General features: G+C 34.9%; 11 protein-coding genes, 1 long non-coding RNA gene, 3 other non-coding genes and 5 pseudogenes across 18 annotated transcripts; 5 read left to right on the top strand and 15 right to left on the bottom strand.

The window, feature by feature from the left end:
• Positions 1-386: 386 nt before the first annotated feature.
• Positions 387-803, bottom strand: LOC122609363. The gene has a single exon (XM_043782413.1). It carries the CDS (start codon positions 801-803, stop codon positions 387-389), a length of 417 nt encoding a protein of 138 aa, XP_043638348.1.
• Positions 804-10,016: 9,213 nt separating this feature from the next.
• On the top strand, positions 10,017-14,339 carry LOC122606828 (protein PHOSPHATE STARVATION RESPONSE 1-like). The gene is made up of 8 exons (XM_043779700.1): positions 10,017-10,100; positions 10,784-11,248; positions 11,583-11,787; positions 11,860-11,936; positions 12,027-12,069; positions 12,688-12,745; positions 13,640-13,709; positions 13,812-14,339. The coding sequence occupies exons 2-8, from the start codon at positions 10,826-10,828 to the stop codon at positions 14,109-14,111; spliced, it is 1,176 nt and encodes a 391-aa protein (XP_043635635.1). The 5' UTR covers positions 10,017-10,100; positions 10,784-10,825; the 3' UTR covers positions 14,112-14,339.
• A 1,102-nt stretch (positions 14,340-15,441) lies between these two features.
• LOC122606827 (cellulose synthase A catalytic subunit 4 [UDP-forming]) lies at positions 15,442-20,627 on the top strand. Its single transcript, XM_043779699.1, has 11 exons — positions 15,442-15,673; positions 15,746-15,864; positions 16,117-16,186; positions 16,286-16,427; positions 16,519-17,131; positions 17,210-17,347; positions 17,506-17,631; positions 17,800-18,012; positions 18,305-18,817; positions 19,210-19,560; positions 19,893-20,627. Exons 1-11 carry the CDS (start codon positions 15,451-15,453, stop codon positions 20,472-20,474), a joined length of 3,090 nt encoding a protein of 1,029 aa, XP_043635634.1. The 5' UTR covers positions 15,442-15,450; the 3' UTR covers positions 20,475-20,627.
• A 268-nt stretch (positions 20,628-20,895) lies between these two features.
• LOC122609362 (probable leucine-rich repeat receptor-like protein kinase At1g35710) lies at positions 20,896-23,370 on the bottom strand. Its single transcript, XM_043782412.1, has one exon. The coding sequence runs from the start codon at positions 23,368-23,370 to the stop codon at positions 20,896-20,898; it is 2,475 nt and encodes an 824-aa protein (XP_043638347.1).
• Positions 23,371-28,462: 5,092 nt separating this feature from the next.
• Positions 28,463-30,271, bottom strand: LOC122608164 (xyloglucan galactosyltransferase MUR3-like). Its single transcript, XM_043781258.1, has one exon. It carries the CDS (start codon positions 30,236-30,238, stop codon positions 28,646-28,648), a length of 1,593 nt encoding a protein of 530 aa, XP_043637193.1. The 5' UTR covers positions 30,239-30,271; the 3' UTR covers positions 28,463-28,645.
• Positions 30,272-33,241: 2,970 nt separating this feature from the next.
• Positions 33,242-33,314, top strand: TRNAR-ACG. The gene has a single exon. It is a non-coding gene; the product is annotated as a tRNA-Arg (tRNA).
• Positions 33,315-34,583: 1,269 nt separating this feature from the next.
• On the top strand, positions 34,584-34,656 carry TRNAR-ACG. Its single transcript has one exon. It is a non-coding gene; the product is annotated as a tRNA-Arg (tRNA).
• A 129-nt stretch (positions 34,657-34,785) lies between these two features.
• TRNAL-CAG lies at positions 34,786-34,865 on the bottom strand. The gene has a single exon. It is a non-coding gene; the product is annotated as a tRNA-Leu (tRNA).
• Positions 34,866-34,976: 111 nt separating this feature from the next.
• Positions 34,977-38,156, top strand: LOC122607651 (tetratricopeptide repeat protein 4 homolog). Its single transcript, XM_043780669.1, has 8 exons — positions 34,977-35,132; positions 35,605-35,817; positions 35,909-36,100; positions 36,177-36,377; positions 36,834-36,914; positions 36,992-37,124; positions 37,602-37,694; positions 37,794-38,156. Exons 1-8 carry the CDS (start codon positions 35,028-35,030, stop codon positions 37,868-37,870), a joined length of 1,095 nt encoding a protein of 364 aa, XP_043636604.1. The 5' UTR covers positions 34,977-35,027; the 3' UTR covers positions 37,871-38,156.
• A 1,202-nt stretch (positions 38,157-39,358) lies between these two features.
• On the bottom strand, positions 39,359-41,169 carry LOC122607775 (trans-resveratrol di-O-methyltransferase-like). Its single transcript, XM_043780814.1, has 2 exons — positions 40,274-41,169; positions 39,359-39,909 (listed from the first exon to the last, which is right to left on the bottom strand). The coding sequence occupies exons 1-2, from the start codon at positions 41,078-41,080 to the stop codon at positions 39,604-39,606; spliced, it is 1,113 nt and encodes a 370-aa protein (XP_043636749.1). The 5' UTR covers positions 41,081-41,169; the 3' UTR covers positions 39,359-39,603.
• A 309-nt stretch (positions 41,170-41,478) lies between these two features.
• Positions 41,479-42,671, bottom strand: LOC122609361 (annotated as a pseudogene).
• Positions 42,672-43,117: 446 nt separating this feature from the next.
• Positions 43,118-44,343, bottom strand: LOC122607777 (annotated as a pseudogene).
• An 871-nt stretch (positions 44,344-45,214) lies between these two features.
• On the bottom strand, positions 45,215-46,759 carry LOC122607776 (annotated as a pseudogene).
• A 21,342-nt stretch (positions 46,760-68,101) lies between these two features.
• Positions 68,102-69,779, bottom strand: LOC122609360 (trans-resveratrol di-O-methyltransferase-like). Its single transcript, XM_043782411.1, has 2 exons — positions 69,588-69,779; positions 68,102-68,257 (listed from the first exon to the last, which is right to left on the bottom strand). Exons 1-2 carry the CDS (start codon positions 69,777-69,779, stop codon positions 68,102-68,104), a joined length of 348 nt encoding a protein of 115 aa, XP_043638346.1.
• Positions 69,780-75,250: 5,471 nt separating this feature from the next.
• Positions 75,251-77,846, bottom strand: LOC122607454. 4 transcript variants are annotated; one of them, XR_006325042.1, is made up of 4 exons: positions 77,751-77,846; positions 76,372-77,410; positions 76,011-76,114; positions 75,251-75,754 (listed from the first exon to the last, which is right to left on the bottom strand). It is a non-coding gene; the product is annotated as an uncharacterized LOC122607454 (long non-coding RNA). The 4 variants fall into 4 exon arrangements; XR_006325041.1 differs by lacking the exon at positions 77,751-77,846 and having other exon boundaries at positions 76,372-77,498; XR_006325043.1 differs by lacking the exon at positions 77,751-77,846 and having other exon boundaries at positions 76,616-77,498.
• A 2,673-nt stretch (positions 77,847-80,519) lies between these two features.
• LOC122607453 lies at positions 80,520-81,754 on the bottom strand (annotated as a pseudogene).
• Positions 81,755-88,466: 6,712 nt separating this feature from the next.
• LOC122607905 (trans-resveratrol di-O-methyltransferase-like) lies at positions 88,467-89,848 on the bottom strand. Its single transcript, XM_043780977.1, has 2 exons — positions 89,051-89,848; positions 88,467-88,769 (listed from the first exon to the last, which is right to left on the bottom strand). The coding sequence occupies exons 1-2, from the start codon at positions 89,846-89,848 to the stop codon at positions 88,467-88,469; spliced, it is 1,101 nt and encodes a 366-aa protein (XP_043636912.1).
• Positions 89,849-93,079: 3,231 nt separating this feature from the next.
• On the bottom strand, positions 93,080-93,469 carry LOC122609359. Its single transcript, XM_043782410.1, has one exon. The coding sequence runs from the start codon at positions 93,467-93,469 to the stop codon at positions 93,080-93,082; it is 390 nt and encodes a 129-aa protein (XP_043638345.1).
• A 3,455-nt stretch (positions 93,470-96,924) lies between these two features.
• Positions 96,925-104,388, bottom strand: LOC122607106 (trans-resveratrol di-O-methyltransferase-like). The gene is made up of 3 exons (XM_043780024.1): positions 104,361-104,388; positions 97,716-98,516; positions 96,925-97,417 (listed from the first exon to the last, which is right to left on the bottom strand). The coding sequence occupies exons 2-3, from the start codon at positions 98,514-98,516 to the stop codon at positions 97,115-97,117; spliced, it is 1,104 nt and encodes a 367-aa protein (XP_043635959.1). The 5' UTR covers positions 104,361-104,388; the 3' UTR covers positions 96,925-97,114.
• LOC122607107 lies at positions 101,978-104,411 on the bottom strand (annotated as a pseudogene).
• Positions 104,412-107,507: the final 3,096 nt, after the last annotated feature.

Genomic DNA, 107,507 nt, shown 5'->3' with positions numbered 1-107,507 from the left:
TTAATGATAAATGTTAACCATATATAAGTATATATACGTAGTATAAAGGGGTTGAGTATTGTAAAACAAGTATTAAAGTAAAACAAATAGGACAAGATCTTAACCCTTAGATCATGGTTAAATTTATGTACAAAGATTCACGAAGCAATTGATGCACGATAACTTTCATGATGCACAGTGATTTTCAGTGAAAAGAAACATATTGTTTTATTTGTTTTACTTTAATACTTGTTTTATTTTACCTAAAAAACGTAGTATAAATAATTAAGTATATTTAAGTATATATACGTACTATAAATAATTAACTATATATAAGTATACATACTAAACATATCATTACCAATACAAAATTGTAGACATGTTTCCCTTGATATTCGCTCAGATATCTACAAATACTCGTCAAGAAAATCACTATTCACGCAGTATGCCAATTGACAAATTGCAGATGTACACTTTTGTACCCCGATGAACCCTCTTCTCCCAGCATGGTCATATCTCGTCTGAAAATATGGGTACCTAGGCTCCAAATCACCAACTATCCGCTCAAATAAATTTTTTGTCATACGAAACCTTTTTCTGAACAATCTCGCGTTGTATCGCGGTTCATCAGCAAAGTAATTACGCATCAAACGCGCGTGTGCTTCAATACGATCACGATCAACTGATACTCTTCGGTGAATGATTGGGGCAGGTTGGTCAGTAATCCGCCGTCTAACTAGTTCGGCGGCTCGAAGAATCACATTATGCACACGCTCTTCGTAATCGGCAGAGCCGTTAGAAGATCCAGATGAATCAGAATCCATATGGTGATTTTATAGGAGAATCTGTATGTGTATTTTGTTGAAACAAAAAGATGAAGAAAGGATGAAGATAGATAGATAGATATGTATTTTGATATGTGTATGTGTATATATATATATATATAATGTGAAATGGGGAAAAAAAATTAAAAGTTAATGTTGATAGGTGGCAACGGCCATATGGCCACAAAACTCCAAACGCTGAGACGCGTTCGAAATGCAAAAGGGGCTCGATTTTTAACAAGCCAGAACGCCCCCCGGAGACGAGACCAAACATTCCAGGGGCGTTCCAAACGAAAACCAAGGGTGGGAATGGGCTACTCCGTTCAGTCTAACGTGACAATGTTATCTTATGATATATATGATGGGCGTTCCGGGGGTGTTCCTGGACGTTGCGAACGAAAACCAAGGGTGGGAACGGGCTACTCCGTTCAGTCTAACGTGAATGTTATCTTCTGATATATATGATGAAAGATTCCATATCGAATACTCTTTAAGTCAAGAGTAATAATTTAAAATCCGTATATATACATTAATTAATTAAAAACACCTTATGATATACGAGTATACGATGAAAGATTCCATATCGAATACTCTTTAAGTCAAGAGTAATAATTTAAAATCCGTATATATACATTAATTAATTAAAAACACCTTATGATATACGAGTATATGATGAAAGATTCCATATCGAATACTCTTTAAGTCAAGAGTAATAATTTAAAATCCGTTTATATACATTAACTAGTCCTAATACCCGTACGATATACGATAGCTATATAAATTGTATCATAAAGAAATTCGAATATGCCTCATACATGATTCGTGAGTATATTTGTGGTTAAAGTAAATCAATGATTGAAGCTAACTTATAATAAACAATAGTGATAAATATAATATATGTTTAGTTAAAATTTTAAATTTACCTTAAATTTTTAGAACCACATCAAAATCAGAACTTGTAAGCATAGTGGATTTGGATGATGACAAATAACCTTGTGATTTTGGATCGTAAACTCAAAATTTTGAAGTCTTTATGTTAATAACTTATTATAGTTAACATAAGTATTAAGAGTTGAATAATTAAGAAAGAAAAATAAACAATTTATTAATGACAATATTATAGTTTATTAATGACAATAAGTTTATTAAGCCAAGGGTTAGAGTTTAATTTTAAGTCTAATAAGAAAATTGAATTTATATACAACTAAAAAAGCTAATTTAACAAAATTAATAAATTAAAAGGACACGTGTCGATCAATGATTACATTATGTGTCGTTTCAAGAACATGTCAATTAAGTTTTAGTTTATTAGTAGATTAATTAAAAACACCGTGACGTCCATGATTGGGGGCTGCCTCATCGCACTACAAACAAAATGAATAGGATTCCTGCATCTGTAAGATTATTATTAAAATAAATTAAGTGTAATCAAAAGTAAGACTAATTGACTAAATCCAATGTTATAACTTAGTTAATAAACATAAACCACTTTCTCAATTCTATATTACTGTATGAGTTTATGGAACATTAACACATTATGTGTTATCTATAATACCTTATAAAGCAAATTGGATTTCTCCCTTAATTTAATTAAGAACCTGATAAGATAAAAATGCCCTTAAATAATCTTCCATGCTAAGCACCCTCTCACGTGATATACCAACTATGCCCTTCAACCATTTCGTCTCTAGCAAAGTAAAACCCTATCAACGCCACCACCAGATTGTCTTCCCCACCACCGCCACATTGCGCGAGTACTATGCTCGTTTAAATCTAAATTAAACGTGAAATCCTCATTTGTGATTTGTATCCAACAAGGTGCCGAGATCCGTACTAATTATTAATTAAGCTATTATGTGTTATTTAAACTTAAATTAAACGTGATGTTCTCATTTGTATCCAACAAGGTGCCGAGATCCTAACTAAGCTACGTTCTTATTTTCAAACAAATCGTCATATACTTACATAAAAAAGTTATATTTTTTTTCTCAAAAATTTACATATACGTATAACTGTCAAGATGAATCCACAACCTATCTTTTCTTGCACCGCCTTTTTGGTGACTCTTTATGGTCATATTTTATCTCCTGGTGTAATTTGCCACTTGCTAACCCACTCAACATCTGAGAGCTCCTCATGGTACATCGTGATCCCTGCATCAGCCTCACCAAACGTCAAATGATGAACCTGATTATCCTTGCTTTCTTTTAGGTTATATGGAAAATTAGAAATGACTGCATTCTCTCTGGCAAGACACCGTCTTTAAGATTTGCTTTCAAAGAACTCAAATCCACCAATTTTTTTGGGTTACAAATCGTTCTCCCAAAAGAAACATCTCTTGACAAGAATGGTGTAGTTTTAACTTCATTCTAGTTTTAACTTCATTTCTAGTATTTTTTTAGCCACTCGCTAGTTTTTATCAATGAGGATTTGAACTAAGAACAAAAGAAGTAATCCCTAGTAAAATTTTTCAATGGACACCATCTCTTATCAGCCCCTATGAAGTTCGTCTATGTGACTAGATTTCACTTTTTCTTAAAGTAATTATTCGACCTGATCAAACTCCCAAAGTTTTGTGAATATATATCATATTGGGATAAATGGACAATTCAGATGATTCACTCTTGGTATTGGCAAAACACAAGAACCATCTATGATCTATGTAAGGGGATTTTGGTTATAGTGCATGTATTGATTCTCATGTACCGATGTACGTAATAGTAATAGTAGATAGTAAAATAACAGAGTATACAATCATAGAAGATACCATTACTGATTTTGCCAGAGCTTTATGAAAACTAAAGTTATGTCCGGAGTCCGGAGATGCGGCGTTGTAATGGAGACGATGGTAACGCTTACGGGATCGAATTCATATTCAATATTAATTTTACGTTTTATCAATTCATTAAAACTACATTACACTAATAATCTACACTACTCGCCACTACCACCATGCCGTCGTCACCACCACCCGTTGTAACCACTGTCGCCGCCATTACATCACCGTCACCGCTGCCACGCGCCACCACAACCCGTAAGCGTTACCACCGCCTCCATTACAACGCCGCATCTCCGGACGTGACATGTGGATTTAAAAAAAAAACGCGGTGGCATTTTTGTAAATAAATCAAACTTTTGTCAACCTGGTTCTGGATCAACCTGGGTCTGGGTCAACTTGGCTTATGATCAGCTTGGTTTGTTAGCTTGGTTGGGTAAGCTTGGTCAGCTTGGTTGGTCAATTTGGGTTCTGGGTCAGCTTGTGTTCTGATCAGCTTGGGTTCCGATCAGCTTGGTTAGTCAGCTTGGTTGGGTCAGATTGGTCAGCCTGGGTTATGGGTCAGCTTGGTCAGCCTGGAATCTGGGTCAGCTTGGGATCTACATTTGTGTAGATTATGTGTAGTTTTGTGTCAAGCTGACCCAACCCAAGCTGACCCAACCTGACCCAGACCCCAAACTGACTCAACCCAACCCCAAGCTGATCCAAAACCCATTACCTACATTTGTGTAGATTAATCTACATTTGTGTAGATTGTGTCAAGCTGACCCAACCCAAGCTAACCATGCTGACCCAATCTAACCTAACCTGAACCAGACCCCAAGCTGACCCAACCTGACCCCAAGCTGACCCAAAACCCATAATCTACATTTGTGTAAATTAATCTACATTTGTGTAGATTGTGTCAACCTGACCAAACCCAAGCTAACTAAGCTGACCCAACTTGACCCAGACCCCAAGCTGACCCAACCCCAAGCTAACTCAACCTGACCCAACCTGACCCCAAGCTGACCCAATCAGACCCTAACCCCAATTTGACCAAACTGATCATGCTGACCAACCAAGCTAATCAGAACCCAAGCTGACCCAAACCTGACCCAACCCAGAACCTAAGTTGACCCAAAACCTATAATCTACATTTGTGTAGATTATGTGTAAATTGTGTCAAGCTGACCCAACTTGAACAGACCCCAACCTGACCCAACATGTCCCAGACCCAAGCTAACCAAACTGATTATGTTGACCAACCAAGCTGATCCAGACCCAAGCTGATCAGAACCCAGACTGACCAAGCTCATCAGAACCCAAGCTGACCCAGACCCAAGCTGATCGGAACCTAGGCTGATCACTTCAGAAAAGTTTGATTTATTTACCAAAATGTCACCGCGCATTTTTTTCATTTTGACACATGTCGCGTTCTGATTGGTTCATAGGACCTTCTCTCCCTTCTCTCCTTAAGACACCTTCTTCCAGGATCTCTACCCTATATATATATATATATATATATATATACGAGCATGGTACCCGCGCAATGCGGCGGCAGTAGTGGGGAAGACGGTCTGTTTTATTAGAGATTTTGGGTAGTTACGTAAAGAAAAAGAAAACAAAAAAATTCAAGGGCAAATCTGGTAATTCAAAGGTAGAATTACCTAATATAAAAATAAGTTATTTCTTTTATAGGGTATTATATATATATATATATAGATAGATAGATAGATAAGATAGATAGATAGTTAAAACGACTCCACCAATATCACGAATCATCACATAGACACATATATAGGTAATTAGGTATAATTAAACTTTTGTTCACTATATAAGTTTTTGGAATTAAAATACAAAAAGCAAAAGATCAAAAACTATATCTTCAATGATTATGAAAATAAAAGTATAGAAAGATGCACTAAGCTATCATTCATTCTTTGTATATATACGAAACATCGTTTCATACTTAATGATAAAAAGATACGCATAAAACCAATATTAACTTTAATTAATTATGGATGTACGATGATGATTGATTAAAAGAAAGAATAATACTAACAAGTGCTTATTTTTGTATGGAGTAAGGGAAAAGATCTGTATTGCAGACTTTATTTAAGCTTAGGTATTGTCACTTTAAAAAAAGTTATAAATTAAACTTTTGAATTTGATAAACATACATAGCTCCCCTTGAATTTTTCATAACCTCCTAAATTTTACATAATCCCCCTACTTTACCTAAAATAGATACTACATATTTTATCTAACCTTTAATTATCATACCTCACAACTTTATTATTATATTTAAATATTAATAAGGAATCTCCATTTTGTGCACACAACCAATACTCTAAAAAGTGTGGGACAAGGGAGAAGAGGTCAGACGTGATATATATTACTTTTCTTATCCGATTATTCTAATCTTTAAATGTTTCTTAAAAGATATGGAATCATAATTTATGTTATAATGAAAGAAACAAAATTTTAATATTTTTTCAAAAAAAAAGCTAAAAATTTAAAATAAATTGTCAGTACAATCTGGAATGGTAGAGAGGTGTGCCCCTAACACGACAATGAACTTGAGAAAGACCGCATGAGGGTGATTCATCGACTATACAACTAGTTGGAGTTTCAATTGTATTTCGACAAGTAGTAAAATAATGTAAGAGTTTTGAGAAGAAAAAATGTGCATTCTATTAGGATTTCCGAACTATAACTTGATACGTTTTTGTTCACAATTTTAAGAAATATTAACATGCATTTAATGAATACTTGGTTACAATAAATATATTTATTGAACAAAGGATGATAAACCTTGGTTTTTCTTTCTGAATACTTTGTAATAGTTTATAGTCAGCATATTAATTTTAGAAATACTAATATATTTATTAGAAATAATATATTAATATTAATATATTTATTAGAAATAATAATATATATTATTCAGATAATATACAATCAAGTTGTTTGAATAATATTAATATTCCTATTCATCCGACATAAGACACCACCACTCGTCACTGTTACCACTGTCCCAAAAGTACCAATCTACTAGTATAATATTAGTAATTGTTTTATCAATTACGACTATTCATTTTTAAAACACTACATAACCTTTAGTTTCGAATGCTTTTATTTATATATCTATCTAATAAAACAATAATTAACCAAGCTTTTTAGAATCATCCAACTCAACATAAAACTATCTTTAATTTTGCCACATAAGATATTTCCTATGTGTTATCTTTATGAATTTTTCCCATTCAATATATATTACATTCTTTTTTTGTTACAATATCAATAAAATAAAATCACAACATATTATGAATAAAATAATCAACTTTTAATTTGTTTCTAAATAAATAATTGCTAGCACCTTTTTTTCAATATATAAGTTTGTTAATTACTAACATATAGAAGCGTTTATATCAATATGTGTTTTATACTAAATCAATATAACACGTTTATTCCACAAAATTGCTGTTGCTAATTGTTTTTATGTATTCTAATATTTTGTTTGTCTACTCATTTATGCAGTGGATTTGACTATTAAGAAAATTTTAAATATTTGATTTTTAAATATTTTCAATTATTTTGTATAATTTTTTTTTATTGAAACGTTGCTTATTAGAGATTTTATTGATTCAATACTAAAAGTTTTGAAAATATAATCCAAGAGCCGCGCATCGTGCGGGGTAAAAATTATATATATATATATATATATATTAAATCCTCATTATACTCTCAATCATTCATTTCCTTTAATTACCATTTTTTTTTATTGAACATTCCTTAAAAACTAATACTTTATAAGTTTCAACCTGATATTTTATTCCACACAAACATTAATAAATTTGAATTTATCGATAAAGTAGTAACAAATCGAAATAAGTAACCAATAGATGTACTTCCTAGTTAGCTCAAGTGGTTGAATACTTGCCTTACAAGCAAGAGGTCTTGGGTTTAAGACTTGGGAAATACATAAGAAGTCTTCCTATGACTTGGCTTGGGTATACCCAGGTTCAAGTCTGAGGGGGCAGAGTTTACCCCTATTGAACGTCGTGCCTTCGGGTGGATTAGTAGGGGGTTTTCCCCCATCGGGTATTTGAAATAGACATTTCTATTTCAAGGGAGCTCTCTAGCGCGGACTCAATTAAGACAACGTATACTAAACCTCCCACTGTTGAATCACGACATGAAGTTTTCAAGCGAAATTCACCTTTAAAAAAAAAAATAACCAATAGATCATTCGTCTTTTTACATATGAGTCGTTCGTTTTGTACTTGTAGTCTTGTAGATATTTATTGGCAAATACACAATTTGTATTTGGCTATCCTACGCGCCTACATCTTACCTTAATCAACCAAACAATCACTGAATGGCTAAAGAAAGTGGGCCCAGCAACATTCTACGTCACATACTCTTTCTCCCTTATCCACGCGCTACTAATCGAGCGTATGCTTTGCATTTTTTCCATTCTTGTTGCTGCATACGGCAAAACCAAAGGACAACTTAACCATAGAAGTCGCCCAATCATCACCCTTCAAATTCCGTGTTTTGTCAAAACACATTGGTTGTGACATCATTCGCCAATTATTTGTGTTTATTTTCTAGAGCTGATAATTATCGATGGAGATTTTTTTAAGTTAACTTAAGTCATAATAATTTTTTTTTTTTGATTTTTGAATTAAAATCAAGGCTCAAAATTCAATGATCATATTTAAATCTTGTCCCTTGATTATAATCTAAGGGCTACGATTTCTCTAAATTGACCCTCAATTCAACTTGAGGGAATGTCCATCCAATATTTATACCACATCTATAGATTACATATTCGTATAGTATGTAGTGAAGTTTGTAACTTATCATTAATAGATGGATTGATATATGATGAAGCTAGGAGTAAGAGGTCTTCAGTTCAAATCCTGGTTTGAGTAAAATGCTCTCATAAATGAAGACATGGGTATCCTATTATAGGTTTTTTCTGAAATTGAAGTTGGATATATGAAAAGGCATGCCGCTGAGCCCAAATTTGCTGTTCAAAAAAAAAAAAAGAACTGAAATTTGTATATTATGGTAGATTTATCATTTTATGTGGTATAATTTATCGTTACTCTTTATTTTTAGGTTGATTAGTTAGGAGGATTTATCCTTTTCCTTATTTATAATGTGAAATGTTCATTCAAAAACTAAAATTGAAAACTAGAATAATGGTCAAACTATGATTTGAAACCTAACACAATATGTTTGCACACCCACACCACCACATCTCCCTCTATCTCTATTTGCTCTTCCTCTGTTGACGCCATAACAGAGGCATGGCAGTAAGGGCAGTGCATGTACCGTATTAAACCATCAAACTATCTATTGGATTGCCACCATCAAATCCACACCGTTCCCATAGTCATCCGGCTTCCAACCCCTTTATAAATGCCTCGAGGTAGGCCATCGAGAAGGGCGAAATCCACCTGAACAGCGCAACCGTTCGATTAAGGGCTTCGCCCGTAGCGTATCACAATTTTTGGCAATGGTGTCGGTGGTGGGAAGTTATAAACACATTATATTAAGTTTCATTACAGTGTGTTTTGTCAGTTTTTTAATTTTCACACAAATTTTAATTTTTAAACTGTCACAACCCTATTTATAACATGAAGTCCAAATTAACTCAAAATTGTCTTTTTATTTTATTTGTAATATATCAACGATGGATGGATGTTGAAGTTTTGAATATAAAGGTCTAGTGTTATTTTTTCATTTGTTATATTTAAGGTAAGGTTTTTTTCAATCTAGGTAGGTTATGGCTTGTGGCCAACAAAAGTTAAAAAAGGTAAATTTAGTGAACTTTTAAATTTATTGAAATATCAAATGAACTTAAATTTTTGGATATATAAAAAGAATAGATGAACCCATGATTTTTATGAAAATTAAACGAAAATAATTAGACCAATAATATAATTTATTTTGATCAAAATATAGTTGAACTAACATTACTGAATGAGAAAATGTAATATCAGGGGCCTCTTGGCCCCCAACAAAGATCCGTCTTTGTATAATATGAAATTATGAAGTATACTCACCTAACAGGATGAAGATTCTCTAAAGTTAGAAATAACTTTAGGTGTAAAGTTTAATCAATCTCAACCTTTGGATTAAAATCAAAGATCAAGATCCAAAGATCATTTTTGAATTTTGACCCTTAATTTTAATTCAATGGTCAGGATTAACATCTTTATCCCTAAAGTTATTTCTAATAGGGAATCCTAACTTATGTTATTTTTGTCAAAGGTTTCTCACCAATTGATAACTAAGATGTATCACTAGCTCCTGGCTCATCATATCATAATTGCTAATACGACAAAACAAAACAAATGTTTATGTTTGTAATCGAGAGAAAATGATGCGCACCGCATACTTTACCTAAACTTAGGTATTGCTACTCCAAAAAGTTACAACCTACTTTATTTATAATAAAACCATATAACTAAGTCTCTTTCTCTTTGAAAACATTTCAATATCTTCATTGAAAGTTATTATCTGAGGTAAAGATACTTTTATTTATTTATTTATTTATTATTATGACTATGATATGATATGATTATGATGCATGTTTAGTGATTTTAACTTAATTTGCAAGTTTATGCGTCACTTATATATGTGTATGTAAGAATATGAGTGACAAAACATCTGATTCACTACTTTTGTAACGTATATTCATATGTTTATATATGCTTTTTTTAGTAGATTCACAAATGTTAGTGAATCAGATTGTTTGTCACGTAATTCATTAACTACCTTTTGTAACGGAGATTCATAACAAAATGTGTTTCGAATCCCCGTTACAAAAAGTAGTGAATCAGTTTTGTTCGTTCAGCTGTTATTTGATAACTTGCGGATCTGAACAAAACTAGTTCCCCATAATTTAGGATAACCTATCTTCTTTTTGACTTTTTTATATTTAATTTTTTATTTATCTATAAATTATATATTTGAAGTAAAATTTGTTATTGAAGTGAAAATGCTGCAAGTAAGATAAGCTGTTTTTGTTATTTTCGTGAGAAGGTGAAATTTTGAAAAATAACTTAATTTTGGAACTTTTCTGATTAAATTTAGATGTTTTTGTTATTTATGTTTGTGTTTTTTAGATAAGTACATTAGTACTTCATCTATGTGGACACTTTTACAAAAGAAGCATATGATTAATTTTGTGATTTTCTTTATTTAGGATTCATAATTGCAGAGTTGTTAAAATCGCGTTTCAGAAAGGATGTCTTCAACTAATGGTAGTGTAGGGCACATAGTTTCTTCATCATCAGGGATGAGTTCACATCTTCATTTCTCTTCCAATACTCTTGAGGAAACTTGTTCAAAAAAGACCCCTTTTATAACTCAGGAGCCTGGAGTTCTTCGTTCTATTGCTTTCCGTGAGTATATGAAAGAAAACAGCAGTAGTTCCTGGACTGCAGATTCACTGTCTGATTTTCTTGATTTCCCTGAAAATAGTCGTATCGAGTCTAATGATCTACAGCACACTGATAGTGTTGATTGTATCTTGCCACCACCCGAGGATATTGGCAAGCCTAATGATTGGCAGGATTGGGCTGATCAGCTTATTACTGAAGATGATGGTGTAACGCCAAATTGGAATGAGATTCTAGTTGACACTCCTGTTGCCGACCAAAGTCTAAAGGTACCATTTCATGTTTTTACACATTTGTTTTGATATAGATAGACTCATTTGGTTCCATTAGGAGAAGATTTTGTATTTACGGTCTCATTTTCTAATTGGGCACACTATATATGCTAATGGGCCATTGGGTCGGTCTGCTTCACTACTGGTTATCAATGTTTTGCGAAATGTAAAATATAGAATGGATTTCAAATGAGCAAAATACTACTGTTTCTTTCAAAGATCTTAAAATCTTAACCATATTGGTTTTTGCCAATTCAAAAGGAGTATCAACTTGTCTGCATTTGTTTATTATGTACTCATTTTGTGAAGTCCATGGGCATGTTTATTTCAGATGGAGTTTTATGCTGCAAAATCATCCAAAAGTTCACTTTCAGTGCAAGTAAAAGCTGTTGTTCCTGCATCACCCGGGGACTCTTGCACACCAATGACACCGTCCTCATGTGGGAGTGGGTCCCAAAGCAAACCTCGAATGCGTTGGACACCAGAACTTCATGAAGCCTTCGTGGAGTCAGTCAACAAGCTTGGTGGAAGTGAAAGTAAGCATATTGTTATTCTTGCCGAGTTTATCACACTTGTAATTTCTGTATTTAACTGTTTCATAACCACAGGAGCTACCCCTAAGGGAGTATTAAAGCTTATGAAAGTTGAAGGCTTGACAATTTATCATGTAAAAAGTCATCTACAGGTACATTTCTGGTATTTCCATTGATATAAGTTGCAAACTTTAAGTGAATGTGTTTTGTTTTATATAGTAAATATATGGTTTTATTTGCAGAAATATCGGACAGCAAGATACAAACCTGAACCTTCATCAGAAGGTAAATAAAACATTCCTTCAAATTCTTGTTTCTTTATCCATGTTTATTGTCCACAACCGGGATTGTAAGTTTGGCGGTTCTTATGTGAACGTTAGTGATCTCCAAGTGTTATCGAGAGTTGAGAAAAATGGCATATACTTTTAGGTCCTTATATTGCTCCAGGATGCTTTCTACTTTTTGTTGCTTCTATCTCCTTATTGTCTCCTCTGCATGTTTCTGTTTTTTTTCCGCCAGAGGCGGCAATTCTGCTGAATGGGTCAATGTATGGGTCAAATGGGTAAAATTTAAAAGATTGGCTATGAATGAAGTGGGTCAGATGGGTTAAAATTCGTCTGAATTTTCCTGCTTACGTCCTTGTATATGACTTCATAAGTCAAATGGGTTCTCAAAGTGCATTCTGTTTAGCTTCCTAAATCACTTATAGAAAAAGTTAAGAACTTGTGATTGTTATTTTTTTTGGTATAGATTTAGTAATCATATTATCACATTATTTTTTTCTTGACACTCATATTGCCTACACCGACGCAAGATTTTTTGTATATATGCAGATAACATCTGATAATAGTGATAGGTGTCATATGATATCTAGTAACAAAATTGATCAATCACTTCTTGCAGGACCTTCAGAGAAAAAGTCGACTCCAGTTCAAGAATTATCGACATTGGATTTGAAAACGTAAGTTAGCTGTTTACTCAACCTTTTAAATCGACGAAAACTGTGTCTATTATGAGAGAAAATGTAATTAGTTACTTTTATTGTTAAGAATGCAATATTTGCTCATTTCATTCATTAATCTTTGAAGTACATTTACTATATAAACCAGATGCTAACATCTTGTTTGATATGCCAACAACCAAATTTCTGGTAGTTGCGTTTCGAACTTCCTGTTCTAATTATTTGGTTTCCCATTGGCATTGAATCATCTTATCTAAATTTTTTGAAATGGAAGTCGAACTTATTTGTGTTTTGCTAAGAAATTGACTTTTGGTGATGTTTCACGCATTCCACTATTGATGTCATTGTAAAACTTTGCTCTTTCAAAAAGAGGCGGCAAGGGTCGTGCAACTTGGGTAACTGGTCAATATACTATTTGGGTTGGGTTGACATGCAGATTTTTTGGTGCATTAGTTACATATACCTAATAAGTTAGTGTGATTGCAAAAACTATTGTTTATAATCGTAATCTTTGAATTATAGTAAATGATTCAGGAGACTGTAAGGCTGTAACTGTAAGCATTATAAACACACTATGGAAAATTTTAATCTGTTTGACCTGTTTCCCTTTTAGCTAAACATATATTGGTTGTCTGGTTGACCCATTAGGATAAAACTTAACCCATTAGATCAGCTTTTGTTTATTCGTCACTGCAAGATGACTTGGTGAAGTTTGGTGTTTCGTGATTTGAGTGTTTGTATAATCAGTTCTTGGTTATTCAGTTATTCTTCACTGCATTAGGATCTCATATCATATATTAAAAATTATGTGACAAGTATATAATTATCAATAGGTTTTCTCCATGCTATGACAGTATAATTCTTTTATTAAAAGTCTCTTCCCTTTTATAACAGGAGTTCAGAGATCACTGAAGCATTACGATTACAGGTGGAAGTTCAAAAGAGATTACATGAACAACTTGAGGTATAATAGTCAATCAACTGCGCTTATGCTTCCTATTTTTGGTTGTTCCAGAAAAATGCAGCAGTTCCTTTGCCAAGTTCTCACCATAATATCTTTGTGCAGATCCAAAAAAACTTACAGCTGAGAATAGAAGAACAAGGAAAATACCTCCAGATGATATTCGAGAAGCAATGCAAATTCGGCGTGGACCAAATCCGAACATCCTCATCCACTCTTGAGAAGTCAGAAGCTGAGATGGCCCATGAAATTTCAAGCCCTCCACCCAAAACTGAAACACAACCCGACCCACTTAAATTTGGACCACCGTCTGAAGAAGCTTCAAGTCAGGTAGAAGTTGACCCTTCAGAATCACAGCCTTTAAAGCGTGCTAAGTTAAACGAGTCATCAAGAGAATCATCATGAGAATTGTCACAAAATGTAAATACAGGCATCGTACCTTGCTTTCCAGTTAAACAACTCATTAGTTATGAACGCTAAGTTGGCGATTTCCTGATGCAGTTTTGGTGTATCCTAGAAATGAAGGGTTAGCTAGGTAGGAGTATTAAGTTTCATGTTGTAGAAACGCTACATTTTCCACCTTTGCCGCGACCTTGATTTGTTTTAGTGTAAATATGTATTGGATTTGCATTATCTGTTATGTTGTCAAATTGGATGGGTTGGGTAACGGATCAACACTGGTTGGGCTGGCTCATGCCAACTTAGTTGTTTTGCTAGGAAAATCAGGCATATATGACCTAGCTGCAATCGCACCCTCAGCCAAGTTTTTGCGACACATATCCATTATGGCCTTATGGGTGTATAAATATGAGCTTAAAAGGAAATGTTGTTTTTCTCGTCCATCTAAATGCTACACTTTGATCAAGTATCTCATATTGACCTAATCAGATATGAAAGAACCTAGTCCGTTGCAACAGTGGAACATGATTATTAAACCACGGAATGAGAGCATGATAATAAATGGGTCATTACAAGTCCTGGAATAGAATGAGCCTGTTTAATAGAAGTTTAGGTTGTGAGAATCTCTGTGGTATTGCGAGTTGCTACTATGGGTACCAATACGGGTACCCGAGATTAAAGTGTTCCCTTTACCCTACGCTTTTGACAAAATAATATTTGCCTTTAGAAAAGGAATAAATAACTTCAAAACTCTAAAAAAAAAAAAGAATAGAGAATTACCAACCACATTTTTGAGAAACTTTATGTTAATCGAACGTGGCAATTAAATTGAAACAAAACATTAGCTTTTTTATTTCATTTTGTAACAAAACATTATGCAACATACAAAAAGCCCATACGATACTTACGAATCTTGCAATTTTTAGGATATGTTTTGATTTATAGACACATCAAAATGTGTAGAATGTTGCTATCAGATTGTTGGTAAGAACGTACTTGTTAATTAATCTAGATAAATTTTTTTTAGATAGTATGACATTTTCAGTTTCTGTCAAATTTGTTGAGATTTAGCAGTTGGCCTATATAATTATTAGTTGTAATTGTTACATATTATATATATGTGTGTGTATGTGTGTGTCTATAAAATAAAAGGAATCAAGTCAATTGACACTTTGAATGTAAGGTACCTTTTAAACAAACAGCAATTGTTACTTCTCTTCTAATCAAACCTTAGACACCCCAACCATAAGTTGGTAGCCTTGCACCATACACACTAATCTCCTTCAAAAGCCCCCTTCATTCTTCACCATTTTGATACACATTTTTCTTTCTTTTTTTGTATGTCATGGCTGCCATCTTTACTGGCTCCCATGACCGGCCCGAACATGATACATTGTCCAACATATGCAAAGTATGTGGTGACGAGATTGGACGAAGAGAGAATGGTGACCTTTTTGTTGCTTGTCATGAATGCAAGTTTCCCGTGTGCCGGCCTTGTTACATTTATGAACGTAGCGAAGGGAACCAATGTTGTCCACAATGCAACGTTCGTTATAAACGTCACAAAGGTAATGATTTTTTGTTTTGTTAGCGTAGTGTGTACTTGTTGATTATAATGTGTGGAGTTGTGCTGTGAATAGGTTGTCCACGAGTTGTTGGAGATGGTGAAGAAAGCGACGATGGAGATGATTTTGAAGACGAATTTCAGTTAAAGAATCCTCAAGAAACCCAAGATAAGAGTCATGTGGATGATCCTTCGGTATGCCAACTTATGTGTTATGAATAGAATTGTGTCACTTAACGCGCCAAATGAGTCAAATTTAATTTTATAGATAAATTTAAAAAATATGGAGAAAAGTTTTGGCGGGTCAACACATCTCATTTGACCCGACAATTCAAAATTTATTATTTTTGACACGTTACCAAACCTGCTGGTGATAAACGAAAAAGATTACTATTAAATCAAAATCTTGAAATGTAACGTTTAATTAATAACTTTTATTTATCACAGGAAAATGGTGACTCTCATGCTCCTAAACAAAATAATACTAATGGCTTTGCTTTCTCCTATGCTGGAAGTGGTAAAGAACACATTTTTATTTGGTTGCTACTCATTGAATGTACTTATAATGCAGTGACTATATATATATATAACTTCATGATCCTATACTTGTATGTAGTTGTTGGAAAGGATCTCGAGGGTGATAGAGAGGACGAATGGAAGGATCGGGTCGAGAAATGGAAAACTAGGCAACAAAAACGAGGCCTTGTGACAAAAACCGACGATGGTGGAAACGACCCTGGTGAAGAGGACGATTATCTGTAAGTGTTTCGTCGTATTTCCAATATAATGGACTTTTAAACAGGAATACAGATTTATTAATAGTTGGAATACACCTATTTATCAATGCAGCATGGCAGAAGCCCGACAGCCCTTATGGCGAAAAGTGCCAATATCATCTAGTTTAATCAACCCATATCGTATAGTTATTGTGCTACGCCTTGTGATCCTTGTATTCTTTTTCCGTTTTCGTATCATGACTCCAGCTAACGACGCTTACCCATTATGGTTGATATCCGTTATATGTGAAATATGGTTTGCATTATCCTGGATCCTTGATCAGTTCCCAAAATGGTTCCCTATAAACCGTGAAACCTACTTGGACAGGCTTTCCTTAAGATTTGAGCGAGAGGGTGAACCCAACGGGCTTTTACCCGTTGACTTTTTCGTTAGTTCTGTTGATCCTCTAAAAGAACCACCAATCATTACTGCAAACACGATCCTATCGATATTGTCTGTGGATTATCCTGTTGAGAAAGTAAGCTGTTACATATCAGATGATGGTGCATCTATGTTGTTATTCGATACAATGAATGAAACCGCAGAGTTTGCTAGACGCTGGGTTCCATTTGCTAAGAAGTATAGCATCGAGCCAAGAGCACCTGAGTATTATTTCTCAGAAAAGATTGACTACTTGAAAGATAAAGTGCAGCCTACATTCGTTAAGGATCGTAGAGCCATGAAAGTAAGTAGCAAAAAGTCACTCTTTTTTGTAGAATGTAGTGTTATTAGTACTTTTGTTAAACTGTTAGTTTTCTTGTAGAGAGAATATGAGGAATTTAAGGTCCGAATCAATGCGTTAGTTGCAAAAGCTTTGAAGAAACCCGAAGAAGGTTGGGTGATGCAAGATGGGACACCATGGCCCGGGAATGATAGCCGGGATCATCCTGGGATGATTCAGGTATTATGTTTAACTTTGACCTCAAGTTTTCATATTTGTTTTCTATATGAATATAATTTCACAAAAGTGAAATGGCTTGAACTTGGCTTTGACCCTAAGTCAATCCCATTGACCCTAGAAAATCGTCTAGAAGACTAACCCATAATCTCGATTCACAGGTTTATCTAGGAACCGGAGGTGCACTTGATGTCGAAGGCAAAGAGTTGCCCAAATTGGTTTATGTTTCACGTGAAAAACGACCTGGTTATAACCATCACAAAAAAGCTGGAGCCATGAACGCCCTTGTAAGTATCAAATTCGGAACTTCACCTTACTTGTAGTATCAATTCTGAAGTTGAGAATGTATATGTTTGATTCACCAATGTCTTTGATTTACCTGAAAAATTATAAGCTTTTAGCAATGGTGGAAAAACGACAAAAGTGGTAACTGATTACTTTGTGTCTTTTATCAGATTCGAGTGTCTGCAGTGCTTACAAATGCTCCATTTATGTTGAATCTTGATTGTGATCACTACATTAACAACAGCAAAGCTGTTAGGGAAGCAATGTGTTTCTTAATGGACCCACAGCTCGGTAAGAAGCTCTGCTACGTCCAATTTCCTCAACGGTTTGACGGTATTGATCGCCACGATCGGTATGCCAATCGCAATGTCGTGTTCTTTGATGTAAGTAATCTACCAACAACTTAGATATGAAACTTTTGACCCATATACTTGGATTAAAAGAAATTGGGTCGTACACAAACGGGTTGACAATCACCTGAAATGTACTTTGATGTAAAAAACCTTTAAGATTTTTTTCCAAAAAAATGAAGTATTATTGAAATAGTATGATTTTGTAATCAGGCTGGCAAGAAGTATTTCATGTCGACCTGTACAAAACTTTTCAGCTTAACCTATTATATGGCTTGTCTGACCCATCCATTTTGGTACCTATAACCCTGTTTAAATTCTACAGATCAACATGAGAGGACTTGATGGGATACAGGGCCCGGTATATGTTGGCACAGGATGTGTCTTTAACCGACAGGCATTATACGGTTATGACCCCCCAGTGTCGGAAAAGAGACAAAAGATGACTTGTGATTGCTGGCCTTCATGGTGCTGCTGTTTCGGTGGTTCAAGGAAAAAGTCAAAGGATAAGTCAAAGTCAAAAAAGAAAGGGCTGAAAGCTTTGCTTGGATTAGGAAAGCTTCGAGGCAAAAAGAAGTACTCGAAGAAGTCCTTCGTACCTGCTTATGATCTAGAAGAAATAGAAGAAGGGCTTGAGGGTTATGACGAGTTGGAGAAATCGTCCCTAATGTCTCAAAAGAATTTCGAGAAGCGGTTTGGGCAGTCTCCAGTTTTCATAACTACAACTTTAATGGAAAATGGTGGTATTCCTGAAGGAACTAACAGTAATTCGTTGATCAAAGAAGCCATTCATGTCATTAGTTGTGGCTATGAAGAGAAAACTGAATGGGGAAAAGAGGTAATTGACGTTTATACCTTTTTTCGTTAAAATAACCGGTTGCATACTGGTAAGTCTCGGTTGATCTGAACCCCACAGAAATTCCCCTTGACTCAAACAGGACTTGCCATACTATCGGGTTTTTCTGAACAACCTAAACATGTCCAGAAAACCTATCTAATCTGTTCAGTGGGTTATTAGGTCAATTTCACTGCACACTTTCAAAACTTACATTATTTTCAGGAGTACTTAGGGTTTTACTTCTTTTTTCATTCGATAAGGGCTAAATGGGTCAATTTCAGGTCACCCCTTTTATCATTCACTTAATTGGGGTTAGGTTCATGTCGTGTCAGCTATTTTTAACCCAATACGTAATGTTCTATGAGATTGACATCTTTACCATTTTTTTACAGATTGGTTGGATTTATGGGTCGGTTACAGAAGACATCTTGACAGGATTCAAAATGCATTGTAGGGGGTGGAAGTCAGTTTATTGTATGCCTAAGAGGGCCGCATTTAAGGGGTCAGCCCCAATCAATTTGTCTGATAGGTTGCACCAAGTTCTTCGGTGGGCTCTTGGTTCTGTTGAGATTTTCATGAGCCGCCATTGCCCACTCTGGTATGCCTGGGCTGGGAAGTTGAAAACGCTCGAGAGGCTTGCTTACATTAACACCATTGTTTACCCTTTTACTTCTATCCCGTTGCTTGCATATTGTACACTTCCGGCTGTCTGTCTTCTCACTGGAAAATTTATTATCCCAACGGTAAGAAAGGCTACCTGTTTTGATGACAAATTGATAACAGAAATTTACTAGTTAAACCCAAAATACGTATATTTTTGTCTTTGAACATTTCATAAACGTACTAAGTTGACATTCTAAACAAGTATGATGGTACTTTTGAGTTTTGATTATTATCTATTGTTAGAAAGGTAAATATTTAGGCACATCCACCAAAATGCAATTTTTTCAGAATGAAACTAGAACCGACAACCTCTTGGTTGATGTGTCATTTCAAATACTGCTAAGCCGAAAGGCCTTTTGGTGGTACTTTGGTCTTTTAACTAACTTTTTGGTGTCTTTGAATCAATTTTCAGCTCAACAATCTTGCAAGCATGTGGTTTCTTGCACTTTTCATTTCTATCATAGTTACTGGTGTACTCGAACTCAGGTGGAGTCATGTTAGCATCCAAGATTGGTGGAGGAACGAGCAGTTTTGGGTCATTGGTGGAGTTTCTGCCCATCTTTTTGCAGTTTTTCAAGGCCTTCTCAAGGTTCTTGGTGGTGTTGATACCAATTTCACTGTCACATCAAAAGCAGCCGACGATGCCGAGTTTGGGGAGTTGTATTTGTTCAAATGGACAACACTTTTAATCCCACCAACGACACTTATCATCTTGAACATGGTTGGGGTTGTGGCAGGAGTATCCGATGCAATCAACAATGGGTACGGGTCATGGGGCCCGTTGTTTGGAAAATTGTTCTTCTCATTTTGGGTGATTGTTCATCTATATCCTTTCCTGAAAGGTTTGATGGGAAGACAAAACCGGACTCCAACTATTGTTGTTTTGTGGTCGATCCTTTTGGCTTCAATCTTCTCATTGGTTTGGGTTAGGATTGACCCGTTCTTGCCAAAACAATCTGGCCCAATTCTCAAACAATGTGGGGTGGAATGCTAAATGATGGATCAATACAAGTTTGGTTGAGTGATTTAAGCAAACTTTTTATAGGTTTTGTAAAAATTTGGCTACAAGAACACAATGTTTGTTTATGTTTGAGTATACCCCTATACATTTTATTGAAATTGAAGATCTTTCTATTTTTGAGACTCAGATGGTTTCTTCACTAACAGTTAAAAGGTGTCTACTACATCAAAAGCTTATTATTGCCCCATTATTTTATTTTTACTCACAATGCAAATATAGAGGAGGTTTTGGGAACAGAATAACACATATGCTCATGTAGTAATATTCTATACATAAGAGTTTACCTCTTCGCCTATCAATCCTATCATTACAATCGAACAAAAACAACGTTTACAAAGATATGACAGAACTAACATCAGAAACTTGAGAAAGCCGATTGCGCCTGCAAGATCTCCTAGCTTCCAAACCTGTTATTCCAGGACCTCTTTCTCGATTTTCTTCCATATCTGAAATGTTGTCTTTCAGTGAACCTAATAACCCATTTAGGCCTTCCCGAATAAAACATTAGGCATCCAATACCCAATCCCAATAACATCCCAAATCCATACCCCATTGCAACAGATTCCCAAGTAAATCCATCAAAGAATGTCGAGTCTTCATCGTCTTCTTCAGGAGTGGGTGACAACGGAACTTCATCTTCTCCACACTCCTTTGTCAATGGGAACCCACATAATCCATTGTTTCCTAAATACGAACTGTTTCCAAAAGTATTGAACTGTCCTCCTTGAGGTATGCGTCCTTGAAGGTGATTTTGCGAAAAATTTACAACAGAAAGAAAGGTCAGATATGCTAGTTGCATAGGAATTTCACCTACCATCTTGTTAGACGAAAGATCTAACGCTTGAAGCTGTGAAAGCCTGCTCAGGTGTACCGGGATTCCTCCCGTGAGAGTATTATGAGATAGATTGAGGAACAGAAGTGAAGTTAACCCTCCGAGGGTGTCAGGAATCTCACCTTCAAATTTGTTACCCGAAAGATCTATGGTAGTGAAAACTACAAGGATCCTCTCTAGTTCTTGTCTCCTTCCTTTCACCACTAGCTCTACTCTATCTTCATACATTGACAAGTTTCCTCCCATATATAGTGGTCTTGACAGGTCTACATCGATATCCATCATCCCTTTAAATTTCTTGAAGTAACTCGATGGAAGAAGACCTGTGAAGTTGTTGCTAGATAAGTCAAGGATCCGCAGCTTTGGAAATGGGCTTTTGGTGTTGGATATGGGTAATTTTCCTCCGAGTTTATTACCTTGCAAGACAAGAACTTTGAGTTCAGGAAGTGTATCAATCCAGTGAGGAAATCCACCCATTAACAAGTTATTTCCAAAATCTAGAACTTCAAGATTTTTACAATTCATAAGAGACCTAGGAATCGAGCCTTGAAGTCGATTCCTGTTGAAGTTTACACTTGCTAACTTGTTGTTTTTCTCAAGAAATGTTCTGGGAACATTTCCATGGAAATCATTCATCCGAAGATCTAGCACTTTGAGCGCATGGCTGAAATTACCCAAACATTGCGGAATCACACCACTAAATTGGTTACTCCCCAGGTCAAGAATCTCCAAGGACTTCAAATTGCAAACCGATTGAGGGATGGGACCTATCATCGAGTTATTGCTCAAAGTCAAATATTTTAGCTTTTTGCAATTGCTAATTGTTTCAGGAAAATACCCCGAAAATCGGTTGTCATGAAGCGCAAATTGCTCCAAGTTTTTGAGGTTACCAAGTGAATCTGGGATCTGACCTCTTAGCCGATTAAGGAGCAAGATCATCTCAACAAGAGAGCTCAAGTTCCCCAACTCTTCAGGAATAGAACCATTAAATTTATTGTCATTAAGGTATAACTGCTCTAACTTGCTCAGATTACCAATTGAAACCGGGATTTGACCACTAAACTCGTTGTGGCTGAGGGAAAGTTGAATCAAAGACTCCAACTTTCCGTATTCTGGTGGAATGACACCCGAAAGAAAGTTTTCATGTACATCCAATATCTCTAACTTGTGCAGTTGGCTAAGAGAACCGGGGAGGGAACCCGTGAGCTTATTGTGGCCTATTTGTAACCCAATGAGATTCTTCATGTTTCCTAGCTCCTGAGGGATTCGACCAGAAAGTTCGTTCATATATACATATAATATCCTTAACGAGCTCAAATTTCCTAAAGATGGTGGAATCAGACCCGAAAGATTGTTTTGATAAAGATACAATTCAGACAGCTTGCTTAGATTTCCTAGACTAGATGGTATCGGTCCTGTTAGGCAGTTAAACGATATATTGACCTTCACTAGATTGATTAGATTTCCAATCTCTCTAGGAATAGGGCCAGACAACTTATTATCATTCACACTTAGATAAACTAAATTGCTCATATTTCTTAAAGAAAAAGGAATATTACCTCCTAGAGGATTGGAATACAATGAAAGAGTTTCTAGCTTTGTTAACATTCCAATTTCTTGAGGAATTGTTCCAGAAAAACGATTATTCGAAAGATCAAGAAACACAAGTTTATAAAGATATTTGATTTCATCTGGGATGGAACCAAAAAGCCCATTTTTGCTAAGGTCTAAATGTGTAAGGTTAGTGAATAACGAAAACGCGAAATGATCAAGTGTACCGTTCAATCTAGAAGCCGTAAGGTTGAGCCTTTCTACGTTCCCATGATCGTTGCAACGAACACCATACCATGTGCATAGTGTACTAAAATTCGTGTTCCGGTTATGATTATCAAGTGACCATGAAGATAGTAGAGGATTGTTTTGGTTAATGAAGCTGGTTTTCCATTTGAGAAGAGCTTCTTCAGTTTCTCTTTTTTGTGAAGTAGAAATTTTAAAGGATGAAAAGACAAATATAAGGAGAATTAAAAGTATCTTCATATTGTCAAGTTTAAAGATTGTGTAAACTTGCTATATTTATTTTATATATATATGCAAGATCATTGTTGACTCTATGGTAAATTCTATTACTTAGTTCACATGCAATTTCCTAAGATGACAAAATTGTTGCTTACATGCATCCCAAAAAAGGGATTGGGCCTACGTCCCTCTAATAAGAGTGTTTGAATTTGCTTTCTAGAGTAATTATTATCGATAATTCGAGAATTAAATTTATTCGTCTCCAATTTTTTTTTTAAAGGGATGAATCATTTCTCGCAACAGGGGATCTAGCTTACGTTGTCTTAATGGTCCGTGTTAGAGAGCCCATTCACCCTTAATACCTAGTAGGAGGAGAAACCCCAACTAAACCGCCCGAAGGTACAACATTTAATCGAGATAAAATCTTGCCTCTCTGCAGGACTCAAACCTGCTTCACTGTAACTTTATTTGTAAAATACCTTGTCCTTCCCATGTCTCGAACTCAAAAACTCTAGCATGAAAAGCCGGTACTTAACCATTGAGCTATAAAAATAAGTACTATTCGTCTCCAAATAAAGTGTTTGCATTTTTATATTTTTATACAAGTATTGTTTTCAAAAATTTCCTTGTCTACAAATGAAATGAGGATAAGAAAAACAACGAATGAAATTTATAGTTAAATAAGTAGATAGATTAATGTTAAAAGGGGGCCAATTAAATAAAAATACCTTTGAAATAAGAACTCTGTGAAAACATTTAAAAGCTCCATGTTGATGTAGTAAAAGTTCATAAAAGTAACATAATGTATGTATAACTTATTATGATAATTTAAGTGTTTAACAACACATTGATTCGTTAAAATAGAGAAAATCATGTTTTTTAATCTTGTGCATCCATCTTGTATGCATATTCATCAAAATGGATGCATAAAACAAAAAAATGTGATTTTTTTTCATTTTAATGGATCAATGTGTTGTTATACACTTAAATAACAATAATTAGTTATAAACTATATTAGTTTATGGACTTTTACTGTATCAAAATTATGTTTTTAAGTGTTTTTACCGTGTTCTCTAATGATGATTTTATTGGCACCCAATATGAAAAAAATACTAAAGTAGATAGATTAGATATCTTTAAGCCTCTATTGTGTATATTAAAAAGTTAGAGCGTATGTATTATAAATTTCAGTATTTCACTACTAATATGAAAGAATTTGGATCGACAAGACCTTTATGTTTCTAGGTTGTAACGAATTGTCAAATGTTAGACCCTTGACTTGACAAAAATTGTCAAATGTTGTCGATACATATATAATGGGCAGTTTTGACATTTCTAATTTATTTGTCGTGGCTCTCCAATCTCCCCCGCAATACGTGTCCAATGTTCATATATTTATTAACTAGTGTTCAGGTCCGTTCAATAGACGGGTAGTTTCAAAATATATCAATCAAAGCTAAAAAATTGGAATTCAAGTATATTAAATAGATATTGAATAAAATTAAAATAACTAAAAATAAAAAAAAAACGATTAAAATAAGGCAACTTGAAAAATTGCTAGCTGGATAGTCACTCCATCGATCAAAGTACTCCTAAAATTTTCTGCTCATTCATCATTGACTAAGCCATGTATGATCGTGCCCTGCAAATATTATAAAAAAACATAAAAAAATCTCGTAAGTTCTCTTATAAAGTTTCCATGTTCTTAATCCAATTTTAAGAAATATTATTAATACGCCAAATTTCAAGGAAACGTTTATAATACTTTTATCCCCACGTTGAATTAGCTCATGATCATCAAGATTCATTACCAATTCATAACGTATACATAATACATATATTGGTGTATTATGCGCAACGATTCCATTAATTAATATAAAAACTAAAGAAGAAACATATGAAAATTAACTGGATATAAATATTGAATCCAGCTTACCTTTTTTTTTTCCAACATTAGTTAAATAAAAAATTTACAGTTTTTTAATATATAAACTTACTACACACAACAATACCAAATTGAAAGGAAAACTTTTGTAGACTTTTCTGGAGAATGCTTGCTTGCGGACCATATTATACCATTAGATGCTTATTAGAACATCAAATCCTTCCATTGTTAAAAATAGGCTTGTTATACATACATTTATAAACACAATATATATGATAAAACATGAGTAAAAGGATTGAGAAGTTTTAACAATTATTAAATTCAAAAATTAGAATCATACTAATAATATTATAAAAATTCAATACAATAATTAAACATAACAAACAATTAAAATATTAAATTAAAAAATAAACCTCTTTTTTTCCTTAGACGTTGTTTTGTTTTTCCCTTGAGAAGTCGCGTGAGAGTTTTTTTATAATGATAATAGAATTATTAATAAAATTTAGGTTTATATATAATTAGGGAGAGATTTGACAACAAGTGACATTTTCACAACAGCCTGATTCGTGGACTTGGAGTCTAGAAGGGTCGAATACATTCATTGTTAAGGAGTTGCGACTATTTGTTGATAATATTATGCTTCCTTCGGGTAATGTCCCTACTCGCTGGTCCAAATTCATTCCTAAAAAGGCAAATATCTTTGTTTGGCGGTTGTTACTTGACAGACTTCCTTCTAGACTTAACTTATCTTTTCGAGGTCTAGATGTGCCTTCACTGCTCTGTCCCATTTTCTGCAACGGGATCGAGTCTGTTGCTCATGTTTTTTGTTACTGTCATGTGGCAAAGAAAACACTGGGCCTGATCTCTGCTTGGTTCCAGGTTAACTCTCTCATTTTTGACTCCCCTAAGATGGTTGTAGATACTATTGATAGCTGGCATATTAAGTCCATGCACAAAGATCTAATTTTCTCGATCACCTATATCGTTTGGTGGACTCTTTGGAGGTTTCGTAACAATTGCATCTTCGAGCCTACAAAGACTAGAGATGGCGAGATTTTTGATAGTATTGTCTATTATTCCTTCCATTGGTTTGTTAGTAGGAATCGTAAGATAAACATTAAATGAGAAGAGTGGCTTTTAAATCCTCTTCTCGTGATGTAATCTTTTAGGCTAGCTCATCTTGAGCTTTGTCCTTTGTATATATATTTAATTTTATGCTGTTAAAAAAAAAGGAGAGATTTAAGAATACAAAATATAAAAAAAATTATGACAATTAAAGAGGCGGCCAAAAATATATTAAAAAAATATTAAAAATATAGAAGATTAATTAAAAGTGAGTTTTAGGCTCAAGGAGGAGGATTATGGATGACAAGTGTACCCCAACCACCTCTTTTAGTTATATTATAGATAGATGACGTGCACTTGACAACTCTCTTCGAACGACTATTTTGGTGATATATATTGAAATTTTCCAAAAGCCTTTAAACTTTTTAAACTTGATCTTGCGTGTGTTCGCAATATCATTTTGTGAAATTTCCAAGCCTATGATTTGGTAGCTCTCAAAACCTCCACGATAGTTAGTTGTGGTCAAAAGATATTATTGTGCCAATTCGTTGCTTCGGGCCAATTCACCCTAAAGAGTAAGACATACGTAATACTTATACTTCGGGTCAATTCTCCCTTTTCTTCTCCCATATTTATTTCTTTTATCTTGATTTTCTCATTTTAATTTTTTCCCAAATTTCTTAATTTATTTTTTTCTATAAAAAACTCATACCTAAAAACATAATATTCCTGGATGATAGATATTGTACGGCTCCGTCATTAAAAGTATTAATAAGAGCTGGTGGGGTGATGAGTCATAAAAAATTACTAGTGATAGAATGATCTATTTGACGGTAACTATCCTTAGCCATTTGGGTCACGCGCTTTATTAAAGTGTTTTTTATGAATGAGTTTTTATCTATAAATCCTTGTAAAATATATTGAAATTCTAATTAAGGTAATCTAAATACTTTTTTCAATATTCTCATACTGCCCATAATTAACACATTAGTTCTAATTTTATATTTCTAAACATAATTTGATAAACACCCTACCATGATCTATTACACAGTAACTTCTTTCTTTCTTCCTATTTACACACACACATATCAATCCTCCCACTGTTTTGTATTATTATTACCGTTTAACCGCCGCAACGTGCAGACATCAACCCTTGTTTAAAAAGAAAATGAATAAAACAAGGTAGAGAGAGAATTAAAAAAATTAAGGAAAGAAAGAAAAGAAAAATGTGGCTAAGATTTATTCATTAGTTTTTAACTTAATTATAGTTTGCAAATGAAGATTTACCACCAAACTATATCTATTACAGCAAATCATAAATGAAACTCATGACAAACATAAAATTCTTCGTCTTATAACTGCTAGAACTAAGTGAAAGAAAACAGAAGTTAAACACATGGATGCTAGTTAAGCACTAAATAAATATGATTATATACTAGCATGGTACCCGCGCGTTGCAACGAGATACCATGGTAAAGACTTCAACAAAGTAATAGTAACAGATTGTTGGTTGCAACGACATTAGGGCTGCAGAAGGCGAGATTGGAGCGCGTCTATTGGAAGCATTGATGGAATTACCAGGAGTTTAAGGCTGTGTGTGCGAACGTCGACGATGTTTTCTTTTGCGCGATGAAGAACCATCGGGCCTGTTTGTGCCATTTGAGGACACAATGTAAAGATCGAAAAGTTTGTTGATATTGTAGTATTTAAGTTTTGTGTGGAATGAAAGCTATTTATATACAACTCAATTAATCATAACATTTTATAATTATGGAAATTATTATGAATTAATTAAAAAATTGTTCCAAAAGTTTTGAAAAGTTATAAATTATATATTAATGGTGTCGTGGGTCGTTTAAAATTATGTATATATTGATAATAATGATTTAAAACTTACCATAAGTAGGTATTTTATGCAGACATTTGTTACTCGTTTCTTAAATTTGAAAATTATGTATTGAAAGAATGAATTAAATACTTACCATACGTACTATGTATTGATAAAAATGAATTAAATACTTACCATACGTAGCTAATATTGATACGTTTTTTGCTTGTGATGATTTCAAGTGATTTGATTTGATATGAGGGCATAATAGATATTTCCCCCTGTAACTTTTAACAGGGCTATATTTTTTAATAAGGAATATAGATAGACAAGAGTAACCAAAAAAAAATCAATAGTCGCCTATATATTTAAATCCAAAACTAAAGAACATAAACATATATGCTTCCTACTAATTAACTAAAACGGTGACAAAATAATAAACCTACTAATGATAACTTTTTGTTGGTTTAGATCATTGTTCGTATAATTCTAACTTGTCGTGTTTGCTTAAATCTGTCCTAATTTCCATTACCATTATTCGGTTTTGCTTTAGCGAAAAATGGATCCCATTCATGGACTCCAATATACTCGCCATTTTCTGATAACGCGTACTTCCAGCTAAGTTCTTCGATAAAATCATCATTCGTATGCCCGTCGATCATATCTTGTCGCGTTTTAGACACCTTATCGATGATTGCATCCACCGATACATCAAATGCATCTTTTATGGTCTCCAATTTGGATCTTGGATCAGCATATATCAATCTAGGAATCAAATTTATGACCTCCTCTCTCATCCTCTTGATCTTTTCGGGATCAATTTGGCTTAAACGTTGTTCTAAACTTATATTCCTACGAATATCGTTCTCTGGGATAAAAACCGAGTATTTAGTATAGTTTTTCGGTAAATGCCAAGTGTATTGTGTGTAAAAAGAACCCGGATGAAAGAACACGGGTATACATCCAGCCAATATCGAATCAAAAGCTGATCTTCGTGTATACGAATCACCTTGAGGTTGTAAGCAAAAAACCGAACTTTGAAACATTTTCATTATACTACTTGGAGAATGACACTTACTTTCTTGCACAATCCCACATTCCAAAAGCTTCCCAACTCTCGAGTTCTTGCATTGATTGATTAAAAGACTTCTAATTGATTTGGGGTTACCGGGCCGTGGAGCTCCAGCAAAACAGAACAACCATTTTCGTTCTAGTTTTCTCATCCGGTCTTGCCAACTAAAAACATCATTATCTTTAGATGGATGGAAATAAGTCGGATATGGGATAGCAAAATCGTTTGAGTTCCAAGGGCTTGATTCAATAAGAAGCATCGACATGTTTTTTGCAGCCGGTAAGAACAAAAACTTATTCCCCCAATCGTTTTCTTCATCCGATAATCTCCTAAAGTCCCAAGTGATTCTACCTCCAACAAGAAAATGATCTTTACCATTCATAACTTTCCATTCTTTTCTGTTTTGTAACCAATTAACAAGATCAAGAGAAGCCGCGTCTCTTATTGAAACATTAGACCCCCAAAGATATCTAGCAGCATCAAACCCTGCGTAAAACGGGACAAAAATAGCAGCAGCCATAGACGAATCATTTGTCAAACACTCGTACTGTTTCATTCGGTTGTTAAATATTACATCAACCGTAAACTGATTAGTAGCATACCATCCGTTATCAGAAAACACGCCTTCACTATCCTCTAAAGGCGGTCCAAGCCCATTATTCGTTACAAACTTACACATATCGAACCATTTGTTAATACTTCCACAATCCTTCATCATATCTTCATTGAATCGCGAAGGAAGATCATGAACATACACATACCTCCCACTACATGGATCACTTTCATTTTCTACTTTTCTCGTTGCCTTTACGAAAGGGAAATCATTAGGCTTATCTAGACTATCGAGTTTCGTATCTATGGCATTTTCGTGCTCGTGTTTAACTACGGGATTAGGACTAATTTGTAAGGTATAGCTCAAGAAAGGTGTGCCTTCAAAAAGACCAAAATGAAAGAACAATAAGCAAATCCAAAAGAAACCACAAGCTAATCCTAGGACATAGATACGAGGTTGTTGAAAAATGTAATTCCCCTTCTCCATTTTAGTTGAACATAAAAATTGTGGTTCTTTTCAGTTTTCTCTTAACGATAGGCTTATTGAGTATATGTGTCAATATTTGTATTTGCGTGTGTACGTATATTTGGTGTTTTATGACTTTTTCTAGAAGTGCGTCGGTAGCCAGTTGTTATATGCCACATGTACAAAGATGACGTGATCTCCTCCGAAAATCATGCTAACTTTGGACTGAGTTCTGGTCAAATTGTTAATGCCCCCCTTGTATTATGCCATATTAATAAAGAAAATGATAAAGCTATCATTATAGTTAACACTATCATTAACAAAACTCTATTAATAAAGCTAATCTGTGGGGAAAAAAATTTATAAACAAACACGTTATTTTTTTTTTTTGTCTCAATATAGTTCAATTTCATAAAATACATATGACTACGGTTTTATGTAAATAAAATAAGTATTAATGTAAAACAAATAAAACAATAGGTTTTTGTACAGTGATAATCACCGTGCATCATAAATATCATCGCACATCAATTGCTTCGTGAATCTTCGCGTATCAACTTAACCATGATGTAAGGGTCAAGATTTTATCTTATTTGTTTTATTTTAATACTTGTTTTACAATATCTAACCCATGACTATTATAGTCGAAAATATATAACATAATAACGAACATTGAACATCTGAAAAGCATTAGTGGCATTATCTAAAAAGTTTTATAAATCATACACAGCCAAATGATTAGTATGTCATTTATGTAAGTTAAATGATATATTCTCTGTTCCACTAGATCGCCCGCAAATAAATAGGTAAACACATGAGATTTTCATTATTCATATTATCTAAAAAAGACTAATATTTTGAATTAGATATATCCATCAACATTTCCCTCCACACCTCAAATATTTAATTACCTAGATGGGTTAATATATATACCTCTCCGTCTCATTTTAATTGTCCAGTTTTGACTGGTCAAATTTTTTTCTTCCGACTTTGACCGTAAATATTTTTGTTTGTGTTATATATTAGTTGATAAAAGTTATATTAATGAAAAGTACATTTAAAACTCAATCAATTCATATATGTTATATAAAGTATTATATAACACAAACAAAAATATTTAAAGTCAAAGTTGAAAGAAAAAGACTTAAAAAGTCAAAATAAGATACTTAATATGAGACGGAGAGAGTATATATATATATATGAGACCTTTTATAGAAAAGCAGAACTCCATAGTACTATAAGAATTTAACATATATAAATATAAAATAAAATGTAAGTGAAAATTGCTCAATCACAGCAGCTAATGAAAACTTGTTTGGTTTAATTTGTGGCTTTCAAAGAATCAAAGATGGTGGATGGATCCATACATAGCGGGGTAGTATTGAGATTTGAGTCCTAAACTCATCACCGACCATCCCTTTTTATATTTTCACTTGTTTTTGGTTTATATAATTATTTGAAATTGTTACACCATTGAGCACTCAATATAATGTACAGTATAAGACTATAAGTTAATGATATATATATGTAATGATAGGTGTGATAATTTGTCTACCCTCACCATTTTTTTAAAATCAAATGCAAAGTAATGAGAATAGAGTAAATAAATTAATAAAACTTAGAAGACCCACAAAAAACAAAAAACAAAATGAACAGAGTAAGTAATGGTATTGAAATGTGGGTTCGGCCAAACCGCATGACGCCATGCCTACTTGCATCCACTCCCCACCCCTCCCTAATAATCAAATTGTCACATTTATATCAAGCTACCCCAGATTGCATTCGGTCCTACTTAAGTAGTTAAGTTCAATTACTTGCCATTGACATAACCCGACATCACATTTATACAACACATTACACATGCCTAAGTGGACCTATGTAAAAGAGGATTATAATCCGACATCACATTTATATAAGAGCAAAGGTTAAGGGTCGGCATCCCACGCCCCATTCGGCATCACACAGTGACAATGACATTCGATTTTTTTATGTCGATTGTTGGAGTTTGAGATAGCTTGTATTTATTATTTTATTATCCTTAGTTGAAGGGAATTTTTCGAAGAGAAAATGGATTATGGGAGTGTGTGACTTGAACTATTGATTGGTCTGTACAGATATGTGCCCTTAGTTACATTTGAATTCATAACCAAATGTGTCTTTGTTCCAACCATCACGTAAGCCCATGCAGAGGATAGGTCGGTTTGCTTGAAGAGAATCTTTTATATGATCAAATACGAATCATGTTATACATGAGCAAGCTCCGTAAGATCTTTAACTTCATATTTAATTTAAAAAATTAAATTTAATGGTATACAAATGCATTCGTTTCCTCTGCATTTTCCGCGTTGTTGCAGTGTGATGGTGGGGTGATAGGTCATATGAGGTGATAAGTCATAGAGTGTGATAACCAAATGTTTTGTCGTAGGGGCTCCGCTATCGAGTTTAAAAATTCGTCAAAACTATATCGAATGATAACTCTAATGAAAGAGCATGAATTTTAAGAACACTCATACAATTTTTATAATTTATCGATATACGGTTTTTGAGATAAAAGATTTTGAATGAATTAGAGGAATAAAAATGATTTATGAAGGAGAAAAAAAATGAGTGATTGAGATTTGAGGAGAGAGAAAAGAATTAGTGGTTGGAATTCAAAGTTATTATAGATATATTAGGTATAATTATTTAAATTAGTGAATAAAAAATAAAGGTATTTTGGGTAGTTCAAATTATCTTTTCTTAAAAAAAAAAACAAAAATGTTTTATAAGATAGTATTAGATAACGGCTTATTAATAAGACAAAATCAATAAAATAATGAAATCTAATGTATCATTCGACCTGGTTCCCGTTATAATTGATGGTGTAATACGTTGCACAACTTTGTTACAATGTATAAAATGAGATACAATCCCTACTTATGGAATATTATTTATTGTTATTATTATAATCCTTACTTAAAAATAAATAATACGATCAAACTAATAGTTATTATAAATATAGCTTCGCAAAATCGAACACCAATTGACTCTGTGGCCCAATGGATAAGGCGCTGGTCTACGAAACCAGAGATTCTGGGTTCGATCCCCAGCAGAGTCGATATTGTTGTACCATTTTTGATAAAAGTTTTATAACCAACCGATTAAAGGAAAACGAGAAAAACAATTGTAACTATTCATGTCCGGTTTTTGTCCTGATTTGAGAAATAAAAAATTATGATCGATGTTTTAGTTACTTTTTTTGACGGTTTTTAATAACTATTTTACGAACAAGTTTATAGTTCTACCATCAAAGGGTATCCTATCCTATACAGTATTGTTTAGCTAATTGTTCTCAATTTACAATAACGTTTAACTTGAACTCACAGTGGCTCAAACTCCCTTTCATCAAGAATATACTTTCATGTGGTTGATACATGTATAGCTTAAATAAGTTTCTTAAGAAACCAGAGGTGTTCTAATGGTTAAAATGGGAAGCATGGTTACTAATTTGAGTAATTTCTAATAGTTTAAGTGATAGCATATGTACATTTTAGAAATTACAATCATTGTACTAAAAAAGCTAAAACCAGAAGAAATTCTTTTCAACTAGAAGTTCTAATGAGATAACACATAAAGCAATCACTTATAACTCCATTAATGTTGGTCAAGTTTACAGTTTTTTGCTTGTCAATCCGCTAATCTGGTTCAACTAGTGTTCCTCTGTACCGGTCCAGAGAAAAAACGGATCCCATTGTCAACGCCCACATAGTCACCTTGTTCTAATAATGCGTGTTTCCAACTGGTCATCAACCATATCTTGTCTCAATTAACTTAGTGATCTTGTTGATAATTGTTATCAAAGATATATCAAATGCGCCTTCTATATATTGATAAATAATAAATGTTAATCCTCGCTCCAACATCTAGATGATGAGGGAAAAGGTCATTAAATTGATACCAAGATTAATAGATGCTTATTGCCCTGGTTATATAAATTCCAATTACTAACAAACCGAAATCATATATTCTTTTTACTTTCTTAGTATGTAGTTCATAGTAGACATAAAACAAAAACTATCATGTCTTCAAATGTTGTCGTATCTCGAATGTGTGACGATCCATTTCTTCAAGTTGAATATTTATCAAATTTCATTTATAATTTTATACATATATATATATATATATATATAAGTTGTATGTATAATGATCACCAACCTAGATTATCAGTTTAAGTCATGTTTTATATGTGTGGGCGTGAAACGTATAATTTTATTTAGTTTCCATTTCTTTCTAACAATTTTGTTTTCCTATTTCATATATACACAAATTAATAACCAAAGAAACGTAGGTTATCTTAATGAATATCTAGGAAATGAAACCAACAAATGACTCTGTGGCCCAATGGATAAGGCGCTGGTCTACGAAACCAGAGATTCTGGGTTCGATCCCCAGCAGAGTCGTTTTTATTTTTTACCCCCTTAAAGTACAGGTACCACATATGTTACTAGTCATATAGTTCAGGGGGATAAAATTTGTAAATAAGCATACGTCGAGCATAAAATTTTTTTGTATGGATAAAATATAAAAATTGTCAAGAGTGGGATTTGAACCCACGCCCTTTCGGACCAGTACCTGAAACTGGCGCCTTAGACCGCTCGGCCATCTTGACTTATTGTTTTAATTTGTTCTTTTTAGTTATTTATATATTCAAACATATCATAATAACTTTTTGTAGTTTATTAAAATAAAGTTTTTTTTGAGGCCCATTGGCCCAGTAAATAGCACCATATAATTCCACCGCCGGCGAAAGAGAAAGGTACTGCCGGAGAAGATGGCGCTGCTAATGGAAAAAGGGTCAGAACCACAAACAGAAAGTGAACAAGCAGACCTTGATGCCATCTTTGCTCTCAAACAATCTGCTGCTCTTGAACTCAAAGTAATTACATACATACATATATATATATATTAATTTACTTATGTTTTGTGTAATTATAAGAATATATGCTTTTTTTTAGTTCTGTGATAAGTTTGAGGTTAAAAAGTTAATTAAAATAGTAATGGGTATTACAATTTAACTGATTTTGGAAATTTATCCAGATGGCCTCGTTTTAATGGAGCAAGTTTTCATTTTTTTTTGCTTAGTATGTATTTTGGAAATAGTTAGTTTTGTGCAACAATAACATTTTTTGTTAGTGGTAAACTTGCTAAACAAGGAACGATTACAAACGCTACCTTGGAACGAACCAAAATGAACAAAATAGAAATATAGACCAGATTGGAACTAAACATTTAATGTGTCATATTGGATATGCCAAACCAATATTCAACATATACATCGTGTGACCCGAGTCATCTACTACTCTTGTTGTTCATTTTAGTGACTATTGAAGTTTGTCTTGAAAATGTAGGAAGAAGGTAACAAATATGTTAAGATGGGAAAGAAGCATTATTCCGAGGCTATAGATTGCTACACACGGGCAATAAATCAGAAGGCCTTAAGTGAATCCGAGACCTCAATAATTCTTTCTAATAGAGCCCATGTAAATATACTCCTTGGGAACTTTGGCCGTGCTCTTGCAGATTCCGAGGAAGCCATAAAGCTGTCCCCAACATATGTTAAGGTTTCTGTTTCTGTGCATAATTCGTTGATGATTCAGTTCAATATTTTTAGAGTTATTGTTAACATATGTGTCTGGTCTGTTGTATTCCTAGGCTTTTTATAGAGCAGCTAAAGCATCGTTATCTTTGAATAAGTTTTTTGAAGCAAAGGCCTTTTGTGAGAAAGGACTTGCTCAGGACCCAGATAATGAAGAATTAAAGAAGCTAAAAAAGCAAATAGATTCACACATATCTGAACGTCAAGAACACGAGTCTCGTGTTTCCAGATCTCTGTCTCAAGCAAAGGTTTTGCATCGTAATGTTTTGAAAAGTAACACTCGGCCTAGCATTTTTGAAGCCTCTCTGATATAAGTTTCTGCAGGACCTAGTTTCAGCAATTGAAGACAGAGGATTGAGGATCGGAAAGGCCATGTATCAAGAATTAACTGGATTGAAAAAGCCAATCTTAGATAAAGATCATATACTTCACTGGCCGGTGCTTCTTCTCTATGCGGAAGTTATGTCTAGCGACTTCATTGAGGACTTCTGTGAGACTGATATGTTTTCAGCTCATCTTGACTTGATATCCTTTCTCACATATTTCTTACTTGAGATGGAAAAATGGCGGGTAGTGGGAAAAGTTTACAGTTTTTGGTACAGTCGAGCTTTAGCTGTCCTGAATCACTGTTTGGCCCCGGAATTTCAAACTTCTTCAAATATGTAGTTTGTCATATATGGCTGCAAAATTATATATCTTCAGTAGTAATATAAGTTTTTGAATAAAATGATTTAGAAAGTTATATTAGAAGTTTACTTTTGGTGACTTTTAACCCATTTAACTGCTCTTCTTTTAAGCTATCTTTTTTACCCATTTGATCTGTTAGAGATAAAACCTAACCACAATTGGCTAGGTTGACCTGATCATCAGTAAGTGGGCCTAAATAGCCACCTCTATTTTTGTGTCTGCAAAGTGACACTGCCTCCAGTTTTGTAATTAGAGTGAATTCTATAATTCTGTGTTAATCCTTAGCTTTAAAACATATTTTCTGAGAGTGCTGGTCCATTGCCATGGGATAAAGAAAACTCTTATACGCGTGATGCTATTGAGTTGTACTATGAGGTTAGATGTTGTATCTATGTTCTCTTTATGTGTGAATCTTATATCGATTATTTTTGAATATGTGCTTTGCTTTTCAGGCAGGATCAGGGGTTTGTTTGTCAAAGAAAGAAATTATTAGTAATTTCTTACAGGGTACGGTAGCTTCCCATATTGAAACTTTTGGTGATGATGAGATTGATAAATCTTCCCATAAAGTAATCTCCTCAGTTGGTATGTTTGTTTGATATTAGTTTAATTTTATGTTTTTTTAACTAGGAGAACGTAAAGAAAAAGAATCTCAACTCGAATTTACATCTTGTAAGGACTTCCTTTCACACGTTGGATTTGGTTTGGCAAATTCAACTCATTAAGTTAGGAATGGGTCGATGATTTATGTTTCATATTCAACGTGTCAAATGTATCAACCAAAGTTTTAGCTTTAAAGGAACGGGCCAGATGGATGAACAGTACAAACGGGTCAAAAGCTACATAACACACTAGTTATTTATAAATAATTAATATTTGGACAGAATGTGTTTTGGGTGAGTTCGACCCATCCACCCCAACATGTACCAATTGTTACTCTTCTCAACCTAAACTATGAGAACCCCCTCTCCTCCTCCTCCCCCCCTCCTTTTTGCCACCTCTAGCACATTGGCTGTTCCCGTTTAAACTGCTTTATAAAATTTGCTTTGTTTTGCACTGTAGGACAAGGCCATTCCAAGTGGGTGAAAGTGAACGAGAAAAGAACCCTTCATGCAGTTCTCAAAGAACAAAATCTTGTTATCCCTGGAATCCCTGGTTTGTTGCCATAATTATCGAACTAGTGTTTTCTTTCATATCTAACCATCATGTATCTATGGTTATCATCTTCTTTTCAATTCCTTTTTGTGGTTGCAGTTTTTTTTGTTGTTTCAAAGAGATCCAGCGGCTTCTACAAAGACTTCAAATCTGGAAATTGGTCCCTTCCATCTTGAATCAAATCGCACCTGATCTGATGATGAAACAGTTATGATGAAACATATTGCTGCATGTTCTGCTATCTGGTAAGAGCAAGATTCTTAGTTTAATTGTTGTGCATGTACATCAAGTTAATGTTTTTTAAATGAAAAAAAATTCAGCTAGAGCAGCCTTATCTTAGTTTGCAAATTCAGGTGATGTTTACTTGTGATAGTAACTGTCTGCTAAGCCACCTTTAGTCCTTTATGATATATGTTAATATGTAGATGTTAATACAGCAATATAACAGCATAACTTAACTCATAATTAACCCAATATGTTAATCCTTTGTACACACTCTGCTTTAAAAATGAAATCTCATTTTCAAATTATACAATGACTATTTCACGTTATTAACACAACCTCCAAAGAGTAACAAAACGGGTAAATGGATGTTTGGGTTACCTGGGGACGACGAGTCTCTTCTACTCGGATGTACGCAATCTAATTGGGATATCCCTGTGACCATTTCTGTATCATAAATACACATGTAGCTTGAATTATAAATAGAGGTGCAATTGCAATGTGTACACATCGAACAATGTTAGTGGTTTCTTGTTAATCTAGTATCCATAATGGTTATTGCAAGGAAGCTACCAATTATTAGTTGCTACATAATTAATCAAGGATATTACTGGTTGAATCAAACATCAAGTTACACTTTCAGGGAATGTTGAAATTCATTTATAGATATGAAATGCAAAAACATGTTTACTCAATCATTCATATTTGTGTTTAAGTTCATTTTAATTCTTTTCTTTTTACATTAAGATTTGAAAGCACATACTTAGTCTAAATCCTCTTCTGATATCTAACACAAAGTTTTTGGAACCAACATGGGTTAAAGCCCTTTATTACTCGAGAATAAGGTCAGGAAGTGAAGCGATGAGGGATGTAAGAATTGCCCTTAACTGTCCGGAAGGCTGAAATAGCTTTTCTCGGGAGCATAAATTCATTCAATAACAGTCATGTTCTTATTTGTCTTCTTGAATCCTATCTAGACTAGGCTTTAGGTCAGATCACCTGAACTTAGTACTATTGGAAATTTAACATAAAGTTCTTCATAACAAGACACCTAGTATTGGTTTCAGTAGTACACTGGTATTCGGATTGGTCCGAACCGGTAATTATCAAAAGTAGGAACTGAATATCGATATATATATATATATATATATTATTGATTTACCTTAGTTATAGGAATTTCTGGATAAATAGTGCATATTATCTTACAATTTGCAAAAGCCGTTCAATACAAAAAATTGTAAAAGTAGTAACATGTGGGGGTTCAACCTCCAGTCTTTGACAAAAGTAGTCAAACCTCGATACATGGCATGCCAAACAATGTAATTGGTTTACTATATGTTAAATTCGGGGATCAGTTCGGTTTAAGATTTAGTCAAAACCATACTGGTCCGTGACAACCCCTACTTAATATTCATGAAGAACATGATGATACAAAAGGGGAATGAGGTAAAACATTTTCTTATTATAGAGAAGCAAAATTACACGAACATCCACACAAATTCCACGTACATTTAGAAGTTGTCTACTTACATCCACACCAATTCTACCTCGGTACTACTTACATCTTATTGGTTGACGGGTTAGGATGCCACTAGGATAAAAGCCAATGAGTAAACTGAATTACGTGCATACAAATCTTATCTTGATAGCTTCATTGGCATTCATGTTATATTGAAAGCAGCACAACTTAACTAGGATAAACTTCAATGAGAGATCTTAACCCCAAAACAGGATGTATCTTGTATTCGCTAAAGCCAGCATCAAGGAAGAGCATTGCCCACTCCTTTTCGCTCCTTTCTCTTCCCTTTGTAACGGTCATCATAAGCATATCAAAGAAAAGCTGAGTCTCGAGTGATTGGTTGTCGTGTGGGTCATGCTTTATCACCATATCTATGATGATTAGTTTTCCTCCATTTTCCTTGCTTGGAATCGCCTCTCTACACTGCTTCAATATCTTTATGCACTCTTGGTCACTCCAATCATGTAATATCCACTGTTTTATTTGTGACAGAAAACATAACTTAATATGAAATGATTGTAGATAGAACTTTGACTCCTTTATATTGAAACTATAGGTTTTATGTTATAGAATAGAGACGCATGTGAAGGATGGGCGTTAAAAAAATGAAATGGAGCTTAGCTTGGTTAATGATTATTAACATTTTTGTGTTCAATTAAATTGTAAAAGATGTCTAAAGATTGATCATTAAGTTAAAATGGGAGGTGATACCTACACCATAGTACAATACACTCTTTTTTTTTTCCTTTTAGTGTAGCTATTATTACTGACTATGTGGCTTACAGTGCAATATATATAAGTTCAGTGTATTACTAACAAGGAAACTTTGAGAAAATACCTTTAACAATACTGCATCAGCTTTGGGAATGGCTTCAAACATGTCTCCACTAGCATAACTCAAATTCTTACTTCCTACTAAACCATCAATAACATGTGGGAGATCGAATACGATGCAATTAACACCCGGAAAAGCTTCAGCAATTGCTTTGACAGCGGTCCCAGTACCACCTCCAACATCAACAATTGAGCTTAACCCTTGAAAAACATTCTTGTAATGTTTCAGGACGGCGTCGTCTGTAACAAGCCTTGCATCACTAGCCATTCCTTCGTTAAACAGATGGTTAAGACCAGATTCCTGGCTTGTAAGTTCCCATAACATTGCCCCGTGGGTTGTGTGACAAGGGTTGGCATCGTCATTTTTGAACCATTTACTCATATCTTGCCATGGATTCATTAATATTGGATCCAGCATGGCTAGTAAAAAGGGTCTCACACTTAGCGGCTCCTCCTTCAGAAGATACCGAGAAGCAGGAGCTAGCAAATAGCCTTCATTTTTCTCATTGTCTTCCACTTCGTTGTCATTGCCATATCGCGTTTTGCCTATGTTTTGTTTCACAAAGAAACCAGAATGGACAAGGATACGCATAAGTCGATACACAAAAGGGGTTCTCTCCTTGTTAATAGAGAGTGCATCTACTAACTCGGAGAGCAACATCGGTGCACCGTGACCATTGATAATATCGGGTATTTCTAACTGAATAGCACATTTGAGTGACATGGGCTTAATAAAGCTGAAGATATGGTTCCATATTTGAGCTTGAAAATGAAGCAAATCTTTAGATTCCTCATCATTTTGCAATGCCATCTCTTTTTTTTTTTTCTAATTATATCGTGTTAATTATAATAAAAAGACTATATATCTCATATATGGTGAAACTTAACCTTATAGATGTGGCTATATATATCCACCTACAATTCTACAATCCATGTAGATCATAGTATTGAAGTAAATGCATGTGGCTCCCGTTTCAGATAGGATCATTGTACTAGAAAGATTTATTACCATTCAAATAAAAAGACAAACTTCGCTGTCGGTGGGTTACTATTTACCTTTTGAACGCCTTAATTAGGTTAGGTTTAAAAGATTTGTAGATGAAGGATTTGTGGATCAAGTACTACTTACTAGTAACTATCTCGTCACACATTGAGGTCAAAAGGATCAAAAGGTTCTTCGGTCTTTTTCTAACAAACACAAATAATAAACTTACCACACATGTGCTTTGAAAGTTTGATATCTTTTATCACTTCCCATTTTAAATATGTTTGTCCTAAAACCAGCATCAACAAAGAGTTGTTCACTCTCCTTTTCGCTCCTCTCTCTTCCCGTTGTGAGAGTCATCATAACCATGTCCAAGAAAACTTGAGTCTTGAGTGTTTGGTGGTCGTCTGGGTTATTTTTTACCACCGTATGATCTATGATGATTAATTTTCCTCCATATTTCTTGCTTGGAATTGCCTCTCTGCATTGACTCAATATCTTCGGGCACTCTTGGTCACTCCAATCATGTAATATCAGCTGTTTTGTTGTAAAAGAAAACATAACTTAATATGAAATGATTGTATATAGAACTTTGAATCTTTGATCACTTAAAACTTTAACTATATTATAGGTCGTATTTTTCAAAATAGAGACAAACGTAAAGGGATGGTCGCTGAGAAAAATGAAAAGGAGCTTGAGTAGTATTGATTATATATTAACACAATAAGTTTGAAATCATATGTCCAAAAGAATGGTCACTATCTTAAATTGAGAAGTGATATCTACACCACAAAATATTTCTATACACATTTTTTTCTTCTGTTATTTTATCATTTATTATTTTAAGAAAATAACTAATTCTTTTAATTAAATAACCTAAATTTTTTTTAATAATTAATAAGATGATGACAAATAGCAAAATCAAGGAATAAGACCACAAACAACATCCACAATTGAATTTAAGCCTTGAAAAACACTCCTGTAACTTTTAAGAATGACCGTTGTAACAAGCCTTGAATCACTGGCCATTGCTTCATTAAAGAAATGGTTAAGATTGGACTCTTGGCCTGCAAGGTCCCAAAACATACTCCCGTGGGTTGTGTAAAAAGGGTTTGATATCGTCATTTTTGAACCATTTGCTCATGTCTTGCCATGGATCCATCCATTAGTATCGGATCCAAAGTAGCTAGCAAAGCGGGTCTCATACTTAACGGCTCATCCTTTGGAAGATACGCATGAGTCTATACACAAAAGGGGTTCTCTCCTTGTTAATAGGGAGCGCATCTTCCAACTCAGAAAGCAACATTGGTGCACATTTGAGTGACATGGGTTTTATATAGCTCAACATATGGTTCGATATGTGAGCTTGAGATCGAAATTACAGGTAATTAAATTGCTCATCATTTTGCAATGCCATCTTTCTTTCTAATTATTTATACTATATTATAAAGCAAAAAGACTCTAGATTTTCAACATTTAACTTAAATTTCAATATTAATTTTAAGTACTTCCCCAAAATTCATACTCTTTCTTTAGAGATGTCATTTGATATACTTTCGACGAATTTTTAAATCCAAGGACGGATCCTGTACGGATAAGGCATTTGGCTATCACACTCTATGACTTATCACCTCTTATGACCTCACACTCTATGACCTATCACCCCCATCATCTCACAGCCGCAACGCGCGGGTACTTACTCTCGTTTTATAAATATGAAAGACAATATCTCATGGTGGAACTTAACTTTAAGGCCTTGCTTATTGGTTGATAGACATATACACTAGGATGAAAGCCCATGAGTAAACTGAAGTACGTACATGCGCATTAATTTGACATATCTTTCTAGCTTTTATTGGCACATGTGTTATATAGAAAAGCAATGCAACTTAACTAGGGATAAGCTACAATGAGAGATCTCGACCCCAAAATGGGAAGCAGTATTTTATAATCGCTAAAACTAGCCTCAAGGAAGAGTTGTGCCCACTCTTTTTCACTCCTCTCTCTTCCCATTGTAACGGTCATCATAAGCATATCAAAGAAAAGTTGATTCTCGAGGTTATCCTTTAAAACCATATCTATGATGATTACTTTTCCTCCATTTTCCTTGCTTGGAATTGCCTCTTTGCATTGCTTCAATATCTTTATGCACTCTTGGTCACTCCAATTATGTAATATCAACTGTTTTGTTGAAAAAAGTTAGAACTTTAATATGATATATAGATTGTATATAGAACTTTGATCACTTTAGATTGCAACTATATTATAGGTTATATGTTTTGAACAAAATGAAAAGGTGCTTCATCTAGTATTAGTTATTAACAGTTTTGTGTCGAGTTATGTTTTTTTCCTCATATTTTAGCGTTTATTTTAACGTTATTGTTAATAATGTGGCTTATAGTGCAATATGAGTTTAGTGTGTTTGTATCTAGCAAGGAAGCCTTGGGATAATACCTTAAGCAAAACTGCATCAGCTTTGGGAATGGCTTTAAACATGTCTCCACTAACATAACTCAAATTCTTACTTCCAACCAAACCATCAATAACATGAGGAAGATCAAAACCAATGCAACTAATACTCGGGAAAGCTTTGGCAATGGCTTCGACCACGGTCCCAGTACCGCTACCAACATCAACAATTGAATTTAACCCTTGAAAAACACTCCTACAATGTTTAAAAATGATAGTTGTAACAAGCCTTGAATCACAAGCCATTGCTTCATTAAAGAAATGGTTGAGACCCGGCTCCTGGCCTGCAAGTTCATAAAGCGTGCTCCCGTGGGTTGTGTGACAAGGGTTGAGATCGTCATTTTTGAACCACTTGCTCATGTCTTGCCATGGATTCATAAATATTGGATCCAGCATGGCTAGCAAAAAGTGTCTCATGCTCAATGGCTCCTCCTCCAAAAGATACCGAGATGCGGGAGCTAGCAAAAGGGTGCACCGTGACTATTGATAATATCGGGTATGTCTAACTGAATAGCGCATTTGAGTGACATTGATTTTATATAGCTCAACATATGGTTCCATATGTGAGCTTGGGATCGAAGCAAGTCATTAGACTGCTCATCATTTTGCAATGATGCCATCTATCTTTCTTATTTTATAAATATATGGAAGACAATTAATATCTCATGCTGGAATTGAACATAATATTTAAGGTCTTGCCTATATATAAGAAATTAAAGAGCTAACAATCAAAATTAAAAGAAATAATCGATGATGGACTGTTGTATTATCAAGAATGGAAATAAAACATTAAACGTATTAGCCCGACAGTCGAATCTTAGCTAGCAATCTGGGTGGTTTTTACTTGCTTTTGGGTTGCTCCTTAACATGTTAAACGTGTAGTCTGTACCATAAACTGCCCCACACATCTTGTTGGGATTGAAACTATAAAACATATACTATTTCAAAACTGCGCGCCCTCTTGCTAAAGATACTATGGGAATGTTGTGCTCGTGGATAAGATAACAACCTTACAAAACTCTCGATTAAATAACAAAATTTACTTTCTAATTAGAAATAATTCATCACCTAATTAAGTTTTCACTTATTCATCATCTCCTTGTATTCATTTTCCACATCCTTTTTATTGCCCGTGATCCGTTGACTTTTCAACGATGTTTTCGGGCCGCATCACATGGGATGGCAAACAACGTTATTGGTTTACTGTATGTTAATTTCGGGGTTCGAGTTCGTTTTAAGATCTAGTCAAAACCATACCCGTCCATGACCACCCCTATTTAATATCCATGAAGAACATGATGATACAATAGGGGAATGAGGTCAAGCATTTTTCTTATTATAGAGAAGCAAAGTTAATGACACAAATATCCACATAAATTCCACGTACATTTAGAAGTTGTCTACTTATATCCACACCAATTCTACCAGGGCATAGTACTACTGAGATCTTATTGGTTGACTTTAGGATACTACTAGGATGAAAACCCATGAGTAAACGTGTACATGCACAAATATTTCTTATCTATAGCTTCATTGGCATTCTAGCTTGTTGAATAGAAAACAATGCAAATTAACTAAGGATAAACTTCGATGAGAGATCTTAACCCCAAAACAGGATGTATTTTGTATTCCCTAAAGCCAGCATCAAGGAAGAGCATTGCCCACTCCTTTTCACTCCTCTCTCTTCCCTTTGTAATAGCCATCATAAGCATATCAAAGAAAAGCTGGGTCTCGAGTGATTGGTTGTCTTGTGGGTTATCCTTTACCACCATATCTATGATGATTAGTTTTCCTCCATTTTCCTTGCTTGGAATCGCCTTTCTGCATTGCTTTAATATGTTTCTGCACTCTTGGTCACTCCAATCATGTAATATCCACTGTTTTATTTGTGAAAGAAAACATAACTTAATATGAAATGATTGTAGACATAACTTTGACCCGTTTATATTGTAACTATACTATAGGTTTTATGTTTTAGAATAGAGATGTGCATATGAAGGAGATCGCTAAAAAACTGAAATTGAGCTTAGCTTGGTTAATGATTATTAACAATTTTTGTGTTCAATTAAATTGAAGTAAGATGTCTAAAAGAATGATCATACATACACCACAATATTTACAATACACATTTTTTTCCTTTTATTGTAGGGATTATTATTGACAATGTGGCTTACGGTGTAATATACATAACTATACAAGTTCAGCATATTACTAACAAGGAAACGTTGAGAAAATACCTTCAGCAAAACTGCATCTGCTTTGGGAATGGCTTCAAACATGTCTCCACTAACATAACTCAAATTCTTACTTCCTACTAAACCATCAATAACATGTGGGAGATCGAATACGATGCAATTAACACTCGGGAAAGCTTCAGCAATGGCTTTGACAACGGTCCCAGTACCACCTCCAACATCAACAATTGAGCTTAACCCTTGAAAAACATTCTTGTAATGTTTCAGGATGACATCGTTTGTAACAAGCCTTGCATCACTAGCCATTCCTTCGTTAAACAGATGGCTAAGACCAGACTCTTGGCTTGTAAGTTCCCAGAACATGGTCCCATGGGTTGTGTGACAAGGGTTAACATCGTCATTTTTGAACCATTTGCTCATATCTTGCATTGGATTCATTACTATTGGATCCAACATGGCCAGCAAAAAGGGTCTCATGCTCAGCGGCTCCTCCTTTAGAAGATACCGAGAAGCGGGAGCTAGCAAATACCCTTCATTTTTCTCGTTGTATCCCTCTTCATCATCTCGAGTTTTGCCTATGTTTTGTTTCACAAAGAAACCAGAGTGGACAAGGATACGCATAAGTCGATACACAAAAGGGGTTCTCTCCTTGTTAATAGAGAGTGCATCTACTAACTCGGAGAGCAACATCGGTGCACCATGACCATTGATAATATCAGGTATTTCTAACTGAATAGCACATTTGAGTGACATGGGCTTAATAAAGCTGAAGATATGGTTCCATATTTTGAGCTTGAAAACGAAGCAAATCTTTGGAGTCCTCAACATTTTGCAATGCCATTTTTTTTCCTAATTATATCGTGTTAATTATAATAAAAAGACTATATATCTCATATATGGTGAAACTTAACCTTATAGATGTGGCTATATATATATATATATATATATAAGGGTAAATGCCTACGAAACCCTTAGTCCCATAGAGTAATTTTTCCTCTCAAGCTAGCGACCTTGCAACGTTGCCTGACAGTGAGACCCAAAAACCTTGGCTGACTGAATATCCTTTTGCAGGGATTCAAACCTGGGTGGTGTTCCCACCAAGTCACATTTTAGAGGGCAGGTGACCACTTGGCTGTAGATCGTAGTATTTACGAAAATGCATGTGGCTCCCGTTTCAGATAGGATCTTTGTAGTAATTAATTAAAAGGATTTGTAGAAGAAGAATTACCATACAAATAAAAAAGACTAAGTTAGTTGTCGGTGGGTTACTACTTACTTTTGAACGGCTTAGGTTAAGTTTAAAAGATTTGTAGATGAAGGATTTGTAGATCAAGTACTACTTGCTAGTTACTAAAGAAAGAAAGAAACTGCTCAGTGCCGCCTTTCGCGGATTTTGAGCCCCAATACTTCGACGGTGTATGGGGAGGTTAAGATGTAGGCGGACCTTACCCCTACCCAAGTAGAGAGATTGCTTTCAGTTTCTACCTAAATGGTAGAAAAGACCCTGCAACTTTTGCATGGGATAAGGATCGAACCTATGACCCCTACTTGCTAGTTACTATCTCGTCAATAACTTACTCATTAGGTAAAGTTTAAAAACACATTGAGGTCAGACGGATCAAAACATTCTTCGGCCTTAATTTGCTAACAAACACAAATAATAAACTTACTATACATGTGCTTTAAAAGTTTGATATCTTTTCTCACTTCCCATTTTATATATGCTTGTTCTATTTTATATATGCTTGTATCGTGCCATTAGGAAAAAAAAAATGTAAAACGGAAGGACCCATCAATCCCTTAATAGTTAATACTTCATACTTACACAGCCATGTTGCGCCAACCTATATCTATACTATATTATAAAGCAGATTTTCCCTGTCTAAAATTTTAAGTTTCAATATTTATTTTCCCAAAATGCTCCTACTATCAATTATATATATTACCAAACACTCTTTCTCTCTACTCAAATCTCAACCAATTATTTTTTTTCTCTCTCCTTCATAAATCAATATTTACTCCTTCAATTCATTCAAAATATTTTATCTCACAAACCGTATATTCGATAAATTATAAAAATTATATGGGTGTTCTTAAAATTTCGTGCTCTTTCATTAGATATGTCATTCGATATACTTTCGACGAATTTTTAAATCCGAGGGCGGAACCCGTACGGTTAAGGCCTTTAGCTATCACACTTTATAACCTATCATCCCACCATGCAACGCGCGGGTACACTCTCGTTATATTATAAAAAAAATCCACTTTTCAACATTCATTTCCAACAATGTATGTATAATAAAGCATGATGTACCACACATCAATGCATACAACTTTTTCTCTCCTTCATTGAAAGTCCCATGTTTGCACGATTATTGTAATTAACAACTAATGTAAACTACTTAACAAGAGAACTAGAGAGTAAAGAAAGTTTAGTTATATGTATTATAAACTAAACGATGAAAATACGGTTGGTTGGTTTTACAATAATAAAGAAGAAAGGAAAAGATTGATAAGTTTTTTGACACACCAAAAACTTAACAATTTTACAGAGAAAACAATAAGTGTAAGAAATAGCAAAAACTAACAAATGGTGGCTAGGTCAAGTGATGTCTTTTATAGGCAGAGAAAGCATCACGAGACAACCCAATAGATGTTGACACCTCGAATGTTGTCAACCATCTATTGGTGGATCTACACGATCTGCAAGGTTCTCTCTTTCTCTTTTGTTTGTTTCCAATTCGGGTATGAGAGAGAAACACCAAGGTACCATTGTTGGTACAAGGTCACATGTCTTCATTCTTCTTGATCAACACGTGTCCTTGGGACCAACCTTCATTCTTCATTTTTGACTTACAAAACCAGACGGTGAGTCATTGAACCTATCCTTTAGACTTGAACTTGCTGGTGAAGATGCTCGCTAAAGAAGTCACTCGCTGAGAGCTCGCGGAAGATGTCACTTGTTGAGAGCTTGCTTACAAACCAGCTCGCTGAGTCTCTCAGCGAATCCATGACTCAACAATCTCCCCCTATTCGCTGAGGAGACTTAGCTGAGTAGAAGATAGTTGAACTTACAAGTAATAGTAGCAAAAGAGTTGAGTGACTGCTGATATTATATATGACAAACATTTACATTACAACAATTAAAAGAAACTTACAAGTCTTGTTTACTCCCATTGACATTCTTGCTTTGCTTCGATGAAAGCTCTGTCTCGTTGTCTCTCAGGCCTCTTCAGGTCTTGATCTATCAGCTTGATGAATTCATGATCGTTGAAGGTCTTGATACAATACTTTCTTTTTTTAATAAGAAAGCCAGAGGGAGCAATGGCAATTTCACTGGTCCTAAAGAAGAGTTCATGACCATGAACATTGCAGAAACAGAATCCTCCAGCTTTGAATCATACATGCCTTCCATAAAGAAAATCCTGGGAGGCATCCTGAGATTCAGAGAAGGCCCTTTTCCAATATCTGACTTTAGAAGAGCTCTAATCATGGAGGGAAGTTGAGAAGCAACCTGACCAGAAGCTGTCCTCTTGATACCACTTCTTGGTTGCTGAGGAGGAGGAGGAGGATATGGGTGCCTTTCTTTGCTGAGCAGAGAATCCTCAACCTTGTACTTTTTCTCCATTTTACGTGTCAGCTTTATCTGGTCACCAACCATCTTGAGTAATGGATCAAAAACTGGAGTTTTGATGTCCTTGATGAACTTGTAGATTTTGATCCATTCAGTGGGCCCAAGTGTATCTGATTTGACATTCTTAAGTGTGAACATCTTGGGAACACCCTTTTTTTGCACTTGAAGATTCATACCTTGCTGATTTAGAGTAGGCTTGACCCACAAGATCTCCTCTTTTCTCTGCCTTATATCTCTTGAGTCAAGTTATGTTTGACGCACTTCTTCAAGGCTTTTTGTTCTTTCAGCAAAGAACTCTTCTTCTTTCTTTTTCAAGGCCTCCAAGCCACCAGATTGTTGAGCCAATCTTTTGGTTTCATCATAAGCATCCTTAAGCTCTTCATAAACAATCTGCTCACTTATATATTTCTGAGAAAGTTCTTCTTGAATTTTCTTTTGCCTTAGCTCTTTTTGAAGAACAATCTCAGTATGGGTGAGTTCAGCAGTTGCTTTCGATAATGATGACGGCTTGGGAAAAGCTCCAGACATGAGCTTCTCTTGATGTACCCTTGCTGAGAGGGGAACCTTGGGTGGCTTGCTTTGAGTGACCACTTCTGCTTTGCCTTTATCTTTTTCAGCATACTTTTTCACAAGAGCAGCATGGAACTCATCAGTTGGCTTATAAATAGAAACATTTATTGGCCTTGCCGGCACATCCTCAGCGACCTTCTCAGAACTTACAATCTTTTCAATTTTAGCTGTCGGTTTAACAACCTTCTCAGCTTGCTCCCCCTCAACATTAGTTGCTGGTTCAGTGACCCTATCAGCTTGTTCATTTATTGTTTGCTCCCCTTCAACACTTGTTGTCGGTTCAACAACCTTCTCAGCATTTACATTCTGTTCTTCGGGAGCTTGAGGAGCTTCAGCACTTGCATTTTCATTTTGATTGGTTGGAACCTCCTTACTTGTAATTTTCTTGGTTTCTTCTTCACTTTCTTCAGCGGCAGCGTGTGTTATTTGGGCATTTACATCTTGGGGATCAAACTCGCTGCCATTCTAATCATCCATCTCCAAATCTGTAAAAATATTTGTCTCGGTTCCTACACTAACAGTTTCCGAGACATGTAAAGTAAAAAGGAAAGGGGAATCTGGTGCCTCAATCTTAGTATGTTGTTCCACTGGGACATCATCGAGCGACTTCTTTGGGATCCCTTGCTCTAAGTACCCAGTTTCATTGAAAGATTTAAGGGTACCTGACTCCAAAGATGCACCCATGGCCCTCACTGCTATCAACTTGCCTGGTCTTGATTATGTTGAAACATACCAGCTACAAGAATTATTAAGGAGGGTGCAAATCTGTCAAAGTCAAGGCAACAGGCATGGCTACCTGTATGCATGGTTGGTTGTCAAAGTTGCTAATGTGCACAAGGAAGTGCATATTAAGTTCAAATATTTGGTAGTTGGCAACAATGAAGTAATTGGTGAACTTGCTGAGTTGAAAGATAGAGTGTTTGGGATCACCAAAGCTCAGCATGCTCATACTCTTTCAAATGAACGCCTCTTCCAACGCAATCAAAATCTACTTCATGCCAACATGCAAAGGGTTAGTGTTTCTAACTCTTCTATTTCTGCCTCGCTTGATAAATTAAAAGAACAAATTGCCAAATCAGCGATGGTCAATGAAATTCCTGGCCTTTTGTCATCACTTGAGAAAGTCTCCCAATCCAGCATCCTTTTCACCGCCCATCTTCATCAACTTCAAAACTCTGTGATTTTCTTCTCTCGTAATCAAGACAATTTTCTCACTACCCTCACTCAAGAAACTCACTCTCTTAAATCTCAATCCTCTTCTACAAATGCTGCTGCTGATAAGAAACGATTGGATGAATCTATCAGCAGCCAAAAGAAACTTGAAAAAGAGGTTGGCAACCTCAAAATCATGATGGTAGAAATGTTGGGCCTCCTCAAACAAGGCAAGGTGGAAGTATCTCCTTCTTCAGCTACTTCCAGAGGGGAGAAAATTACAAGTGAGGAGGTTCCAACCAATCAAAATGAAAATGCAAGTGTTGAAGCTCCTCAAGCTCCCCAAGAACAGAATGTAAATGTTGAGAAGGTTGTCGAACCGACAGCAAGTGTTGAGGGAGAGCAAACAGTAAATGAACAAGCCGATAGGGTCACTGAACCGACAGCTAATGTTGAGGGGGAGCAAGCTGAGAAGGTTGTTAAACCGGCAGCTGAAATTGAAAAGATTGTAAGTTCTGAGAAGGCCGTTGAGGATGTGCCAGCAAGGCCAATACATGTTTCTATTTATAAGCCAACTGATGAGTTCCATGCTGCTCTTGTGAAAAAGTATGCTGAAAAAGATAAAGGCAAAGCAGAAGTGGTCACTCAAAGCAAGCCACCCAAGGTTCCCCTCTCAGCAAGGGTACATCAAGAGAAGCTTATGTCTGGAGCTTTTCCCAAGCCTTCATCATTATTCAAAGCAACTGTTGAACTCACCCCTACAGAGATTGTTTGTAAGTCCCTTAGCCACCGGATCACACGAGATTAAGTATCTAATGTATAAGTGCGGAAATTCTTATACAAAACCAATCAACAACATGTACACAAATATGAATAAACTGGAACCGTATATTACTTCAGTAAATGAAATTACAAGTAAATACCAAGTTCCTAAATGCGAGAATATGAAAGAAATCAAAGCTAAAGATTCCCCTTAAACATAAGGATTAATCTTCTATTTATACTAAAACTAATGGACTAAACGGACCTAGAAGTTCATGGACCGAAGCCCATCTTGGACATCACACGAGCTCGACCTGGTCAAAGGTTGAGCTTGACATGGTCAACGGTCGAGGTTGACTTTATTATATGCGAAAACTTAACGTTTATTACAAGTACATATTCAATAGACTCAAGACAAACTTGTATAATAATGTTGTCACCCGGAAATGCACCAACAGACTCCCCCTTGACATCAGCATTTAGAAGTTTTCATCGATCTTTAAAGTCTTCACTTGTAATACATGGAGATAGTAATGGAAATGCTCAATCAAGCACTCCTTGACTATTGCTATCAATTATGACAATCATTAGTTAAAAAATCTGCAATCAACAAATTTTTGTTAACTAATAATATCATGTTTTCTTTCGGTAAGACTTGATCTTTATGCGTTGCACACTGATCTTCAAACTGCAAAATCTCTATATCCTTATGACAATTAACAAATCCAATACTCAGATTGTAATTCCCCCCCTGAACAATAACATCCAAATTAAGCTCCAAGCAACATTATCATGCCAAACATCATCACTTTAAAGTAATACAGACATCATTGCCTCCTCATGCAATTCAGATATCATCACTCCAGACATTATGCAAAATAACATCGCTCAATCTATTTTGATCTTCAAGCTTAACCGACATATGATAAAGAAGTTGAATCACCAACAATCAACATCGAATTTAATCAGCTCTCACAACGATAAGAAATTATGTAACTTGAATTTCAGATATGTAGCACTCACAAGATCTATGTCTTCAACCAATAGTGTTTGACTTTGTCTTATCTTCATGAATCCACCAATCACCTGAAGTCTTTCATATCAAATCTCCCCCTCAAGGTAAGCATCTCCAAAATACATAGAGAACCACTTAATCTGCAACCTCTTCACTAGTCATCGGATTAATCATCTCTACATCATTGGCATTAAATAAATGTTTGATTTTCAGTTACTCGGCTACAAATGATTAACTTTATCACAAAAGCTTTTCGACAAAATCCCAAACACATGTTAAGCAAAGATCATGAACAGTTTACTCGGATTTTCAATCACGGTCTTCAATCTTCATCTGATTCATTTGAATCACCTAATCTTAAATCATGCGCCTTTGATCCAAAAACTAGGTCGGACACATGTCACACAGATTAAAAACCAAAAAGATACCATGACTAAACCCTGTCGAAACACCATGATCTTCATTGCAACGAACATCCAAGAATTTTGCATAGAAAACATGGAAGCTTTAAATTTTTATCCCCCCTTTTCTCTACAAAATTCTTAAAACAACCTATATGTTTGTTTTTGGTTTCAACACATCTCCCAATCTCATCTTCATCCCACGGTTGTTCACATATGCAATCCAGAGATAACACAGTAGCTCATTGCCAAAACAACATCATGACACAATTGTTCACATATACAATCAAGAGATAACCAAGTAGCTCCTTGCCAAAACAACATCATGACACAATTATTCATATATACAATTAAGAGATAACATAGTAGCTCCTTGCCAAAACTGATGGTCCACGAATGCACTACTTGTGTTTGATTAACTAACTTATAAGATAAATATGAAATAACAAGAATGGAGATGAGAAGTAAAGAACTTTGTTTAGTTATATGTATTTCAAACTAAACGATGAAAACATGGATGGTTGTTTAACAACAACAATAAACAGAAAAGATTGGTTAAGTTTTTGAACACACAAAAACTTAACAAATAACTAAAGAGAATAAAGTAAAAACTGTGGAACACACCAACAAGATGGTGGCTAGGTCAAGTGATTCCTTTTATAGGCAGATAAGGAATCACATGACAACCCTAGTAGATGTTGACACATGAAGGTTGTCAACTATCTATTGGTGGATCATTCAGATCTGCAGAGGTCTCTTTCCTTCATCTTGTTTGTTTCCAAAAACGGTATGAAAGAGAAAACCCATTGCACAGAAGTAGTACAAGGTCACATGGCTTCATCTTGATCTTTCAACACGTGTCCTTGGGACCATTCTTCTATTCTTCAAATTCCCGCTTATATTTGACTTACAAATACTGGGCGATGAGTCATTGAACATATCCTTTAGACTTTGAAGATAGATCATGTTTGCAGATGCATGTGCTCGCTGAACGAGTCACTCGCTGAGAGCTCGCTGAATGAGTCACTCACTGAGTCCCTCAGCGAATCCCTGATCCAACAATCTCCCCCTATTCGCTGAGGAGACTTAGCTGAATAGAAGGTTCATAATAACAGACATTTGACAAGAGGTCTTTGGTACAATGCTGATTTTATATATGACGAACAATTTACAAATACAGCAAAGTAAAAAGAATTACAAGTGTTAATCTACTCCCATACAGATTCTTGTTTTGCTTCTATGAATGCCTTATCTTTTTGTCTTTCGGACTTCATTAGCTCTTGATCAATCAGCTTGATGAATCTTGGATTGTTTGAAGTCCTTGAACAATATTTTCTTAATTTAACAAGAAATCCAGAGGGAGCGATGGAAATTTCACTGGTCCTAAAGAAGAGCTCATGACCATGAACATTTGTGAAGCAAAAACCTCCTAGATCTTCACTGTACAACCCTTCCACAAATAGCAATCTTGAAGGCATGCAAAGGTTGAGCAATGATTCCTCCCCAATATCGGATTTTGGTAAAGCTTTAAGCATAGTGGGGAGAGAGGAAGTAACCTGACCAGAAGTTGTCCTCTTAACACCACTTCTGGGTTGCTGAGGGGGAGGAGAATATGGATGTCTGGCAGCGCTGAGCAAGGAGTCTTCAACCTTGTACTTCTTTTCCATCCTCCTTGTCTGCTTGATCTAGTCACCAGCCATCTTTAGGAGTGGATCAAAGACCGGTGTTTTGTTGTCTTTGATGAGCTTATAGATCTCGATCCACTCAGTGGGCCCAAGAGTGTCAGATTTGACATTCTTAAGAGTGAACATCCTGGGCACACCTTTTCTCTGAACTTGAAGGTTCATTCCTTGCTGAGTAAGAGCAGGCTTGATCCACATGATCTCTTCTTTTCTTTGCCTTACCTCTCTTGAAGTAAGATAGGCTTGGCGTGCTTCTTCAAGCTTCTTCTCCTTATTCGCAAAGAATTCAAGCTCTTTCCTTTTTAGAGCTTCCAAGCCACCAGACTGCTCGACTAACCTTTTGGTCTCATCATCAGCATCCTCAAGTTCCTCACTGACAATCAACTCACTTATCAGTTTCTGATAAAGTTCTTCTTGAATTTTCTTTTTCTTCAACTCTTCTTGGATGACTATCTCAGTGGGAGTGAGTTCAGCAGATGCTTTTGAAGAAGACTTGGGAAGAGCACCAGACATGAGTTTGTCTTTCTGTGCAATTGTTGAGATGGGAACCTTAGGGGGTTTGCCTTGAGTCACTGCTGCTGCTTTTCCCTTATCAGCATACTTCTTTACAAGGGTAGCATGGAACTCATCAGTTGGCTTGAAAGAGGACACATTCATCGGCCTCGCTGGCACCTCTTCAGCGGGCTTCGCTATTTCTTTATCAGCTTGCTCCCCCTCGACACTTGCTGCCTGTTCACTGACCTTCTCAGCGAGGGGGACACTTTCAGCAGTTGGGGTCTCCTCGTTGACAGCAGTTTTCTCCCCCTTGGAAGTAGCTGGAGTACTTGCTACTTCCACTTTATCTTTTCTGAGGAGACCCATCATTTCCTTCATCATGTGTTTGAGGTCAGAGACCTCCTTTTCAAGCGTGCGTTAGCTGCTAATGGTTTCATCTATCCTTAGCTTATCAGCAGCCGATGAGGAGAAGTTTAGAGAAGATTTGAGAGAGGCTATCTCATTTGTGAGAGTTGAGAGGAAATTGTTCTGACTTCTAGAGAAGGAGTTGATAGAATTTTGAAGATGATTGAGATGAGCAGTGAAGAGAATATTGGATTGGGAGAGTTGTTGAAGAAAAGAGAGGAGGGCAGTGCTTTCAGTAGTCGTCGCTGACTTGGCAATTTGTTCTTTGAGTTTGTTCAGCGAGGCAGAGATAGAGGAGTTTGAGACACTAACCCGATTCATACTTGCATTTAGAAGAGTTTGATTTTGCTTGAAGAGTCTTTCATTTGAGGCAGTGTGTTGCTGCTGAGCCTTAATCATTCTGATAATAACATCCTTTTGCTCAGCAAGCCCATCTATAAGGTTATCACTGCTATGCACCAAGTATTGAAAGTTTGTATGCGCTTCTAGATGTACTTGGGCAACCTGATCAACCAACCATGCATACAAGTACCCATGCCTATTCCCTTGACTTTGACACACCTGTATTCTTCTCAGCAGCTCTTGCAATTGATATGTTTCAACATAATCAAGCCCAGGCAAATCAACTGCGGTGTATATTCTTTCAGCATCGTCAAGCTCTGGCATCCTTAGAGTTCTTAGTGAAACTGGGTACTTGGAGCAGGGAGTGCCAAAGAAATCTGGATGATGCATAGGGGGCACTTCCATTATCACTTCATCATCCAATTCTTCCACTTCAACATACACTCCTGGCCTAATGCGTTGATTTTTGCATAGCTCCTTCCTCGTATGCAATTCTTTTTTATTAAGCTCAGTCTTAAACTCTCCAAAGTGTCCCACAGGTTCAAAAATTGTTGTGGGCCTTGGAGAATAAGAAGGAGGAGGGGGCATGTCAGCTAGCATCTTGGGCATTTCTTCATCATTTTGAGGTTCACCAACCATGATATAGCCCATGTCACCTTCCAGAAACTCACCAACAACCACTTCTTCTTCACTCTCTTCAGCGACAGCATGTGAATCTTGTGGATCAAACTCGCTGCCATACTCATCTTCCATCTCAAAGTCTACAAAAATGTTAGTCTCGGTTCCTGCACAAACAGTTTCCGAGACATTTATAGAATTTGGGGAAAGGGACCTGGTGCCTCAACCTCAGTGTGTTGTTGCACTAAGGTATCATCGGCCGTAGAGGGTGTTGACTCTAGCATCACCTGTGATCTGGCTGCTGTCAACGACTCAGAAGGTATTTGAGAAGAAGGGAGAATATTTATTTGGGGTGGAGTTGGATTTTGACCTCTAGTAGGTTGGGGTGACCCACTAACTTCACCAACCTCTCCTACAGAAATTTGAGGTGGCTGCTTGCTCTTCCCATTTAACTCGTCAACAGCCTGTTGGGAGGCTGCTGATGGGGTGGCTTGGGTACTAGTGTCCTTGGGCGTAGAGGACTTCTTAACCTTGGGTTTGCCCTTTGACTCACTCCGCTTTTGTTTTGGGACGACAGCGGAGGGTGAAGATTGTAGATTTTGTGTTGGGGACGCTGCCTTAGGATTAATTTTGGTCTTTTTAGAGGCTTTGAAGGTTGCTGGGGGGTTTATCAGCGAACCAGCCTCAGAAGGCATTTCGGCGTCCACAGCGACCGTATCAGCCACTTCATCAAAAAGAAGTGCTACCTCCCAGTCGCTGTCTTTAGGGTATAAAGAAGAGTTTAGAGAGAAGAGTACCTCTTTCATATGTGCAGTGAGACGAGCAACCAAGTGTTCAGCAGGTTACTTGTAGATATTGTTGCCAACCCTTGCAACTTGAATTGTGGCAGCATTTGGTAGGTCATATTCATCACCCAGTGCCTCTTTGAAGATGAGAGAGAAAATTCTCACAAAAGGCACTGTGTGAGATCTGTTGTTCAAAGAGACCTTGTTCTTCATGTCATTGAAGATCAGCAAGGCGAAGTCCACGAATCTTCCTTCAGCCAGAGCGTGGATAATAGGCATCGAAGTTGAAGACGCTTGATTATAAGACCCAGAGTTACCACCCATACACTGGATCACATGGGTGAATAAAACTCTCCGAATCCCGGGGAGATTTTGTTTTAAGGGATTGCTTGGGATCACCGGAGGGTTCCTCAAATTGTGATTATACCCGATGGAAGGCAACCATGCCTTCCATTCATCATCTCCAGCAGCTTCCACAAAAGTATTGTCATCATTTTCTTGTGGGAAGCGAAGAGTACGGCGTAATGATGCTGGAGTGATGGTGATGGACTTCGTTCCTTCTCGAACAGTACCCACGATCGACTGGGTGGACTCCTCATAGTTACATGTCCACAAGAACTCACGAAGAAGATGAACATAAATCTTCTCCGGATCTGCCATTATACAATGACTGGCAGGGGAAGCATGGATAAAATCCAGCATAGGCTTATATCCTTTTGTACCTTTTGGTACGTCAGACGAGCCGAGATGGTTATTAGGTTTAACAACCATCTCAGAAGCTGTGAATGAGATCTTAGAAGATTTCACAATATTAGAGGATGGAGAGAAAGAAGAGGAATTTAGATAAGATTTCTGAGTGGCGGCGGAAGCGGATGGAGTTTCAGATGATGATGCCATTTTTGATTTTTTGTAATGAGATTTGAAGATGCAAAGAACAGAGGAAGTAGAAGTTAAGATTTAGAGGAGATAAGCAATTTGAGAGATTTTGAGAGATTGGAAAGGAGATGAATAGTTGAAAGAAAGCGTGAAAATGAAAGTATGAGTATTAGTTTGTATATATAGGGTGTGGTGATGGAATATGATTGGTCAAATATGAAAAGACAAAATAAAGTCTCTCTCTCTCCTCATTTTCAACATCTACAGTTGTTTTTAACAACTGTAAACCTATATATATGTAAAAGAAAATTTTGTGAGTAACGTTTAAAAAAATTTACAAAGCACTTGAGTGTGCGCTGTATGCGTCTGACAGGGCCAGACCGTCAGAGGCACAGTCTCAAGTGGACAGGTGACGTACTCAAGTAAACAAGTGGGTAACTTTTTTGTAAAAATATATATCATATGGCTAAAAAGACTGCCACGTTGCCAACATAGTTACATCCGAAATAGTGAATTTCAGATCTAATCCTATGTTTTATTTAATATGTTTTATTTTATCTTAATAGATCATGCCTCAGCGAACCTATCGATAAGGACACGTTTTCTATTAGATGTCAGCGAGCATATGACACACATATGGTCGCTGAGATACAATTTTTGGCAAACTGTCAGTCATCAACGGATTTTAGGAGTCTTTACCAATAACCGTTTGCTATTGGACTAGATGGAAACTTTTGGCTTTCCATTGCCTTTATTTTGATTTTTCCCAAAGCAACAGGGATCAACGGATTTTAGAAGTCTTTACCAATAACCGTTTGCTATTGGACTAGATGGAAGCTTTTGGCTTTCCATTGCCTTTATTTTGTTTTTTCCCAAAGCAACAGGGATCAACGGATTTTAGAAGTCTTTACCAATAACCGTTTGCTATTGGACTAGATGGAAACTTTTGACTTTCCATTGCCTTTATTTTGTTTAGCAAGCAAGACAAACTTAAACTTGCTGACAAAATCTTAGCTTACAAATGAAATGTAAGTTAAGTAGCTGAGTCACCATTCAACATTCCCAACCTACTAACAAGATCTTTAAATCTCTTTTCATCTAAGGGTTTTGTGAAAATGTCAGCGAGTTGATCATCAGTGGGAATGAAATAAATTTCAACATCCCCTTTCATGACATGGTCACGTATGAAATGATACCTAATGTCTATGTGTTTGGTCTTGGAATGTTGAACCGGATTATGTGTGATAGCAATTGCACTTGTATTGTCACACATAATGGGGATCTTAGTGTAGTCTAAGTCATAGTCAGCGAGTTGGTGTTTCATGCTGCCGACACATATTCTGCTTCAGCAGTGGAGATGGATACTGTATGCTGTTTATTACTAGACCAACTAGTTAACCTCCTCCCCAACAGTTGACATCCTCCACTGGTACTCTTTCGATCTAACATGCAACCAGCATAGTCAGAATCAGAGTAAGCAACAAGATCAAAATTGGACTCCTTGGGATACCAAAGACCTAAGGTCATGGTACCTTTGAGGTATTTGAAGATGCGCTTAACAGGGAGAAGATGAGATTCTCTAGGAGATGCTTGATATCTTGCACATAAGCAAGTGGCAAAAATGATATCAGGACGACTCACTGTAAGATACATTAGCGAGCCAATCATCCCATGATAGTGAGTGGGGTTCACATGCTTACCATCAGGATCAACATGGAGATTATTGGGAGGAGACATGGGAGTTGGCTTTGGAGAAATATCAGACATATCAAACTTAGCAAACATGTCTCGAATATACTTTTCTTGATTGATAAAAATACCATCAGCGAGCTGACGTATTTGCAAACCAAGAAAGAATTGAAGGTTAGTTCTCCCATCATACTCATTTCAAAATGAGATGACATAAGAGAGCTAAACTTTTTGCACAGTTTAGTGCTTGAGGATCCAAGATAATGTCATCAACATAAATTTGCACATACAGTATATGAGCACCTTTTCGAAAGATGAAAAGAGTGCTGTCAATGGATCCTCGCTGAAAGTTGTTCGAGAGGAGAAATTCAGAGAGGGTGTCATACCAAGCCCTAGGGGCTTGTTTAAGACCATATAAAGCCTTATAAAGACGATAGACATGATGTGGCTTGGCTGGATCTTCAAAACCAGGTGGCTGCTCGACATAGAATTCTTCATCGAGTTTTCCATTTAGGAAGGCACTCTTAACATCCATTTGATAGACCTTGAAGTCTCGATAAGCAGCATGTGCCAAAAATAAGCGTATAGCTTCTAATCTGGCCACTGGAGCAAAGGTTTCATCAAAGTCGACTCCTTCTTCTTGAAGATAACCTTGTGCAACTAGCCTAGCCTTGTTACGTATAATAACACCGTCTTCGTCCATTTTATTTCTATATACCCATTTGGTACCAATAGGTTCCTTACCATGTGGTAAGGGAACCAAAAACTAGACATGTTGTCGTTGAAACTGAGTTAATTCCTCTTGCAAGGGAGCAACCCAAGAGGGATCAACCATTGCCTCACCAATATTTTTGGGAGTGATCATTGACAAGAAGTTTACATAAAGACATGTGTTTGTTGTCGCTGATCGAGTGACAATACCCTGCTGAGGATCACCAATGACTTGGTGAGCGGGGTGACTCGTTGTCCACCTAAGTGCAGGAACACTTGAAGAACCTAGTTGAGTATCAGCAGAAGATAGGGTGATGGGGACAGCAGGGAAAGGATTGTATGAAGAGAGGTCGATGGTGACGGTAGGTTCAGCGACAGGATGATCAGTTGAGTCATTTGACTGAGTTGAGTTATCATTGATGTTGGAGTAGAGGATCTCACTTGCTAATGTGGCAAGTGTCCCCTTTGAGGAGTCATACTCCTTATTTGGTGCTGAGGAACATTTCCTCGCTGAGGAGTTACACTCCTCATTCGTTGCTGAGGAATGTTTCCTCGTTGAGGAGTTACATTCCTCATTTGTTGCTGAGGAATGCACCCTCGCTGAGGAGTGGTTGGTCTATTAACAGACTGAGGCACCTTACCTCTTTGAGGAGTTAGGTGTCTCAGAATTGATCGAGGTGGAGATGAATGAGTTGCCAGCTGATGGACTACAGGTTTAACTTGAGATGAGCTTTCATGTTGAAACCTAGCATCTCCAAACTTTACGCGTCTTACCATAAGGCGTTCATGCTGAGGTTCCTCAACATTTAAGACTTTAGAGGGTAAAGGATTAGATGAGATTGACTAAGGTTGCTGTTTAGAATGATCAGCTAGCTGAGGCGTGCTATAGTCATAGGGCACAGCAACGATACTTCTTTTGAAAGTCTCAGCCATTTTCAAGGTAAGTTGCTGAGGAGCAATAGATTTGTACCCATCACTTGAAATGTCTCCATGAAAAGTTTCATTTGGAGAGTATTGAATTTTACCTTCGTATGGCATCATGCCAATAATAGGTAGATGGGAAAACATGTTGTTAGAGGATGAAGATGAGCTAACTATTTTAGCTTCAGAGGAATTTGAAGGGTCGCTGGAAAGAGATGTGGAAGATCCAGCGTCCATTTCAGTGTGATAATCATTTCCTTTAACGAAATACCACTTTTTCATTTCCTCAGAAGAAGTAATACCATATGGAGGAATTGAGATTTCAGGTTTCACATCATCTTTAAACATGTCAGCGAGACAGGCAGTTGATTCAAAATCTCCACCTATCACTGCCTGAACTTGTGCAGGGACTTGTTCTCTAAGACATTGATGATGAAACTTAGAAGCTTTTGACCAAGAGGTCACAATCTTCTTGAGATTGAGGACTTCAAGCTTAAGTTTTTCATTCTCAAGTTAAAGCTTTTGAGTCAGCAACTCATGTGACTGAAGTTCTACATGAACATTCTTTAGTCTGTTGAGTTTTTCAGATTTTTCACTCAATTCAGAACTTACTGAAAGGAGTTTTGAGTGAGCTTCAGCGCGCAGAGTTTCTACGAACTAAAGATCACATGACATGGATTCAAGAATTTTGGTCTTGTCCTCATCAGCAGATGAAAGAAGAGTATGTACCTTTTTGACAGTGACGTTGACCCACTGACTTGTTGAGACTTGGTCTTTTGTCAGCTCATCACTATCAGCCAGAGCCATGAGACACATGGTGTCAACATACTCCTCATCATCGGAGTCATCTGAATCATCCCAATCATGCTCTTCAGCAACCAGACCTTTGCTTGGTGTTTTGGCTTCTTCAGTTTCCGCCATTTTGGCTTTGAGCTGATAATACTTGTTCTTGTATTCATCAGCAGATTTAGATGAGTTAGTTTTTGGAGCAGCAGGAGTTGGGATAGAAACCCTGCACTCTTTTTGATAATGTCCTTTTCTGCCACATTTCCAGCATTCTTCCTGTGATTTATCCACAGGAGGCTTGTATGGAGCAACCGACTTACGGTTGTTCCATTTCCTGGAGTACTTCTTTCCAGCGATTAAGGCAAATTCGACAAAATCACTGAACATTTCTTGTTTCTCTTCAACATCAAGCTCATCAACAAGAGCTTGAATGGATGCTGGAAGAGCAGAGGTGCTAGCACCATCATTGGGATAGATGGGCTCAGTAGAGATGAGAGCAAGAGGGTCAGTTAAAGGGTTTGCAGAAGTGCTGGCTACGGAAGAGGAGCCAGCATGTCTCCTAGATTCTGCAGAGGCTCTAATATTTTGAGCCAAGGCTTTCTCTTCAAATTGAAGAGTGCCAAACAATTCCTCAAGATCCAGTTCTTGAATCTTTTTAGTGGTACGGAGGATTTGTCTTAAATTCTGCCATTTAAGAGTGAGAGAATTGATGAACTTGTGGCATACCTCAAAATTGTCATGGGTAATACCAACATTTGTCATGTCATTGAGCAACCCTTTGAACCGGGTATATGTGCCCTCGAGACTTTCATCAGGAAGAGAAAAGAAATTTTCGTAGGCACGTTTTAGGTCAATTTTCTTGGTTTTAATCAAGTCAGCTGACCCTTCATAAATGCTCACTAGTCTTTCCCAAACTTCTTTTGAAGTGGGGAATTTAATGACTAGTTTCATCACCTCAGTGGGAAGAGTGGTGATGATCATATTTTTCAATCTTGAATCAAGATTGACGAGCTTTCGCTCTTATTCAGTCCATTGGACTTCTGGCTTTACGAGATCAGTCACAATTTCAGGAGCATCAGGTGTAGCACCTGGTGTCCTTTGGACATACATAGGTATATAAGGACCTTCATTTAAGATGGTCATAAGATATGGTTCTACACCCACTATGTGTAGTAACATTCGTTCCTTCCATGAGCCAAAGTCTTTTGGCTCAAATTTTGGAGGAATAGAGACGTAACCAAAGTCACGCGTGTTAACCAGAGTGGGTACAGATGACATCTTTAAGAAAAAAAATTTTAAGATTTAAATCGTAAAGACAATAATGTAAACACAAGAGGCAAACAGATCTTGTTCCAATAATTTAGGAACCGTGGCTCTGATACCACTTGACGGTCCACGAATGCACTACTTGTGTTTGATTAACTAACTTATAAGATAAATATGAAATACCAAGAATGGAGACGAGAAGTAAAGAACTTTGTTTAGTTATATGTATTTCAAACTAAACGATGAAAACATGGATGGTTGTTTAACAACAACAATAAACAGAAAAGATTGGTTAAGTTTTTGAACACACAAAAACTTAACAAATAACTAAAGAAAATAAAGTAAAAACTGTAGAACATACCAACAAGATGGTGGCTAGGTCAAGTGATTCCTTTTATAGGCAGATAAGGAATCACATGACAACCCTAGTAGATGTTGACACATGAAGGTTGTCAACTATCTATTGGTGGATCATTCAGATCTGCAGAGGTCTCTTTCCTTCATCTTGTTTGTTTCCAAAAACGGTATGAAAGAGAAAACCCATTGCACAGAAGTAGTACAAGGTCACATGGCTTCATCTTGATCTTTCAACACGTGTCCTTAGGACCATTCTTCTATTCTTCAAATTCCCGCTCATATTTGACTTACAAATACTGGGCGATGAGTCATTGAACATATCCTTTAGACTTTGAAGATAGATCATGTTTGCAGATGCATGTGCTCGCTGAGAGCTCGCTGAACGAGTCACTCGCTGAGTCCCTCAGCGAATCCCTGATCCAACGAAAACAACATCATGACACAATTGTTCATATATTTCAATCAAGAGATAACCCAGTAGCTCCTTGTCAGAACAACCTTTTTGGCCTGGTCTTGAATTCCTTTTAAGATTTCTCAGAATCTTCTATAAAGGATAGAACTCTAGCCACCATTGATTCGAGTTGTCTAAATTTGAAAACTAAAGTTGATCAAGTTTTCAACTCTAATGCTTTATTACAGAAATTGAACCAAAACTCAAAGAGTTTACAAGTTCAATATTCCAACAAGCTTAGGCCAAAACTAAATCAAGATTACAAGTTCTTGACAATTCGAAAAGTGATTAAATAGAATCCAAAGTTGATCAAGTTTACAAGTCCAAAACTTGATTAACAGATATCAAACCTAAACTCAAAAGAGTTTACAAGTTTCATATTCAGACAAGTTTAGAACCTAAACATAATCAAGATTGCAAATTCTAAAAACGTCATTTACTCGAACAAAAGATACGTATATATATAGTGCACGAACCTTCGAACAACTTAAAATCACAAGTCAGATCGAGGTTGTGGTGAGGTCGACCTCGACGAGGTCGAGCTAGGATGATGGTCGAGCTAAAGAGATGGTCAAGCTCGAGCTAGGGTCTTGGTCGAGCTCAAGTTGGCTAATATGTTCCCAGGACCCGAAATAACTATCTTTATTGTTGTTAATACCTTAACCAGAACCAAAAGAATCCCTCCAGTGGCTCTGATACCACTTGTAAGTCCCTTAGCCACCGGATCACATGAGATTAAGTATCTAATGTATAAGTGCGGAAATTCTTATACAAAAGCAATCAACAACATGTACACAAATATGAATAAACTGGAACCGTATATTACTTCAGTAAATGAAATTACAAGTAAATACCAAGTTCCTAAATGCGAGAATATGAAAGAAATCAAAGCTAGAAGATTCCCCTTAAACATAAGGATTAATCTTCTATTTATACTAAAACTAATGGACTAAACGGACCTAGAATTTCATGGACCGAAGCCCATCTTGGACATCACACGAGCTCGACCTGGTCAAAGGTCGAGCTTGACTTGGTCAACAGTCGAGGTTGACTTTATTATACGCGAAAACTTAACGTTTATTACAAGTACATATTTAATAGATTCAAGACAAACTTCTATAATAATGTTGTCACCCGGAAATGCACCAACATTGTTCTTCAATAAGAACTGAGGCAAAAGAAAATTCAAGATGGTTATTAAGTAAGGTTCAACTCCTACTATGTGTAGGAGCATTCTCTCCTTCCAGAATCCGATGTCATGTGCTTCGAACCTTGGTAGAATGGAGACGTACCCGAAATCTCGGTTATTTACCAGAGAAGGGACGGAAGCCATGTATTCAAAGAGAAAGAAGAAAAAAGTTTTAAGAAAAGATTTTGATGCAGAAAATTAAAAGTACAGAAAAGAAAAGTAAATAATCTGCAAACGATTGACTCAGATCAGTTTCAGTGTATTGAAACACTGCTCTGATACCAATTGAAAGTCCCACGTTTGCACGATTATCGTAATTAACAACTAATGTAAATCACTTAACAAGAGAACAAGAGAGTAAAGAAAGTTTAGTTATATGTATTATAAACTAAACGATGAATTGGTTTTACAATAATAAAGAAAAAAAGAAAAGATTGTTAAGTTTTTCGACACATCAAAAACTTAACAATTTTACAGAGAAAACTATAAGTGTAAGAAATAGCAAAGACCAACAAATAGTGGCTAGGTCAAGTGATGCCTTTTATAGGCAGAGAAGGCATCACGAGAAAACCAAATAGATGTTGACACCTCGAATGTTGTCAACCATCTATTGGTGGATCTACACGATCTGCAGGGTTCTCTCTTTCCCTTTTGTTTGTTTTCAATTCGGGTATGAGAGAGAAACACCAAGGTACCATTGTTGGTACAAGGTCACATGTCGTTATTCTTCTTGATCAACACGTGTCCTTGGGATCAGCCTTCTTATCTTCATTTTATCGCTTAATTTTGAATTACAAAACCAGACGATGAGTCGTTGAACTTATTTTTTAGACTTGAAGATAATTAGTAATTGCTGAAAGCTTGCTTGTGAAGATGCTCGCTGAGAGCTCGCTGAAGAAGTCACTCGCTGAGAGCTCGCTGACAAACTAGCTCGCTGAGTCTCTCAGCGAATCCATGACTCAACAATCTCCCCCTATTCGCTGAGGAGACTTAGCTGAGTAGAAGATACTTGAACTTACAAGTAATAGTAGCAAAAGAGTTGAGTGAATGCTGATATTATATATGACAAACATTTACATCACATCAATTAAAATTTTTTTACAGCAATTAAAAGAGTTGAGGACGGAGCCCGTACGACTAAGGCATTTGGCTATAGCACTCTATGACATATCACTTCCTATGACCTATCACACTCATCATTTTACCACCACAACACGCGAATACTTGCTCTCGTTATTTAATAAAATGTATCTAATGATGGCTCCAAATGCATTTAACTTTTTGTTCACTGAAAATAAATATGATAAACATAGCCCAAAAATTGAACTTAAGACCTCTTAGAAATCTAAGAGACATATTTCTCTACCAAGTGAGCTATACTACATTGGTTATGAGTTCTATGTTTAGTTAATTAGTAAGATAATTTCAACCCATTTACTTAAAAATGGGTATGCTTGATTTATGTTCCATCTTCAACGGATCAAATTAATCAAAGTTTAATTTCAAAATTTGCTAAAGGTACATAACACTAGTTATTTATAAACCGGATGGGTACCCGTATAATGCGGAGGCGGTGGCAGCATGGTGGTGGTGGTAACAATGTGGTTATTAATTTAAAAGTAATTGATGTAAATAATAGTATATTTATTTTATGGTTAAGATATGTATCTTTTGTAAAAAAATTTATTAAAAGTATTATGAAAATATTAAGTAGAATTATTTAAATTAATGAATAAAGAAGAGAGATAATTTAGATAAATATGGTTACAAAATATTTTATAAATATTATGGGTAGATTTAGTGTGTGAGTTGACAATGTGTTAAAAATTTAAAAGTATTTTGAATATTTTAAAGATAAAATGTTGAAAGAGGAAACAGTAGTTTATAATGGAATATAAATATCTAATATTTGGACAGAAGTCGTCGACATGGGTACTAGAACTCATAGGCCATAGCTTATGTGTCCCACATATCACGATCATCAAAGCCTATGAATGAACTAAATTACTAGCCAACAAATTTCATATATTGGTAACTTTATTGGCACACATGTAATATAGAAAACAATGCAATTAATTAGGGATAAACTTCAATGAGAGATCTTGACCCTAACACAAGGTGTGGTTTATAATCGTTAAAACCAGCATAAAGGAAGAGTTGTGCACACTCCTTTTTATTCCTCTCTCTTCCGGTTGTAAAAGTCATCATAACCATATCCATGAAAAGTTGAGTCTGTATTTTCATGCACTCTTGAGTCTTGGTCACTCCAATTATGTAATATCAACTTTTTTGTTTGTAAAATAAAACACAACTTAATATGAAACGATTGTATATATAACTTTGATCACTTTAAATTTTAACTATATTATAGGTCGTATTTTTAAAAATAGAGACAAACGTGAAGGGTGGTCGCTAAGAACAATGAAAAGGAGCTTGAATATTTATTATTAACAATTTAGTGTTCAATAAGTTTGAAATAAGATTTCCAAAAGAATGGTCACTGTCTTAGATTCAGTGGTGATATATACACTACAAATTATTTCCTTTCACATTTTTTTCTTCTATTTTTCTTTTTTATTGTTTATAATTGGAAGTTTTGCAATATAAGGTCTTTGTCAATACTTGTTTTCAAAAGCATTTTCTCATCATTTCGTTAAAAATTATGTTGACAATGACATTTTCTCCATGTGCTTTATGGAAAAAGAATATTTCTTAACTTTTTTTTTGAGAAATCGTTAGCATGGGATAGACATTAGAAAAAGAGGTGAGTGGACCATCTTACGATTTTTTTTTCCAAAACAACGTATTTGTCGAGTGTTTTGTTAAAAAATTTTTTTGTAAGATAGGGTAAACCGGTATTGGGAATACCAGTTTAAAAAATAGGTCGAACCCAATATTATCAAAACCGGGTTAAAAAAAAGTATCTTGACCTTTTTTTTTATCGTTTATTATTGACATGACACTTTTTTGTATATAAGTGGTGTTATATACCACTTACCACTTTGTTGGTTAAGATACGAGTAATGGATTATCTACGAGAAGACAAAATCTGGCTCATTTACGACCGTGGCTACGTACACTCATCCTATTGTTCTTTCTATGGTATGACTATACGTTGAAATTGTTAAGAAGCTACATTTTATAGAGTTCCTCAAAAGCTATAGATTTGTTTATCGTTCAACATAAATTAAACCATTCATATAAATAAACAATGTCAACTCGAGAAACGCCAACACTAATATTGTTACAATACATGATTAATATTGATTAAGAAGACGATGCTACAAAAAGGGAATGAGGTATAACATTCTTATTTTCTTAGAGTAGCAAATAATTACACAAAAATGCAACAAATTTTACATATATTGGTTGATGGGTTAGCACACATACCACTAGATCAATGCCCATGTGTAAAATGAAGTGGATGCACAGAAATTTCAGATCTTGGTAGCTTCATTGGCACACATGTTATATCTAGCAATGCTACTTAACTAGGGATAAACTTCTATCAAGCCCACTCTTTTTCACTCCTCTGTCTTCCCATTGTAAGAGTCATCATAACCATATCCAAGAAAAGTTTAGTCTCGAGTGATTTTTGGTCCTCTAGGCTATCCTTTACCACCATATCTATGATGATTATTTTTCCTCCATTTTCCTTGCTTGGAATCTTCTGTCTGCATTGCTTCAATATCTTTATGCACTCTTGGTCACTCCAATCACATAATATGGACTGTCTTGTTGTAGAAGATGGCATACATAACATTAAATGATTATACATAGACCTTTGATCACTTAAGATTGTAACTATATTATAGGTTTGACTAAATTATTTGTTAGAACCTCGTACACTTAAATATTTTAGTTTGTCCTCATGCAAAAAACCTTCTGGCTCCGTCCTTTGTTTTTACTATAACTATGTGGAGAGTTTAACCGATACATGGCGTATTTAATCAATTTTGTGGTCAATTAGATTGAACTGAGATGTCCAAAAGAATGATCATTATCTTAAAATGGAAGCTGATATATCACACTACGGAATGTGACAATCACGTATTTCCCCGGTTATTTAGCTTGTTGAGTCTTGGATTCGCTGATAAAACTTGCTCGCTGACGTTGGTCGTCAGCGAGTCCAATGACTTGCTTCAATGGGATGTATGTTGTTCAAATTGTTGGTCAAGGCGGGAAGAATTCAAACCAGATGAAGACAAAAGTCACATGGTGGTTTCTCCAACTGTAATATACCTTGTATGGCAAATGTACAGTTGAGACCAAACTAGGGTTTTTTCTCTCATACCATTTTTGGTAAAGAAGACAAAAACTCTTGCATGGAAGTACATGGAGCCAATGGGACGTCGACAACCACCACCCTTTCACTATCAAAGGAATGTTGTGTTGCCCTAATCCTCCCTATAAAAGGCAATACAGCCGCAACACATTTTTTAAAGTGTGTGTCACTTTATTTGTAATTGTTCACGTTTTTAGTATGTCACTTAGCAATTACTCTATTCATTTATGCAACTAACTTAAAAACTGTCAGCGGTTTGTCCGAGTTCGAGCTAACCTCTAGACCTCCGCCATCTGAATCTATGTCCTCCTCTACTGAACTCTTCTTAAACGGCCCGATCCGTCCTATTAAACTATCATCTCACATGAACATCCTCATGATAGATCTCCCTGCCGGCGAAAACGACGACGTTTTGATATCTAAATTTGGAGTTTTTAAATCTCAAGATAGACAAAGAAGAGCTAGATCTATGTCTTCTTTAAGAACTTTAAACACAAGTTTTCAATGCTTAAAAGCGGAAGAAACTCCACAGACTTCAATGAAATCAAGTTGAAATTAGCTCCAGAATAAGACGACGCGAAGAAATACCTTGCCGGCACTGAAACTGAAACAAGACCACGTCATTTTTTAGGGGAAAATGAAATGGCCGATAATAATTACATAATAAATAAATACAAATGTCAAGGCATTAAAAAATGTCACGTAATTAAAAAAAATGAACACGTTAGAAGTTACGCATGTCAAATGTTACTATTTCCGGCAATAAATGAAAAATCATTGCTAAAAAGTAAAAACTTTTAAATGTAAATGTAAACGTCACTGTTATTTTCATAAATCTATCGAAAGCTCTTACTAATTTTTTCCCGTTATTTTTTAAAAAGGAGATGATTGAAGATAGACTGACGTATTAAATTGAACGTGTAGTCTGTAACACGTTGAATAAATGTGTATTACTCTATCTGTCATATTAATTTCTTCATTCCAATTATATTCTCTTCCTACCTCCACGTTTGCTAAACAACAAAACTGTATTCAAATGTTGTATGGAGCTACAAGTGATAACGTACGTACTGATTTGACCTCTTATTATTTTCATTTACAATGATTTTCCCGTTTTTAGTTTTTTTTTTTTTTCCTTAATTTGTTTATTATTTGATGATAGAAGAACTCTATCAAGATATATTTGATGATAGAAGAACTCTATCAAGATAATTAAGTCTCATGTTTCAGTATTCATATGAGATATTTTTGTATCTGTTAACTTTTTATACAGGGACATCGATCGTTTGTGTCTGTCTCTGTTGGCATATAATTACTCCGTCTTTAATTAAAGGTGCAAGTAATTAGTAATGAAAATGAACAACCATGATAGCTAAACTAAACAACCAAAGCTAAATAATATTAATGGTGGGTCATGGCCCATCCCAAATATGCTAGTGATATTAATATTAATATGTTATATATATACATCTTGTCGTAATTTTGTTCGGTTAACTAGTTCGGCCCATCCTGTATGGGAAGTTAAAAACTAAAAAACTCAAAAATGTTTACCAAATTAGTGTAGTGGGAAAACTTATTTACCAAATTAATATAGTTTTAACAATATTTACCATTTTAGTATAAAACATAATTAAACATTATATTTATATTTATTAAATATAATAAATAAAAATATGTTAGAATACAACTTAATTAAACATTAAATTAGGTGGGTTGGTCAGGGGTATTTTCTGAATCTATTATGTGGGTCTCGAAGGTGAGTTTTCCCCAATGTCTCGGGTTCAAATTTTGGGTTTCTCATCTCAAGGTATTTTCCATAAGGAGGGGGCTGGAGGTCCAACAATTTGTTGGTTAAAATTGTCTTCAGTACGTCTGAATCGAAACTAACTTTATAAAAAAAAGTGTTGATAAATATACAAAAAATCACTAACAAAGAAATAGTAAAATATAATGGTATTTCTGTTGAAACAATAGAATAAATGATAAATCAAATGCGGATCGTCAAATCAATGGAAGAGACATTTCTAGAGAGGATGTCATCCCATTGAGAATAACATCTCTGATTAACTACCAAGTAATTGCTTTTAGCTTTAGCTATTATCCTATTTATCTCAGATTATTAAACTAATTGGCGTATAATAATATCAAATTAGGTCGATATTATAGAGCATAAATTTTTAGTGTTTGGGACATATTTGATCGATTTGTATTCACGTGTCATCATAAATGTCGATATTTTTGTCTTTGTAGTGTTGTTTCATCTTCAGAAAACTCATAGTATCGATTTTGTGTTTTCCTAATTAATCAATGTGTATGGTTGTATTTTTTATACCCAATCTTTATTGAAAGAAAAAATGAACGTGAATGCAATCGAACAACAGGTGTTATCAACATATCTTTATTTATTATATTTAATAGATATAAATATAATGTTTAATTATGTTTTATACTAAAATGGTAAATATTATTGAAACTATACTAGTTTGGTAAATAAGTTTTCCCACTACACTATTTTGGAAAAAAAAACTCAGTAATATTAATATTAATATGTTATATACATTTTGTCGTAATTTTGTTCAGTTAACTAGTTTGTCCCATCCTGTATGGGAAGTTAAAAACTAAAAAACTCAAAAATGTTTACACAGGTGCTTTTTCCTTTTTATATGTAAATGAGTTTTACCAAGTTATTCTGAAGACCCAGATGAAACTTGAATTATTTTTTAAAGAAATTTATTTAAAAGTAGACATTAAATATCTATTGTAACTCGTTTGACATTTTTAATAAATTATAAAATCTCGAGTGATATTTAGAAAAATGACCACCCAATGTCTACAGAAGTATCTCGTCATTAATCAATAATTTATGTAATTAATATTATATATAATTTTCAATATTTATATACTTTATTTATTGTTAAGATGTCATTGTTTTGCTATTTGTTTGTATTACATTTTCGAAACTGCTTTAAAGTATTTTAACTTTGTATATTTTTATAGATGTCTATATATGTATCTATCACTAAAATTTGAATACAAAGTATATTATACTTAAAAAATAAAAATACAAACAAATATCTATACTATATTATAAAGCAAATTTCTCTTGTCTAAATTTTAAGTTTCAACATTTACTTTCCCAAAATGTCCCTCTTATCTATTCTATATTTACCTAAAATAACTATATTACCCTTTCTCTCTTCTCAAAATATCAACCAATCATATTCTTTCTCTCTCTTCCATAAATCATTTATTCCTCCAATTAATTCAAAATCTTTTATCTTAAAAACTATACATCGATAAATTATAAAAGTTATATGGGTGTTCATAAAATTTCGTGCTCTTTCATTAGAAATGTCATTTGATATACTTTCGACGAATTTTCAAATCTGAGGGCGGAGCCCGTATGGCTCAGACATTTGGCTATGACTCTCTATAACCTATCACACTCTATGAATTACCACCCTACCATCATACCGCCACAACGCGCAGGTACTTGCTCTCGTTTACTACAATTATGATTGTTTTATGTTGATTTATACTATGAGCACCAGAATAAGTTATGTTCCGTGGATTTTTTTTAGACCATTTTTTGTTTTCACATGCTAATTACATGCTATTTCCTGTAATAATATGTTTGACTTGCTAATTGGTTTCATTTTTCAAGATATAGTAGCTAGGTTGTTGTAATGATGTTGTTTAGTTATTATAATGTTGTTGTCTTGGTATTATTTTGCAGTATGTTATATTGTTGTTATTTGCTAGGTTGTTGTTATTTTGATGTCGTGACACCATAATTGTTCGACTAGTGTTCGGGTTAAAAAATTTTTTGGCCCTTCTTAGATCAAATTTCTGGCTTCGCCGTACAAGACCAAACTTTAATTTATAATTTTAGCCTAGCCTAAAGTTCAAAACTATTAAAAGGAGTACCGCAGAATATCAAGAACATGCAAATTCAGAGGATTCTCAAAATCCACTTTACTAATTCTAGTTTCATGAACATTATCATTCACCAAATCAGAATGCAAGGAATCATTATCATGTAAAGAAGGAGGAGGATCATTAATATTATTAGAGCTAAATGCAAAAACGGTAGATCGAATTATAGAAATATCTATTTGAAATACTTGATCCGAATATGTTAATTAATCCCTTGTAATACTCTAGTTTAAAATGAAATCTCATTTTCAAATTAAAAAAAATAAAAATAAAAAATTTTACTCAATCACCCGTATTTGTATATGAGTTCGTTTGTCATTTTCTCTTTCTTTCTTTCTTTGTTTTTTTTTCCTTTTAGCTTTTACATTAAGATTTGAAAACGCGGACTCAGTCTAAATACTCTTCCGATACAGAGTGAACTACATGAAAATATTACTTCTTCTATTCTAATAAACTAGGCTTAAAGCCCGCGTGAAACGCGGGGCTACTTCAAATATATTACAAAACTAAATTTACTTTTAAATATTTGTAAACAAACAATGTTTTAGATTCTTCCAAATAGCATAGGTCATATCTAACTCATTCCTTGTATATTATCAAATTTTCGTTTTTACTCACCAAACTATAAAAAAAAATACATATAAACACTTAGGGTGCGTTTAATTCAAGAAAACTCCTTTGTTTTCTATTTTCATTTTTCAAGAAAACATGAAAAACAGGAAACGCGTTCAAATTGTAATTTTTTAGAAAAGTTTTCCTAGAAGACAATCTTTGTTTTCCAAACAAAGATAGGTTGGCTTTCTTTATAAGAAGTTGATCCATGTTATAAAAAAAAATAGATATAATAAGTTATAGATATGTTTTCTGCTTTAAGTATTATATGTTGAAGAGTTGAAGCATAATCATTATTATTTCTTGACAAAACATATTACTCTTACTATATGTTGACAGATAATATATGATATGTAAAGCGCATGAGATGTGCAAAATAAATGCGCAGAACATGAAACAAAATAAACTAAACATTAAAGTTATTGATAGTTTGTCAAAAGAGAAGTTTAAAAAGTACAGTTGCCACAACATACATCTAACTTTGCAGCAGTTTAGACATCATATGGTTGAAGCTTTTTCCTAATCCTTTTGGTGGGTAGAGTGCTCTCTTGCAACAATATTTTTTTCAGCAATGACTTCAATGGGTTTTTTCCAAAATCTTATTCAACAAATAGCCAAAGATTCGCCGGTAACAAACACAACATCCTTCGAAAAGATGACAGAAAAACGGATCCGACTTTATACATCCATAGCAGGATCTTGCCCCACCAGCTCAACAATTATATCGAGGTCACCATAGAGTTTTCACACAGTGTACACATGATACTGATTCCCATGTTGTACTTAGCAATCAATTTCTTAAAAGCAAGCAACTTGTACACATGAGCATCAAGTTCATGCTTTTTCTATCTCCCCGGACTTGACTTGACTCTAGCGAATACCGGTGGCACTTGCACCTATCACACGACACGCCACAAACTATCAGCAGGAGCCTTCTTAAGCTCCTCATAAATTCAACATTTCAACGACACAGGCTATATAATTTCAATTTTGGCATCACTTTCCTATTACACTTAGGACATGCTCTATAAAACCAGCCAGCATCTTCTTCATGCATTTTGATAGTGCGAAGCATAGTAAAATTAGCTTACAGCAAGATACATACTTGTATATCAATAAATATATCAATAAAATGGTTGTAAAGAAATTTACTTCAAATCTTGGAGTTTGAAATCCATCCTTTTGCTTTCTTTCACAGTAGTAGGCTTAAAAATCTACATCCAAGTCTCCACGTGAAACCACGCTTCCAATTACAACTGCAACCAAATCAAAAGATGTGAAAAACGATTCGTTTAATGAAATATTTTTTAAGCTAAGAATCAAAGAAAGATAACACTAATCAACTATATGAACTTCTTTCATCAAATTCTCATCAATCATATTGCCCCGCACCAAAAAAATAGAAGTTTGAATAAAAAAACCACTTGAACAATTTAGTATACAATTTCTTAGACTAAAGCAGTTTATTTTCTCATCAATCACTATCGAATCAAGCCTAAAGCTTTGCAACCACCTTCTTCTGATACCAACTTTGATGTTCCAGATTTCTTTTGAAGATCTGAGATCATCCACAAAACCCTGGTTTTGCTTATCCATGACAAACCACAGAGAGAACTTTTTGAGAGGTTAGAGATAACCTTTTTGAGATAGAGAGTTGTATATTGTATATCTATATCTACTACATATAGCATGAAGTTTGTGAGTAACAAATACTACATGGTTTTTTCATTGAAAAAGTTCAAGTAAACATGATGTACCATCAATTAATGACTTCAAATTCAACTCGACTACTCAAAGAAAACATGATGGAGGATCTGCATTCTGCTCTTGTAATATTACCAGAAACATACAGGTCAGCCGAAACTGCACTATCTCATACCGAGGGATTAATGACATTATACATATTAGAGATAGGATATATACCTCTGAAACATATCTCACCACTAAGAGAACTTGTGATTGTGACCTCTTGCCCTTTGCCTCGAGTCTATTTTAATTTTTTTATTATCTCATTTTAATAATTAATTTTTTTAACACTATACCTCCTACTTAATTTTACCACAATTAACATTTTTTAACATTTTAATGCACATTTACATTGCACACTCCACCATCAAAACTCTTTTTCAGGTTACGATTCCAAATATCAACAGCCTCTAAAGAATTATTCGTGATCTTTTAAACAATAACCTCAGTCTAGCCACTTTCCTAATTACCTTACATAGTTCATCCACACTTCTTTTTATACATCCTCTAAAAAATGTAACATTTTAATGCTTGTTTATTTTATAGAATGCCTTGAATGTAATACACCCATTATACAATCTGCCCATTATTCCACATCTATAAAACAATCTGCCCATTATTCCACATCTATAAAAACATTTTAAGAGAACTAAGTAGCAAAAGTAAGACATACTTGAAGTATATATTCAAACATTTGTGCCATGAATAACAAAGTAACGTAATGCATATGATAAAGCCATAATAATTCCAGACAAACCAGTTTTCGCACTCCTTGTTGATATTAACAGCTAAGGTTGAGAAGGAACCTACCCAAGATATTCAATACATGGAAAACTTTAAAAGCATATAATGTAGGGATTAGTTCCCTCGAAAGTAAGAAACTTTGAACGAATGTCTATAGTAGGAAATAACTAAAGTTGTGTGTATTGTATGTAAACAATTACAATCTGACAAGCGGCACCTGTATATGGTTGTCACGTATGTTTTCTTATATACAATAAACATTTTTTCAAGTTGCTTACATACAATACACATAACTTTAGTTTTTTCCTACTATAGACATTCGGTCAAAAATAGTTACGTTTCAGGAAACTAATCCCTATAATGTATTAACAACCTGTTGACAAAGATACCGGGATGACTAACCTGTTGCAGGGTATGCTAAGAAAAAGGACCCGAATATAGTGGCTCCCCCAAGGCAAAATTACTGGTCAAAAGGCAATAAATGAGTTATTTCCAACTAAAAACAACAGTTATTCACTTAGATGTTAAATCATTGATCTCTTTAATCTTGTTATATGGAGTGAATTTAGTACCCAAACTTCATGAAAGACAAGTTCACTCATGGTAAAAATTAGAATGTCATCCAATTCGGTAGCTAAAAAAAAAAACTTTAGTATCCAAAAGTGAGAGAAGCTACTACAGTCCTCTCAGTGCTACTTATACAGCACCGCTGGTGCAATTGGAGCCTGCTCTTTGTGTCAACAGAAAATATTCTCATGTTGAAGTATTAGTCCCATCAAAGAATGGATTCCACAACAGGGCAGTTGTTCCACATGCAACTGCAGCCTACTACTACGGCCACATACACTGTTTTTGATAGCAGCACAGAGAACTCTGAGATAGTTGTAATCAAATGTCAGCTTTGTAAGTTACAAAATTAATAAAAAGATGATATTGTGAAGATGAGAGTTAGTCCAAAAGAAACAAAGTAATGCATGTACTTTCTTAATATCTCCTACAAATGGTCGAATGCATCAAATCAACCAATAAGGATGTCAAATTCAATGCTATATTGAATTGCATTTGAACAAATATGAATCCCAGTTAAGTTTCAGATCGCAATGAGCAAGTCAACTGCTGTAAATACCCTAAACTCCTAATTGCAGACCTTTATACTGTGCAAATAATTCTGCTTCTAAGCATACTAACATTTTCGGTGAGACAAATAGGTTCACAACTGCGAGTAATAAGTACGATCCAAATTTTCGTTTGAAGAAACAACTCTAATTACCCTTTGATTGTTTGAATACATCAGTCTGCCTCATCAAAACTAAAAATACTCACATAAATAGTCAATAAGTTGGAAAAACTAACATGAGTTATACCATGAAATATAAATAAATGTCTTATTTTTTCTTAGCAAAGAAGATGTTAAACATCACAAACTAACCTTCGTTTTTCTTCAATTACAAAATCGCTTTGAGAAACTTTTCTAAAGTTTCTAAAGCATGGCGGAATTAAATAAAGGAAGATGACATTTTGGGTGATTAATTGGAAGATTTATAAATTATGTTAAACCTTGATAAATTTGAAGGAATATGGAGAAGATGATTAATCGGAAGAAAAAAGAGAAAAGGAGAGCAAAGAAGAATTAAAGAAAAATAAAGATCTTGTTTTCTCTCTCCCCTTCAAAGCAAACCTTTATAAATCTGTCTCACACATAGACTTATTCAAAATTTAAAATCCTCTCTCACTTCCTCCAAATACATATTCCCACACAGACTCATTCAAAATTTAAAATCCCCTCTCTCTTTCTCCATGCAAGCACATATTCCCACACACATATACATTATCCGATCAAAAAGCTCGAGTTTTAATACAAAAAGCAACTTTTTCACATAGTATAAACGCTCTCAAATACACACCAATTTCATCAGCCGATGATCAGCAAAAAGGCTCTAACATAATTCATTGGTTGACACGTAATTTTTTGTGACCTAAGCGGTCAATCTCCTCTTTAAGAGAAGGAGATAACAATGTCAACATGAGAGATGCAGGCGCTAATTTTGTTAGGATATATACATGATCAATATTCATGAAGAAAACGATGATACAAAATGAGAATGAGGTAATTAAACACACTTCTTTATCTAGAGAAGAATATTACACGAACATCCGCACATATTCCACATACATTTAGAAGATATCCAACAGGCCAGGTGCTAGAACTGATCACAACTTATTAGTTGATGGTTTAACACACATACCATTAAGATGAAAGCCCATGCCTAATGTTTTATCTTGGTAGCTTTATCGGCACACATGTTATATAGAAAGCAATGCAACTTAACTAAGGATAAACTTCAATAACAGATCTCGACCCCAGAATTGGAAGCACAATTTTATAATTGCTAAAACTAGCATCAATGAAGAGCCTTGCTCACTCCTTTTCGCTCCTCTCTCTTCCCATTGTAACAGTCATCATTAGCATATCAAAGAAAAGTTCATTCTCGAGTGATTTGTGTTAAGTCTGGGATTCGCTGAAGGAGACTTGAGAACTGACGTATGACGTCAGCAAGTCTATAGCAAGTAATCAGCAGGTGAAGTGACGTCTTCAGCAAGTTGAATACTCCAACATGGTGTACATGGTGGGAAGAATTCAAATCAAATGAAAACAAAAAGTCACATGGTGGTTAACCAACTGTAATTTGCCTTGAATGGCAAATGTACATGTTGGGACCAAAGCAAGGGTTCACTCTCTCTCTCTTACCCGATTTGGTATAGAAGACAATGGGCACATGATTCAACTACCATGAGCCAATTGGAAGTCGACAACCACCATCAAGTTACAATCAAAGCAGGCTGTGTTGCCCTAAGTCTTTCCTTATATAAAGCAACACAACCACATCGTATTAAGTGTGTTAGTCACCTGAAAAGTGTGTGTCACTTGTAATTGCTTAAGTTTTTAGTGTGTCTAGACTTAGCAATTATCTTTGTTCTTTTGTATTCTTGTAAGTCAAGTGTAAGATCAACCATGTATTCATCGTTTAATCAATGATACATATGATTATCCTTGCATTGATGTATTACAATTGAACTCTACATTGTTCTTGTTATTTACTTACTTGCTTACTTTCTTTCTTGTCTATTTAATTAAAACATAAGTTGTGCATTCGTGGACCATCAATTTGTGGTCCTCTGGATTATCCTTTTACCACAATACCACCATATCTATGATGATTACTTTTCCTTCATTTTCTTTGCTTGGAATTGCCTCTTTGCATTGCTTCAATATCTTTATGCACTCTTGGTCACTCCAATTATGTAATATCAACTATTTTGTTGAAAAAAAAACACAACTTAAATATGATAGATTTTACATAGAAATTTGTTCACTTTAGACTGCAACTATATTATAGGTTATATATATTTAGAACAAAATGAAAATGAGTTGATTGAGTATTTGATTCTAAAGTACTCCAGCTTTGCTAGAAATGGTTTCCATGTAAGCAATGACTCGCTCCACATAAGCCCTTATTCGGCACAAACCCTTAAAAGAAGTTTTTACCACTTTTAGTCCTTACCATAGACATTTTAATAGTATTGTCCCATAAAAGACATTCTGCAATGTTAAAGTACATTCCAATCAAATAGCCCCTTATTTTAACGTTATTGTTAATAATGTGGCTTATAGTGTGATATGAATTCATAGTGTTTGTTACTAGCAAGGAAACGTTGAGAAAATACCTTCAGCAAAACTGCATCTGCTTTGGGAATAGCTTCAAACATGTTTCCACTAACATAACGCAAATTCTTACTTCCTACCAAACCCTTAATAACATGATCGAGGAAGATCAAGACCAATGTAACTAACACTAGGAAAGGCTTCAGCAACGGCTTTGACAACGATCCCAGTACCGCTACCAACGTCAACAATTGATTTTAACCCTTGAAAAACACTCGTGCAATGTTTAAGAATGAGAGTTGTAACAAGCCTTGAATCACAAGCCATTGCTTCATTAAAGAAATGGTTGAGACCCGGCTCCTGGCCTGCAAGTTCATAAAGCGTGCTCCCGTGGGTTGTGTGACAAGGGTTGAGATCGTCATTTTTGAACCACTTGCTCATGTCTTGCCATGGATTCATAAATATTGGATCCAGCATGGCTAGCAAAAAGTGTCTCATGCTCAATGGCTCCTCCTCCAAAAGATACCGAGATGCGGGAGCTAGCAAAAGGGTGCACCGTGACTATTGATAATATCGGGTATGTCTAACTGAATAGCGCATTTGAGTGACATTGATTTTATATAGCTCAACATATGGTTCCATATGTGAGCTTGGGATCGAAGCAAGTCATTAGACTGCTCATCATTTTGCAATAATGCCATTTGATTTCTTAATTATTTTATACAAGTAATTATGGAAGACAATATCTCATGGTGGAATTGAACATAATCTTAAGGTCTTGCCTATATATATATATATATAAGAAAGAGCTAGCTAGCTAGCAATCAAAATTAAAAGATATGATCGATGATGGACTAGTGTTTTATTATCGAGAAGGAAAATAATATATTTTCTCTTCCCAACTCCACGTTTGCTAAACAACATAACTATTCATATGTTGTGTGGAGCTACAAGTTGTAACGTATATACAGATGTTACCTCTTATTATTTTCATTAATTTATTTGATGATGAACGGACACGTTACAGTAATTCTCTCCTTATTTTATTTTGTCTATTTTTTATCTTTATTTTTTTGAACGGCATTATTTTGTCTACTATTTGATGAGAGAAAAACCTTATCTGAGATAAATAAGGGCTGATATTTTAGTACTGGTGTCTTTAGGGTTTCTAATTTGTATAATGAGATTTTTAGGATTTACTATCTAGTGACTTGGAGTACTGGTTCATTCAATGAAGTCGGTATTTTTTAAATGCGCCTGGTATCCCGACCATATTTTTGGTAATCCGATCAGACTATTAATGACAGGGGTCCGCTTTTACTCTACCAGATTTGTCATTACAGACAGGGGACCACACTATTTTGGAGCGATATGGTCGAGATACCAAAAATTTGGGTGGGGATACACCAGGCGTTTTTAAAATTATCAAAAATTAATTTAAATTTCGTTAATTCAATCTAATAACTCCTCGCTAGATTTCCCAATGGTTAATAAAAGATGAATGTTCAAAAAAAAAATTACTGTTGGTAATAAATACATAATTTTATATTCAAGAAAATTTGACTTCATTAGATGTTGCATAAATGAGATAGTTAGCAAATTCCTTTATATAATTACTATGTGCAGTGTTTAGTTAGAGGTGCCAGTAATTATATTAGTTAATGAAACTCAAGAATCATGATAGACAATCATATCATTATATTAAAGCCAATTTCTTGGAGCCCACACCACCGGTGGCGGTGTGTTCAGCGGGTTGGGCCAACCCGTGTGAAGCCCGACTCCCACTCCGTGAGCCCTGAGTAGGTAGACCCGTTTATCAGCAAGTGAGCCATATCAGCCACCTCTATAATTTTCTCACCTAAAGAAATATCCTCAGTTGGTATTTATTTGATTTTAGTAATTTCTATGTTTTTTTAACTAGGAAAATGTAAAGGAAAAGAATCTCAACTCATTGTATATACATCCTGTAAGTACTTTGTTTCACATGTTGGATTTGGTGGTCCAATCTGTGGAATTGGCAATTCCAACCCATTTACATAGGAATGGGTCAGTTTGATTAATGTTTCATCTTCAATGGATCAGTTGGATCAATCAAAGTTTTACATCAAAAGGAACGGGCCAGATGAATTGAACATTTCAAACGGGTCAAAATAAGCCACATAACATGGCACTCTAGTCTTATAGAGTAAAATTTTGTTTGGTTTGCACTGTAGGAGAAGGCCAGGTGGATCCCTGATTTGTTGCCATAATTTATCGAATTTGTCATGTTTTTGTTCATTCTTAACCATTATGTATCCATGGTTTTCAATTTTCATCTTCGTTTCAATTCCTTCTTGTGGTTGCAGTTTTTTTGTTGTTGTTTCAAAGAGATCCAGCAGCTTCTTTAAAGACGTTAAATCTAGAAATTGGTCCCTTCCATCCCGAGTCAATACGCATCTGATCTGATGCTGAAACAGTTACTATAAAACATTATGTGTCATGTTCTGCTATCAGGTAAGAACAAGATTCCTAGTTTTATTAAGTTAATATTTATTAGATGAACAAAATCCAGCTAGAGTACCCTTATATTAGTTTGCAATTTTAAGTACTCCTAATTGTGATAGTAGCTTTGATTCGTGACCTACTTGTCAAACCGTTACCGCTGATTTTGACTCACCTTAAAAGTTATGTATTTTGACTCGAACCAGTTTTTACCAGCTACCCAACTGTCTGCTAAGCCACTTTTTGTTCTTTAATATTGAAATATATAATACTCTAGGATGCATAGCTTGAACTCATATTAGCCAATATGTAAATCCATTACAAGCACTCTTGTATAAAATGAAGTCTCATTTTTAAATTATAAAATGAGTATTTCACGTTATCAACTCTAAAGATCAACTAAATGGATCGACAGTGTACCCGGGGACGACGAGTCTTTTTGACTCAGATATACGCAGTCTAACTGGGGTATCCCCATGACTATTTCCGAAATGGATTTCTAACGGAGGTTTTGGCCTATAGATCAACTAGGTCTAATCTCATGCCATGGACAATCAATGATTATTTGCGAGAAATTCAAACCTAATGGTTGGTTGATATTCATGGACAATCAATAAACAATTAATTTGTGAGAAATGCAAGCGCTCATTTGTACACGTGAATTGATATACACGAAGAAAACGATGATGCAAATGACAGGAACATCCATACGGATTCCACATACATTTAGAAGTTTTCTATTAGAGTATTAAACTCACGGCTTATTGTGGTTAAGGTGGCGGAACTCGAGAATCAAGATCTATTCATAGAGAGGGGGGGGGGTCAGGATTTTTTAAATATCGGATCGGTAAATAATGAGTTTTTTATGTATAAAATAATAGTTTTTCAAAATATATGTAATATAAAGTTATATATATATATAACTTCAAACTTAAACATAACATAATGTTTCAACTTAAACATAATTTGTCTAGAAATAATAACATAATTCATAAAAGCTTTAACAAAAAAAAGTTTGACTTTGGTTGACCCGATTCGATACAGCCGAGTCTTGTCCAAATTGACCTGAGTCTAGAACCCTGGCCGATTTTCAGACCAAGTATGGCAAATTCGTATCGCCAGTCGGCCGATACACGATCCGACTCGGTGAAATCGGTTGTATTAGCCGAGTTTCACAACATTGTTGTGGTTAGCACACATACCACTAGGATGAAAATGTAGGATATCAAGGACCTTATGATTTTAGTTTTTCTTGAAATATGAACAAACAATGAAAAGAAAATAATGCAGGAACTTTTGTATGGCAAAATGTGAAGACTGTACTTTCGTTGAACAAAATAAGGCTATAAATAGACTACAAGTCTACACACGTTCTCTCCTAATTCCCAGCCATACACTTCATACTACACTTTTCTTCTTAACTCCTAATAAGCGGTCAAACATGACCCACTTCTTAGTTAAATAGAACATGCATAAAACCACTAAATAACTTACTAAATAACCAACTTAAACTTACTTAACATAACCCAAATAAAATACTAGACTCATACTAATAAAACGACTCATTGACTTGTTGACCCGAAATCAAGATTAACCCAACAGAAAACTCATTCATAAGTTGAAGTACTGGCGTACTGCACACAAATTGCATATCTTGGTAGCTTTATTTTTTGAAAGTAAAAAAAAAAAAAAAAACGGAGTACTTAAAATTGCAATATCGGGTATTTTGTGCCATGGTCATTGATAATATCGGGTATTTGTAACTGAATAGCACATTTGAGTGACATGGGTTTTATATAGCTGAACATATGGTTCCATATGTGAGCTTGAGCTCGAAGCAAGTCATTAGATTGCTCATTGTTTTGCAATGCCATCTTTCTTTCTAGTAATACGAGTAATATATACTCTAATAAGTTATAGTATGGTGACACTTAACCTTATAGGTCTTGACTATATATAAGAACAAAAGAGATATTGAAAAGAGAAAATACCATTATTTTACTACTATTCTATTATGGCTTCCCATGACATTTCATGATTGCTTACGGAGACAACACTAAAGAATATTATCATGTGGAGTAAATGTTTATATGTTACTTATGTGGTTATTCTCGATTCAATGACTTTGGTTGCTACGTAATGGGGATAATACCAAAGTATTTGATAATTGATTGAGATGTATGTTATGATGATACCAAGAGAGACCCTAAAGAGGCTTCTACATCTACAGCTGGAAAATTTTCATCTTTGAATGCGGCCGGTAAGGCTAAGGAGGTCCTTGTGTCGCAATCTGGTCCTAAGGCTGCATTAAAGAATACTTTAACTTCGAGCTTTGGGGCGTTGACTCCGTAAGTGGTTGATAGTGATGATGATGATGATGATGAGGTGGACGGTTAATGATGAAACGTCAAGTTTCATGGCTCGACAGACAAAGGCAATTGCAGCTGATATTGCAGAAATGACAAAACAGGAAATGGGCGAAGTTGTGAAAAACCTTAGGAAACAATCTAAAAGAGCCGAAAAAAAAGGAAACGCTAATGGTGGAGGTTCAAGTCTATAATCCCGTTGAACCAATTTCATTACAGTGATGAAGATGGGGATGATGTATACGACGTAGATGAGAATCAAATTCATGAAATACAAAGGGCATTCTGCATATCAATGGACATCACTTTAAGGGATCGAATTAGAAAGTAGATTTACAACATCTATAATCTAGTTTAATTAGTTTTCTAGTGGCTGTGTCGGTTATGTATGTTGTATTGTCTGTGCAACGGGCTGAGATGTGAGATTCACTCACATCTTATCTACCTCAATTTTTTTAATTTGGCGTAACACTCAGATCAATGATCATTTGGAACGATTGAAACCTAAAGCTGTTTAATATTGATAGCAATGAATTATCGACGTATCAAAATTCAACTGAACACATGTAGTTTTATGGAAAACACTCATAAATACAACCCAGAATGTCAACATAAATGACGATAGTCTATAACGAACAGTTAAAGATTTGGCCCATATTTAGGGTCTGAGAACCAAATCATAACCAAAACAACCAAATCCAGCTAAACTAGCTAGGTTTATCATAGTTTGCAAATTCAGGTAATATTTACTTGCGATAGTAGCTTTGATTAGCGACCTACTTGTCAAACTGTTAATTGATGAACAAAACTGCTAATTTTGACTTACCATAAAAGTTAGCTATTTTTACTCAAACCAGTTTTTACCAGTAACCCAACTGTCTGCACCTTAAAGATAAATGAAGATGTTAATATTCTAATCTAAGATGCATATCTTAGAGCAAAAACAGAGGAGATGCTTTACTCATAGGCCATTGACTATCTATCTTCAATAAACTTGTACTTAACCCGATAAGTTAATCCATAGTAAGCACTTTGTTTCAGATTGAAATCTCATTTTCAATTTGTACAATGATTATTTCACGTTATCAACACTACCTACACAAGATACAGTGGTTAATGGCCAAGTACATGATACAGTGGTACACCTACACAAGTAACACAACATTTGATCTTGTTTACTCTTTTTGTCCTATAATACTCACAAAGCATCAGATTAGCATTCAGGTAATTAATTTTTTCTTTTAAATTTACATTAATTTGTTTGTTCATAAACTAGGCCTTCAAAATTAATCTCGTTTAAGGCCACTAAAAAATTTAAGCCAGCACTGTTGCACACATTTATGTTCAAGTTATGATAACCCTCTAACCCAACACCAAGTGGTACACTGGTACCGCCACCATGTGACCACATGGGTTCGAAACTTACCAAAGGCAGAAACTATATATATCATGTTGGGGAAATTCGAGATAACAAACAGATAACCGGATATAAACAATCTTTAGATTGAATCAATTTGGTGGTTCACCCAAACTATTCAATCAGATACAATCAAAGATTAAGAATTTTCTGTGCGTTTGTGTTTGAGAGAAAATAGAACTAGAAAGAAGAAAGAAAAATAATCGAATAATCAATTCTGTTACGGGATATCTTTTTATCAACAAAATGGCAGTTATTGCTAAGTATTTCGAGTTGCCACATTTGGTCCCTCAAGGGTCAGCTCGACCCCAGCCAGGGGCTCTGCCCCTTGGACCCCGCTCCCAGGGGCGCTGCCCCCGAAACCCCGTACCTTAGGGGCTTCGCCCCTAAGGTCATAATAAATTCAAATAGGCGTGTACTCCGCACCACCAATCCTATATGATGTATTATTATGACAATACTGATCAAACAAATTAACCCAATTACACTAAAATATCATGTGATCTATTTGTGATCAAGGATGGTACTTCACCGGGCACGAGTTTCATGCATTGTGCGCTCTAGATGCCAGAATGGTATATAGAACCAAAGGGTTCCACACACTTACGTACCCTTTTTTTGTTATCCCTGTAACTCAACTATCAATTAGGTCTAGTCTGATCATGCCATCAAATCAATGATTATTTGTGAATAGACAATCTAAACCTATAGTTGGTTAAGATAACAGTAATGGATTATATCTATGAAAAGACTAATCAAAATCTGCCTAACAATGTGGTCCAATGCAAAAGTACTTGACATATTAATAATTAATCTAGCTCATTTACAACCGTGGTTACGTACACTCATCCTATTGTTCTTCTATAGCATGACTAGATTGAAATTGTTAAGAAGCTACATTCATATAGAATACGTTCCCTAAGAAGCTAGATTTGTTTATCGTTTATCATAAATTAAACCATTCATATAAATAAACAATGTCAACTTGAGAAACACCAACGCTAATATTGTTACAATACATGATTATATATTGTTTAAGATGACGATGATACAAAAATAGAATGAGGTATAACATTTTTATTTTCTTAGAGAAGCAAATAATTACACAAACATGCACACAAATTCCACATATATCTAGTATCAAGAAGACGATACATGTTATATAGAAAGCATTAATGCAACTTAATTAGCTAGGGATAAACTTCAATGAGAGATCTCGACCCCAAAATAGGAAATATTTTATACTCGCTAAAACTAGCATCAAGGAAGAGTTGTGCCCACTCCTTTTCACTCCTCTCTCTTCCCGTTGTAAGAGTCATCATAAGCATATCAAAGAAAAGTTGAGTCTCGAGCGATTGGTTGTCCTGTGGGTTATCCTTTAACACCATATCTATGATGATTAGTTTTCCTCCATTTTCCTTGCTTGGAATCGCCTCTCTGCATTGCTTCAATATCTTTATGCACTCTTGGTCACTCCAATCGTGTAATATCCACTGTCATGTTGTAAAAGATATAACATAACTTTGATCACTTTAGATGGTAACTATATTTATTTGTCTATACAGAGATGACATGAACGATGATCGCTAAAGAAATGAAAAGGGGGTCATATTTACACCACAATATTAACAATTAATTTTGTGTTCATTAAAATGAACTAATTAGGATGTCCAAAAGAATGATGATTATCTTAGGTGATATCTACACCACAAAAGATTTTTTTTTAAGGTTCATTGTTGACAGTGTAGCTAACAAGAAAACTATGAAAAAATACCTTAAGCAAAACTGCATCAGCTTTGGGAATGGCTTGAAACATGTCTCCACTAACATAACTCAAATTCTTACTTCCAACCAAACCCCTAATAACATGAGGAAGATCAAAACCAATGCAACTAACATTTGGTAAAGCTTCAGCAATGGCTTTGACAACGGTCCCAGTACCACAACCAACATCAACAATTGAATTTAACCCTTGAAAAACACTCGTGCAATGTTTAAGAATGACCGTTGTAACAAGCCTTGAATCACTGGCCATTGCTTCATTAAAGAAATGGTTGAGACCCGACTCATGGCATGCATGTTCCCAAAACACGCTACCGTGGGTTGTGTGACAAGGGTTGACATCGCCATTTTTGAACCATTTGCTCATGTCTTGCCATGGATTCATTAGTTTTGGATCCAACATGGCTAGCAAAAAGGGTCTCAAGCTCAACGATTCCTCCTTTAGAAGATACCGAGAAGCAGGAGCTAGCAGATAGCCTTTGTTTTCCTCATTGTCTTCCTCTTTCTCATCATTTCGAGTTCTGCCTATGTTTTGTTTCACAAAGAAACCAGAGTGGACAAGTATACGCATGAGTCGATGCACAAATGGGGTTCTTTCCTTGTTAATAGAAAGCGCATCTACTAACTCAGAAAGCAACATTGGTGAGCCATGGTCATTGATAATATCCGGTATTTGCAACTGAATTGCACATTTGAGTGACATGGGCTTTATAAAACTGAATATGTGACTCCATATATGAGCTTGAGAATGAAGCAAGTCTCTACATTGCTCATCATGTTGCGATACCATCTTTCTTTCTAGTAATAATAGATACTCTTATGTTGTGTATATTGTGTTGAAACTTCACCTTATATATATAGGTCTTGACTATATATAAGAACAATAGAGATATGGACTTCATTGAAAAGAGTGCATGGTATTTTACCATTCATGAAGATCCATGTTGGTATATGGTAGAACTTGAGACTAAAAGATTTTGTGTTCAAATCCTGGTGTGAGCAAAATTCTCTCAAGAATGGAGATAGAGGTTTTCACATAATGGGTTTCCTTTGAAATTGAAGTTGGATATATGAAGAGGAATGTTGTTGAGCCCAAATTTATCATTAAAAAAAAAATAAAAATCCATGCATGTTGGCGTCCCATTTCATTTCTTAAATGTTTTATGGAGATTGGAGCTAGACAACACTAAAAAATAATATCATGTTGAGTAATTAATGTTTACATGTTGCTTAATTATATATGTTGTGTAACTCGATCATTTCAAAGAAGTATATCAATTTCATTGAGAATCCTGCCAATCAATCATGCATAAAATCTGCTCCGGGTTACATTGATTTGCTACTGGAAACAATACCAAAATATTTGATAATTGATTGAGAAGTACAGTATAACGTATAATGTATGACATTTGACTAGGTTAACATAAAAGTTGAGTTGTCATACACATGGCCGGCCCTGGCATAGGCCGAAGAGGGCGACGGCACGGAGCATCGAAAATTGAGGGGCAACAAATTTTCGGTTCAAGCTATAATATACTAGGTTCATTTAGAGTTAAAATGATGTTATAATAAGTTTAATTAGACATTAAAGTTATTATATATTAGTTAAGGCTAAATCTGAGGAACAAAAACTTCTATTCGGTTTTAATGGCAATATCAACGAGTTGGAGACGTTGAGATGGAAGATGAAGGCTGCATAGTTTTGTTTTTTTTTCTTTAACTTTACATTTACACCCCTTGAGTTTCACCAATGTATAAAAGTTGTCCATTTTAACTTGATGATATAATAAAGGTTCTTTAATGATGTTTTTAATAATTACTATGAGTATAAAGATTACCTCCATCAATACATATTTGAAAATATTATTAAGTTAAATAATATTGTGGATATGAATTATTAATAGACTTTGCTCTTGTAATTATATGTAGTTTAGAGAGTTTTGACTACTTTCATTCATATTTTTTTAAAATAACATTCTAATCTACTATTACTCCTAAATTACTCGTTTGCTTGAGATGAAATTTAAGACTCTCGAAAAATCCATATTAAAAAAATAAAATTATTAAGAATTTAACTTTTATTATATGAATATAATATTATATGTTGTTAATTAATAACAAATTGTATTCTTATTTGAATAATACTTTCTTGTTGCAAAAAATTAGTACGAGTAATAAATTTAGTTTTCGGTTTTTGGTTTTATAACGCTTACTCTGATAAGACTTAAAACAAATTAATGATAAATTAACTAAACTCTTATACTTAGATCGTTTGCCTATAAAATTTTGATACTGGCATATTTTATCTGTCTTGCCCTGAGCATTGTATAACTCAAGACGGTCTCTGGTCATATATAAACTTAGTTCAATCCCAAAAATAACATGGAACTTGAGTAAGGAGTATCATTTGTTGGGGTTAACTAGAAAATAAAATGCCTATTAATTAAACTATTTGAGACAAAAAATTAATTATAAGACATCCTTTTGTCGTTTACTTTTCTTCCTTTCCAATGCAATTTCCAAAATATCACGGCGTTATGCGTTTCACTTTGTCACCGGTTAATTAATGACTTTCTAAAATTATTGCTCCTCCGGCAAACCAAAGTTTTCAACAAATCTAAATGCAGTATCTAGTTCTGGTTTCAATTAGGTGTAGCTAGTTTTATTGGCATAGTGACCAATACATCTTGAAGATTAAATGGGCGTTTGATTCGCAAAATGTTTTTATAAAATTGAAATTTGTCAAAAAAATTGGAATAGGAAAGAATTAGAATTGAAAGTTTTACAATTTTTCATGTGTTTAGTTGACATAATTCAACTAAAAATCTAAATTGAAATTATAACAAATGAAAAAATTACCAATTTTAAAATTTTTATAATATCTTAATAAAATATAAACAATAACATTATCTTTGTGCCTCTTTCTTTTCACACAATATAAATATAAATAATAATAGATATAATAATAATAATAATAATAGTAATTACTATGTAACATATATGAAACAAACACATCGGTTCAACCACTTTATTATTCACATAATAACATCCATTCATATCTTTGTGCCTCTTTTTTTTCATATAGTATCATCACCATCTCATGGTCTCAATCATCTTTGTCCTTCCACACAAAACTCAATTCTACTCTCTTATTCTTATATTTTAATATTTTAATTATCATTTTTAATATCAACTGAAACTCTATCAATCAAATAAAGGGGAAACAGAGCACAACAAGGTTAGTGGTTGTTCTAAAATTCAAATCACCGACGGTGACTACCATAACGGCGGGTTGTCACCGCCATGGCGGTAGACGGGGTGGCTGCCATGGCGATATGGAGGTTGGTGGCGGGGTGGTGGCTCAGCAACGAAGTCGGTGACAGGGTCGCTGCACAACACTGGTGGCTGAAATGTTGGTTCTAATCAATTGGGGTGGATGCCTAAGGCAGCGGGGAGGTTATCGCGGTGGTTGGGGGTGGATGTGGATACAACAAACCATGGTTGTAACAGAGATATAAATGAGGAAGTAGGTTTGTATTTTTTGTGGGGTTGTTTTTGTCAAAATATTTCAATTCCAATGGAATTGTAAATATTCCATAGGTATATGGAAGGATTTGTGAATCATATTAGAGAATTTGATGGAAAATATTAAATTTCAATTCCATCACTTTGTCCAACCAAACAAGGTAATGGATGGAATTTAAATTCCAATTCCATGGATTCCATGGAATTTAAGGAGGAGAGTCATTGGGAGTCCTGACTGCCACGTTAGCAGGACTTTCTTCAGGACTCTCCCCATAACTCTCTCTGCCTATAAGATAAGCTTCTTCTGGACTTTTTCGTCACATCATCAAATTTTTTATATTTTTTTAATAAACAAAACACCATTCAAATAAATGCTTTTATTATTAAATAAAACATTACAACACTTATTAAACTAACATTACAACACTTATTAAAAAGAGTTACGATCCTAATAATAGAAAATAAAAATTATGAAAGTACACATAATAAAAAAAAATCAACGTTGACGGTAACTTTCCGGAATGTGCCAAACATGCTCCACTAGGGCATTGCGAAGTCGATGGTGCGTCCTTCTATCACGTATCTCTCCGACGACTCGCATTTGCGTTGCTACCTTTTCATCCCACGTACGTCTTCGCATATTAGTTGGATCGGACAAGTAATCCTCCTCAAGGTCGGAAATTGCGTTACCGTTGTCTTGAACAATCATGTTGTGTAGAATGACACAAGCATACATCATACGTTTTATCTTGTTCACCGAATACGGGCGGGCATCTTGTTTAAGGATTGCCCATTGACCTTGAAGCACCCCGAAAGCTTGTTTGACATCCTTTCTTGCAGCCTCTTGTAGCGCTTGAACTTTGTAGTCTTTGCGTCCATCGGGCATTTAAAAGACTTGATTAGTGTGGCCCATTCAGGATAATACCGTCAGCTAGATAATATCTCTTTGTAAACTATTTGCCATTAATAGTATATTGCCTTTCGGGGGCCCTATCTTGGAGTAGATCATCGAACAAATCTGATTCATTAAAGACGTTGATGTCGTTGTTCGAACCTACAGGGCCAAAGTAAGCATGTCAAATCCACAAATCATACGAAGCTACAGCTTCGAGCATGATCGTTGGATGTCCTTTGTCGCCTCGTGTGTACTGCCCTTGCCAAGCCACCAGACAGTTTCTCCAATCCCAATGCATACAATCAATACTAACAAGCATACCAGAAAAACCATGAATCTGTTCATGCTTACTTACCAGACGTTGAACATCTTCAGTTGTCGGCCTTCTCAAGTACTCAGTGTTATATAAATAATAAACACACTTGCAAAAGTTATATAAACATTCAGTTGAAGTCGCACGACCCATATGTAATTACTCATCTAATTGGTCGGCATTAGAAGCATACGCCAATTGACGTATGGCAGAAGTACATTTTTGGAAAATGTTGAAACCGGCCCTACCAGTACAATCGGTTTGACTTTTTTGGAAAAACAGAAAATGTTTGGGTAGGGGTTCGATGGCGCTAAAGTTGTGTATATCTTGGCATATACGAAGAAACATATGCTTGCGCATTCGAAATCTTTTTCGAAAATAATCGGCCAGGAAAGTTGGTGCATTAGAAAAGTAATCATTCCATAAACGCATCGCGGCTCCGGCATGATCTCGTGATAAAACCCTTCTGGTTCGAGGTACACGTGAACTTGACTCGACATCGTTTGCTTCATCTTCGTTACAAACATCAAAAATGGCGCATGTGATCTCCGGATTAAATAGGGTGTTTATTTGCGTAACGGTGGAGTTTAGAAATTTGAAATCGCCACTTGATGATGAATTAGACATGATTTTGGTGGTGTTTGATGAATGAAATGGTATGTGATAAAATGTTGTATGTTAAAATGAGAATATGTTGATGTGGTTAAATAGGGAAAAAAAATAGCCGTTTGAAATGGAAAAAAAAAACCTTTGAATTAACAAACTATCTGTTGCTTTGGTCCCACCACACGCGTCTTCAATAGTCCTCGTGAGGACTGGATCGAGGGACGCAGCAAAATGGACGCTCGTTGCCTATGGAGATGGAGATGGAGGACGGAGGGAGGACTCCCCTACAAGCACGGGCCTAAGGTATGAACATTGAGGCAAACAGGTTTTACCGTACAACCTAATACATATTGGGTTTTCCCTTGATCTGGAATAAATAGGGCCTAAGGGTTATGTGTGCTGGATGTGGCCAGTTAATCGGTGACTTTAGTCACCATAACTTTTAGTACATTTAACATCATAATGTATTGAATAGTTGTACGGTATGCATAATTTATTGTATGTTGTGATAGATCTATCACCTTTTTTTGTGGTACAAATATCATTACTCTTCTTTATACTCACTTGGGGGTAGTTTTGCTACTTGGTCGTTCAAAAATGAGTATCTATTTGTGGTCTAATATAAGCACGAGCATCCTAATACAATAATACACAGTTTGTCACGTCTGGCTATATGACGTATGTCACAATATCATATCAATTACTCACCCTAAAGATATCTTCAATTCTACATGCAATTGCGCACATTCAGGTGTAATTAAGTTATGAAAAGCTTTAATCTGGTGATTATGATTAAAACCTAAAGTTGTTTAAGTCTTTTCAGGATAAATTCCTGTTACCAAAAAAAATAAAAAATAATAGTGTTTAATGATATCAATGAATTATCAGTGTGTCAATGGGAAAAGGGTCATAAATACAACCCATAATGGACAATAGTCAACAGGATATCAAATCTTCTTATAATGAACGGTTTAAGAATTGGCCCATAGTTTGGGTTTGAACTTTGAACAACCAAATCACATCAAAAATACGAGTAGCACATATTTTTATTTAGAGAAAATGGATGGATGGATGCTTGCATCGAAGCCCACTCTTCTTCTCCTTATCTTCTATCTTGGATTTGCTTAAAATGACCCATATAGTTTTATATTTTATCAGGTCTCAACCCAAATCAAGCCCAGATAACTATAAAAGTTGTAACTCGTAAGTTTTAATTTGTCTCATGTGTGGGTAAATAAGTAAAAAAATTGTGTTTTTTTTTTTAACATGTGTTTTTATATAGATAGTCTCTTAGTCTGTCGATATAACATAAGCTTGTTGACAAGACTCCATTATTTTTGTTCTTTCAAAAGCGAGTTTAAATTGAATGAAAGATAGCAGTTGTCAAATCCTGTTTTTCTTGTAGTTAGTTTGATTGAGGCCTGTTGACCTCGATCAATGATATTTTTAGGCACCATAATAAATAAACTAAAATCCCCCACTGAATTTTTCTAACTTCCAATGCAGCTATTTAGATACTAATTTGGCAACTTCTCGTATTATACTGTTATATGATCGTTAGGGTAACACTTACTCACTCAAATTTTTGGATTTGCCACTTGATACACGTGTAGGATTACATAGATGACGCAACTCTGACGACACCTTTACACAATATTTTGTAAATAGGGATATTGGTTTCTTTGGTGCTACCACATTTTTTTTAATTACCTTGGCCATGAATATATCATCAGCCCGTTAACTTGTTCCTCGATCTCTTGTCCAATTTTTCCATAAACAAATGGCTACTGTAGTCAATGAAACTATGTGTAGTTTAAGAGATAGGATTGCCTTGAGTTCAAGCACAAAGTAAGTAACTTAGCCGTTGTCGTGGGTAGTTAATTAGCTTGTTATCATCTCCTATTGTTATTGTCCTATATCATATAGCATCACTACAAGGTTAACGGGCCACATTTTAAAAATTCCATCAAACACTAGATTTGTTCATCGTTACTTTTTCAGCATAAAAATAACTATTCAAATAAATAAATAAATTTCAATGTGAAATATGCTTATATGTGCTAACACTACGTACAACAAATATATCAATTATTCACTTATTATAGTTCACATTTTTGCAGCTATTTTGTTACAATACATGATTTATATAATGAGTAAAACGATGATACAAACTAACAATAAGCAAAAACAACACTTTGTTTTTAGAGAAGCAATTTTACACGAACATATACATAAATCCACACAAATTCCACATTTAGAATGAAGTACTATCACGGACCGCGCGGTCCATGCGTAAGCTATAGTACGTGCACACATATTTTATATCTTTGGTAACTTCATATATATATATATATATATATCGGCACAAATGTTATAAAGAAAGCAAGGTTGTGATCATTTGAAAACTAAAATTTTCGTGAAAACTCGAAAACTGGTCAAAACATTTAACACAATGTGTTTTCTAAAAACACATTGTGTTAAGTTCATATAATAGTGTGTTTGGTTCATATAATAGTGTGTTTGAACAATTTTTTGATTTTCACGTGCTATCAAAAACACAATAAAAACACATTGTGACATTGTTTTTTTAGAAAACACAATAGAAAGACATTGTGTTACATTCAGATCACTGTGTGTTTTAACCAATTTTTTAATTTTCACATAAAATTTTGTTTTCAAATGAATGTTTCACATAGAAACCAATGCAACTTAATTAGCTAGGGATAAACTTCAATAAGAGATCTTGACCCCAAAACCGGAAATATTTTATAATGGCTAAAACTAGCATCAAGGAAGAGTTGTGCCCACTCCTTTTCGGTCCTTTCTTTTCCCGTTACAACAGTCATCATAAGCATATCAAAGAAAAGTTGATTCTCGAAGGATTGGTTGTCCTCCGGGTTATCCTTTACCACCATATCTATGATGATTAGTTTTCCTCCATTTTCCTTGCTTGAAATCGCCTCTCTGCATTGCTTCAATATCTTTATGCACTCTTGGTCACTCCAATCATGTAATATCCACTGTCATGTTGTAAAAGAAAACATAACTTAATATGGAATGCATGTACATAGAAATTTGATCATGTACTTTAGATTGTTACCATATTATATATAGGTTCTACTTTTTAGTTTTTAATATAGAGACACTCATGTGAAGCATGCATGATTGCTAGCTAAAGGAGAAGGTGATATTTCTATACCACATAATATTACAATACACATTTTTTTAATATTTTTGAGTTTATTGTTAACAGTCTGGCTTATAGTGCAAAAAGAGTTTAATGTGTTAGTTACTAGCAAGGAAGCTTTAGATAAATACCTTTAGCAAAACTGCATCGGCTTTGGGAATGGCTTGAAACATGTCTCCACTAACATAACTCAAATTCTTACTTCCTACCAAACCCTTAATAACATGAGGAAGATCAAAACCAATGCAACTAATATTTGGGAAAGCTTCAACAAAGGCTTTGACAACGGTCCCAGTACCACTACCAACATCAACAATTGAATTTAACCCTTTAAAAACACTTGTGCAATGTTTAAGAATGATAGTTGTAACAAGCCTTGAATCACTGGCCATTGCTTCATTAAAGAAATGGTTGAGACCGGCCGGCTCATGGCCTGCAAGTTCCCAAAGCGTCCTCCCGTGAGTTGTGTGACAAGGGTTGAGATCGTCATTTTTGAACCATTTGCTCATGTCTTGCCATGGATCCACTAGTATTGGATCCAACATGGCTAGCAAAAAGGGTCTCAAGCTCAACGGCTCCCCCTTTAGAAGATACCGAGAAGCAGGAGCTAGCAAATAGCCTTCACTTTCCTCATTGTATCCCTCTTCATCATTTCGAGTTTTGCCTATGTTTTGTTTGACAAAGAAACCTAAGTGGACAAGGATACGCATAAGTCTATGCACAAAAGGGGCTCTCTCTTTGTTAATAGAAAGCGCGTCTACTAACTCGGAAAGCAACATTGGTGCACCATGGTCATTGATAATATCCGGTATTTGTAACTGAATGGCACATTTGAGTGACATGGGCTTTATAAAGCTGAAGATGTGGCTCCATATGTGAGCTTGAGAATGAAGCAAATCTCTACAATATTGCTCATCATTTTGCAATGCCATCTTTCTTTCTAATAATATTTTAATGTAATATCTTATACAATTTGGTGAAACTTAACCTTATAGGTCATGACTATATATAAGAACAATAAAGAGATGGCTTCCCATTTCATCATTTCATTAAAAATATTATCATTTGGAGTGATTAAATTTATATATATATATATATATATATATATATATATGCTATCTAAATCTATCTCGTGTTTCTTGTTTCAAAAAAGCATATCAATTTTATTGAGGACCCTCCAAATCATGTTGGAAAACCTGCTCCGATTTACATTGATTGCTTTTGGAAATAATACCAAAATATTTGATATTTGATGATTGAGATGTTTACTATAATTATCTAGATGCGGGTCTAGGTTGCACCGAGACGGGTACGGCGAAGGGGTACGGGGACAATACGGGTACGGGAAACGGCAAAAAAAAAAAAAAAAAGATTCGGGGACAGCAAGGATACGACAATAAAATATATAAAAAATAAAAAATATATTAAAGAAAACTCAAAATAGATAGATATTGATGTAAAGTGTAAACTCAAACCATACTACATGTTCTAAAAACTCGATGTGTATGATATTAATTGAGATTTTTAAGCTGTCTATATACATATATACGTCCAAATCCACATGTCGGTTATATTTTTGTATGGGCCGGTTCTAATTTAAAGGGTATACAAACACTGAACCTTAAATGGGCTAGGAAACGTCCCCAAATTCCCCCGAAACGTCCCCATAACCCTTCCCCAGCCGTCCCCCAAATCTGAAACGTCCCCATGCCGAATCCTAGCCGTCCCCGTCCCTCAAACGTCCCCCGGGACGGGTACCCTGACCAATCAAGCGTCTCCGTGCATCATAAATGCGGGTTTTAATCAAATGAAAACTATAAAAAGTTTAAAAAGTAAGACACAAATTTCAACCATATGTATTTTCTACTCTACCGCCCTCCCTTTCCCATCCCCCCCCCCCTTCTTCTCCCGCCACCATGCATCTACGGCTTCCATCAACACCACTACCATTGTCGGAAACTATGATTCAAAACAGTTTCCACCTTTAAGGGTATTATTAACACGTAACTGGTCGGGGTAATAAGTCAAAAATGTGATAGGTCATAATAAGTGATCTTCCTACCGGAGGGCCATGGACCGAAGACAATTGGATAATTCTAATCTTTAAATTAAGTCTTGTGATCATTTCAAATTGAGTAGACTATTCACCCAAAAATATTCAATTTATAGATTTGAACTAGAAAAAGAGATTATGACCAATGGGAGGGAAATCATATATGTGTTTAGAACTTTGGAAACTGCCTTTGGCGGTTAATTTCAGGTTTTCTAAATAGTCAAAATTCACTTTTAAGTAATTTTTTGAATTTATTCTTTACATAACAATTAACTGAAAATAAAAAAGATTCAATAGATTCGGCTCTGCCCCTTGGACCTTGTTGGGGGCTTTCGCCCCTTGGAACCCGTTATTAGGGGCGTTACCCTTGGAGCCTAGCTTGTCCCTTAGGGGCTAATTAATTAACCTCTAAAATTATAATAGATTCAAGTAAGCGTGTATTACATACCTCCAAACTTATATTGTTATTATTATGCCAAAATTTGTGAAACAAATTATTCCAATCACATTAAAATATCCAACAAACTTATGGGTTTTAATTCGTCACCAATTTACTTTTACAATTATTCCTCCTCTATTTAACCAAATTTATTGACTAATAGTATTAGATCTAGTAACATATGTGCACAAGTATCCTAATACACAGATTTCGTCAACATCATATATATGCCTGGCTTTGTCAAACATGATTTATGTCACAATATATATCATATCACTTAGTAACGCTAAAGATCTTCTACATGCAATTGCACGCATTTGGGTACAAGATACGAAAAACCTACAACCTGGTTATTTAGACTAGTCTCATGTCTCAAATCAATGATTATCTAGAATATACTATGAGAAGGAAAGAAAGAGAATTAAAAATACTCCCTTTGTTTGGTAAGACTAGCTAATGAATGGAAAATGATTGAAATAATAATTCTTTTTTTTTTTCTACCATCTTCAATTTTTTTATTGCAGTGTGATTAATTCTTTTCTCTTACCAAACACCCACTAAAGTTGTTTAACGATAACAATGAATTACAGGCTAATCAAAATCCAACCAAACACACGTGGTTCAATGGACAAAGCTGAAATATCAAGCCATGATGTCAGCATACAACAAATATTCGATCAAATCTTTTTATAATGAATGAAGGATTAAAGAATTGGGCCATAGATAGGATTTGAACAACCAATTAAATCACAATTTAAATAAGCATAAACATATACTAATTGTTTAAAGCAAATGCATGGATGGATGCTTGGATTGAAGCTTATCCTCTTGTTCTTTTTCTATCTTAAGCCCAAAGTAGCTTAAAATGATTTAATATATATAATTACAGTACGTGGTGAGACCCGTATATGAAAATGGTTAAAAGTGTGAATAAAAAAGAAAAAAAATCTAGTATTGAGGATAAAAGAATTTTTAAAGAAAAATATAAGGGACGAAAAGAAACTAGAACCAGGTTTGATCTGAGAAGAAAAAACTACCTTTCATGTGGTATCTGTAAAACGAAAAACCATTTGGAAAAAGATTGTTTCTACAAACAACAAGCCAATTTTTGTTTAACCAACACATGTGTAAGTGTGAAGGTTATGTTATAGTAAAAAAAAAAAAAAAAATTTAAAATATTGTCAAAAGTATATCGAGTTGCAACTCTAATGAAAGAGGACGAAATGTTAAGACTAGTCATACTTTTTTCATGTAACAATGTACGGTTTGTAAGATAAAATATTTTGAATAATGTGGATGAATTTTCATTATGTTATTAAAGAGAAAGAACCAGAAAAAGAATGTATGATATATAATGGTTAAGTTCTCGCGTTTTTTAATTTCCATCATATATCCAAAACCAATTCATATATTCCTTCGGCCAATACTTGGAGATTTCCTCACTGGGTGCAATTTTATGGGGGTTGGAGATTGAAGATAAATCGCTACCATTCATATCATCCATACATGTTTTTTTTTTATTGGGTTGTATTTTTACTTTATTTCCATTTCAAGTTGTAAACAGTAAATGATTATTTGTGACAATATGCTTATTTGTGTTTATGTTTATTTGATTATGAGTATTTAATAACATGATTTTTAAATAGTTCAAAGTTTGAGCTCGAGCTCGTATGCTAAGCAGGCTTTTAGACTCTAACTAGGCTTTAGTTGAGCTTGAATAGCTCACAAATAACCTGGCTCATTTACAACCGTGGTTATAATCATCCTATTGCTCTTCTATAGCATTGCTACATTAAAAGTTCCCTCAAAAACTAGATTTGTTTATAGCCGGTTACTTTTTTAGCATAAATAAAACTATTCAAATAAATAAACAATGTCAATATGAGAAATGCAAACACTAATTATGTTACAATACATGCTAAATATTCAAGAAGGAAACTTTGATACAAATAGAGAATGAGGTAGAACATTTTTCTTTTTCTAAAGAAGCAAATTATAGGAACATCCATATAGATTTCACATTTATTTAGAAATTATCCAAGAGTTATAACTAGCACTCACAGGTATTTGGTTAACGGCCCATAACACTAGGATGAAAGCCCAAATTGCAAATCTTGGTAGCTTGATTGGGACACATGTTAAATAGAAAGCAATGCAAATTAACTAGGGATAAACTTCAATGAGAGATCTCAACCCCAAAACCGGATATATTTTGTACTCGGTAAAACTAGTATCAAGGAAGAGTTGTGCCCACTCCTTTTCGGTCCTCTCTCTTCCTGTTGTCATAGTCATCATAACAATATCTAAGAAAAGTTGAGTCTCGAGGGATTGGTTGTCTTGCTGGTTATCCTTTACCACCATATCTATGATGATTAATTTTCCTCCGTTTACCCTGCTTGGAATCGCGCTTTTGCATTGCTTTAATATCTTTATGCACTCTTGGTCATTCCAATCATGTAATATCCACTGTTTGTTGTAAAAGAAAACGTAATTTAATATTGAAAAGTAGTGATAAACTCACATAAGTTTTTCCATCCACAACTTGCATCACATAGTTGTATTATACATGTACAACTATATGATGAAGCAAATTGTTTGTGGATAGATTAAAGCTTATGTGGGTTCATCACCTCCTAATATAATTAAATAATTTTACATACAACTTCGGTCACTAAACAAAATGAAAAGGAAGTATTGATTATCAACAATTCAGTGTTCAATTAAATTGAAATAGGATGTCCAAAAGAATGATCAATATCTTAAAATGAGAGGTGATATTATCTATAGTCAGTGTTGTAAAACTCGGATGACTCAACCGAGAACTCAGAATCTGAATCGGAATCAGGGTTAAACGGGTCGAGTTGGCTAGAATCGGTTGAAAACTTGGTCAACGAACTCGGTCAAACTCGCCCGAATCGGTCAAAAATTGGTCGGATCGGGTCAAAACTCGGGTCAACTTTGGTCAAAAGGATTCTTTTTTTTAAAAAAATCTTAAATTGGTTTAAATTTATGTTTTTAATGAATGAAGTTTGAACTTTGAAATATTATATTAAAGTTTCTAAAAAATTATATTTTAAGTTTGAGGTTTATTCCATATAATTTCAAAAGCTATAAATTTTATATATAAAAACTCGATGCGGGTTCTCCCTGATTTTTATCCGAGTTTTTTAAACTCGTGACTCCCCCCCGCCGATCCGATCCCAAGTCACAAGTTCCCCAACCTTGTCTATAGTTCTACACCACAAAATATTACAGCGTACGTACAATACACACATTTATTTTTTCATACTCTCTCCATCCCATTAAAAGTGTATTACTTTGAATATTCAAAGTCTTTATTTATAAACTTTGATCTTAAGTATATTTTTTGTGTTATCTAAAACTTGATAAAAGTTACACCTTTAAAAAACACGTCTAAAACACAATCAATTCATATAACTTTCATCTAGTATTATTTAACACAAATAAAATTATTTAAAGACAAAGTTGCAAATGTTAGGCTTTAAAAATTTAAAACATGACACTTTTAGTAGGACGGATGGAGTACTACTATTTTAGTGGTTATCATTGATAGTGTGGCTTATAGTGCAGTTTAGTGTGTTAGTACGTAATTAACAAGGAAGCTCTGAAAATACCTTTAACAAAACTGCATCAGCTTTAGGAATGGCTTGAAACATGTCTCCACTAACATAACTCAAATTCTTACTTCCTACCAAACCCTTAATAACATGAGGAAGATCAAAACCAATGCAACTAATATTTGGGAAAGCTTCAACAAAGGCTTTGACAACGGTCCCAGTACCACTACCAACATCAACAATTACAAGGGTTGAGATCGTCATTTTTGAACCATTTGCTCATGTCTTGCCATGGATCCACTAGTATTGGATCCAACATGGCTAGCAAAAAGGGTCTCAAGCTCAACGGCTCCCCCTTTAGAAGATACCGAGAAGCAGGAGCTAGCAAATAGCCTTCACTTTCCTCATTGTATCCCTCTTCATCATTTCGAGTTTTGCCTATGTTTTGTTTGACAAAGAAACCTAAGTGGACAAGGATACGCATAAGTCTATGCACAAAAGGGGCTCTCTCTTTGTTAATAGAAAGCGCGTCTACTAACTCGGAAAGCAACATTGGTGCACCATGGTCATTGATAATATCCGGTATTTGTAACTGAATGGCACATTTGAGTGACATGGGCTTTATAAAGCTGAAGATGTGGCTCCATATGTGAGCTTGAGAATGAAGCAAATCTCTACAATATTGCTCATCATTTTGCAATGCCATCTTTCTTTCTACTAATAATAATAGATACTGTGATGATATATTATGATGAAACTTAACCTTATAGGTCTTGACTAGATATAAGAACAAAAGAGAAATGGACTTTATTGAAAAGATAACAAACTTACACTACAAATAATGTTGCATTTATCTACACTTTTAGTTAGTGTGAACAAATTAAAAAATTTTATCACGCTCTTATTTATGTAAAACTATGTATAACTAAAGGTGTGTAGAAATTTCTTCACACTAAAAAGTGTGTAGAATTAAAAAGGTAGTGTGAACAAATGAGGTGTTACAAAATAATTATGAAAGTCTACACTAAAAAGTGTGAACTTTTAATTCTACACACTTTTTAGTGTGGAGAAATTTTTATACATTTTTAATTCTATATATTTTTACACATTTAAAAGCATGACAAATTTTTAATTTGTTCACACTTATAGTTAAATGTGAACAAATGCAACATTATTTGTAGTGTTAACATTATTCTATTCATAATGCAAGATGCTTCCCACTTCATTTCATAATTGCTTATGGAGACAGACACTAAAAAACACTATCATGTGTAGCAAGCTAGTGTTTATATGTCACTAATTTATGTCATGATTCTCGTTCAAAAAAGCAATAACAATATTATTGAGGACCTTCTGGATCAATTATTAAACTTGATCCAATTTATATACGATAATATATTGATTGAGATGTATTAGGTGGTGTAGCAGACTACATCTTGTTCTTTGACTCTTGATGACTCGTGCTGTGACTCATGGCTTCCCATTTCATCATTTCATAAGAAACATTATCATTTGGAGTAATTAAATGTTTATATATGTTATCTAAAATCTATCTCATGTTTCTCGTTTCAAAAAAGCAATTCAATTTCATTGAGGACCCACCGAATAATGTTGGAAAACCTGCTCCGATTTACTTTGATTGCTATATTTGAAAACTGAGATGTTTAATATAATTTAATGGAGGTTTTAATCAAATGAAAACTAGAAAAAGTTAAAAAGTTAGACACAAATTTCAACCACGTATATTTCAGCACCACCACCATTGCTGAAAACTATGATTAATTTTAAAAGAGGTTCCGCTCTTAAGGGATATTAATAAAACGTAATTGGACGGGGTATTAAGTCATAAAGGGTGATTGGTGATGGATGATCTTTCTAACGGGGCCAACGTGGACCGAAAACAATCGGATAATTGTGATCATGAAAGGCGTGTAATCATTTTCATTTTGTATAAATTTGATGGTTCACCCAAAAATATTTAATCAGGTAAAATTATAAATGTGAAATTTTCGATATGAGTGTGCTTGAGATTAAAGAACCTAAAAAAGAGATTATGACCAATGTTCAGGAGATCACGTAACAAGTAAAAGTTCATATTTTAATTTTTCGAATAATTCACTATATCACATTTTCTAGGAAATAATAAATTTCCAATAGGTTTAGCTCTGCCACTTGGACCTGCTTCCGCCCTTGGATCCCGCTATCGAGGGTGCTACCCGTGGACTCCTGTTCTTTAGGGGTTTTACCTCTAAAATATATGTTATCTAAAATCTATCTCATGTTTCTCGTTTCAAAAAAGCAATTCAATTTACTTTGATTGCTACGGGAAATATAACCAAAATATTTTATATTTGATAATTGAGATGTTTAATATAATTTAATGTTGGTTTTAATCAAGTTAAAATAAGAAAAAGGTTAAAAAGTTGGACACAAATTTCAACCATGTATATTTTTCACTTTCCTCCAATTTACTTTGATTGCTACGGGAAATATAACCAAAATATTTGATATTTGATGATTGAGATGTTTAATATAATTTAATGTTGGTTTTAATCAAATTAAAATTAGAAAAAGGTTAAAAAGTTGGACACAAATATGTTCAACATAATTGGTCGGGTATTAAGTTATAAAGGGTGATAGGGTGACTGGTGATGGTTGATCTTCCTAATGGGGCCACCGTGAACCGAAAACAATCGGATAATTGTGATCTTTGAAGACATGTAATCATTTCTGACGGTTCACCCGAAAATATTTATTCACATACAATCATAGATGTGAAATTTTCGGTATGCGTGTGTGTATGAGAGTAAAGATGTCACACCCTGCTAAAGCGGAATACACGAGATGCGCAAAGTAATACAGTACATGCTCAACAGTCAAGATCATAACACACCATAGCATTTGATAAGGCTAATATGATTACATTCTCTAGGTACAAAAGTGAGACCATGCAAGATCAATCTAGTCACAAAGTCGTCCAAAGTAACTATAGTACTATACAAATTCAAAAGATGTAAAAGACTCGAAGCTCCGAAAACTAGAGAAACTTGGAAACATTGTCTACTGCTAATCACCTGAAAAGTATGAGTATAAGTGTTAGCTACAAAAGTAGTTGAGTGAGTTACAGGTTTTTACGTATCAAACGTTGGCATTACTAATTTTGTTGTTGAGTTCTTTAGTTACTAAGCCTAGTTATAATTAGTTACCATAACCGATATGAAATGTATAGCTACAGGTACATTTACAACTACCACGGTAGCGGTAATGTACAGTACAGATATCCATTTAAGACATCAATGTAAAGCTATGCATATATGATGAAGTAACAGTTATTATAAGAGTGCAATACAGATATCTAAATCGTGACATCAATGTAAAGCAGTTAAACAAGTGTACAGATTTCACATGTTAATTAATACTTTGAAAGAGGTACTCAAGTTTCTAAGCCTTAGCCGTTCCACAACAAGTCCCATGTATGATCAGTACAATGGTTAGGTCGGATATTATGCACGTGCCAACTTGCAAGTGAGGGTTGGCCTGCCCTAAATAGCGTTATTCATAAATACCCTAGGCTCCAATGAGTTAATAGCAAAATGACCGTCTTTCAGGATTTCCTAGATAGGAAATAGTGTTCTAAGTTATTAACATGTACAGTTCAATAGCAACAACAATCGAGCATCTCAATGTGAATATAAATGCATGTATAAGCTAAATACAGATACAAGTATAAGTTCTGATAGATGAGTTGCATTTATGTTGGGAAGCATTTTAGTTTCATACCTTTCACCCCGCATTTAGAAATAATTAAAACAGAAAAGGGGATGTAACTCACCTGTTACAGGAGAAAATCGAC

This window comes from Erigeron canadensis, chromosome 7 (genome assembly GCF_010389155.1).
Source record: "Erigeron canadensis isolate Cc75 chromosome 7, C_canadensis_v1, whole genome shotgun sequence".
Taxonomy (NCBI): domain Eukaryota; kingdom Viridiplantae; phylum Streptophyta; class Magnoliopsida; order Asterales; family Asteraceae; genus Erigeron; species Erigeron canadensis.
Note: the sequence above shows the minus strand (reverse complement) of the source record. Positions and strands in the feature narration are given on the sequence as shown.

What these genes read in the sequence shown, in the direction of transcription:
- LOC122609363 (XM_043782413.1), bottom strand. Translation starts at nt 803, where the DNA reads ATGGATTCTGATTCATCTGGATCTTCTAACGGCTCTGCCGATTACGAA.
- LOC122606828 (XM_043779700.1), top strand. Translation starts at nt 10,826, where the DNA reads ATGTCTTCAACTAATGGTAGTGTAGGGCACATAGTTTCTTCATCATCA. An exon ending in ATGTAAAAAGTCATCTACAG is followed by an intron (nt 11,937 to 12,026) that starts GTACATTTCTGG and finishes TTTTATTTGCAG; the next exon opens with AAATATCGGACAGCAAGATA. An exon ending in GATTACATGAACAACTTGAG is followed by an intron (nt 13,710 to 13,811) that starts GTATAATAGTCA and finishes ATCTTTGTGCAG; the next exon opens with ATCCAAAAAAACTTACAGCT.
- LOC122606827 (XM_043779699.1), top strand. Translation starts at nt 15,451, where the DNA reads ATGGCTGCCATCTTTACTGGCTCCCATGACCGGCCCGAACATGATACA. An exon ending in AAACTGAATGGGGAAAAGAG is followed by an intron (nt 18,818 to 19,209) that starts GTAATTGACGTT and finishes ATTTTTTTACAG; the next exon opens with ATTGGTTGGATTTATGGGTC. An exon ending in GAAAATTTATTATCCCAACG is followed by an intron (nt 19,561 to 19,892) that starts GTAAGAAAGGCT and finishes ATCAATTTTCAG; the next exon opens with CTCAACAATCTTGCAAGCAT.
- LOC122609362 (XM_043782412.1), bottom strand. Translation starts at nt 23,370, where the DNA reads ATGAAGATACTTTTAATTCTCCTTATATTTGTCTTTTCATCCTTTAAA.
- LOC122608164 (XM_043781258.1), bottom strand. Translation starts at nt 30,238, where the DNA reads ATGGAGAAGGGGAATTACATTTTTCAACAACCTCGTATCTATGTCCTA.
- LOC122607651 (XM_043780669.1), top strand. Translation starts at nt 35,028, where the DNA reads ATGGCGCTGCTAATGGAAAAAGGGTCAGAACCACAAACAGAAAGTGAA. An exon ending in CTGCTGCTCTTGAACTCAAA is followed by an intron (nt 35,133 to 35,604) that starts GTAATTACATAC and finishes TTGAAAATGTAG; the next exon opens with GAAGAAGGTAACAAATATGT. An exon ending in TGTTATCCCTGGAATCCCTG is followed by an intron (nt 37,695 to 37,793) that starts GTTTGTTGCCAT and finishes TTGTGGTTGCAG; the next exon opens with TTTTTTTTGTTGTTTCAAAG.
- LOC122607775 (XM_043780814.1), bottom strand. Translation starts at nt 41,080, where the DNA reads ATGGCATTGCAAAATGATGAGGAATCTAAAGATTTGCTTCATTTTCAA. An exon ending in CTGATGCAGTATTGTTAAAG is followed by an intron (nt 39,910 to 40,273) that starts GTATTTTCTCAA and finishes CAAATAAAACAG; the next exon opens with TGGATATTACATGATTGGAG.
- LOC122609360 (XM_043782411.1), bottom strand. Translation starts at nt 69,779, where the DNA reads ATGCCATCTTCTACAACAAGACAGTCCATATTATGTGATTGGAGTGAC. An exon ending in CTAAACTTTTCTTGGATATG is followed by an intron (nt 68,258 to 69,587) that starts GTTATGATGACT and finishes ATGAAAATACAG; the next exon opens with ACTCAACTTTTCATGGATAT.
- LOC122607905 (XM_043780977.1), bottom strand. Translation starts at nt 89,848, where the DNA reads ATGGTATCGCAACATGATGAGCAATGTAGAGACTTGCTTCATTCTCAA. An exon ending in CTGATGCAGTTTTGCTTAAG is followed by an intron (nt 88,770 to 89,050) that starts GTATTTTTTCAT and finishes ACAACATGACAG; the next exon opens with TGGATATTACACGATTGGAG.
- LOC122609359 (XM_043782410.1), bottom strand. Translation starts at nt 93,469, where the DNA reads ATGCCCGATGGACGCAAAGACTACAAAGTTCAAGCGCTACAAGAGGCT.
- LOC122607106 (XM_043780024.1), bottom strand. Translation starts at nt 98,516, where the DNA reads ATGGCATTGCAAAATGATGAGCAATATTGTAGAGATTTGCTTCATTCT. An exon ending in CCGATGCAGTTTTGCTAAAG is followed by an intron (nt 97,418 to 97,715) that starts GTATTTATCTAA and finishes ACAACATGACAG; the next exon opens with TGGATATTACATGATTGGAG.